This window comes from Pristiophorus japonicus, chromosome 6 (assembly GCF_044704955.1).
Source record: "Pristiophorus japonicus isolate sPriJap1 chromosome 6, sPriJap1.hap1, whole genome shotgun sequence".
Taxonomy (NCBI): Eukaryota; Metazoa; Chordata; class Chondrichthyes; family Pristiophoridae; genus Pristiophorus; species Pristiophorus japonicus.
In genome coordinates, this window is record NC_091982.1 from 123,429,237 (window position 1) to 123,565,546 (window position 136,310).

At 47.0% G+C, this 136,310-nt stretch overlaps 2 protein-coding genes and 1 pseudogene across 2 annotated transcripts; 1 reads left to right on the forward strand and 2 right to left on the reverse strand.

Annotated features, from left to right (window-relative positions):
- Nucleotides 1-39,039: 39,039 nt before the first annotated feature.
- Nucleotides 39,040-89,909, reverse strand: LOC139265773 (interferon-inducible GTPase 5-like; annotated as a pseudogene).
- Nucleotides 70,703-89,531, forward strand: LOC139265774 (interferon-inducible GTPase 5-like). Its single transcript, XM_070883167.1, has 2 exons — nt 70,703-70,816; nt 83,941-89,531. Exon 2 carries the CDS (start codon nt 83,948-83,950, stop codon nt 85,136-85,138), a length of 1,191 nt encoding a protein of 396 aa, XP_070739268.1. The 5' UTR covers nt 70,703-70,816; nt 83,941-83,947; the 3' UTR covers nt 85,139-89,531.
- Nucleotides 89,910-121,059: 31,150 nt separating the features above from the next.
- On the reverse strand, nt 121,060-133,219 carry LOC139265235 (interferon-inducible GTPase 5-like). Its single transcript, XM_070882162.1, has 2 exons — nt 133,126-133,219; nt 121,060-122,414 (listed from the first exon to the last, which is right to left on the reverse strand). Exon 2 carries the CDS (start codon nt 122,405-122,407, stop codon nt 121,214-121,216), a length of 1,194 nt encoding a protein of 397 aa, XP_070738263.1. The 5' UTR covers nt 122,408-122,414; nt 133,126-133,219; the 3' UTR covers nt 121,060-121,213.
- Between the last annotated feature and the right edge of the window lie 3,091 nt (nt 133,220-136,310).

Here is a 136,310-nt window from a genome sequence, read left to right on the forward strand (position 1 = left end):
GCGACGCTATCCGGTGGCAAACTTTTTTCAAAATTGGACCTGACCTCAGCTTACATGACCCAGGAGCTGGCGAGTGAGTCGAAGAAGCTGACCACCATCACGACACACAAGGGGTTGTTTGAGTATAACAGATGTTCGTTCGGGATTCGCTCGGTCGCCGCAATCTTTCAGCGAAATATGGAAAGCCTCCTCAAGTCGATTCCAAGGACGGTGGTTTTTCAAGACGAAATCCTCATCATGGGTTGCGATACTGAAGAACACCTCCACAACCTGGAAGAGGTGCTACGCAGACTGGATCGGGTAGGGCTGCGACTGAAAAAGGCGAAGTGCGTCTTCCTAGCTCCAGCGGTAGAATTCCTGGGGATGAGGGTAGCAGCAGACGGGATCAGACCTACTGCGTCCAAAACGGAAGCAATCCAGAAAGCACCCAGACCCCATAACAGACAGAGCTGCGTTCGTTCCTGGGGCTCCTGAAGTATTTTGGTAACTTTCTTCCTAAATTGAGCATGCTGCTCGAGCCGCTACACGTGCTCCTACGCAAAGGTCGTGATTGGGTCTGAGGGGACAGCCAGGAAAGGGCTTTTGATAGAGCATGCAATTTGTTATGCTCCAACAAACTGTTAACGTCATATGATCCATGTAAGAAACTTGTGTTAACGTGCAATGCGTCATCCTATGGGGTCGGGTGTGTGTTGCAGCATGTGAATGCCAATGGTCAGTTCCAGCCGGTAGCTTATGCCTCCAGAAGTCTGTCCCAGGAAGAAAGGGGCTACGGGATGGTAGAAAAGGAAGCGCTAACATGTGTATATGCAGTAAAAAAAATGCACCAGTACCTGTTTGGCAGGAAGTTTGAGCTGGGATCAATCACAAACCCCTAACGTCCCTTTTGGCAGACAACAAGGCCATAAATGCGAATGCATCGGCCCGCATACAGAGGTGGGCACTCTCGTTAGCCGCCTATGACTACACAATTCGGCACAGACCGGGCACTGAAAACTGCGCCGATGCACTCAGCAGGTTCCCACTAGCCACCACTGAGCGGCAACTGAGCATGATGCTGAGATGGTCATGGCTGTTGAAGCTTTCGAAAGCGAAGGCTCACCTGTGACAGCCGTCAGATTAAAGTCTGGACAAATAAAACCTGCTACTGTCTTTAGTTAAGAAATGTGTCCTGAATGGGAACTGGGCAGCCATGTACGGGGCATGCCCTGAAGAATTTAAATCGTTTCATAGGCACAAGGATGAACTCTCGATTCAGGCCGATTGCCGACTATTCAGAAACTGAGTAGTCATGCCCCAGATGGGCAGAGAGGTGTTTATCAGAGAACTTCACAATGAGCACCCGGGCATTGTCATGATGAAGGCAATTGCCAGGTCACACGTTTGGTGGCCAGGGATAGATGCAGATCTGGAACTTTGTGTTCGCAGGTGCAATACGTGTGCTCAGCTGGGCAACGCACCCAGGGAAGCCCCCCTTAGCCCCTGGCCTGCCAAGCCATGGTCACGCATCCATGTGGACTACGCAGGTCCTTTCATGGGAAAAATGTTTTTGGTTGTAGTAGTCGCCTACTCCAAATGGATTGAGTGTGCCATTTTCAATTCAAGCACATCCTCTGCCACGGTAGAAAGTTAACGGGCAATGTTCGCTGCCCATGGTCTACTGGATGTCTTGTCAGCGACAATGGCCCGTGCTTCACAAGCACTGAATTCCAGGACTTCATGGCAGGCAATGGAATTAACCATATCAGAATGGCACCATTCAAGCCGGTCTCAAACGGCCAGGTGGAACGAGCAGTGCAGATAATCAAACAGGGGATGCTCAGAATCCAAGGGGGTTCCCTACAAACCCACTTATCATGCCTCCTGTTGGCCAATAGATCCCGACCACACTCGCTCACAGGGGTTCCACCCGCAGTGCTGCTAATGAAAAGGATGCTCAAAACCAGGTTATCCCTTATACACCCTATTATGAAAGAAATTGTTGAGAGCAGCCTTCAGTCACAATATGACTACCATGACAGGAATGTGAGGGCGCGATGTATTGATGTCAATGACCCTGTTTTTGTCCCTAATTACGCTGCAGGACCCAAATGGCTTGCAGGCACTGTGATTGCCAAAGAGGGGAATAGGGTTTTAATAGTTAAACTTCCCAAGGACAGTCACTGTAGGCAGTCCGGACAGGCCTGAGGCACCACAAACAGCAGACACTCAGGCCAGGGCCCAACAACCGGAGCCGCAACTCAAGCACTCTACAAGGGAGTGTAAACCACCAGAGAGACTTGACCTGTGATACCAATAAGACTTTGGTGGGGAGGTGATGTCATGTATTCAACTATCATTGTAACCCATGTATAAGCTGACTTAAGTTGTACACCTTGAGAACTTTGACCACAAGCGTGTGAACTTGTGGGAGACACTCCTAACCTGGACTTTCAAGTATAAAAGGGGAAGCTCCACCCACCTTCATCACTTGAGGTCTTCGTAATAAAGTTAACTGGTCACGGAGTGACCTCTCTCAAATATGGGCCTCGTGTGCATTTATATGTATAGTAAGGACATATCAGACCCAAAATATTTGTTCAATTGGTCTGCCATTTCTTTGTTCCCCATTATAAATTCACCTGATTCTGACTGAAAGGGACCTATGTTCACTAAACTTTTTCTCTTCACATATCTATAGAAGCTTTTGCAGTCAGTTTTTATGTTCCAGCAAGCTTCCTCTCGTATTCTATTTTCACACTCTTAATTAAACCCTTTGTCCTCCTCTGCTGAATTTTAAATTTCTACAAGTCCTCAGGTTTGCTGCTTCTTCTGGCCAATTTATATGCCTCTATCTTGGATTTAACAGTATCCCTAATTTCCCTTGTTAGCCACGGTTGAGCCACCTTCCCTGTTTTATTTTTACTGCAGACAGGGATGTACAATTGTTGAAGTTAATCCATGTGATCTTTAAATGTTTGCCATTGCCTATCCACCGTCAACCCTTTAAGTATCATTCGCCAGTCTATTTTAGCCAATTCGTGTCTCATACCATCGAAGTTACCTTTCCTTACGTTCAGGACCCTCGTCTCTGAAGTAACTGTGCCACTCTCCATCTTAATAAAAAATGATGGTCATTCTTCCCCAAGGGGCCTCGCACAACAAGATTGCTAATTAGTCATTTCTCATTGCACATCACCCAGTCTAGGATGGCCAGCCCTCTAGTTGGTTCCTCGACATATTGGTCTAGAAAACCATTCCTAATACACTCCAGAAATCCTCCTCCACCGTATTGCTACCAGTTTGGTTAGCCCAATCTATACGTAGGTTAAAGTCACCCATGATAACTGCTGTACCTTTATTGCATGCATCCCTAATTTCTTGTTTGATGCTGCCCCCAACCTCACTACTATTGTTTGGTGGTCTGTACACAACTCCCACTAGAGTTTTCTGTCCTTTGGTATTCTGCAGCTCTACGCAAACAGATTCCACATCATTCAAGCTAATGTCCTTCCTTACTATTGCGTTAATTTCCTCTTTAACCAGCAACGCTACCCCACCTCCTTTTCCTTTCTGTCTATCCTTCCTGAATGTTAAATACCCCTGGATGTTGAGTTCCTAGCCTTGGTCACCATGGAGCCATGTCTCCATAATCCCAATTTAATCACATTCGTTAATAGCTGCCTGCGCAGTTAATTCATCCACCTTATTACGAATATTCCTCACATTGAGGCACAGAGCCTTCAGGCTTGTCTTTTTAACACGCTTTGTCCCTTTAGAATTTTGCTGTAATGTGGCCCTTTTTGATTTTTGCCTTGGGTTTGTCTGCTCTCCATTATCACTTTTCTTCTTTCTATCTTTTGCTTCTGCCCCCATTTTACTTCCTCTGTCTCACTGCATAGGTTCCCATCCCCCTGCCATATTAGTTTAACCCTTCCCCAACAGCACTAGCAAACACTCCCCCTCGGACATTAGTTCCGGTCCTGCCCAGGTGCAGATCATCTGGTTTGTACTGGTCCCACCTTCCCCAGAGTGGGTTCCAATGGCTCAGGAATTTGAATCCCTCCCTCCTGCACCACTCCTCAAGCCACGTATTCATCTTAACTATCCTGCAACTATACTTATAGGTGTCTTGTCATTATTTTCCAGTGTCAAACTCTGAGAAGTAGCCGATCGTGTTAACTAATTGTTCTTGCTGCTACAAATTCATCTGGGACAAAGCCATCATCCTACAGAGTTAGTGGGAACAGGGTGAGTGGGAATGGGGTGAGTGAGAACGGGGTGAGTGAGAACAGGGTGGGGGGGAACGGGATGTGGGGGGAACGGGGTGAGTGAAAACAGGGTGAGTGGGAACGGGGTGAGTGGGAACTGGGTGTGGGGGAACGGGATGAGGGGGGAACAGGGTGAGTGGGAACTGGGTGGGGGGGAACGGGGTGAGGTGCGAACGGGGTGAGTGGGAACGGGGTGAGTGGGGAATGGAGTGAGTGGGAACGGGGTGAGGGGGAACCAGGTGAGGGGTAACGGGGGAATCTGGGAAGACTGAGTGTTGGGAACAAAGTGTAGGGCTTGTAGGGACCTGGGGATCCTTGTGCATGAAACACAAAAGGTTAGTATGTAGGTACAGCAAGTGATCAAGAAGGCAAATGGAATGTTGGCCTTTATTGCAAAGGAGATGGAGTATCGAAGTAGGGAAGTCCTGCTCCAACTGTACAGAGTATTGGTGAGGCCACACCCAGAGTACTGCGTACAGTTTTGGTCTCCTTATTTAAGGAGGGATATACTTTCATTGGAGGCAATTCAGGAAAGGTTCACGAGGTTGATTGCTGAGATAAAAGGGTTGTCATATGAAGAAAGGTTGAGCAGGTTGGGCCTGTACTACTTGGAGTTTAGAAGAATGAGAGGTGATCTTATGGAAACATATAAGATCTGAGGGGGTTTGACAGGGTAGATGCAGAGAGGATGTTTCCCCTCATTGGGGAATCTAGAACAAGGGGGCATAGTTTCAGAATAAGCGGTCGCCCATTTAAAACAGAAATGTGGCAAAATTTCTTCTCTGAGAGGATTGTGGTTCTTTGAAATTCTCTGCCCAAGAGAGCTGCGGAGGCTGGGTCATTGAATATATTTAAGATGGAGATAGACAGATTGTTGAACGATAAGGGTCAAGGGTTATGGGGAGCGGGCAGGGAAGTGGAGTTGAGACCAAGATCAGATCAGCCATAATTTTATTGATTGGTGGACCAGGTTCGAGGGTCCAAATGGCCGACTCCTGCTCCTATTTCTTATGTACTTATGCTCTTAATACCAGTGTTAGGCCCAGGGAATAGTACTCTGTGATTAAACATTCTGTATAATATATTGACTCCCTGTAATTGTAAGAACTCTTGGAGACTCCTGTTTAAAATGCTTAATGTTAATCTGTAGAGAAACCCCAACACATGGAAATGATACTGAACCTTTTGTGGACATGTAAACACCGACACTGACCAAACCTTTGCAGAAATGTAAAGACCAATACTGAACACAGTGAAGTCCATGATAGCTGGACTAGACAATAGACCAGGTTCTGAGGTGCTAAATGCGTGCTCACAAAGAAGATAGATCATCGATGGATCAAAGGAAGGATTCAATGAATGACAGGTAGCCATGGAAACAAGACCTGAGAAAAGACAGGGATAAAACACACATACGATGGAGGGACAGGAAGCTGCAGTCGTGAGAGAAAGGTGATGTAGTCGGTCATCAGAAGTTTGCTCCACGAAGCCGTCAGACCACCGGGTCGATGGTGAGTGCACAGGGAAAGTGAGGCAGAGACTCAGCAAAGACCAGTGGGAACACGGCTGTTGTTATGGAAGGGTGACCCAACCAGTCCTCAGCAGACACACATCACATCAGCGGACCCACTGCGACTATTGTGAGCACACAGGGAACTGAGCAACTGGTAACTATAACGTAGTTTAGCAGCTCAAGGGACAGACTGATAGGTGTAATGTTGATTACAGGTTGATCAGGCTCAGTAAAGACTGCCTCGCACTGTGGAAACTATACTTATAGATGTCTTGTCATTATTTTCCAGTGTCAAACTCTGAGAAGTAGCCGGTCGTGTTAACTAATTGTCCTTGCAGCTACAAGTTAATCCGGGACAAACCCATCGTCTTACAGAGTGAGTGAGAATAGGGTGAGCCTGGAAAAGGGTGAGTGAGAACGGGGTGAGTCGGGTAAGGGGTGAGTGGGAACAGGGTGAGGGGGAAACAGGGTGAGGGGGGAATGGGGTGAGGGGGGAACAGGGTGAGGGGGAACGGGGTGAGCGGGAAACAGGATGAGGGGGGAACAGGGTGAGGGGGGAACGGGGTGAGGGGGGAACAGGGTGAGGGGGAACGGGGTGAGCGGGAAACAGGGTGAGGGGGGAACGGGGTGAGGGGGAAACGGGGTGAGGGGGAAACGGGGTGAGGGGGGAACGGGGTGAGGGGGAAACGGGGTGAGGGGGGGAACAGGGTGAGTGGGGAACAGGGTGAGGGGGAACGGGGTGAGGGGGGAACGGGGTGAGTGGGGAATGGGGTGAGGGGGGAATGGGGTGAGGGGGAACAGGGTGAGGGGGGAACGGGGTGAGGGGGGAATGGGGTGAGGGGGGAATGGGGTGAGGGGGGAACAGGGTGAGGGGGGAACGGGGTGAGGGGGGAATGGGGTGAGGGGGGAATGGGGTGAGGGGGGAACAGGGTGAGGGGGGAATGAGGTGAGGGGGAACTGGGTGAGGGGGAACAGGGTGAGGGGGGAATGGGGTGAGGGGGAACAGGGTGAGGGGGGAACGGGGTGAGGGGGGAATGGGGTGAGGGGGGAATGGGGTGAGGGGGGAACAGGGTGAGGGGGGAATGAGGTGAGGGGGAACTGGGTGAGGGGGAACAGGGTGAGGGGGGAATGGAGTGAGAGGGGAACGGGGTGAGGGGGATGGGGTGAATATTTAACACCAAACTATATCGTTGATTAATGGCCAAATAATCTGAGAAAATAGAACAGAATAAATAAGCGGCAATGGGCAAAAACTGAACCATTAGCTTTCAATAATTAACAACAGATGAATAAATTTTAACTGAGTCAATATTGCAAGAAATCGTCCAATTAAACTAAACTGAGCAATGAAATGGATCAAACGGAATAAGAACATAAGAACGTAAGAAATAGGAGCAGGAGTCGGACATTTGGCCCCTCGAGCATTCTCCGCCATTTAATAAGATCATGGCTGATCTGATCATGGACTCAGCTCCACTTCCCTGCCCGCTCCCCATAACCCTTGACCCCATATCGTGCAAAAATGAAATCCATCTAATAGCATTCAGTATGAAAGGGAAACTAGTGGAGGCTGGGCAGTGAGCCACAGGATCTTGCTCTGTCCAATAGAAGCGATGTACTTGCTACCAGTGGGGATCAGAAGAAAGATTGCTGGGAGAATGGACAGAATGCTGACCAATGCACCGTGGAGCAGGAGAACAGCTGAATGGTTGCAGTTATTGGGGTATTGATAATTGGGGAATAGAGGGAATCCTCTGCAGTAAAACGAGAGGCTAGGAGGTTGTGTTGCCTTTCCTGGTCTGTTTGTCCCTCGGCCAATTAGCAGGTGGTTCAGGTAGTAATCATACCAGATTATTACCCTCGAGATCCTGCTTTTTAATTTTGCCCATAGCACCCGGTGCAAGGGGAAGGGATATCTGGAATAGGCTGTGAAGGAACTTGGAAAGAGAGTGGGAAAAACCAGCTGTGGTGATCCATGTCGGAGCCAACGCCATGGGAAAGAGCAGGGAGGAGATCCTGCTGAGGGAGTTTCAGTTGCTATGGGCAAAATTAAAAAGCAGGACCTCGAGGTTAATAATCTGGGGATTACTACCTGAACCACCTGCTAATTGGCCGAGGGACAAACAGACCAGGAAAGGCAACACAACCTCGTAGCCTCTTGTTTTACTGCAGAGGATTCCCTCTATTCCCCAATTATCAATACCCCAATAACTACAACCATTCAGCTGTTCTCCTGCTCCACATTGCATTGGTCAGCATTCTGTCCATTCTCCCCGCAGTCTTTCTCCTGATGTGTGGCTGAAAGCCTGGTGTGGGAAGCAGGGCTTCCATTGTTGAAACACTGGCACTAGTACTGGGACAGGAAAGAGCTGTTCCACTGGGACAGGCTGCACCTGAACCGGGCTGGGACCAAGGACCTAGCCGAAATGGTCAGTTGGATTGTAGAAAGGACTTTAAACCAATAAAGATCAGGAGTGTCTGGGGCTCAATAAAAATAATCACAAGATGACATAAACAGGCAGTAATGGAAAGATCAGAGTGCAAAAATAAAGAGAAAAATAATGATATACTCCGGGATCAGCAAAGATTACAGGAAGCAACAAAAAAAAACATGTTAATAATAAAACAGGACTGATAACAAAAAATAATATTCAATTGCCCATACAGCTGTAAATGGGGGTGGGGGGAGGCGGGGTGGTGTGTGGTCTCTATGAGGGGGTCAGGTTCCCTTCTAACTAACTTGAGCAGTTTCGAATCGCTCCCACTCCCTTGGGTTCTGTACTCTGGATTTATTTGGGGGGTGTGACAAAGGTGCAAAGGACACTGGTTTGATGCAAAGAACTTTGGTTTTATTACAGCCAAAGTGATACAGGCTTATTACTCTTGTTCTAAAATATAAGGCCAAACTTACAATCACTAATAAATAACAATACAAGGAAAGGTACAAAGCCAAACTTATAATCACTCTAATAAAGAACCATACATTACACATTCAAAGCGGGTGGCAGTAAAATTATACCTCCCACCCCCAATACCTAATTCTAGCTAGGTTAGACTCCAGGGCGACAGGGACTTATACTTACCAATCCTTTTGATAGTTAATGGTAGATTGTGATGTTCTTCCTTCCTTCAGGATTTCAAGACTTCGAGGCTGGAGTAGTTAGTTTACAACTGTCGTGTTGGTTTCTCTCTCCTTGTCTTGATGAGGTAGTAGCAACCACCTCTCTCCCCTCTCACTCGCTCTCTCTCTCCTCTGTTGAAAACAGTGGCCAGTTATATGATTTCAGTGGTTCTAATCTTGCCGCCCAATCTTTTCACAATTCTTTGTATAATTTTGGCGGGCTTTGTTCTTCTTTGTAATATTTTGTCGGGCTCGTTAAAGTTGATATGTCTTGGGTGGGTTGATGTTCAAAAACTGTTTCCTGATGGAAATATTAGTTTGGTAATTGCAATGTCCTTTTGTGTTTAGTCTTTCGCATACATGCTGGATTGGGCCTCTTTGTGATGTATATGCTGAAATGGTTTGTCCAGACCCATGTTGATGGGGAGCTACCTCTGGGTGATTTTGTGATGGTAATGTCTCTTGTGGAGAAGGATTTTCGAATACTCATTCTTCCAGAGAGGTTAACTCAGTCTTCACACCCAGACAGTTCAAATAATCAAGTGGGCTTCTTTTGTTCCCTAGGTCCGCTCACAGACTTGAATTTGTCTTGTAAAAGTTCATAATTCTATTAAAGTTCGTCGTTTCTTCAATAAACACTTTAGAGTTCCAAACTTTTCGGTAGATAGTCCCAAATTAAATTTCCTTTCGAATCAGCCCAAACACAGAGGGGTTTCTTGTGAATTTTGCATGCTTTCAGTCCCCCCTGTTGACACTCCACACTCTTGAGTGTCAATCAAGGTAAGCAAAATTCCTGCTCCTGAGAGTCAACCTTCCCTGCATTTATACTAGCTAAACATTACCCTGCATCCCCTGTTGAAATGCAATGAAATATACAGGTGACTACAGTCATTACAGTTCGGTTATAGCATTGAGTGGGTATGATGTCCCTCTTTTACTCGGTTTTCACAGTAAAATGACGGTATACAGTCATACACAACTCTAAGTAAAGTAAAATAAAAACACATAGTAACATATTCTCAAATAGCATAAAGGTCCATAGTCAAACATGTTTTAAGTTCAGTAAAATAAAGGTACATAGTCAAAACATTTAATTAGCACTCTTACAATACTCGCGATGTTGCGGTTTACAGCAGGTAAAATCAAACACAAATTAAACATGGTAGTATGGTATCACCCCTCCCTGCACGATTCCCAAGTTCAGCCAAGGAGCATATAGCACCCTTTGGTGCCTGACCTGATGGCCTCTGCGTTTCACTCACCAAGTGAGACACCATAAGTAAAGTATAATCACGAGTTGACAAATAACTGAAGTATGGGAAGCGATTCGGATCCAGACTGGGACTTCGATATTTCGGAATGGTGATCTCAAGAATCTTTTTCCCTATCTCAATGGTTTTCTGTTCTAGAGTATAGAAGTGTTTTTGTGAGATAATTACAGCTTTTAGCAGAGTGGTAAGATGTTCGGGTAGAGGGGGAATTGCATAGCCAAAATATATAACATAATCCTGCAGGTTTGTAATGTTTACTTTCACAGTGAGGTGGACAATGGAGGGTTCAGGAATGGGGACAATCCGTTCCTGGGCCACTTGAACTGATGCCTCAGGTTTGAAGCAAAAACTGCTGTCACTTACCGGACACCAGAAGTGTCCATGCTGGTAGAGGGGCACACTGGTGGTGACACAATATGTCCCACCCTCTGTGTGTGCTCCCTGTGGAGGGACATGGTCTTGTGCCATTACCTCCATGGTACAGTTAATAGGTTGTGCGCCAGCAGCTTTAAACCCACACTGTGACTTAGAATGGGCATTCAAGTACTGGGGACACAGTATTACGTGTGCACCCCGGCTCCGGCACCCGGAGAGGTCAGTACCCATTACAGCGTGCTCCCACTTTATGTCATAGGGTGGGAGTGGGACCGCTGCAAACCGAATGTGTGCACCTCCCTGAATAACTCCAATGTTTTTCACCCGGTATACTGGTGCGGGCTGACCCAGCCATGACCAGATTCCTTAATACTATCCCAATAATAGTGTGGTTAGATTTCCCACAGCCTACTGGGACAGGGTAGGCTTCAGAGGCTAGGCAGAGCTGGCACGGGCTTAGTGAATTGCTGTATGGGTGGAGGACTGCGAGGTGCTTGTTCCTGATCCAAGAGGGGACTACACCTTGTCCTAAATCCTCCAGGTTGTTGTGGCCCTCGCCCTACAACCATGCCCCATATAGTATGCACACCTCATTCTGTGCAGCCTGGTCAGAAGCATTTCTATCCTCCCGTATAAGTGCATTCACTGTCTGTGCTTGTTTTTCTAGCTCAGCCACTATTTCCTTTAAATGGACCATCATAACCTGGTCCTCGTGTAGTTCTGATCTTACCATGGTATTCTCCTGTTTTAGGATTTTTCTCAATTGGGTCTTTCAACTGTTTATCTGTGTTTGCAGTTCTATGTCATCTAGGCTATTTATTACAGAGGATGCTGTATTGTAGGTAGTGAAAACATCATTTATGATTCCCCTTCTAGGTCTCCTTGAGCCCATGGTGTCCCTTGCGTTTACATAGAAACATAGAAACATAGAAAATAGGTGCAGGAGTAGGCCATTTGGCCCTTCTAGCCTGCACCGCCATTCAATGAGTTCATGGCTGAACATGCAACTTCAGTATCCCATTCCGGCTTTCTCACCATACCCCTTGATTCCCCTAGTAGTAAGGACTTCATCTAACTCCTTTTTGAATATATTTAGTGAATTGGCCTCAACAACTTTCTGTGGTCGAGAATTCCACAGGTTCACCACGCTCTGGGTGAAGAAATTCCTCCTCATCTCGGTCCTAAATGGCTTACCCCTTATCCTTAGACTGTGTCCCCTGGTTCTGGACTTCCCCAACATTGGGAACATTCTTCCTGCATCTAACCTGTCTAACCCCGTCAGAATTTTAAACATTTCTATGAGTTCCCCTCTCATTCTTCTGAACTCCAGTGAATACAAGCCCAGTTGATCCAGTCTTTCTTGATAGGTCAGTCCCGCCATCCCGGGAATCAGTCTGGTGAACCTTCGCTGCACTCCCTCAATAGCAAGAATGTCCTTCCTCAGGTTAGGAGACCAAAACTGTACACAATACTCCAGGTGTGGCTTCACCAAGGCCCTGTACAACTGTAGCAACACCTCCCTGCCCCTGTACTCAAATCCCCTTGCTATGAAGGCCAACATGCCATTTGCTTTCTTAACCGACTGCTGTACCTACATGCCAACCTTCAATGACTGATATACCATGACACCCAGGTCTCGTTGCACCTCCCCTTTTCCTAATCTGTCACCATTCAGATAATAGTCTGTCTCTCTGTTTTTACCACCAAAGTGGATAACCTCACATTCATCCACATTATACTTCATCTGCCATGCATTTGCCCACTCACCTAACCTATCCAAGTCGCTCTGCAGCCTCATAGCATCCTCCTCGCAGCTCACACTGCCACCCAACTTAGTGTCATCCGCAAATTTGGAGATACTACATTTAATCCCCTTGTCTAAATCATTAATGTACAGTGTAAACAGCTGGGGCCCCAGCACAGAACCTTGCGGTACCCCACTAGTCACTGCCTGCCATTCTGAAAAGTCCCCATTTACTCCTACTCTTTGCTTCCTGTCTGACAACCAGTTCTCAATCCATGTCAGCACACTACCCCCAATCCCATGTGCTTTAACTTTGCACATTAATCTCTTGTGTGGGACCTTGTCGAAAGCCTTCTGAAAGTCCAAATATACCACATCAACTTGTTCTCCCTTGTCCACTCTAATGGAAACATTCTCAAAAAATTCCAGAAGATTTGTCAAGCATGATTTCCCTTTCACAACTCCATGCTGACTTGGACCTATCATATCACCTCTTTCCAAATGCACTGCTATGACATCCTTAATAATTGATTCCATCATTTTACCCACTACCGATGTCAGGCTGACCGGTCTATAATTCCCTGTTATCTCTATCCCTCCTTTTTTAAAAAGTGGGGTTACATTGGCTACCCTCAACTCCATAGGAACTGATCCAGAGTCAATGGAATGTTGGAAAATGATTGTCAATGCATCCACTATTTCCAAGGCCACCTCCTTAAGTACTCTGGGATGCAGTCCATCATGCCCTGGGGATTTATCGGCCTTCAATTCCATCAATTTCCCCAACACAATTTCCCGACTAATAAGGATTTCCCTCAGTTCCTCCTCCTTACTAGACCCTCCGACCCCTTTTATATCCGGAAGGTTGTTTGTGTCCTCCTCAGTGAATACCGAACCAAAGTACTTGTTCAATTGGTCCGCCATTTCTTTGTTCCCCGTTATGACTTCCCCTGATTCTGACTGCAGGGGACCTACGTTTGTCTTTACTAACCTTTTTCTCTTTACATATCTATAGAAACTTTTGCAATCCGTCTTAATGTTCCCTGCAAGCTTCTTCTCGTACTCCATTTTCCCTGCCCTAATCAAACCCTTTGTCCTCCTCTGCTGAGTTCTAAATTTCTCCCAGTCCCCGGGTTCGCTGCTATTTCTGGCCAATTTGTATGCCACTTCCTTGGCTTTAATACGATCCCTGATTTCCCTTGATAGCCACGGTTGAGCCACCTTCCCTTTTTTATTTTTACGCCAGACAGGAATGTACAATTGTTGTAGTTCATCCATGCGGTCTCTAAATGTCTGCCATTGCCCATCCACAGTCAACCCCTTCAGTATCATTCGCCAATCTATCCTAGCCAATTCACGCCTCATACCTTCAAAGTTACCCTTCTTTAAGTTCTGGGCCATGGTCTCTGAATTAACTGTTTCATTCTCCATCCTAATGCAGAATTCCACCATATTATGGTCACTCTTCCCCAAGGGGTCTCGCACAACGAGATTGCAAATTAATCCTCTCTCATTACACAACACCCAGTCTAAGATGGCCTCCCCCCTAGTTGGTTCCTCGACATATTGGTCTAAAAAACCATCCCTTATGCACTCCAGGAAATCCTCCTCCACCGTATTGCTTCCGGTTTGGTTAACCCAATCTATGTGCATATTAAAGTCACCCATTATAACTGCTGCACCTTTATTGCACGCACCCCTAATTTCAAGTTTGATGCCCTCCCCAACATCACTACTACTGTTTGGAGGTCTGTATAGGTCTGCTTTGTCTACATTTCCAAAGTCTAACTCATAAAATATCTTGAACATGTTTCTAATTAGGACCTGGTATAGCAGCTCTCTTTCCTTCGGACACCATGCAGGTAGGTGTACCTCGGTAAGGTTTAAAATTACTGAAGGTACTGCATAATGTATAACACCTTTTCGGTCGGTACCAATACTAATCCGTTTCCAGGTCCCTTGGTGGTGGTAGGACACCTTTCTATTGCATATTGGCGGGGTTGTGGGTAGGGGTTTCTTAATGTGTGCTCTTAGTTCGGTGGTGTTAATTGGGAGTGGGGAGTGTGGCACCGTGCACCCGTGTAGGCTAGAATCCCACCCCATCCCGTCCCCTTCATCTTGCCATTGCCTGGCGAAGGTGATCGATATGCCTGTGGGACAAATACTCTCTGATCCCCACATGCAAACGCAAATGCAAATTCCTTGTTCGGATTCCCACCATTTGTCCCAACACACTTTTAATCCTCCCTGTGTCCCCGTGATGGTGCAGTACGTATCATTACCGAGTCTTTCCCAGTCCGATTCCTGGTCCCATGTGTTCTTGCTGAGTTTTCTGAGCCACCACCATCTTCCCAGAGGAATCTGTCCTTTGCAAGTCAAACATACACGTTTTCCCTCTGTAACACTGACTCGGGCAGCGATGATCCGTATCCGGGGGCATGGAACTGAGGCCTTCCCGTAGGTGAAGCCTTCCTGGCTGGAGTAGTGGGTAGAATGAGATCCCAGCTACCCTGACCATCTTCCCTCGTGGGTGTAAACGGCGAGTTCTTCCACGTCTCGGGTGCCATCCCCGGCGGTTACGATCGGTGCTCTCCCTCCTGAACACCCGTAAATGAGGGATTCTTCCACGTCTCCTCGGTCGCTGCTGCTCATCCTTATCAGGGTGAGCAGGAACAGGATCCTTCACATGCTGGCCTCTTTCCTGTAGGGGCACATGAAACAGATTGTCGAGCCCTGAGAAAGCTCTCTGGCTTGACAAAGGTGACTGAGTTCCAAGTTGGGCTCATAGTCTTTAATTGACTGGCTGTCTTATTCAGTTCCTTGTGGACTGATTGCTTTTAACTTTATCTCACAGTCGTTCTGCTTGTTATCTTACCGCGCTTCCTTAATAGCCATACGGATAGATTCTTCTTACTCCCGGGTGTTACCCGGCCTGTGCTTCTTTTTACAGCTGCACAGGTAGATTCTTTTCCTTACCCCAGTTAACTAATGCATATATACTTATCATTACACAGATAAATCTTACACTATTCTAAATTTATTCACTAAATATTCTTAAATTCATATTGCTAAACATCCTTAAATTCACATCGCTATATATGTACATCTGCCACCCGTCTCCGGGTGGCCAGGTTAATTCCTGCCTGCTCTCTTTCTTCTTCTCCCGCTGGGTGTCCAGGTAATAGGTCGGTCTGCACCACCTAACCCGAAGTACCCTGACCCGACGTGGGTTTGAGTCCTACACTATCGGGGGAACGTCCCCTCTGGTGCTGCAGCACACCACTCCTTTGCGGGTGGCTGCCTGGTTCGTTTCTTCCCCTGGGGGTTGTTCTGCCTGGTTGAGGGCTACGGGCTGGGGACTCTCACTTGGTGGCTGGTCCACCGCTATCTGTTCCGGGGGTCCCTTGTTGACCGAGGCTACCGGCTGGGTGTCCCTGCTCGCGGGCTGGTCTCTGACCTTAGGTGCCCTTTTGCGGCTGGTCCCTCTCCCGGGGCTGAGCCATTCAAATTGGAGCACTGGTGACCACGTTGTTTTTGGCCATGGTGTGCGGGGAGTTCTTCTTAAGGCTCCGGCTACTGGAGGTGCATCCGAATCCCAAATGATTGGTGGGACAGCTCCTCCAGTAACACAGTCCACCGCCCCTCTAGGTGCAGTCTGTGGGTCTACCATGTTCCCTGTGGGATTTCCACAGTCGGGGGGCTGTTGGCTGGGGTTCCCTGTCTTTAGCACGGTTTACAGTTTTTGGCTGTCCCTTATGTTTAGTTGCTGCCCCTGGGTTGAAAAGATTGCACTGATTTATTTGGAACCACTTTGTTCGGCGGGACAATTTTATGGCGTAGACCATGGGGCTTGCCTTGTCGACAATGTGGCACGGTCCCATGTACAGTGCCTCAAAGAACCCTACTCTAGCGTAGTTCCTTACCATAACCTGGTCCCCTATATCCCACTCGTGGTGTTTGTGGGGTTCTAGCAGCAGTCGGTTGCTCCGATGCTGTTGTTAGCAATCTGCCAGTGAATCTGTTTGAGGTATTCAAACAGATTCCTGACAATGGTGTCCCGGTTTGCTTCCCTAAGCTGACCTTTCGTGAGTCCCGGGACTAACACATGGATGGGGGTTCGCAAGGCTCTGCCGGTCATGAGCTCGTACGGACAGTACCCCGTGCTCTTTGACTGGGTGGCCCGGAACCCCATGAAGACCAGTGGTAAGACCTCTACTCACCCTTTGGGTGAGTCCCCTGTCTCTTTGTGCAGCTTTTCCTTGACAGTGCAGTTTAAACGCTCCACAGGCCCGGATGACTGCGGGTTGTGTGTGACATGCCATTTTCCTTTGATGCCGAACACCTTAAGGGTCTCCTGCATCACCTGCCCGGTGAAGTGGTTCCCTTGGTCGGACTCCATGTATTGTGGTTGTCCCCATCGAGAGAACACTTCTCTGACCAGGTTCCTGGCTGTTCCCAGGACAGTGGCTGTTCGCCATGGGAAGGCTTCCACCCATTTGGTGAATATATCCACTAATACTATGCAGTACTTGTAACCTCCGTGGGCAGTGGGTAGGGGCCCGATGTAATCGATCTGGATCGACTGCCAGGGTCCCTCTACCCTCCTGATATGTCCCATTGACACCTTTTTTTTCTGGGGGTCGGGGTTGTTAGCTGCACACACCAGACAGCTAGCACAGAACTCGCGGACGTCTTCCCTGAGTCCCGGCCACCACCCTACCTGTTCTACTCGTTGCCAAGTGGTCTCAGGTCCTGGGTGTCCTGCTCTTGGATCCTCATGGGCCAGCTGGAGGAGTTCTCTCCGGTGTTGTTGAGGTACTACCCATTGCCCTCCCCTGAACAGCATGCCTTCTTTAATGGCAATTGCTGCAGTGCCATATGGGCTGTCTATCCTTTCCCCTTGAGCTAGCGTGTTCAGGACAGTTTTGAGGACTGGGTCTTGGATCTGAGCTGTTTTTAGGTCCCGGAGCAAAGCTATCCCTGCCTTCCCTGCCATCCCCATCCTGCCCCTGACTGCTGCTATGGGTCCTGGATTGTACAGATCCCAGAGCTTGCCCGTGCAGGCTCCCTGCTTGGCCAATCTGTCAGCCTGTTGGTTTCCTTCGCTCCAGGGTTCAGTGGTGGAATGTGCCTTCACCTTATGTATGTAGATATTCCCTTCCTTCCCGACTGGTTTCATGATCTTTTCCAGTAGGGGCTTAATTGCCAGGGGTCTCCCATCTGCGGATGTGTGTCCGGATGCGGGACCAGATAGCCAGGTACGCCGTACATGAATTATATATGAACATGCTGTCCGAGCAAATCGTGTATGGGGTAGGGAATTCTTTGGGGTGTGTGACTACGTACACCACCGCAGACAGTTCAGTGTTCTGGGAGCTCATAGTATTGGGGAGTTTAATCGCCAGGGCAATGCCTGCCTCTGGGTTATAAACTCCGCAGCCTGTGAGTCGTTCACCCGCAGATACCGTGCTTGGACCGTCCACATAGATCTCTCGGCCTGTGGGGTGTAACCCAGCCCGAAAGCCTATGTTAATTTCCCATACCCCTTCTACAGAATGCCAGTGGGCTGTCCCTGAATAAATCAAGTTGGCTGCAAGTCTTGGCTCGCAGAGACCTTTTACCCTTAGGTCCATTTGAGAGAGGAGCAGGGTCCAGCTAGCAATGCGGGCACTGCTCACTGTCCCGTCCTTGATTCTCCCGTCCAGGAGCATTTGGGTGGGCGTATGGTGGGTAAGGAGTGTGATAGGGGATCTCCCTGTGAAGATCAGTGATCTTTTCACAGCCCAGTGAGTGGCTAGGAGGTGCTGCTCACAGTTGGAGTATCCCTTTTCCACGTCCGTGAGTATCCTGGAGGAGTAGACCACTGGTCTCAGCCGGCCGTGCTGCTCTTGGAGCAGTACTGCACTCAGGCTGTCCCCACTGGCTGCTACCTCCAGGAAGAACTCCCTACCCCCATCTATGGCCCCTAGAGCTGACGCGGTCTGCAGGTCTTTCTTGAGTTGGATAAATGCTGCCTCGCAACCTTTGTCCCATTCCCACTCCACTCCCTTGTGTAGGAGTCGGAGCAGAGGGGCTGCTGTGGCTGCATAATCCTCAATGAAGTCTCTGCAGTATCCGGTTAACCCAAGAAAAGATCTTACTCCTGTTACTGTGTTGGGGGCGGGTAACTTCTGCACTGCTTCCCTTCTTTCTTTGTCAATGGCTCTCTCCCCAGCGCGCACAGTCAGTCCCAGGAATTTTACTTCCTTCAGGCCGATCTGTGCCTTCTTGGGATTTACTTTAAATCCCTCTTCTTTCAGCAGCTCCAGCAGCTCAGCCAGCAGTGGGCCATGCTCCTCCCCCTCATCGGTGAACAGGAGCAGGTCATCTACATACCGTACTAATTGCTGGGGTCTGCTGAAGTTCTTTAAACAGTTGGCCATACATGGATGGCAAATACTGGGGCAGCTTTGGAAGCCCTGAGGGAGACAGTTCCAAGTGTATTGCTGTCCTTTAAAGGTAAAAGCAAACTTGTACTGATCTTCCCTTCTTAAAGGTATGGACCAGAACCCGTTGGAAATATCCAGCACCGTGAAGGTGGTCGCGGAGGCTGGGATACTTCCAATGAGGTCGGCGACAGCAGCAACAGTGGGTGCACAGGCGGGGATGTTAGAGTTGAGTACTTGGTAGTCCACCGTGGCTCTCCAGGAGTTATCTGGTTTCTTAACTGGCCACAATGGAGAGTTCACATGGGTAGCTATTGGTCTCAGTACCCCCTGTTTAACTAGCGAACCCAAGGCTGTTTCCATGTCTGCCTCCGCCTCCCTGGGGAAGTTGTACTGTTTCTGCGGTTGGGTCATCGGGTCCCCATCTATGCTAACCTCGACCCCATTTATTCTCCCACAGTCGTGTTTGTGAGTGGCAAAAGCTGCAAGGTTTTTCCTCACATTTTCTTGATATCCTACAGGGGTATTACTGACCAGTGATTCAAGGTCGTAACCCTCCTTTGGTTTCATGGTGCACACCGTCCCTTTTCCCTGTTTTCCCAGGATAACCATCACCTCACTCTCCTGTCCCGTACAGTCTGACCCCCAAAGACAGCAGTTTCTTAAATCCACTAGGTTCCCATGGCCTTGGATGAAGTCAGTCCCCAGGATCCCTCTCCCTTCCTGTTCCCACTTCATCAGGACACAAGTCCACTTCGTGTGGAGTGTACCTAAATTAAGCGGAAGGGAGAATGAGCCAGTCTGTTCAGTGCCTGTGAAACCCACTCAGCTGTAGGGGACCCCGTTAGACAGAGGTGAGGTGGCGGGGTTAGCTGCATAGACAAGGGTGCTTGAGGCACCGGTGGCCAGCAAGTAAGTCCCTTTCACCTTTTCCACTTCCATCTGTACAGTCGGGCTCCCCCACGCATCATACTCGAGGGAACACAGGTGGACAGGCTATGCCTGTCCTAGTCACGGTTTTGGTTGGGAGGGGGCAGATGGGATCTCGGTACCGGTGGTGGTGGCTACCTTTCCAGGGCCATCTAACATGGCTCGGAGTGCGGTTAGAAAGATCTCAAATGAGTGGGGAGGGACTGGCTTATCTGTCTCGGTCTTTTGGGCAGGGGCTGGAGAATTGTTTCCTGTGCGATTCTTCCAAGGATTTTTACAATCTTTTCTCCAGTGCCCACTCTTTCCGCACCCGAAGCAGGTACATTTTGTATTGGAGGAGTTGGTTAGGTCGGATTTTGTGAACCCTTCCCTTTTGTGGGTGCTCTTCTGTCCCTCTGCCGTTTGTGTAAGCTAGGGTCAGTTGCCTAAGCACTCCCTGTTCTGTGGCTTGGGGATCTCTGGGGTCGAACCAGGCCTCAGTCTTAGTTCTTATTCTGGGTAAACTGTTAGGTACTACGCTTCGGAGCCAGTGTGTTAATTTGTCCAGGTTTAAGTGATCTCTGTCTATGTCCCCACTACAGGCGCTTTTGTACACCGGCCACAGTCAGTCTGCGAAAGCCTGTGGGGTTTCTCCTGTGAGCGGCACCGTTTGTTCTACTCTAGAGAAGGGACTCCCGTCATTGCAGCCCATAGCTTCTAAAATGTCCTTTTGGACAGCAGCAAGGGTTTTCTGTCCTCTATTGCTCTCAGTAGAGATGGACTGGTACAGTTTGCTGTCTAGAGATAGGAGAAGCACCTTTGCCATTTCTGCATCATCGCATCCATTAATATCTCCTGCCTGTTCCACTTCCACAAAGTGAACTGAGGGGTCTCTCTTTGGAGTTAGCTTTCCCAGGTGGCTTATCATAGCCCTAAGCTGGTGGGGAGTGTGGGGGACCAAAAACTGACTTTCCAGGGGCCCTTGACCCCGTTTAAGGGTGGGCGGGCCAAACTTATGTTGCTGGACTGGGCACATTGGCCCTGGTTCTGGCTCTCCCTGATCTGGCTCTCCTCCCTCTCTTCCCTGCGGCCAAGCCGAGCTGAAACTCGGTGCTACAGGTGGTGGTGGTTCACTATCCCTGTCCGCCCCGCAACTGATTTGCCCGTCCTGCTGCTGCACCGGTGTAGTCACCGGTGCCACAGGTAGTTTCTTCCTTCTCTTCCAGGTTTACCTGGGGCGTACCCGGGCTTATTAGGCATACCATGCCTTTTGCCTTGTACAGAGCAAGGTTTAAACTTTTAATTTGTTGCTGGCAGGGACCATGGTCTCCCGATTCAAACCCATTAGTGCTCGCTACTTTATCTGCTGCTTGCACAACTTTTAATCTTTCCTGGAGCTCTTTTCCTTGTAGGGTGAGGCGAGTGCTTTCCTCCCTCAGTGACTTTTCATTATTTTGGCCTCAGTAACCTGACATTGAAAATAGTCCTGACTGTTTTTAAACCTTTCCATTATCTGAGACCTTTCCTGTTTTAGCTTACGGAGTTCTCCTGATAATCTTTCTTCTGACATAACCCTTTCCTGATAGCACATTCCCATAACTCTGCCTGTAATGTTTCATTCATTCTATCTAGAAGTTGGAACTGTCACTGTAGGCAGACCAACCAGATTGCCTTCTCTACTGCTTCTTTGTGATCTTTACTTGCTGTCCATTGGGCTGCAGCATCAGCCGGACACTCAGCGCTCAACAGACTAAGCACCCATTCTTTAGTGACATTTACTTTCTTATACACATAGGAGGAAATCCTCTCTTCCATTTTGGTTCTTTGCCCCAAAACAGAACTTTCCACATCACACCCCGTGTACCAGAGTCATGCCACAGTCCGCCATTGTGTAAAGCGGAGGTGGTGTGTGGTCTCTATGAGGGTTTCAGATTCCCTTCTGACCAACTTGAGCAGTTCCTTTAGATTCAGTACTTTGGACTTATTTGTGGGGTATAACAAAAGTGCAAAGGACACTGGTTTGATGCAAAGAACTTTGGTTTTATTACAGTCAGGATAATACAGGCTTATTACTCTAGTAAGAAAATACAAGGCCAAACTTACAATCAGTCTAATAAAGAACAATACAAAGAAAGGTACAAGGTTAAACTTATAATCACTCTAATAAAGAACCATACATTACACATTCAAAGCGGGTTGCAGTAAAATTATACCTCCCACCTCCCAATACCTAATTCTAGCTAGGTTGGACTCCAGGGCAGGCAGGGACTTATGCTTGCCAATCCTTTTGATAGTTAATGGTAGATGGTGATATTCTTCCTTCCTTCAGGACTTCAAGACTTCGAGGCTGGAGTAGTTAGTTTACAATTGTCGCGTTGGTTTCTCGCCTTGTCTTGATGAGGTAGTAGCAACCACCTCTCTCCCCTCTCACTCTCTCTCTCTTTCCTCTGTTGAAAACAGTGGCCAGTTATACGATTTTAGTGATTCTAATCTTGCCGCCCAATCTGTTCACAATCCTTTGTATAATTTTGTCGGGCTTGGTTCTTCTTTGTAATATTTTGTCGGGTTCGTTAAAGTTGATATGTCTTGGGTGGGTTGATGTTCGAAAACTGTTTCCTGATGGAAATATTAGTTTGGTAATTGCAATGTCCTTTTGTGCTTGGTCTTTCGCTGGATTGGACCTCTTTGTGATGTATATGTTGAAATGGTTTGTCCAGACCCATGTTGATGGGGAGCTACCTGTGGGTGATTTTGTGATGGTAATGTCTCTTGTGGAGAAGGATTTTCAAATACTCATTCTCAGACAGGTTAACTCAGTCTTCACACCCAGACAGTTCCAATAATCAAGTGGGCTTCTTTTGTTCCCTAGGTCGGCCCACAGGCTTGAATTTGTCTTGTAAAAGTTCATAATTCGATTAAAGTTTGTAGTTTCTTCAATAAACACTTTAGAGTTACAAACTTTAACCCTAACCCTAACCCTAACCCTAACCCTAACCTAACCCTTACAAATTTTCGGTAGATAGTCCCAAATTAAATTTCCTTTCGAATGAGCCCAAACTCAGAGGGGGTTTCTTGTGAATTTTACATTCCTTCAAGCAATGTAGAGAGCATCAGCAATCTAATGTCTTATAGGTCAGAAAGTGTGAATATTACACCTTCAGGACACATGGGCAGGGTGGGGACAGTTCCCCAAATAGGAGTTCTGTTCTCGGATGCAGCTCGCACAAGGAATGGAACAGGGTGAGTGGGAACAGGGTGAGTGGGAACAGGGTGAGTGGGAACGGGGTGAGTGGGGAACGGGGTGAGGGGGGAATGGGGTGAGGGGGGAATGGGGTGAGGGGGAAAGGGTGAATGGGGAATGGGGTGAGTGGGAACAGGGTGAAGGGGGAACGGGATGAGCGGGAACAGAGTGAATGGGCATGGGGTGAGAGGGCAACGGGCTGAGTGGGGAATGGGCTGAGTGGGGAATGGGGTGAATGGGGAACAGGGTGAGTGGGGAACAGGATGAGTGGGGAACAGGATGAGTGGGGAACAGGATGAGTGGGGAACAGGATGAGTGGGGAATGGGGTGAGTGGGGAACGGGGTGAGTGGGGAACGGGGTGAGTGGGGAACGGGGTGAGTGGGGAACGCGGTGAGTGGGGAACGGGGTGAGTGGGGAACGGGGTGAGTGGGGAACGGGGTGAGTGGGAAACGGGGTGAGTGGGAAACGGGGTGAGTGGGGAACGGGGTGAGTGGGGAAAGGGGTGAGTGGGGAACGGGGTGAGTGGGGAACGGGGTGAGTGGGGAACAGGGTGAGTGGGGAACAGGATGAGTGGGGAATGGGGTGGGCTGGGAACAGGACATCACGGTAGAAGACATTAAAAACATCCCAATAGTGGATAATCAAGGGGCTATAAGAAGGGGGGAACTTAATACAATCACTATCACTAATGAAGTAGTACTGGTAAAATTAATGTGACTAAAGGTGGAAAAGTCCGCTGGACCTGATGCCTCACATCCTCGTGTCTTTAGAGAAGTGGCTGCAGAGATAGTGGATGCATTGGTTGTGACCGACCAAAATTCCCTGGATTCCGGGGCAGCCCCAGCAGATTGGAAAACCGCAAATGTAACGCACCTATTTGAAGAAGGAGGCAGACAAAAAGCAGGAAACTACAGACCTGCTAGCCTAACATCTGTCGTTGGAAAATGCTGCAGTCCATTATTAAGCAAGCAGAAGCGGGACATTTGGAAAAGCATAATACAATCAAGCAGAGTCAGCATGGTTTTATGAAAGGGAAATCACGTTTGACAAATTTGCTGGAGTTCTTTGAGGATGAAACGAGCAGGGTGGATAAGGAGGAACCAGTAGATGTGGTGTATTTGGATTTCCAGAAAGCATTCGATAAGGTGCCACATACGAGGTTGCTGCACAAGATAAAAGTTCACGGGGTTGGGGGTAATATATTAGCATCGATAGATGATTGGCTAACTAACAGAAAGCAGAGAGTCGGGATAAATAGGTCATTTTCCAGTTGGCAAACAGTGACTAGTGGGGTGCCGCAGGGATCGGTGCTGGGGCCTCAAATATTTACAATCTATATTAATGACTTGGATGAAAGGACTGAGTGTAATGTAGCCAATTTGCTGATGATACAAAGATGGGAGGGAAAGCAAATTGTGAGGAGGTTACAAAAAATCTGCAAAGGGATAAAGACAGGCTAAGTGAGTGGGCAATAATTTGACAGTTAGAGTATAATGTGGGGAAATGTGACGTTATCCACTTTGGCAGAAAAAATAGAAAAGCGAATTATAATTTAAATGGAGAAAAATTGCAAAGTGCTGCAGTACAGAGAGACCTGGGGGTCTTTGTGCATGAAACACAAAAAGTTAGCATGCAGGTACAGCAAGTGATCAGGAAGGAAAATGGAATGGTGGCCTTTATTGCAAGGGGGATAGAGTATAAAAGCAGAGAAGTCTTGCTACAAATTTACATCATCATCATCATAGGCAATCCCTCGCAATCGAGGAAGACTTGCTTCCACTCTAAAAGTGAGTTCTTAGGTGATTGAACAGTCCAATACGGGAATTACAGTCTCTGTCACAGGTGGGACAGACAGTTGTTGAAGGAAAGGGCGGGTGGGTCTGGTTTGCCGCACGCTCTTTCCGCTGCCTGCGCTTGGTTTCTGCATGCTCTCGGCGATGAGACTCGAGGTGCTGAGCGCCCTCCCGGATGCACTTCTTTCACTTAGGGCGGTCTTTGGCCAGAAACTCCCAGATGTCAGTGGGGGTGTTGCACTTTATCAGGGAGGCTTTGAGGAGGTCCTTGTAATGTTTCCTCTGCCCACCTTTGGCTTGTTTGACGTGAAGGAATTCCGAGTAAAGCGCTTTCTTTGGGAGTCTTGTGTCAGGCATGTGAACAATGTGGCCTGCCCAGCGGAGCTGATCAAGTGTGGTCAGTGCTTCAATGCTGGGAATGTTGACCTGGTCAAGGACGCTAATGTTGGTGCGTCTGTCCTCCCAGGGGATTTGTAGGATCTTGTGGAGACATCGTTGATGATATTTCGCCAGCGATTTGAGGTGTCTACTGTTTATGGTCCATGTCTCTGAGCCATACAAGAGGATGGGTATACTAAGATTGAGAAGAGGTTTGGGGCAATGACCCCGGTCCGGACGTGGATTGGGTCTGCAATGGATCCGTTGGTAAGGATCACGGCCTGCATTCCGTTGTGGAGCAGGCGAAGGATGGTGATGAACTTTTGGGGGCATCCGAAATGGAGGAGGACGCTCCATAGACCCTCGTGGTTGACAGTGTCAAAGGCCTTTGTAAGGTCAAAGAAGGCCATGTATAAGGGTTGGTGCTGTTCCCTGCATTTATCTTGCAGCTTGTCGCACTGCAAAGATCATGTCAGTTGTGCCCCGTAGTGGACGAAATCTGCACTGTGACTCCGGGAGGAGCTCCTCAGCCACAGGGAGAAGATGGTTGAGGAGGACTCTAGCGATGACTGTCCCAGTGGCTGATAACAGGGAGATTCCTCTGTAGTTGCCGCAGTCGGACTTGTCCCCTTGTTTAAAGATGGTCACAATCACTGCATCTCTGAGATCTCCTGGCATGCTCTCCTCCCTCCAGCTGAGGGAGATACGGTCGTGTATTCGCGCCAACAGTGCCTCTGCGTCATACCTTAGCGCCTCAGCAGGGATTCCATCCGCTCCCGTAACCTTGTTGTTCTTGAGCTGTCTTATGGGTTTTTCTACCTCGTGCAGTGCTGGAGTTTTACTGAGGCAGTGGCGGATAGCATGCTGCGGGATGGAGTTGAGGACACTCGAGTCAAAGACAGAGTCTCAATTCAGGAGATCTTCGAAGTGCTCCTTCCAGCAGGCCCTGACTGTCTCGGTGTCCTTGATGAGTGTTTCCCCATTCTTGGCCAGCAGTGGGGTGGGGCCTTGGGTGTTTGGCCCGTAGGTGGCCTTGACTGCGATGAAAAATCCTCGCACATCTTGGTTGTCAGCCAGCTGCTGAATCTCCTGTGCTTTGTCCATCCACCACCTATTCTTTAGGTCCTGGGTTTTTTGTTGAACCTCAGCCTTAATCCGTCTGTAATGCTGCCTTGCTGCTCCCAGGTTGGATTGTCGTTTAAGGTTCAGAAATGCCACGCGCTAGCAATCTATTAGCTCTTGGATCTCCTGGTCATTCTCATCAAACCAGTCCTGGTTTGCATCTCTTCGCAGGCACTGGTTATGGAGGGGCATTCTGCATCTCAGGGTCATCAAGGCACGCCAGGCTAGCTGTGAGGCGCTGACTGTATAGGGCTCTCTTAGCTGGGTCTTTAGGTGCCCCGGCATTGACTTTTTTGCAGCACTGCTTCTGCTGTATTCGCCGCTTTGGGCCAATGTTGATGTCAATGATGGATCGGATTAGGTGGTGGTAGCTTAACACAGGATCAGTGTATGCCCCTAAGGGGAAAGAGCTCTACTCACCAAATAAAACAGCCATGAACTACAAGAGGTGAGAGAGAACGTAAAAGGAACTGAAAAAGCATATAAAAGTGTAAAGAATGGTGTAAATCCGGGGGACTGGGAGAGATATAAAGAACAACATCGGCAGGCAAAATAACATAGTAAGAGCTGCAAAAATAAATTGCGAGGGATAGCAAGATTAATGCAAATGTCACAAAATTGTACCATTAACCCTCGCTCGTTGATTACGAAGCAAGCAGCATGCCAACTTTAAATGATTGTGGCATGTGGCCAACGGTAACTGAACTGTTCATTGGCTGCATGCACAGCAGGGGCCCACAATCGTGAAAGGTCATCATGATTTAAAGCCGGCCTGCACCTCAATTTAAAATCTGACTGTTTGGGACCTTCAGAACATGTTTAAAGGGAACATTGACAGCAGCCCTAAAACTAACCACTGCTCCCTTTCAATAACCCCAACCACTAACCTCAGTAACCACTAGCCCTAAATCGTGCAGTGACAATAATGCGATGTTGGACCGTGCAGTGGTGTCAATAGTCATTGTGATGTTATCGATGATGCAGGTTGGGTGCACTGTTAATAGTCACTCAGAACGGTGGGGGGAGCTTCTCCCCAGTGTGCAGGCTGCAGAAATAATGCTTACAGGGAGTGTGCAGCAGAGAGTGTGATGTGCCTATCACTAATAATCACTGAGACAGCCAGGTGTGGTTGTGCAACAGATTAGGAATACAGGAAGTCACACAAGACAGGTGTATTCCCTTCCAGAAAGGTGGGTGGCTCAGTCTCAGGCCCATTCTGACTTGGTGCCCTTTCTGTTGGGACTTGTCCTTCTCATATTCAACACATATTGCAGGGCGATATGATAGAAATGTTTAAAATGGTGAAAGATGGGTTGGGTTGATAGAAACAGGCTGCTTCCAGGGGTTGAAGGGTCAAGGCAAGGAGCCAGAGATACAAGAATAAATGTAAGATGTTTGGAACAGTGACCAAGAGAAACGTCTTTACACAGAGCGTTGTGAGGCTGTGAATCACTCCCAGGGTTAGTGGTAAGGGCACTAAGCGGTCGAAATTCGGTTGTTACTGTTATGTATTGATGTGTGTATTGTCCTGGTACCTTAAATGTAATATAAGCACAATGGTACACCACAGAGGGCGCTGTGCTGGGAAACCTGGAAGTACCTGCAACAGGCAATATAAAAGGCTGACCACCACACCTGAGAGGCACTCTGGAGCTGAACAATAAAGGACGTAGGTTACAGCAGTTAGATTAACACCAGACCATGTGGAGTCAGTGATATGTGTGCTACGTACACCACATTGGCGACAAGGAAGCGGACGAACTCCACGCAACCATGGCTACTCTGGGCTCGCTAAAGGATTTTAACGTGGGCAATGATTAGGAGGCCTTTACGGAAAGGCACAAGTACTACTTCACAGCAAACGACCTGACGGAGGACACGGACACAATGAGAGATAAGCGTAAGGCGATATTGCTCTCCAGCACCACAGTTACCGCCAGCTAATTACCGCCGCACCTGGGAGAGGCGGCAACTGGGCACAAAGGGCTGAGCATTGCTGGGAAATTCGGTTCTGGGTTTTCAAGGGTGCAAAGTTTTGCCGCCCCATCGACTATCACCATGGAAATCCTGACGTCAGTACGCGTGCAACGTCTCGATGGTGACTGCTGCCCTCCCCTGATGAGTCATCCCCGCAGAGGATCTTGGCTGGTCCAAGTCCTAATCTGGTGGACCATGACAGATGATTTATCATTTTCAAATGCTTCCATGACCATCAACATGTCTGCGGGCTGTGCCACCATCAACAAGTTTGCAGGCTGCGCCATTTCCAATGATAGCCTACTGAGAGCATCCACACAGTTCTCGGTGCCTGGCCTGTGGTGGATGGTAGAGTTATACGCTGATAGCGTGAGTGCCCACCTTTGTATGCGGGCTGAGGCATTAGTATTTATCCCCTTGTTTTCAGCGAACAGGGATATGAGGGGCTTGTGATCGGTTTCCAGCTCAAATTTGAGGCCAAACAGGTACTGATGCATTTTCTTTACCCCAAGCACACAAGCTAATGCCTCTTTCTCAATCAGTTCTTGGCACCGTGGGTGGCTCTGGTGCACAGGAGGGCAGGAAAAAGAGTGGGAGAGCGATAGTGATAGGGGATTCAATTGTAAGGGGAATAGATAGGCGTTTCTGCGGCTGCAACCGAGACTCCAGGATGGTATGTTGCCTCCCTGGTGCAAGGGTAAAGGATGTCTTGGAGCAGGTGCAGGACATTCTGAAAAGGGAGGGTGAACAGCCAGTTGTCGTGGTGCACATTGGTACCAACGATATAGTTAAAAAAAGGGATGAGGTCCTACGAGACGAATTTAAGGAGCTAGGACCTAAATTAAAATGTAGGATCTCAAAAGTAGTAATCTCGGGATTGCTAACAGTGCCACGTGCTAGTCAGAGTAGGAATCGCAGGATGGCTCAGATGAATATGTGGCTTGAGCAGTGGTGCAGCAGGGAGGGATTCAAATTCCTGGGGATTTGGATTGAAGGTGGGACCAGTACAAACCGGATGGTCTGCACCTGGGCAGGTCCGGAACTAATATCTGAGGGGGAGTGTTTGCTCGTGCTGTTGGGGAGGAGTTAAACTAATATGGTAGGGGGATGGGAACCAATGCAGGGAGACAGAGGGAAACAAAAAGGAGACAAAAGCAAAAGACAGAAAGGAGATGAGTAAAAGTGGAGGGCAGAGAAACCCAAGGCAAAAAACAAAAAGGGCCACTGTACAGCAAAATTCTAAAGGGTCAAAGTGTAATAAAAAGGCATGCATGAAAGCCGGTGCCTCAATGCAAGGAGTATTCGGAACACAGGAGAGGGCTCTGAGCTAGTTAGAATGGGTGAGAGCTCAGATGAACAGGATCCCAAGAAAGAATGCAAAAGGCAGGAGGCAGCAGAGGAGAGTAGCACTGGGGTAAGTGTAAACCACAAGGTGATAGGAAGGGACAATATGTATGAATATAAAGGGGCTGCAGGAGGGGTCGAAACTAAAAATCATGGTTTAAAAACTAGTATTAAAACACTCTACCTAAACGTACTCAGCATTCGAAATAAAGTAAATGAGTTGACGGCACAAATCATTACAAATGGGTATGATTTGGTGGCCATTACAGAAACGTGGTTGCAGGGTGGCCAAGACTGGGAATTAAACATACAGGGGTATCTGACAATTCGGAAAGATAGACAAGAAGGGAAAGGAAGTGGGGTAGCTCTTTTAATAAAGGATGATATCAGGGCATCTGTGAGAGACGATATTGGTTCTAATGAACAAAATGTTGAATCATTGTGGGTGGAGATTAGAGATAGTAAAGGGAAAAAGTCACTGGTGGGCGTAGTTTATAGGCCCCCAAATAATAACTTCACGGTGGGGCGGGCAATAATCAAGGGACTAATGGAGGCATGTGAAAAAGGAACGGCACTAATCATGGGGGATTTTAACCTACATATCGATTGGTCAAATCAAATCGCACGGGGAGCCTTGAGGAGGAATTCATAGAATGCATACGGGATTGTTTATTAGAACGGTATGTTACAGAACCTATAAGGGAGCAAGTGATCTTAGATCTGGTCATGTTAATGAGACAGGAATAATAAACAATCTCCTAGTAAAAGATACTCTTAGAATGAGTGATCACAGTATGGTTGAATTTGTAATACAGATTGAGGGTGAGGAAGTAGTGTCTCAAACGAGCATACTATGCTTAAACAAAGGGGACTACAGTGGGATGAGGGCAGAGTTGGCTGAAGAAGACTGGAAACACAGACTAAACGGAGGCACAATTAAGGAACAGTGGAGGACTTTTAAGGAGCTCTTTCATAGTGCTCAACAAAAATATATTCCAGTGAAAAAGAAGGGCGGTAAGAGAAGGGATAACCAGCCGTGGATAACCAAGGAAATAAAGGAGAGTATCAATCAAATTAAAAACCAATGCGTATAAGGTGGCCAAGGTTAGTGGGAAACTAGAAGATTGGGAAAATTTTAAACAACAGCAAAGAATGACTAAGAAAGCAAGAAAGGAAAGATAGATTATGAAAGTAAACTTGTGCAAAACATAAAAACAAATAGTAAAAGCTTTTACAGATATATAAAATGGAAAAGAGTGACTAAAGTAAATGTTGGTCCCTTAGAAGATGAGAAGGGGGATTTAATAATGGGAAATGTGGAAATGGCTGAGACCTTAAACAATTATTTTGCTTCGGTCTTCATAGTGGAAGACACAAAAACCATGCCAAAAATTGCTGGTCTCAGGAATGTGGGAAGGGAGGACCTTGAGACAATCATTATCACTAGGGGGGTAGTGCTGGATAGGCTAATGGGACTCAAGGTAGACAAGTCCCCAGGTCCGGATGAAATGCATCCCAGGATATTAAAAGAGATGGCGGAAGTTATAGCAGATGCATTCGTTATAATCTACCAAAATTCTCTGGACTCTTCGGAGGTACCAGCGGATTGGAAAGCAGCAAATGTAACGCCTCTGTTTAAAAAAAGGGGGCAGACAAAAGGCAGGTAACTATATGCTGGTTAGTTTAACATCTGTAGTTGGGAAAATGCTTGAAGCTATCATTAAGGAAGAAATAGCGGGACATCTAGATAGGAATAGTGCAATCAAGCAGACGCAACATGGATTCATGAAGGGGAAATCATGTTTAACTAATTTACTGGAATTCTTTGAGGATATAACGAGCATGGTGGATAGAGGTGTACCAATGGATGTGGTGTATTTAGATTTCCAAAAGGCATTCGATAAGGTGCCACACAAAAGGTTACTGCAGAAGATTAAGGTACGCGGAGTCAGAGGAAATGTATTAGCATGGATCGAGAATTGGCTGGCTAACAGAAAGCAGAGAGTCGGTATAAATGGGTCCTTTTTGGGTTAGAAATCGGTGGTTAGTGCCACAGGGATCGGTGCTGGGACCACAACTGTTTACAATATACATAGATGACCTGGAAGAGGGGACAGAGTGTAGTGCAACAAAATTTGCAGATGACACAAAGATTAGTGGGAAAGCAGGTTGTGTTGAGGACACAGAGAGGCTACAAAGAGATTTAGATAGGTTAAGCGAATGGGCGAAGGTTTGGCAGATGGAATACAATGTCAGAAAGTGTGAGGTCATCCATCTTGGAAAAAAAAACAGTAAAAGGAAATATTATTTGAATGGGGAGAAATTACAACATGCTGCGGTGCAAAGGGACCTGGGGGTCCTTGTGCATGAAACTCTTTTAGAGTCTACCTGCAAAACATAAACATTAAACTGTGCCACCCGACCTGGGTGACACACCAGACATTTACAAGGCCCTTTTTTTCCTTTTTTTTTTTTTTTTTTTGTGTTTTTGGTTTTTTTTGGGGGGTTTTTTTTGGGCACTAAAATCACAATTTCTCCGGTGCCCCCTATAAAAGGGAAGGGGACACTAAAAGCACCGGCAATTCAAACAAATTAAACTTTAAAACGTAAAATCAAATTAAAATTTGGTTGCCGGGCGTGATGATGCACTCCAGTCCCTCCGGTGCCCACCTCTCGCGGAAGGCCGCGAGCGTACCGGTGGACACCGCGTGCTCCATCTCCAAGGACACCCTGGACCGGATGTAAGAGCGGAAGAGAGGCAGGCAGTCAGGTTGAACGACCCCCTCGACCGCCCGCTGCCTGGACTCCTTGTGCATGAATCCCAAAAAGTTAGTTTGCAGGTGCAGCAGGTAATCAGGAAGGAGAATGGAATGTTGGCCTTCATTGCGAGCGGGATGGAGTACAAAAGCAGGGAATTTCTGCTGCAACTGTATAGGGTATTGGTGAGGCAGCACCTCGAGTACTGCGTGCAGTTTTGGTCACCTTACTTAAGGAAGGATATACTAGCTTTGGAGGGGGTACAGAGACAAGTCACTAGGCTGATTCCAGAGATGAGGGGGTTATCTTATGATGATAGATTGAATAGACTGGGTCTTTTCTCATTGGAGTTCAGAAGGATGAGGGGTGATCTTATAGAAACATTTTAAATAATGAAAGGGATAGACAAGATGGAGGCAGAGAGGTTGTTTCCACTGGTCAGGGAAACAAGAACTAGGGGGCACAGCCTCAAAATACGGGGGAGCCAATTTAAAACCGAGTTGAGAAGGAATTTCTTCTCCCAGAGGGTTGTGAATCTGTGGAATTCTCTGCCCAAGGAAGCAGTTGAGGCTAGCACATTGAATGTATTCAAATCACAGATAGATAGATTTTTAACCAATAAGGGAATTAAGGGTTACGGGGAGCGGGCAGGTAAGTGGAGCTGAGTCCACGGCCAGATCAGCCATGATCGTGTTGAATGGCGGAGCAGGCTCGAGGGGCTAGATGACCTACTCCTGTTCCTAATTCTTATGTTCTTATGTTCAGTAAAAAACTGTGTACTGCATGGGAGCTGGGCCAGCATCCCCGTTGAAATGCAATGGCTAATCAAGCCATTCCAGTGATGAAAGGACGAGCTGTCCATTCAGGCAGACTGCCTGTTGTGGGGTAACCGCGTAGTGCTACCCAAAAAGGGCAGGGAGACGTTCATCTCGGATCTCCACAGCACATACCCGGGTATAGTAATGATGAAAGCGATAGCCAGATCCTACGTGTGGTGGCCCGGTATCGACTCTGACTTAGAGTCCTGTGTACATCAATGCTGCGCGTGTGCTCAATTGACCAATGCGCCCAGAGAGGCACCACTAAGTTTGTGGTTCTGGCTCTCCAGACCATGGTCTAGGATCAGTGTCGACTATGCGGGCCCGTTGCTCGGTAAAATGTTCCTGGTGGTGGTGGATGCTTTTTCAAAATGGATTGAATGTGAAATAATGTCGGGAAGCACCGCAACTACCACCATTGAAAGCCTGAGGGCCATGTTTGCCACCCACGGCCTACCTAACGTACTGATCAGTGACAACGGGCCATGTTTCACCAGTGCCGAATTTGAAGAATTCTTGACCCGCAATGGCATCAAACATGTTACCTTGGCCCCGTTTAAACCAGTCTCCAATGGCCAGGCAGAGCGGGCAGTACAACCAATCAAACAGAGCCTTAAACGAGTCACAGAAGGCTCACTCCAAACCTGCCTGTCCCGAGTACTGCTCAGCTGCCGCACGAGACCCCACTCGCTCACAGGGGTGCCCCCGGCTGAGCTACTCATGAAAAGGACACTTAAAACCAGACTCTCGCTGGTTCACCCCAACCTGTATGATCAGGTAGAGAGCAGGCGGCAGCAACAAAATGTAAACGATGGTCGCGCCACTGTATTACTGGAAATTGATCTGAATGACCCTGTGTATGTGCTAAACTATGGACATGGTCCCAAGTGGATCAGGGGCACGGTGATAGCTAAAGAAGGGAGTAGAGTGTTTGTAGTCAACCTAAACAGTGGACAAATTTGCATAAAGCACCTGGGCAAAACGAGGCTGCAGTTCACAGACTGCCCTGAACAACCCACAGCAGACACCACCTTTTTCGAGCCTGCAACACACAACCAAAGGATCAATGACACCACCCCTTTCAAGGAAATTGAACTCATCATGACCAACAGCCCAGCAAGGCCAAGCTCACCCAGCAGCCCTGCACGGCCAACAACACGCCAGCCCAGCTACTCGGGAGAGAAAATTCCTATGGTAGGTCGTATCACCGTTTCGGTGAAATATAAAGATCAATTTCATAACTTGCCTCTGATAGTAGTGAAAGGAGACAAGTCTGCCTTACTAGGAAGAAATTGGTTGAGCCCATTGAAGCAGGAATGGAGTAAGATTTTGTGTGTGGAAGCGAGATTTTCATCAACGGATGAGGTTATCAAGAAGTATCCGAAGGTGTTCTGCGAAACGGGCAGTCCAATCCAAGGCTTCAAGGCGAGTGTCAGGGTACAGAAGGATGCTCGATCAGTTTACTACAAGCCACGTTCTGTACCATATGCATGTAAGAAGAAAGTTGAGCAAGAACTCAAAAGACTAGAGACGGAGAACATTATTTGTAAGATAGATGGATGTAATTGGGCTACACCCATTGTTGTTGTACCTAAGTCCGATGGTAAGGTAAGATTGTGTGGTGATTATAAAGTAACCGTAAACCAGATTCTAGAGCGTAATGTCCCCAATACATTGCTGAATATGGAAGATTTGTTCACAATACTGACAGGTGGTCAGATCTTCTGAAAACTGGATCTTGCGAATGCCTACTTACAGCTTGAACTAGATGAGGAGTCCAAGTCAGGTTTGACTATAAATACTCATCAAGGCCTATATCAATTTAGCAGGCTACCGTTTGGAGTGTCTGCTGCCCCTGCCATCCAAGGGGTGATGAACCAGATTTTGCAAGGTATTGAAGGGGTAGTATGTTATTTGGATGACATACTAATTTCAGCACCAAATAGGCAAATTCATAATAACATATTGAATGAAGTCCTCAAACGGCTAGAGAATTACAGAGTATGAGTGACTGCTCGTAAGTGTGAGTTATTTAAAAACTCAGTGGAGTACTTAGGGTACAGAGTAGACAAAGATGGTTTACACCCAAGCATAGAAAAATTGGATGCAATTAGAAATGCACCCACTCCCAGGAATGTCACTGAACTTCGTTCATTCTTGGGTCTTTTGAACTATTATGGGAAGTTCCTACCAAATTTGGCTACAGTATTACATCCACTGAATGAACCTTTAAAAAAACAGGTCCATTGGAAGTGGTCAAAAGAATGAGATACAGCATTCAAGGAGTGTAAAAGCAAATTGGTGGAGAGCACCATATTTGTTCACTATGACATATCTAAGATGATTAAGCTAGCATGTGATGCCTCTCCATATGGAGTTGGGGCAGTAATCTCTCATGTATTAAGTAGTGGGGAGGAGAGACCAATTGCTTTTGCTTCACGCACTCTCAGTGCCAGTGAGAGTAATTATGCGCAAATTGAAAGGGAAGCTTTGGCATTAATTTTTGGGGTCAAGAAGTTTCACAAATAGTTGTATGGTCATAAGTTTACCATCATTACGGATCATAAGCCCCAAACAGCAATCCTCCATCCAAAGTCCCCAATTCCAATCTTAGCTGCAGCCCGAATGCAGAGATGGGCTTTGATTTTGTCAGCATATACATATGATATTGAATACAGATGATCAGCTAATCACAGTAATGCTGATGCAATGTCTAGATTGCCTTCCCTATCACAAGTTACACCCGATAGGGAAGAAGTGTTTTATTTTTCATACATTGATGAACTGCCAGTCACAGCTGAAGAGATTGGTAGAGCAACCAAACGTGACCCAGTGATGTCAAAGGTGTATGAGTGCATTGCAAATGGATGGCCAAATTAGGTAACAGACAAAGATACATATCCATTCTTCATTCGTAGGAATGAATTATCAGTCGATAAAGATTGTATCATGTGGGGTGCAAGAGTGGTTATACCAAATAAATTCAGGTCCAAATTATTAGGAGACCTCCATGACCAGCACCTGGGAATGTGCTTGACCAAGAGTTTTGCACGCAGTTATTTATGGTGGCCAGGTCTTGATAAATATATAGAGTACCTCGTGAGTCAATGTATGACATGTCAATTGGTAAGCAAGCAACCACCACCAGTACCATTACAGCCATGGAAATGGCCTCTCAGGGTGTGGCAAAGGCTACATATTGATTTTGCTGAGTTAGAAGGACAACAATTGTTCATTGTGATTGATAGCCATTCAAAGTGGGTTGAGGTGTTTCCAATGTGGAAAATAACAACAAGTAAAACATTGGACATTTTACGAAAAGTATTTTCTGCATTTGGCCTCCCTGAAGAAATTGTTTTGGATAATGGACCACAATTTTGTTCAGAAGAATTTGCACAATTCACGAGCAAAAATGGTGTGAAACATACCTAGGTTCCACCATACCATCCTTCTTCGAATGGTGCAGCAGAGCGCACTGTACAAATTGTAAAACGTGCCCTCATAAATTAAATGTTAGATCCAAATCCAAAGAAACAACAGTTGTCATTGGATCACAAATTGGTGAATTTTTTGATTACATATAGAAATACTCCTCATATAACTACTGGTAGAACCAGCAGAGTTGTTTCTCAAACGACAACCACGAACTAGATTCTCGTTGTTAAAGCCAAATTTGGCACAGTTCGTAGAAGAGACTCAATTAAGACAGAAAGAGAATCATGATAATGGGAGAGTAAAAGAGGGAATGGTGAAATTAAACCAGAAGGTGAGAGTGAAGAACCAGCACCATAAATGGTTAAAGTGGTTACCAGGAAGAGTGGTGAAGATATGTGGTCCTCGCACATATTTGGTAAAGATGTTTGATAATGGACAAGTTAGGTTTGTTCATGTTGATCATATTTTACCTAGACATGGAAGGAGTTGAAGGTGGGAATGATTCAATTATTTCTGACTCATTAGATAGTTTTGATATACCAGTAATCCTTAATACAATGTACTGGAAACAAATCCAGGAGAGAATCAGAATGAAAGTCTGAGTCCGAGTCAGGAAAACAAAGAGCCTGAAGTTAGAGTGAGTTCAAATGATAATCAAGGAAGTTCCGTGGAGGAAAGCATTCCTCAGGATGAGCCGCGAATGAGTGTGAAATCGACACCATGTTTGGAAGGTTCTGTTCGAGAGCGACGGTATCCTCTTCGAAACAGAAAACAAGTGGTAAAGTTAAATTTGTAAATATGGAAAAAAAATAAGTTATATATCCTGTGTTATGTATGAACATGAAAGTTATGTATGATGTTTGCAAGTCCTGACCCTACAGTACAGACTTACATGAGGCATATGCTGAAGTCAAGGTCACTCTGGACCTGCACCTTTATTTCACAGCTCTCCGGTGCCACACTTGCCTGAGACCTGCCTTTATATACCTGTGTGGAACAGGTATGCAGTGTCTCCTGCAAGTGCACCCCTGGTGGTAAAGTATGCTTGTGGTTACAAGTCATATCTAGTTACAGTCATGTATAGCATGGTAAGATACAGTTATATACAGTAGTGTGAGATACATGACAATGTTGTTATGATGGCTTCTTCATTAAGGAGGGAGAAGTGTATGTCTGTAAGCTTGAATTGTTTGTAGCTCCACACTGTGGATGTGGACGTATTGTGTACTGCAAATGCAGGCTTAATAATAAATAGAACCAGGCATTTCCGAAGACTTCTGATAGAGCTGCCTGCCATGTTAGGAAGCTGTGTGTGCTGTGCTCTGTGAAGATATCACACTGTGCAATGTCTGCACACTCCTGGCTGTAATTCAATCTTATGTTAATCAGGGGCCTTCCTCACATTGCAGAGGGAAAGTTCCCACAATCAGTGGGTCAAACACATGTTGTCAGAGAGGAAGTGCACCCATCCCCCCCACACGCACGAGGAGGAAACTCCTCAATTCCTCGGGAACACACCGGGGAGGCGGTGGGAGATGGGGACGTTGGAGGTGAGCTGCTGATAACACATGGCAGCAGAAGGGATCGGTCTCAGTCCAGTGAGCTGTTAGTCTCCCGACATTCACCTCAATTGTAAGCTCTTCTGTTGTTGCTCACTGACTTCCTCAAAGTCACATAAGAGTGGCCACCCCCATAAACCCTTCCCTTTGTAACCCTCGCAGGTGATGCACAGCCTGATACCTGGTCTGAAGAGCAGGCTGGCAGCTCCAGAGTGAAGAGTCACTCACCTGACTCACCAACTCTGTCCAGACACCTCCCTCATTGAAGCAGCAGTCCCGATACATCACTCAGGTCACAGGGTGTAAGAGCTGGTGAGGCACCGAGCACCAGTGAGCAGGAGGGGCTGGGAGGGGAGGAGGGGCAGACAGCACTGCCTCAGCATGGGGAGAAATGACTGCCTTGGGCTGAGGAGCCTGATTGCAGGGTCCCAGTGCCGAAGGGATCAATGATCCTGGAGTATTGAACCCATGTGTTGCTGGGTCTGTTTCGGTGAATGTGCGAGGGGCTCACGCTCCAGGCTTGCAGCTTGGTCGCACTCTGGTGCTTTTATCCATGAAGCCAGTGAAGATGTGAGTGAGCCAAAGACTTTTCATTGTAAGATCCAACTGTGATGTGTGTCCAATGGGTGAACAGGGTCAGCAATGAACGAGCTGTATCGTGTGCAGACTTCACATGGCTCAGCAGGAAATGAGTAACAGGAAATCACTGAGTACAATGGGACCCATTCAAATCCTCAGGCCAGCTCTGAAATGGACACTGACAGTGAGATGCTGCAGTTCCAATGTGAAAACACAGGATATTACAGACTGTGGGAGAAATTGAATAGGATCTGGGTTTGTATCCGGGGCATATCGTGAAGCTTGATTAGGTTCTCAAGGTAATACCAATTAATTAAATTTAACCTGCACAACCACAGCCTGAGCAGCAGGAATCAGTCCAGCACGGGTAGGATTACCACCAACACTGAGCTACCGGACAGACATCATGAACTGGACAGGACACAAGTTAGTGTGATGCTAATGGCAACTTTATTTCATTGGTTCTCCCATTCAAGGAAACTCCAATGGTCAAAACATTCACTGAAAACATAGCAAGAAATTAACATTCAGAATTACAGTCACACATATTACATTATACTGCAATTGTCTCTATACTATTAGATTATACTGCAATTGTCTCTATACTATTAGATTATACTGCAATTGTCTCTATACTATTACAGAGTGTGATGTATATGGGGTGAATTTCTGAGGCTTTCTCTCCTTAGTTCACCATAACTTCAGCGGAGGTTCTGTGAAAACTCCGGAAAATATCAATCATGTTGATGTGGGTTTTCTGGCGTTTCCACTGGTCTTTGGGATTGTCCTGAGGATGTGGAAGATGCCACATCCACACTACTTTCTGTTTTATTCTTGAACTTTTAATGATGTACAGGAGAGCGATGTGCTGATGTTTTAGTGCACTCCATTTAATCAGTCCCAAATGCAGCCTTCACCACTCTCTGCGCATTCTCCGTAAGTTCATTCAGTGCATTATTCAGCAGCTTGTAGGTCATTCCAAATGATGATCCTGCTCCAAAGATGGATCCAACGACTGGTACAAGGTCGAGGACAGCCTCAGCTACTGAAATGGCAACAAAGGCGGAACCTGTCAACATTCTTTTCACAAATTCCTTATTTATTTCACCCACCAGTTTAGTTTTCACCACTGCTTTCAGATCTCTCACAGATTTCCCTGCCACATTGGCCAGTCTTTGAAGAGAGGCATCATCCAGACCCAGATATTGACAGAACTGTATTATTGCTGTAACCAGTATCCCAATGTCACAAGCAAAGGACAGGCCAGGAATGGGCACTGCTCCCACTGTTCCTGAAAGTGTTTCCAACATCCAGACTCGTTTCTTAAGCTGTTTTCTTTTATTCTCTACCATCTTCAACGTTGTGTATGGAAGTGACAGCAAGAAAACATGCTTCTTTATATCGTCAAGGTTATTCACAAAGGTTTCATTTAATTCTGAGAAATCAAACTCATTCAGCCTACAGCTTGATATCAGGAAAACCGTGGGTGATGGAAACCCGAACTCTTTCAACTCAGCAACACAATAAGTCCTGATCTTTTTCAGTTCTTCATCTGTGTTAAACTTTACACCATCCATTTCAAGAGCACGGAGATCATTGTCAATTTTAGATCGAACAAAGTAGACTTTCTTCTTCAGTCGGTTAATCTCTTCGGCAAGTTTTGCATCATGCCCTATAACTCGACAGCCTAAGATAATAATGAAGAAATCGTATCTTTAAAATTCCATTTTGCTCAGGTATGTAGCCTCTGCGAATTTTGTAGTTCCAATTCCTGGCAGGTCCCAGAAGCAAACATTAGGCAGGCTGGGATGTGGGTATGGGGCTGGCTTCATTGTGGCTTCAATGCTATCAACTTCAGCTGCTCCCTTATCATTTCTCCGAAGCCCCCTCATAGCATTGATGAAGCTGGATTTCCCTACGCCTGATTCTCCCGTCACGGCAATGTCAAGCTTTACATTGTTGAGGTCTTCTAACTTCTTCTGTATCAGAGGCAGAGCCGTCTCCAGCCCGCCTGTTTCATAAGTGGACTTGAATTGATTCAGATCTTGCTGACTGAAGAATGTAGATTTCGAAGACTCAGCCATCTGATCTCTGTAAAAAGAATATATTATTTTACATGTGTAGAATTTATCCAAACTGTGAAAAGTTGAAGGAAAACTACAATGGGAAACATGCTGATTTAAAGCAGAAATCAGTGGGGCTGGAACAATTCACTCACAGCTACTGAAAGATGCACTGAGCTGTAAAAGAAAGGGCCTTGCCACCCTTTAACATCACTGATCCCTCTATCCCCATCCTTCATTCCTACTCTCCGTGCTCCTGGGGCATGTACTATACAGGTACTCCTGACATTTGAATAGCTTGTGTTCATTTTGGAGCTTGTTGTATTAAAATAAATTTTGAAGTTAACGTTTGTTATTCATGACGATTAATGTCAAACAGGACAGTGCAGGTATTTAGTGCTGACTCAATCAATCAGGTGACTATTATTAGCACTGTCATGGAGGGGAAAAAGGGCACTGACATGTTGGCATGTTGTCCACATGCCTGACACGAGACTCCCAAAGCAAGCACCCGGAACTCCTGCACGGCAAGCGAGCTCCCGGTGGACAGAGGAAATGTTTCAAGGATACCCACAAAGCCTCCTTGATAAAATGCAACATCCCCACTGACACCTGGGAATCCCTGGCCCAAGACCGCCGTAAGAGGAGGAAGGGCATCCGGGAGGGCGCTGAGCACTTCGAGTCTGGTTGCTGAGAGCATGCAGAAACCAAGCGCAGGCAGCGGAAGGAGCGTGCGGCAAACCAGACTCCCCACCACTCGAGGGACTGCCTATGATGATGATGATGATGTGTTGGCATGTTGTGGGATTGGGAACTGGATTGAAGGATCAGTCCTTTATTTGTTGGTGGGAGAGAAGGAGTTAAGTCAGTGGTGACAAAGGTAGACTGCAGGGGCAGGAGTCGGCCCCACCTGAAGTATACAGTGATTTCCATTAGTGGCAGTGCTCTGATAGGAGTGGGACTGAAAGAAAAGTGCATTTTAATCTTGTTTCCTTTTATAGTGAAATATTCTTTCAAGTTTAGATGGAAGGTGGTCAATATATGAATTGATTTTTACAAACAACACGCAATTCATCAGCTTGTCTCAATAATCAATGAGCACCTGACACCCACTGTGTGTGGATCTTTGATCTGAGTGTGAACAATGAGAGGTGAAGGAGGGAGATACAGAAACCAGCAGGGTGGCAGCACTTTAAAACCAGAAGTGGAGCAGAGGCTGCTCAGTGTAATGGGTGCAATGCCGAACTGTTCTTTAAGCCAAGTAAGGTGACTCACGGAATATGGGAAAGCATAGCATGTTCATTATTTTATATTACTGCATGGATAGAAGCTGTACGGATTGAAATAAAAATATAATTACATCGATTCTATAACTGTTGCTCTGCAGATTGAGAAATAAAACAGCTTAATAATTCATACCCAGCCTCATCTCACCAGGCGTTTTGCTGGCACAAAAAAGTAACTATTACAAGTGTGGAGTCTCATTCCTTCAGATTTTCAATTTTTTGGAGAGATTTTAAAAATGTCAAATCTTAAATTTCTGATCTGTCTCTCTCTTTTAATCCAATTTTTCTCTATTTCTCTTACTGTACCTGCTTTGATATTGAATTCATGGCATTTAATTCACCCTCATTCTCAGTCCTTCCTCTGCTTATTTCCCAATCACAAATCTCATTGGTTATGGAGATACCAGCAACAACAATAACTTGTGTTTATATATCACCTTTTGCTACATAAGGAGCTATTAGGACAAGTGACCAAAAGCTTGGTCAAAGGGGTAGGTTTTATGGAGAATTTTACAGGAGGAGGAAGAGGTAGAGAGGTGGAGATGTTTAAGGAGGCAATTCCAGAGCCTAGGGACAAAGCAGCTGAAGGCACGGCCACCGATGGTGGGGTGTGAAGGCTTTTGGGTGAAAAATCTGTGTTCAAGACTGAAAAAAACAGCCAATCGGGGGATGTGCAGTCAGTCAGGCAGACAGCATGCTTTATGACATCAGAATTGGTCAATCAGCAAAAGGATGAAGTTATCTCTGTCCAGGCAGGAATTTGACACCAGGCTAATCACGAGGAAGAAGCATGCAAGACAGTCTATGAATGAAGAACAAAGCTGTAGGACACGCATCTCAAGGAGGAACCAAGGGAGATGTTGATGAGGCCAGTCGAGACTTGGAGCTTACCTCAACTTGGTCTTACCTCAACGTGTCCGACCACGCCTGCCTTCGGAGACTGTGCTTCCACAAGATGGTAATCAATGAAATATGTGAGCTCATCAGGCCAGATATGCAGCCTGCTATCAGGACATCGTGTCGGTTGAGGTCAAGGTCACCACGGCACTGTCTTTCTACGTGTCCGGTTCCTTTCGGGCCTCTGCGGTCGGGATTTCCCCTCTGTCTCACCATGCCACCCATTGCTGCATTGAACAGGTCAGGGAGGCCCTGTACGCGCAAAAGATGGACTTTATCACCTTCCCCATGACCACGGAGGCTCAGACTGGAGCATTCTACCATATTGCTAAGTTCCCCAGGGTGCAGGGAGCAATACAGTGCACTCACTTCGCCATGCGGGCACCTTTTCAGGACCCAGAGCTTTTTCGTAACAGAAAAGGATTTCACTCTCTGAAGGTCCAACTAGTTGTCGACCACAACCAGATAATAATGGCAGTGAATGCCAAATGTCCAGGCACCTTCGATGAGGCTCACATCCTGCGTGAGAGCGCTGTCTGACATGTTTGAATCAGCCACAAGGATGCTGGATGCTTGGTGATAACCTATATGGCCTAACCACACGACTGATGACCCCACTGCGTGACACCCACCGAGGCCGAGAAGCGATACAACCAGAGCCACAGAGACACACGCAATTTGGTCCACAAGACAGAAACTGTGCTTAAGCAGCGCTTCAGATGTCTGGACCAGTCAGGAGGGGAGCTACAATACAACCCTGAACAAGTAGGTAAATTTGTGGTCGTGTGCTCAAATTGACATAAGGGACTGATGCTCTACCTCAGGAAAGAGAGGAAGAGGACGACGAGGTGCTGGACGCTGACCTAGGACCGGATAATCAGGCTGGCTATGCAACCATGCCCACGACCCCCTCCAAACCGCAGGAAAGGGCCCGTGGTGGCTACATAAGCTGCAAGAGCATGAGGAGCTGATATCTGAAAAATTTGTCTGAAAGAACGTTGCTATGAGTGACAACGCTGTCAGTCGAGGAGGCGGGAGCTCGGAGCAGCGCGAGTCCGGGGTCGGCGAGAGGCCTATAAAGGCCAGCGGGAGTCAGGCAGTTCGAGCAGTCAGTCGAGGAGGCGGGAGCTCGGAGCAGCGCGAGTCCGGGGTCGGCGAGAGGCCTATAAAGGCCAGCGGGAGTCGAGCAGTTCGAGCAGTCAGTCGAGGAGGCGGGAGCTTGGAGCAGCACGAGTCCGGGGTCGGCGAGAGGCCTATAAAGGCCAGCGGGAGTCGAGCAGTTCGAGCAGTCAGTCGAGGAGGCGGGAGCTCGGAGCAGCGCGAGGCCTATAAAGGCCAGCGGGAGTCGAGCAGTTCGAGCAGTCAGTCGAGGAGGCGGGAGCTCGGAGCAGCGCGAGTCCGGGGTCGGCGAGAGGCCTATAAAGGCCAGCGGGAGTCAGGCAGTTCGAGCAGTCAGTCGAGGAGGCGGGAGCTCGGAGCAGCGCGAGTCCGGGGTCGGCGAGAGGCCTATAAAGGCCAGCGGGAGTCGAGCAGTTCGAGCAGTCAGTCGAGGAGGCGGGAGCTCGGAGCAGCGCGAGTCCGGGGTCGGCGAGAGGCCTATAAAGGCCAGCGGGAGTCGAGCAGTTCGAGCAGTCAGTCGAGGAGGCGGGAGCTCGGAGCAGCGCGAGTCCGGGGTCGGCGAGAGGCGTACCGGTGCAGCTACAGGGAGAAGGCAAAGAAAGAAACAAAGGTGACGTTACAGCCTAGGGGGTAAGTGATTGGCTGGTGATTGGTGAGTAGTTTTTCTTTTTCTTCTTATATTAGTCAGTAACTTTTAACATTGTTGTTGCCAATTTAAGTGTATCTAAGGGTTAAGTCATGGCAGGAGAGCTCGGTCGGGTGTTATGCTCCTCCTGTACCATGTGGGAATTCAGGGACACTTCCGGTGTCCCTGACGACTACGTGTGCGGGAAGTGTGTCCACCTCAAGCTCCTGACTGTCCGCGTTGCGGAGTTGGAGCTGAGGGTGGATTCGCTCTGGAGCATCCACGATGCTGAGAATGACGTGAGTATCACGTGTAGTGAGTTGGTCTTACCGCAGGGAAAGGGTCCACAGCCAGCTAGGGAATGGAAGACCAGCAGGAAGAGTAGTGCAAGGAAGGTAGTGCAGGGGTCCCCTGTGGTCATCCCCCTGCAAAACAGATACACTGTTTTGAGTACTGTTGAGAGGGATGACTCATCAGGGGAGGGCAGCAGCAGCCAAGTTCATGGCACCGTGGCTGGCTCTGCTGCACAGGAGGGCAAGAAAAAGAGTGGGACAGCAATAGTGATAGGGGATTCAATGGTGAGGGGAATAGATAGGCGTTTCTGCGGCCGCGACCGAGACTCCAGGATGGTATGTTGCCTCCCTGGTGCAAGGGTCAAGGATGTCTCGGAGCGGGTGCAGGACATTCTGAAATGGGAGGGAGAACAGCCAGTTGTCGTGGTGCACATTGGTACCAACGACATAGGTAAAAAAAGGGATGAGGTCCTACGAAACGAATTTAAGGAGCTAGGAGCTAAATTAAAAAGTAGGACCTCAAAAGTAGTAATCTCGGGATTGCTACCAGTGCCACGTGATAGTCAGAGTAGGAATCGCAGGATAGCGCAGATGAATACGTGACTTGAGCAGTGGTGCAGCAGGGAGGGATTCAAATTCCTGGGGCATTGGGACCGGTTCTGGGGAAGGTGGGACCAGTACAAACCGGACGGTCTGCACCTGGGCAGGACCGGAACCAATGTCCTAGGGGGAGTATTTGTTAGTGCTGTTGGGGAGGATTTAAACTAATATGGCAGGGGGATGGGAACCAATGCAGGGAGACAGAGGGAAACAAAAAGGAGGCAAAAGCAAAAGACAGAAAGGAGATGAGGAAAAGTGGAGGGCGGAGAAACCCAAGGCAAAGAACAAAAAGGGCCACTGTACAGCAAAATTCTAAAAGGACAAAGGGTGTTGAAAAAACAAGCCTGAAGGCTTTGTGTCTTAATGCAAGGAGTATCCGCAATAAGGTGGATGAATTAATTGTGCAAATAGATGTTAATAAATATGATGTGATTGGGACTACGGAGACGTGGCTCCAGGATGATCAGGGCTGGGAACTCAACATTCAGGGGTATTCAACATTCAGGAAAGATAGAATAAAAGGAAAAGGAGGTGGGGTAGCATTGTTGGTTAAAGAGGAGATTAATGCAATAGTTAGGAAAGACATTAGCTTGGATGATGTGGAATCTATATGGGTAGAGCTGCAGAACACCAAAGGGCAAAAAACGTTAGTAGGAGTTGTGTACAGACCTCCAAACAGTAATAGGGATGTTGGGGAGGGCATCAAACAGGAAATTAGGGGTGCATGCAATAAAGGTGTAGCAGTTATAATGGGTGACTTTAATATGCACATAGATTGGGCTAGCCAAACTGGAAGCAATACGGTGGAGGAGGATTTCCTGGAGTGCATAAGGGATGGTTTTCTAGACCAATAGGTTGAGGAACCAACTAGGGAGGAGGCCATCTTAGACTGGGTGTTGTGTAATGAGAGAGGATTAATTAGCAATCTCATTGTGCGAGGCCCCTTGGGGAAGAGTGACCATAATATGGTGTATTTCTGCATTAGGATGGAGAATGAAACAGTAAATTCAGAGACCATGGTCCAGAACTTAAAGAAGGGTAACTTTGAAGGTATGAGGCATGAATTGGCTAGGATAGATTGGCGAATGATACTTAGGGGGTTGACTGTGGATGGGCAATGGCAGACATTTAGAGACCGCATGGATGAATTACAACAATTGTACATTCCTGTCTGGCGTAAAAATAAAAAAGGGAAGGTGGCTCAACCGTGGTTATCTAGGGAAATCAGGGATAGTATTAAAGCCAAGGAAGTGGCATACAAATTGGTCAGAAATAGCAGCGAACCTGGGGACTGGGAGAAATTTAGAACTCAGCAGAGGAGGACAAAGGGTTTGATTAGGGCAGGGAAAATGGAGTACGAGAAGAAGCTTGCAGGAAACATTAAGGTGGATTGCAAAAGTTTCTATAGGTATGTAAAGAGAAAAAGGTTAGTAAAGACAAATGTAGGTCCCCTGCAGTCAGAATCAGGGGAAGTCATAACGGGGAACAAAGAAATGGCAGACCAATTGAACAAGTACTTTGGTTCGGTATTCACTAAGGAGGATACAAACAACCTTCCGGATATAAAAGGGGTTAGAGGGTCTAGTAAGGAGGGGGAACTGAGGGAAATCTTTATTAGTCGGGAAATTGTGTTGGGGAAATTGATGGGATTGAAGGCCGATAAATCCCCAGGGCCTGATGGACTGCATCCCAGAGTACTTAAGGAGGTGGCCTTGGAAATAGCGGATGCATTGACAGTCATTTTCCAACATTCCATTGACTCTGGATCAGTTCCTATGGAGTGGAGGGTAGCCAATGTAACCCCATTTTTTAAAAAAGGAGGGAGAGAGAAAACAGGGAATTATAGACCAGTCAGCCTGACCTCAGTAGTGGGTAAAATGATGGAATCAATTATTAAGGATGTCATAGCTGCGCATTTGGAAAGAGGTGACATGATAGGTCCAAGTCAGCATGGATTTGTGAAAGGGAAATCATGCTTGACAAATCTTCTGGAATTTTTTGAGGATGTTTCCAGTAGAGTGGACAAAGGAGAACCATTTGATGTGGTATATTTGGACTTTCAGAAGGCTTTCGACAAGGTTCCACACAAGAGATTAATGTGCAAAGTTAAAGCACATGGGATTGGGGGTAGTGTGCTGACGTGGATTGAGAACTGGTTGTCAGACAGAAAGCAAAGAGTAGGAGTAAACGGGTACTTTTCAGAATGGCAGGCAGTGACTAGTGGGGTGCCGCAAGGTTCTGTGCTGGGGCCCCAGCTGTTTACATTGTACATTAATGATTTAGACGAGGGGATTAAATGCAGTATCTCCAAATTTGCAATGACACTAAGTTGGGTGGCAGTGTGAGCTGCGAGGGGGATGCTATTAGGCTGCAGAGTGACTTGGATAGGTTAGGTGAGTGGGCAAATGCATGGCAGATGAAGTATAATGTGGATAAATGTGAGGTTATCCACTTTGGTGGTAAAAACAGAGAGACAGACTATTATCTGAATGGTGACAGATTAGGAAAAGGGAAGGTGCAACGAGACCTGGGTGTCATGGTACATCAGTCATTGAAGGTTAGCATGCAGGTACAGCAGGCGGTTAAGAAAGCAAATGGCATGTTGGCCTTCATAGCGAGGGGATTTGAATACAGGGGCAGGGAGGTGTTGCTACAGTTGTACAGGGCCTTGGTGAGGCCACACCTGGAGTATTGTGTACAGTTTTGGTCTCCTAACTTGAGGAAGGACATTCTTGCTATTGAGGGAGTGCAGCGAAGATTCACCAGACTGATTCCCGGGATGGCGGGACTGACCTATCAAGAAAGACTGGATCAACTGGGCTTGTATTCACTGGAGTTCAGAAGAATGAGAGGGGACCTCATAGAAACGTTTAAAATTCTGACGGGTTTAGACAGGTTAGATGCAGGAAGAATGTTCCCAATGTTGGGGAAGTCCAGAACCAGGGGTCACAGTCTGAGGATAAGGGGTAAGCCATTTAGGACCGAGATGAGGAGAAACTTCTTCACCCAGAGAGTGGTGAACCTGTGGAATTCTCTACCACAGAAAGTAGTTGAGGCCAATTCACTAAATATATTCAAAAGGGAGTTAGATGATGTCCTTACTACTCGGGGGATCAAGGGTTCTGGCGAGAAAGCAGGAAGGGGGTACCGGAATTTCATGTTCAGCCATGAACTCATTGAATGGCGGTGCAGGCTCGAAGGGCTGAATAGCCTGCTCCTGCACCTATTTTCTATGTTTCTATGTTTCTATGTGCCCATCACCTTGGTGCCTGTTAAAGTTTACATTGATTGAAGTTAAGTTTTATTTAACCCTTTCATGTTAAGGAATCACCACTGTGTAATGGTCCAGCTATCTGAGACAATGCACAACAAGGTTATGTTCAATAAAAATAATTGTATACCAACATTGGTCTGAAATCACAGGCAAAAACACCCCACCCCCGCCCACACCCCACTTTTTCCACCACTGACATCAATCAAATATTCAACATGTCCAGCAACATAGAATACATTGCAAAGGAGGACCGTGGTCCCCTCTACCCTTACAGTGCAACAAATTGCATACACCCAGATGGAGATATAACACAGCCATCACCTGCGGACATGTACCTCACTTTCCTTCCCCCCTCACCTTCTGCCCACCTCCATCCCTTCCCCTCCTCGCTCCATGGTGCATGGCCGAGGAGCTCCTCAGGCGCTGCCTCATTGGGGGGGAGGGGGGTGAAGGCAGAGGCGGTGGTTGCACGGGTACAGGAGTGGGGGGTGGTGAGGGGGAACATTTTTTGATGCAGAAGCAGGATCTTGGTCCTGCCTCTCATACGTCGTTCACAGTGGTGGTGCGGAACCTAGGGTAGGAGTGCCGTGCTCCTGGACCCACTGGGAGGCCTGTGCCACGAGGGTTCCTGGCTATCGTCTCCAGGGCCCCCACCATCCGCGGAATGTACTTGGACATGGTGGCCAGCTGTCAGGATATGCCCCCCAATGCTTCAAGGAGCTGGTCACCAATGTCTACAGTCCTCCTCGACAACTGTACCATCTCTCCACTCTCATGTTGCGCTCATGGAACAGACCTGCCGCGTCCACGAAACCTCCGTGGGGTTTGCGCCGTCCTGGGGACAAATGGGGTGCCCTGTGGCGAGGTGCTTGGGGTCGGTACCTCCAGAGTGGAGGCGGGAATGATCGGAGGAGCACTAGATGACCTTGGGATGGAATGGCTTCTGGAGCGTGGCGATGCAGGTTCCTCGAAGTCCACGCTCTCATCCATAGAGAATTAACCCAGCGGATTGACGGGCGAGAATCGGAGCTCCTCAGCAGATCGTCCGGCGAGTCCGGCCCCACATCCCCAGCTTCTAGCCTCTGTGGTCTTGCCTGGAGCTGCGCTGCTGACTGAGCTGCAAAACACAAATGAGTTTATTAGAGGAGAAGGGTGACAAGGTGATTGCAGCGCTACACACAGCATATGCACGACAAAAGCACCATCGCTATCAAGATCATCACAGACATCACATTTCATGACCATCAACACATTCTGCATTGCAATGATTTTTATTAGGCCAGCATTATTTCTAGGACAATTTTAGAAATCATCTATCATATATGAGTGTTCAGATATGAGTGGGTGTGGCATCTATTGACTTTACATCACCCAATGGTGTAAACTTTACTCACGTCGCTTCATTTCAGGATCTGCAGATGCGTCCGTGGCTGTCCGGGTGTGCTTCCCCATGAGTGCGAGCACTCGCTCCTCCATCTCAGTGATGTCGCTGGGGACTGGTGGACCCCACCCGTTCGCCTCTGCACGGACCTCATCGTCAATTGCTTCTTCTGTAAAAGGTAACAGGACGACATGGCATGAGATCATTGCATGATATCATTGCTAGTTACTGTTACAGAGACTGATACAATACATAACTGACAGATGTAATCAAGATTATTATGATAATTATTATTCTTTGCCAACAGACGTACACCGTGACTGCAGGCTTTGAGTAAAACATTCCCGGTAAAAGTGAAAGACCTCACATCTGATGATTGTCACTCATGACTGTTACAAATCAAATTATATAAATACATAAGTAAATGTAATACTTACTCTTGTAGATCCCACAAGGTTATTCCATCGTTTGCGGCCTTTGGTTGCCCTCACACACCTCGTTGGTTGAAGATAAGACCACCTCTGCTATCTCTTCTGATATGCCTTTGGGGTGGGCTTCCCACGCCCTCTCTGTGTCAAATCACCCCAGTGAAACTCGACCTCCTGGAGGAGGGAGGCAGTTGCTTCGTTTGAGAACCTTCTCGCTCTTTTGCGCGTTCCAATGTGCTCCTCTCCCAGCTTGCTGCTCTTTCCAGCGTCAGTCTCCACAGAGTGCTGTGTCGCCTCCTCCTCTCCCTCCATTATAGGCCAAATTCGGGCAAATATGTGGCTGGTAACAGCTAATATTTTGTTTCCCTATTTGCTCTAAACTCTCCCTCCTTCCTCTCAATGCAGCCACACCACACGCACACACGCCTTCAGTCCCTCTCAGCTCCCTCTCTCTCTGTCTCCTCTTCTGCACGTCATGCTGACCCTTGACCTCCTGAATCGCGGGAATCGAGCATTGCCATGCGGTTCCTAAGGACAGCAACACTTTACGGCAGAAGATCAGAGAGATTTAACGCTACTGCCCATTTCATCTCGCTCAAGGTAACGCACAATTTCAAAAATGGAGACGAGGGGCTTTGAGAATGGGAGAAAAGCCAGCGATCTGAAAACCCATTTTTCGCTCCCATGCCTGCAATAATGCCCATTTTTGGCGATCTGCACAAAAGTGTAAAATCTAACCTATAGTCTTCAGATACTTTTAATAAAGTCCATTGTATTGTGTTGTGTTAGTGCTCTGTTTGTTTGTTACAAAACACTAGGCAGGCATTAGGACCCTGAGGGAACTCTTCACAGTTGCTGGAGTTAAGTTAATTTCTCCTGGCTCAGCTTGTCTGTTATTGACATAAACAACATTTTTGAAAATTCAAATCTTTGTTTGTGTTACGTCCTTACTATACAGTATAAATGCACACGAGGCCCATACTTGAGATAAAATCACCCTGTGACCAGTTACCTTTATTACCAAGAACTCAAGTGATGAAAGTGGTTGGAGCTTCCCCTTTTATACCTGAAAGTTCAGATTAGGAGTGTCTCCCACAAGTTCACACCCTTGTGGTCAATGTTCTCAAGGTGTACAACTTAGGTCAGCTTATACATGGGTTACATTGATAGTTGAATACATGACATCACCTCCCCCGCAAAGTCTTATTGGGATCACAGGTTAAGTGTCTCTGGTGATTTACGCTCCCTTGTAGAAAGCCTGAGTTGGGGCTCCGGTTGTTGGGCGCTGGCCTGAGTGTCTGCTGTTTGCAGTGCCTCTGGCCTGTCCGGACTGACCACAGTGACTGGGCTCTCCTCCACTTGGTTCCGGTGTTCGGTCATCTGTGGTGGAGTAAACTCTACGTCGTGTTCTTCCTCTGCTATGGGGTTGCGGAACCTCCTTTTAGTTTGATCCAAGTGTTTGTGGCAGATTTGTCCATTGGTAAGTTTAACTACCAAAACCCTATTCCCCTCTTTGGCAATCACAGTGCCTGCAAGCTATTTGGGCCCTGCAGCACAATTAAGGACAAAAACAGGGTCATTGACATCAATACATCGCGCCCTCGCATTCCTGTCATGGTCGTCACATTGTGACAGACACCTGCTCTCAACAATTTCTTTCATGGTGGGGTGTATAAGGGATAACCTGGTTTTGAGCGTCCTTTTCATTAGCAGCTCTGCGGGTGGAACCCCTGTGAGCGAGTGTGGTCGGGATCTATTGGCCAACAGGAGGCGTGATAAGCGGCTTTGTAGGGAACCCCCTTGGATTCGAAGCATCCCCTGTTTGATTGTCTGCACTGCTCGTTCCACCTGGCCATTTGAGGCCGGCTTGAAAGGTGCCGTTCTGACATGGTTGATTCCATTGCCTGCCATGAAGTCCTGGAATTCAGTGCTTGTGAAGCACGGGCCATTGTCACTGACCAAGACATCCGGTAGACCATGGGCGGCGAACGTTGCCCGTAGACTTTCTACCGTGGCAGAGGATGTGCTTAAATTTAGAATGGCACACTTAATCATTTTGAGTAGGCGTGTACTACAACCAAAAACATTTTTCACATGAAAGGACCTGCATAGTCCACATGCATGCATGACCATGGCTTGGCAGGCCAGGACCGGGGCTAAGGGGTGCTTCGCCCAGCTGAGCACACGTGTTGCACCTGCGAACACAAAGTTCCAGGTCTGCATCTATCCCTGGCCACCAAAGATGTGACCTGACAATTGCTGTCATCATGACAATGTCCGGGTGCTCATTGTGAAGTTCTCTGATAAACACCTCTCTGCCCATCTGGGGCATGACTACTCAGTTTCCCCACAATAGGCAATCGGCCTGAATCGAGAGTTCCTCCTTGCTCCTATGAAACGGTTTAAATTCCTCAGGACATGCCCCATACGTGGCTGCTCAGTCCCCATTCAGGACACATTTCTTAACTAAAGACAGTAGCGGGTCTTTATTTGTCCAGACTTTAATCTGACGGGCTGTCACGGGTGAGCCTTCGCTTTCGAAAGCTTCAACAGCCATGACCATCTCAGTGTCATGCTCAGTTGTCCCCTCAGTGGTGGCAAGTGGGAGCCTGCTGAGTGCATCGGCGCAGTTTTCAATGCCCGGTCTGTGCTGAATTGTGTAGTCATAGGCGGCTAACGAGAGTGGCCACCTCTGTATGCGGGCCAATGCATTCGCATTTATGGCCTTGTTGTCGGCCAAAAGGGACGTTAGGGGTTTGTGATCTGTCTCCAGCTCAAATTTCCTGCCAAACAGGTACTGGTGCATTTTTTTTACTGCATATACACATGCTAGTGCTTCCTTTTCTACCATCCTGTAGCCCCCTTCTGCCTGGGACAGACTTCTGGAGGCATAAGCTACCGGCTGTAACTGACCATTGGCATTCACATGCTGCAACACACACCCAACCCCATAGGACAACGCATAGCACATTAAAACAAGTTTCTTACACGGGTCATACAATGTTAAAAGTTTGTTGGAGCATAACAAGTTGCGTGCTCTATCAAAAGCCCTTTCCTGGCTGTCCCCGCAGACCCAATCGCGACCTTTGCGCAGCAGCACATGTAGCAGCTCTAATATCATGCTCAATTTGGGAAGAAATTTACCAAAATAGTTCAGGAGCCCCAGGAACGAACGCAGCTCCGTCGTGTTACGGGGTCTGGGTGCTCTCTGGATCGCTTCCATTTTGGACGCAGTAGTTCTGATCCCATCTGCTGCTACCCTCCGCCCCAGGAATTCTACCTCTGCAGCTAAGAAGACGCACTTCGCCTTTTTCAGTCGCAGCCCTACCCGGTCCAGTCTACGTAGCACCTCCTCCAGGTTGTGGAGGTGTTCTTCAGTATCGCGACCCGTGATGAGGATGTCGTCTTGAAAAACCAGCGTCCTTGGAATCGACTCGAGGAGGCTTTCCATATTTCGCTGAAAGCTCGTGGCGACCGAACGAATCCCGAACGGACATCTGTTATACTCAAACAACCTCTTGTGTGTCGTGATGGTGGTCAGCTTCTTTGACTCACTTGCCAGCTCCTGGGTCATGTAAGCTGAGGTCAGGTACAACTTTGAAAAAAGTTTGCTACTGGATAGCGTCGCAAAGAGGTCCTCCGCTCTCGGTAGCTGGTACTGGTCTTGGAGTGACACCCGATTGATGGTGGCCTTGTAATCACCACATATCCTGACCGACCCATCCGCCTTGAGCACCGGCACGATCGGGTTCGCCCAGTCACTGAATTCGATGCCTTTCCTCAGCATGCGGTCCAATTCGTATTCTATCTTTTCCCGCATCACGTACGGCACCACTCTGGCCTTGTGGTGTACTGGCCTGGTGTCCGGGTTTATGTGAATCACTACCTTGGCCCCCATGAAAGTGCCGATGCCGGGTTGAAATAATGAGTCAAATTTGTCCAGGATCTGTGAACATGATACTCGCTCCACAGAAGAAATTGCATTGACATCGCCCCATTTCCAGTTCATGACAGCAAGCCAACTCCTCCCCAGTAATGCGGGACCATCCTCCAGGACAATCCAGAGTAGCAACCTGTTCTCCGAATCTTTGTGGGTCATGACTACCGTGGCGCTACCCAGCACCGGAATGATCTGCTTTGTATATGTCCTTAGCTGTGCATCAATCGGCAATTATTTTGGCCTCTTGGCCTTGGACGCCCACAACTTGTCGAACTGTTTGATTCTCATCAGGGACTGGTTGGACCTCATGTCTAGCTCCATTAATACTGGGATGCCATTGAGGAGCACTTTCATCATTATCGGTGGCGTCCTGGTATATGAACTGTATATGTGTCCCACATGAACTCGCTGAACTTCAGCTTCCAGCAATTTCCCCCAGTGTTCATTTGGCCTCGTAGGCCTTACATCGGGCCCGTCCTCCTCGTACATCAACCTGGCTGCAGGCTTCCTACATATACGCGCCAAGTTACCGCTGACATTGCAGTTTCTGCAGGTATATTGCTGATACATGCAAGCTCTGGCTAGGTATTTGCCTCCACACCTCTAGCATGAGCTAGAGGCCCTATTGTTGGAAGCAAAAGGTCCATTACCAGTCGATTGTCTTTGAAACTGTCCTTAAGTGCACCATTAACAGGTGTTGATGGCCCCATTACTGGCCGCATTGTCCATTGCAATGGCATGAATCACCATTCAGCTCGTCATTGTCTCTTTTGAATTCCCCCTTTGGGTTCAACTACATGCTGGGGCATGTCCGATTTCCCTTGTCTGCCCAGAGAACTGTGTGCCGCATTAACAATGTTGACTCCCTGGTCGTTTGTCGCATTTGAGCCAAGATTTTTGTCATATATCATTCTGGTCTCTTCCTCCCCTGATATAAATGTCTGAGCTGTCAGAGCCCCCGCTTCCAAGGTCAAGTCTTTGGTCTCAATCAGTTTCCTGGAAACCCCAACTTGCCCGATGCCCTCAGTAAATAAATCTCGCAGCATCTCAGCCCTGCATGCATCTGGAAACTTACATAGGTTCCCCAGTCGCTGGAGATCTGCGATGAAGTCCGGAACACTTTGCCCTTCTCGCCGCCGGTGAGTGTAAAACCGGTGACTCGCCATGTACATGCTGCTCGCCGGTTTAAGGTGTTCCCCGATCAACTTACTGAGCTCTTCAAATGTCTTGTCCGCCGGCTTCTCTGGCGCTAGAAGGTCCTTCATCAGGGAGTACGTTCTGGATCCACAAACCGTCAGGAGATGAGCCCTGCATTTGTCGGCCGAATCCTGTCTCAACCATTCCTTAGTGACAAAACTTTGCTGTCGTTTCTCAATAAAGTCATCCCAATCATCACCAACACCGTACCTCTCTTCTGTGCTGCTAGTGGCCATGCTCGCGTGGTTTAAACCCCAGTTTCTCGTCGCCAATATTACGTCCTTACTATACAGTATAAATGCACACGAGGCCCATACTTGAGAGAAGGTCACTCTGTGACCAGTTCACTTTATTACCAAGACCTCAAGTGATGAAGGTGGGTGGAGCTTCCCCTTTTATACCTGAAAGTCCAGGTTTGGAGTGTCTCCCACAAGTTCACCCACTTGTGGTCAATGTTCTCAAGGTGTACAACTTAGGTCAGCTTATACATGGGTTACACTGATAGTAGAATACATGACAGTTTGTGTCTCAGTGTTCTTATAAGTCTTAGTGTCTGAAACCCACAGGAAAAAGTGGTACAGGTGATTAAAGTGGGAACTGCACAAGAGACCATAATTGGAGGAAGCCTCTCTCACCACATTGCTGCTCACTATCACTACACTGAGGCATTGGCCCTCTGATCTCCACTTTACCTGCAATCTACTACATCAGCATGGGTGCTGCTTATACTGTTTCACCTTGGTCCTCAGAATCCGACCAATACGATCCCCACCAGCCACAACACCAGCCTTCTGCTCAAGGACCTGATTCTCCACAGGGGAGTGGGGGGAAGGAACCACAGGGCTGCACCGTGCCACAAGCAATCCCCCCAACACAGGGTATACAGGCAGAGAATAAGCTTCCTGGACATGACTGAGCAGCGGGAGGCTCAGGCTATCATGCCAGGATGTCGCAGATAATTGTAACTTGCTGGAGCAAGACCTTCTGCCCAGAGGTGGACACTCATTGTCAGTAACTGTCAGTAACCAGCGCCCTCAACATCTCCTCAGGCTCCTTCCAGGGATCTGCAGCAGACATTTGCAGGACCTTGCTGTTGGCTGCCCACAGCTGCATCACCCAGATCACTGACACCCTCTTTCACAAGGCAGCCAGTTATATACACTCTGCCACTGATGGAGCCAGTGTTACTGAACGGGCGCTCGGCTTTGCAGCTCTGGCTGGATTCCCGCCGGTGCAGGTCGTCATCGACTGCACACATGGCCATCAGGGCATTCCATCATCACCCAGGAATATCTGTGAACCGCAAAGGCTTCCACTCCCTCAACGTCTGCAACTATGATTATGCATGTGTGGATCAGATTCCCTGGCAGCTGACATGACACTTGCATGCTGGGCCAGTCCACCTTCCCTTAGCTCTTCATACCTCCAAACACACTTACCAGCTGGCTGCTTGGAGACAAGGGCTATCCACTGAAGACGTGGCACATGACACCCCTGAGGAGGGTTATAATGACAGCCACATTTCCACCAGATGTGCCACAGAGCAAGCAATAGCCATGCTGAAGATGTGCTTCAGATGCCTCGACAGATCTGGAGGAGCCTTTCAGTACACACCAGCCCAGCCAGGATCTCCAGAATCATCGTCGTCTGCTGGGCACTGCACAACATAGCGCAGCAGCGAGGATTGGAACTGCAGGAGGAGCATGGCACACAGCACACAGCCTCTTAGGTTCCTCCTCCTCGTCTTCCGTCTCCTCGTCCTAAGGTGCAGATGACACCAGCAGCGACGCATATTGGTGCTTGAGAGGCCGGGGTTGGCCTTATCATGGCCAGATTTACTGAACTTAGCCCAATGCAGTCACATCACTGCCACATGCTGTACTAAGTACAACCGCCCCCCGCCCCGCCCCTCCCACAACACCATAAAGCATCCCGATAATGACCAAGACATTCCTCTCAACCAAAGCCCCAGTGTTCAAGGTTAAGGAATGTCTCACCATTCATTCTAAGTGACAAGGCCACTTCCACGGTTTGAGGCAAAAGTGGACAATACCCAAAAGTGGTACACTGAAAAACATTTACGTGTATCTTCAAAATAACTGAAACTTAACAAACATATTTTGATAAGGCCATTCACATAGCCTTGTGCATCTACATTTGCAACATTTTTCTTTTCCAAGTACTTCTACATGGTGCAACTCCTGTGACTTCAGCAGAGGTAGAGGCAGGCAGGCTGCTCACTTTCCTACTGTGACGGGTTAGACCTCTTGGCAGACGTCCTCTGTGTTTGGAGCCTGTGATGGCCTCGCCAATGACTGCTTCTCCTGCAACTGTGCAGAGGCAGACTTGGCCATCCGGATCGGAGGAAGCATGTGAGGCTCGGACTGAGGGGGTGGCAATGGGGGAGAAGTGGGAACACTTTGAGAGGAGCCCCAATTTCCATGTCCTCTTTCACGATCATCCCTCTCATGGACCACCCGCACTTCCCTGCTAGCAAGGAGCTGGAGAGCACCTTGCTGCACAGCAGTGGAGCGATGAAGACCCAAGTCTACGTTTACATCTCTCCTGGAGAAGAGGTGTATAAGCTCCTGCCATCTGTTATCCACAGCTACCATGTGCTCATGTGAGTGGTGCATTTGCTGCTCCATGCAGGTGGCCATCCTTTCCATGGAACAGCACATGGTCACCATCGCCTGTGAGATGCTGGTGCTCACATTGGAGATGGACTCCTCCATTCTCTGAACATTTGCAGACATCACGGCTGAAAAATACAGCAGAGCCTCATGCATTTGTTGCTGCCCCTCCAAGATCACCCTCTTTCTCCCTATTTTCCTGGGCTCTTTTCTCCTGCAAGGATGGAGACGAGAAGTTTGAGTGCGAGTGATGGAATGAATGTAAGGACCTGACGGGTTACATCTTTAGAGGGTGACTATGAGGGAGTGGAGTGCCAATGGCTTCCTTCTAGTGTTACTTGGTATGATTGCGTTAGGATGAGGATGAGTGGTGGTGCTTCAGATGGGGAAGTGAGTATATACATAGAGAGAGAGGGATGGGTGGACTTGGAAGGTATGTGGTGTGAGGACTGAGGTGCAGGTGTAGGCTTGGGAAGGCAGAGTGATGGAGATGTGGTGACAGGCACATCAGGATAAATCATAGAATCATAGAAATTTACAGCACGGCAGGAGGCCATTCGGCCCATCGTGTCTGCGCCAGCCGACAGATCTACGTAGCCTAATCCCACTTTCCAGCTCTTGGTCCGTTGCCCTGTAGGTTACAGCACTTCAAGTGCACATCCAAGTAATTTTTAAATGTGGTGAGGGTTTCTGCCTCTACCACCCTTTCAGGCAATGAGTTCCAGACAATCAATATCCTCAATGAAGAAATTTTCCCTCAAATTCCCTCTAAACCTTTTACAAATTACTTTAAATCTATGCTCCCTGGTTGTTGACCACTCTGCTTAGGGAAATAGGTACGTCCTATTCACTCTATCCAGGCCCCTCATAATTTTCTATACCTCAATTAAATCTCCCCTCAGCCTCCTCTGCTCCATTTAAAAAAAACATACACAGCCTTATCCGATCTTTCCTCATAGTGAATATTCTTCAGTCCAGGCCACACCCTCGTAAATTTCCTCTCTCCCTCTCTAATGTAATCACATCTTTCCTGTAATGTGGTGACCAGAACTGTATGCATTTATATAGCTGTGGCCTAACCAGTGTTTTATACTGTTCAAGCATAAACTCCCTGCTCTTGTATTCTATGCCTGGGGTAATAAAGGCAACTATTCCGTATGACTTCCTCACCAACTTATCTACCTGGTCTGCTATCTCCAGAGATCTATGGACATGCACTCCAAGGTCCCTTTGTTCCTCTATACTTCTCAGTGTCCTACCATTTAATGTGTATTCCCTTGCCTTATTAGCCCTCCGCAAAAGCATTACCTCACACTTCTCCAGATTGAATTCCATTTGCCACAGTTCTGCCCACACTTCTCCGGATTGAATTCCATTTGCCACTGTTCTGCCCACCTGACCAGTTCATTGCTGGCCCTGAAATTCTGATCAGAGGCTTCCTTCGGACGAACGCCTCTGCCCCAAAATTTTTCGACAAATGTACCTGGTTGTCCCTGAGGTGCCTTCGATTCGTGTCGGAAGCATTCTTTCCACACGCATCACGATGCAGTATTCTCATTGATGATATTGGAAACTCCGTTTCTCCGAGTTCCCATTACTATCAATTAAAAAACCCTCTAAAACACCCAAACACAACATAATAAATTAAAAAACATCTCACATATTTCAAATTAATTGAAATGAAAGTAAATTAAATGTTGTAGAGAAAAAAATGATTTAACGTGTTTTGATAGGGTTTAAAGTAAACTTACTTTAGTAGACAGGGTTTTTAACATATGATTAAATTAATTTTTTATACATTTTATAATTCTTACACTGGTAAAAGCTATGCACCTGCTTTTACCAGGAGTAAAATTTCAAGGACATTCGCTGGGCAAGAGATGGGAAAATCTCACTTGCTGCGGGGACGTGGAAGATCTGTCAAGAGATATATTGACAAATCGGAAAAGCCGTTTTTCGGCACATTAGTGTTACACGCCATAGACTGGCTTTTGCGAGGCCTAGCCAGGTCCGTGCACATTCCGTACGGATCTGGTCAGGCTGGGATTTTACGGCCATTAGCTTCCTGCAGTCTACAGCTTTCTTCTGCATTACCAACCACACAGCCTATTTTAGTATCATCTGCAAACTTCTTAATCATACCCTCTGCATTCAAGGCTAAATCATTGATATATACCACTAAAGACAAGTGGCCCAGTACTGAATCCCACTGGAAACAGCCTTCCAGTCACAAAAACACTCATCAAAAATTATCCTTTGCTTCCTGCCTGAGCCAAATTTGGATCAAACTTGCCACTTTGCCCTGGATCCCATTGGCTTCTACTTTTGTGACCAGTCTGCCATATAGGACCTTATCAAAGCCTTGCTAAAATCCATGTACACTACATCAAATGCACTACCCTCATCACCCCTCCGTGTCACCTCCTCACAAAATTCAATCAAGTTAGTTAGACACGACCTTCCCTTAACAAATCCATGCTGACTGTCCTTGATTAATCCGTGTCTTTCTAAATGAAGATTTATCCTGTCTCTCAGAATTTTCCCCAATAATTTTCCCATCACGAGGTGAGGATGACTGACCTGTAGTTACTCGCTCTGTCCCTTTATTCCTTTTTAAACAAAGGTAACACGTTAGCAACCTTTGCACTCACCGTTCCTGATCTCATCAGATCATTGAATCTCTTCCTGCACTGGATCTAGATCCTCCTCACCACCTCCCTCCTGCTGATCTGTATATTTCCGGCCAGGCTCTTTTGATCTCTTGGGGACATCTTTGTTGGCCAACTGCTGGGAAGCGGACATCCCTGCATGCTCTTATTGCCTTGACCAGAATATGCATCGAGATATCTGTAAAGCAGGGTTCCTGCCTTTCAGTATTCATATTTTTATCTTTGCACATTAACTCCGCCCTTTCCAATGCACCTTCCGCGCTCCTTTCCCAACTTTCCCATGAGTTGTGGGCAGGTTGTTTTAAATGTGGGCGCTGGAAATGAGTCATCAATGATGTCATCGTACCCGCACCCTTTCATAGGTCCAGGAAAAGTGTATGGCTGGTTTAATGGGACCATTATGTTAAAGTCGCTCTGCAGAGCGGGCTGATCAAGACATCATGTTCTCGACCCGCTACGCGGCCCACACGCACCCGAACCGATTCAGCTGTAAAATTTCCGGCCCTGGATGGGAATTTTTAAATTGAGGTGTTGCCGGACCGTAAACCAATGTAGTCAGAGAGCACATGGGGAGGAGTTAAAGGAACTTGGAGTGAGTTTGGATAAGGACAGCAGAGTTTTGGGTGAGTTCAAGTTTATGGAAAGTGGAAAGTGGGAGCCAGCAGGAGTGCATTTCAATAGTCCAGTCTAGAGGTAACAAAAGCATGGATGAGGGTTTCAGCAGCAGATGAGCTGAGGCAGTGGTGGAGTCGAGCGATGTTACGGAGGGGAATGGGTGGTCTTGGTGATAGACTGGATATGGGATTGGACCCTTATCTCAGGGTCAGGTAGGATGCAAAGGATGCAAATGTTCAGTCTCAGACTGTGGCCAGGGGGAGGGATGGAGTCGATGGTGAGGGAATGGGATTTGTGGTGGGGACTGAAGACAATGAAGGGGAACTTGGGCTGTGTAGCACCCGTTTTGTTGGCGCGATGCTGTCTCTTAACGATCAAAATTGGCATCTGAGATACGCGCGCACACCGCTGACGGTAATTGTGGCGGACAAAAGCTTGGTTACGGGCTTTGCACGTATGCACAACTAAAAACCACTGACAGCATGTAGAGTGAGCAGTTCATGACGTCAATCAGTGTGCAATACTTATGTGATGGTGTGGTATTTGGCTGGTGCCAACATCAGTGTGTATATGGGCCGGAAGGATTTTTGGACTTTAAAAATGGATCTGTACCCTTTTAAAATGGAGACGTACATGGGCTGCGTTTCAAAATGGTGTTTGAACATATGGACTTTAAAAAGGACCGATAGCATGAACTGCCTGTCTTTTGGGTTGTCATGGGACCAGTCTCAACGCTGACATCATGAAAGGCAAAGGCTTGTTCATTTGGATTTTTGTGTGATTTGTGGAAAATCACCTTTTGTCCATGGGTCCGAGATGTCTGGATGGACAATGAGATTTGCAGGCCAAATGTAACACCTCTGGACTCTTTCAATGAAGGAGCAGTCAAGAACTCAACAAACAGTTAGCACTTCGAGAACTGCTAATTTACAGAAATGGCCAACCATTGTGTTCATCGAGATGGCCAATCCAGGACAGAGGTGTCACCAGGAAGACCAACTAGCACCTCTGCGACCACGATAACAAGGAATCGCCCAGCCAGTTTTGAGTATTATATGGGGTATAAAGATGCTGAACTTTGGGAGATTCAGTTGCTTACTTTCCTCCACCATCGAGAACAAGGTTTCCCACGTGGCTACGTGTCTATCAACTCTCCAGGAATGCCCGACGTGAGTACCTCGCTTGAACGTAACTCACTAGGTCTCATCACATTCCTCTGTTCGGCATGGTTTTGTTTTCAGGGTCGAACGGACACAGGACCACGTGAATCAATGACAAGGGCTGGTAATTATATCCAGCATACACCTCTGGAAATCCCCAAGACCGCCAGCATGTTCAGCTGCTGAGGAACTGCAAGTGTCCAAGACGCAGCCTAACGGATGTATGTGTGAGGAGGCTTCCAAATGTGAGTTCTGACCAAACCGGGAGAGAGGTTTAGTTAGAAGGGTTTCAATTATCTAGGCTTGGATTCTGCGAAGGGGGTTGATTTGGTGTAACTGACAGGGTGGGTATTTAGTCTAAGGTTTTAAGCTAATGACCACAGTCATCTGCTATTTAAGCCATAAGCAAGAGTAGTAGGGGTTGTCGTTTTGTGAGTGCAATAAAAGGAATCGATCTTTGACCAACCTGAACCGTTTCGTTTTGTCTGAGTCAATTATAATCTATCCATAGTAACTCCTTGTGTCTGAACTTGGGGGTTGTAGGGCTTGTGGTTCGCGGTATAATTCGGAAGACCAACTGGGTGGCATCCGCTCACGGCCGGGTTACACAGTAATCCCACTGGGGACGCTGTGCATTGGGCATAGGAGAAGATCTATCTGACCTTGGTCTGTCTGTGTGGGATCACCCGCTAATCAACGGGCTCGGCAGGAACTATTGGCAAAAGTTCCTGCCGTCCAAAGGGAAACAACCTGAACCGGGGAGTTTTAACGCACGGGTCGACTCAAGGGAGAGTCATAGAGACACGGGGCACACTAAACACTCGAGAGAAATGACGACCGCGGCAGGACGTTCAAGGTTTAGAACAATAATTATGGACAGGGTTAAGGGCAAGAAACCTGCGATGGAGAACAGGATATCCTCATATATATTTGGAAAAGTAAACCTTTCTGAGCACTGGGTGCTATAACTGTTACACTCTGACTGTCCATATGATAAAGCGGTAGAGTGGACGGGTAGTAGTGTACTTAAGAAATCGATGGAAAAGCCATTTGGTTAATATGTATGCAGAAACAAATTCAGATGCTCACGGAGCAAGTTGAGTGTTTAGAAAAGGAGAAACAAGAATCAGAAAGTAGGGCAGGAGAGAGAGAGGCCGTAGTGAACAGGCTGACAAGGGCAGGAGAGAAAAACGCAGGAAGAAACGGCTACAAACACGATAGAGTACCTGCAATTTCAGGCCACTGAAAGTAGAAGGCAGTGTCACGCTCAGCGAGAGGAAGGAAATAGGAACTCAGAGAGAGCTGACAAGGCTGAGGGTCAGTTAAAAGATGTGGTCAATCCGACACTTAAGCTTCTAACTTTCATGCCGAGAGAAATAAAACATAGAATTTGCTACTATGGATGTTTGGGAAGTCCCCATTCAGGACACATTTCTTAACTAAAGACAGTAGCGGGTTTTTATTTGTACAGACTTTAATCTGACGGGCTGTCACAGGTGAGCCTTTGCTTTCGAAAGCTTCAACAGCCATGACCATCTTAGCGTCATGCTCAGTTTCCCCCTCAGTGGTGGCTAGTGGGAGCCTGCTGAGTGCGTCAGCGCAGTTTTCAATGCCCGGTCTGTGCTGAATTGTGTAGTCATAGTCGGCTAACGAGAGTGCCCACCTCTGTATGCGGGCCAATGCATTCGCATTTATGGCCTTGTTGTCGGCCAAAAGGGACGTTAGGGGTTTGTGATCTGTCTTAAGCTCAAATTTCCTGCCAAACAGGTACTGGTGCATTTTTTTTACTGCATATTCACATGCTAGCGCTTCCTTTTCCACCATCCCGTAGCTCCTTTCTGTCTGGGACAGACTTCTGGAGGCATAAGCTACCGGCTGTAACTGACCATTAGCATTTACATGCTGCAACACACACCCGACCCCATAGCACGACGCATAGCACATTAAAAGAAGTTTCTTACACGGTTAACAGTTTGTTGGAGCATAACAAATTGCGTGCTCTATCAAAAGCCCTTTCCTGGCTGTCCCCCCAGACCCAATCATGACCTTTGCGTAGGAGCACGTGTAAAGGCTCTAACAGCGTGCTTAATTTTGGAAGAAAGTTCCCAAAATTGTTCAGGAGCCCCAGGAACGAACGCAGCTCCGTTGTGTTACGGAGTCTGGGTGCTCTCTGGATTGCTTCCGTTTTGGACGCAGTAGGTCTGATCCCGTCTGCTGCTACCCTCCTCCCCAGGAATTCTACCTCTGGCACTAAGAAGACGCACTTCGCCTTTTTCAGTCGCAGCCCTACCTGGTCCAGTCTGCGTTGCACCTCCTCCAGGTTGTGGAGGTGTTCTTCAGTATCGCGACCCGTGATGAGGATGTCGTCTTGAAAAACCACCGTCCTTGGAATCGACTCGAGGAGGCTTTCCATATTTTGCTGAAAGCTCATGGCGGCCGAACGAATCCCGAACGGACATCTGTTATACTCAAACAACCTCTTGTGTGTCATGATGGTGGTCAGCTTCTTCGACTCACTTGCCAGCTCCTGGGTTATGTAAGCGGAGGTCAGGTACAACTTTGAAAAAGGTTTTCCACCAGATAGCGTCGCAAAGAGGTCCTCCGCTCTCGGTAGCTGGTACTGGTCTTGGAGTGACACCCGATTGATGGTGGCCTTGCAATCGCCACATATCCTGACCGACCCATCCGCCTTGAGCACAGGCACGATCGGGCTCGCCCAGTCACTGAATTCGACTGGTGAGATGATGCCTTCCCTCAGCATGCGGTCCAATTCGCATTCTATCTTTTCTCGCATGACGTACGGCACCGCTCTGGCCTTGTGGTGTACTGGCCTGGCGTCCGGGTTTATGTGAATCACTACCTTGGCCCCCATGAAAGTGCCGATGCCAGGTTGAAATAATGAGTCAAATTTGTCCAGGACCTGTGAGCATGATACTCACTCCACAGAAGAAATTGCATTGACATCGCCCCATTTCCAGTTCATGACAGCAAGCCAACCGAATCCAAAACGAAGGCAATTCGACAAGCACCCAAACCCTGCAACACATCGGAGTTGCGCTCATTTCTGGGACTCGAACTATTTCGGGAACTTTATGCTGAACTTAAGCACATTGTTGGAGCCGCTACATGTGCTCCTGTGTAAGGGTTGCGATTGGTTTTGGGGGGGGAATGTCAGGAATGGGCTTTCAATCGGGCGTGGAACCTACTTTGTTCAAATAAGTTGTTGACCCTGTACAACCCCTGTAAGAAATTGGTTCTGACATGTGATGCTTCGTCCTATGGAGTTGGGTGCGTGTTGCAGCAGGGCAATGCTGAGGACCAAATCCAACCTATGGCTTATGCCTCCAGGTCGCTCTCTCAAGCTGAACGGGCATATGGGATGGTTGAGAAGGAAGCACTCGCATGTGCCTATGGGGTGAAATAGATACATCAGTACCTTTTTGGCTGGAGTTCGAATTAGAAACGAACCACAAGCCGTTAACATCCCTGCTGTCAGACAGTAAGGCTGTCAATGCCAATGCATCAGCTCGCATTCAACGATGGGCTCACTGCGTATGACTACACCAGCCGCACCGGCCCGGCACTGAGAATTGCGCTGACGCGCTCAGCAGGCTGCCACTGGCCACCACTGAGGGGGCAGCGGAGCAAAGCGCTGAGATAGTCATGGCCGTTGATGCCTTTGACAGCACAGGCTCCCCCATCACAGTCCGCCAGATCAAATACTGGACCAACAGAGATCCCCTCCCATCCTTGATTAAGAAATGTGCCCTGACTGGGGATTGGGCGCCTGCACACGGTGCATGCCCTGAGGAGGTCAGACCGTTTCACAGACGGATGGATGAGCTCTCCATCCAAGCCGACTGCCTACTATGGGATAGCCAGGTAGTCTTGCTTCAGAAGGGCAGGGAAGCATTCATCAGGGAACTCCACAGCGAGCACCCAGGCATTGTGCTGATGAAGGCCATTGCCCGGTCACAGACCTGGAACACTGTGTTCGCTGGTGCACGTGTGTTCAGCTGGGCAATGTCCCCAGGGAGGCCCCACTCAGCCCGTGGCCCTGGCCCACCAGGCCATGGTCATGTATTCATGCAGACTACGTGGGCCCGTTCATGGGAAAAATGTTTCTCATTGTGGTTGATGCGTACTCGAAATGGATTGAGTGCATAATTTTGAATTTATGCACGACATTCACCACCATGGAGAGTCTACATGCGGTCTTAGCGACCTACGGCTTGCCGGACATCCTTGTTAGCCATAACGGCCCATGTTTCACCAGCTACGAATTCCGGGAATTCATGTCGGGTAATGGCATCAACCATGTCAAGACGGCACCATTCAAGCCGGCCTCCAATGGCCAGGTGGAACATGCGGTCCAAATCATAAAACAAGGCATTCAAGGACCCTCCCTTCAATGCCGCCTATCACACCTCCTGCTGGCCTATAGGTCCCTACCGCACTCGCTCACGGGGATCCCGCCCGCGGAGCTACTTATGAAACAAACACTCAAAACTCGGCTGTCCTTCATTCATCCAGTCCTGTCCGACATTCTTGAGGGAAAACGCCAGTCCCAAAATGAGTCAAGGGGGAGATGTATAGAAATTGATGACTCCGTATTTGTTCTCAATCACGCTTTGGGGCCCAAATGGCTTGAGGGTACTGTAATAGACAAAGAGGGGAATAGGTTCATAGTGGTTAAACTTAACAATGGGAAGATATGCTGCAAGCATCTGGACCAAGTAAAAAAAAGGTTCAGCATGAACACTGAGGAACCTGAGGAAGATCATGAGATGGTATTCACACCACCGCCAGTGAATGAGCAACAAGAACATTCAGCAGCATGCACAGTCCCTGCGGTCATCCCGGAATCACCACAGGGGACAGACACGCAGGCCAAGGTTCAACAGCCAGAGCCCCAACTGCGGCGCTCCACGAGAGAGCACAGACCACCTGAGAGACTTAACTTATGATCCCAATAAGATGTTGGGGGGGGGGGGGGAGGTGATGTCATGTATGTAACCTTTATGTAACAACACTGCAATACTGTATATACGTATAAATGCACACCTTGACCACAGGGGGTGAACTTGTGGGAGACACTCCTCACCTGGTCATCCAGGTATATAAAAAGGAGGGTCCCACGGAGGATCATCACTTCTTGGTCCTGTGAATAAAGGTTCAGGTCATAGAGTGACCTTGTCCATAGAATGTGCCTCGTGTGCATTTGTTGTATTGTTTAAGGACTCTACAAGACCAACTCAATAAACGTGCTATTCACGTCATTCTCAGCATCGTGGATGCTCCAGAGTGAATCCACCCGCAGCTCCAGTGCCGCAATGCGGTCTCTCAGGAGCTGCAGGCCGATACACTTTCCGCAAACGTAGTCATCAGGGACACCGGAAGCGTGTTCCCACATAGTACAGGAGGAGTATAACATGTGTCCAAGCCGTCCTGCCATGACTTAACCCTTAGATACACTTAATTTGGCAGCAACAATGCTAAATGTTACTTACTGATAAAGAAAGAAAAAGAAAAACTACTTACCAATCACCAGCCAATCACTTACTCGCTTGGCTGTGACGTCACCTTTTGATTTCTTTCTACTTCTTTTTGCTTCCCTGCTCCCGGACTTTTATAGGCACAAGTACCCCCAGGTCCCGCTGTACTGCAGCACTTTTCAATCTTTCTCCATTTAAATAATAACTTACTCTTTGATTTTTTTCTGCCAAAGTGCATGACCTCATACTTTCCAACATTATATTCCATCTGCCAAATTTTTGCCCATTCACTTAGCCTGTCTATGTCCTTTTGCAGATTTGTTGTGTCCTCCTCACACATTGCTTTTCCTCCCATCTGTGTATCATCAGCAAACTTGGCTATGTTACACTCAGTCCCTTCTTCCAAGTCGTTAATATAGATTGTAAATAGTTGGGGTCCCAGCACTGATCCCTGCGGCACCCCACTAGTTACTGGTTGCCAACCAGAAAATGAACCATTTATCCCGACTCTCTGTTTTCTGTTGGTTAGTCAATCCTCTATCCATGCTAATAAATTACCCCCAACCCAGTGAACTTTTATCTTGTGCAGTAACCTTTCATGACCAGTCTGCCATGTGCCACCATATCAAGAGCTTTGCTAAAATCCATATACACGACATCACACACACTGCCCTCATTGACCCTCCTGGTTACCTCCTCGAAAAATTCAATCAAGTTAGTCAGACACGACCTTCCCTTGACAAATCCATGCTGATTGTCCTTGATTAATCCAGGTCTTTCTAAATGAAGATTTATCCTGTCCCTCAGGATTTTTTCCAATAATTTTCCCACCACCGAGGTTAGGCTGACTAGCCTCTAATTACTCGGTGTATCCCTTTCTCCCTTTTTAAACAAGGGTACTACCTTAGCAATCTTCCAGTCCTCTGGCACCACACCTGTAGCTAGAGAGGACTGGAGAATGATGCTCAGAACCTCTGCTATTTCCTCTTTTGTTCTCTCAATAGCCTGGGATACATTTCATCCGGACCTGGGGATTTATCCACTTTCAAAGTTGCTAGGTCCCTTAATACTTCCTCCCTCACTATAGTTATCTCATCTAATATTTCACACTCCTCCTCCCTCATTACAAAGTCTGCATCACCCCTCTCATCTGCTGCTGAAATCCTCATCCATGCCTTTGCGACCTCTGGACTGGTCTATTCAAATGCACTCTTGGTTGGCCACCCATGTTCTACCCTATGTATACTTGAGGTCATCCAAAACTCTGCTGCCTGTGTCCTAACTTGCACCAAGTCCCGTTCCCCTATCACCCCTGTGCTCCCTGACCTACATTGGCTCCAAGTCAAACAATGCCTTGATTTTAAAAGTCTTATCCATGTTTTCAAATCCCTCCATGGCCTCGCCCCTCCGTATCTCTGTAATCTCCTCCAGCCCAACCCTCCAAGATATCTGCACTCCTCTAATTCTGCCCTCTTAAGCATCCCTGATTATAATCGCTCCACCATCGGTGGCCGTGCCTTCTGTTGCCTCGGCCCCAAGCTCTGGAATTCCCTCCCTAACCCTCTCCACCTCTCTATCTCTCTTTCCTCCTTTAAGACGCTGCTTAAAACCTCCCTCTTTGACCGAGCGTTTGGTCATCTGCCCCAATAGCTCCTTATGTGGCTCAGCGTCAAACTGCGTTGGGTGCCGCTCTTGTGAAGCGCCTTGGGCCCTTTTACTATGTTAAAGGCGCTACATAAATACAAGCTGTTGTTGCTTTTCTCTTTTCTTAAAACTGAAACTATTGAACGAATACTTGTCAAGCTCTTGTTTTGACCTGTGCTTTGGCCTGGACTTTTCCTGGCATAACCTGTGCAGCACGAGATGTTATGGAAAGGAAAATGAGGCAGAGAGACACTCCACCAAAACCTACCCCAAAAAATATGGTCAACAGAATTTCTCCGACCCACATAACTGATCCAATCCCACCGCATTTAAATGGCCTTCCTCTCCAAGATCGAACTGAATGGTGGAGCAGGCCAGAGGGGCCGAATGGCCTCTTCCTGTCCCTCATGTCCTGATGAAACTTCAGTAACGGTGCTTGCTGGCAAGTAATTTCTGATAGCTGGATAGCACCACCTGGTGCAGGTTATTGGTACTACAGCCACTGCAACATTCCCATTTAAAACCGGGTATGCTGGAGACAGCCCAACATCTGACAATGATCAGGGTCTGGGCACTTCTCTGGGAACACGCTGAGGGATTGTGAAGGTTGTGTGAAGTGTTTGCAGTGAGTTGTTCTGTTGCTGTCTCTGTATTGACTCGAACTTCACCTCCAGTTGGAATAAAGTTCATTGCCTGCCCTTGTTACACACCCCTCCCCCATTCCCATCAAAGGCCCGCCCCTTGACATTCAGTTTCAGTTTCACAGGAACCTCTTGCAGCTGCCGAACCCTCACAGAAACATCCCAAGTTCAGGAGTTGGTGTTTCAAACACATTCTGAACCTGAAGAGAAACAGAGATTGTAGGCAGTGAAGGAACTACACAATGTAAGTACCTCCAATACAACCCCTGTCTCGCTGGTCGGGCCAGCCACAGGTCTCTGAGGGTTGAATGTCTGTGTCTGCAAGTTATACCCAGCAGGGAAGGTGAACAGCCTGGGTCTCTTTTCCCTTGGAGAGAGAGGCTGAGGGGTGACCTGATAGAGGTCTTTAAAATTATGAAAAGTTTCGATAGAGTAAATACACAGAGAGGGTTTCCACTTGTGGGGAGGAGCAAAACTAGAGGCCATCAGTATAAAATAGTCACCAAGAAATCCCTCGGAATTCCCAAGAAACTTTTTACCCAGAGAGTGGGGAGAATGTGGAACTCACCACCGCAGGGAGTGGTTGGAGCAATTAGTATCGATACATTTAAGGAGAGGCTAGATAAACATGAGCGGAAGGGAATAGAGGGTTATGCTGATAGTTAGAGGGGAAAGACGGGAGGAGGCTCGAGAGGACCATAAACGCCAGCATGGACTGATTGGGCCGAATGTCCTGTTTCTGTGCTGTATATCCTGTGTAATGAATTAGTTTAATAACTGGTGCCATCACAATTCTGAAGCCCAGACCCAGTGAAAGTGGTGTTCAGTATCTGAAGTGGGACACAGAGTGGGGGCAGGGTACAAGGTGTCATCATTGGGCCTTTTGCAAACTGACCCTTTCAATCTGCAGCCATTTAAAGCTGAGGAGGAGTGGGACATACTTTGCACCCAAGATATTAATACTCAGTGAGGCAGTAAAGGAGCATTTTATTAATGCAGGTTGCTTTATCTTGCAGTAAAATAATCTCATGTACTGGGTCACTGAGCTGGAACAGAAGTGGATCCAGGTCCCCGGGGAGGGGAGGGTCCGGATCGCCGAGGAGGTGAGGGGAGGTTCCGGGGTCCCCGAGGAGGGGGAGGGTCTGGAGTCCCCGAGGAGGGGGAGGGTCCGGGGTCCCCGAGGAGGGGGAGGGTCTGGGGTCCCCGAGGAGCGAGGGTCCGGGGTCAGATGTTCATTGGTGCGGTAGGATTGTTGGTTAAAGATCGAAGGAGATCCTTGCAGCGCTGCCTTCCTGCTCCGAATGTACACACTGGGGATACATTTTGTAGCAGCACCAGGAAAGGTCAATGAGCACAGAGGACAGGCACTCAGGGCTGGCTCAAGGGCCATTCCTCATTATTCCTCTTCAATATTATAGTCCAGACAAAATCCTTCGAAAACTCTGTACCCTCTCTAGTGCAAACACATCTTTCCTGTAATGTGGTGACCTGAACTGCAAACAGTGCTCCAGCTGTGGCCTAAATAGTGTTCAAGCATAACCGCCCTGCTCTTGTATTCTATGCCTCGGTTATAAAGGCAAATATTCCATATGCCTTCTTAACCACCTTATCTACCTTGCCTGCTACCTTCAGGGATCTATGGACATGCACGCCAAGGTCCCTTTGTACCTCCACACTTCTCAGTGTCCTACCACAGTGTATTCCCTTGCCTTGTTAGCCCTCCCTAAAAATCTACCACACTGACCCAGTCTGGCCGACACGTGACTCCAGACCCACAGCAATGTGGTTGACTCTTAAACTGCTTCTGAAATGGCCGAGCGAGCCACACAGTCATATAATGCGCGGTCCCGGCCTACAAGACCATCAGCAGGCCGGGGCCATTAGAGGGAGTAACGTGCGGCGGCATGCCACTGCAGGGAGCAGCGCGTGCTGCTGCAGGAGAGCGATGGCTGACTGCAGTGCAGGCAGGGACAACAGGAGCAGCGCGGTCGAGGCGAAGGAGCGGCAAGAGATCATAAAGGGACGTGATCGGGGCCCAGAAGAGGCGAGAGTTCGGGACTCGGGGGTAGCACGGGGCCAGCCCACACTGCAATATGTGTGCGCACTAGGTCCGTGCAGCAGAGTAGGTTTCTAGTTGTCCTGGTTAATCCTTGCCACTGGACCAAGACCAAGCTCTGTCAAGCCCATGTGGTGGCTGGGGTGCAACAGCCACCACACATTAAAAAAATCCACGCACAGGCATCTTCCACCCTTCAGGATGTAGTTCGGGACCTGGAATATCATGCAAACACCGGTGAACTCATCCCTTTTCGGCGTGGAAGTAAGTCATCCTCGTTTCGAGGGACTGCCTACGATGATAGCCCTTGCCAAATGCATTACCTCACACTTCTCCGGATTGAATCCATTTGTCACTGTTCTGCCCATCTGACCAGTTCATTGATATCTTCTTACAGTCTACAGCTTTCTTCTTCATTATCAACCACACAGCCGACTTTGGTATCATCTGCAAACTTCTTAATCCTACTCCCTACATTCAAGTGTAAATCATTGATATATAACCACAAAAACCAAGGGACACAGGAAATAAGAAATAGGAGCAGGAGTAGGCCCTCCGGCCCCTCGAGCCTGCTCTGCCATTCAATAAGATCATGGCTGATCTGATCATGGACTCAGTACCACTTGCCTGCCTGCTCCCCATAACCCTTTACTGCCTTATCAAAAATCTGTCTCTCTCCGCCTTAAATATATTCAATGACCCAGCCTCCACAGCTCTCTGGGGCAGAGAATTCCATAGATTTACAACCCTCCGAACACAAATTACTTTTCATCTCAGTTTTAAAAGGGCGGCCCCTTATTCTGAGATTATGTCCCCGAGTTTTAGTTTCCCCAATGAGTGAAAATATCCTTTCTGCATCCACCTTGTCGAGCCCACTCATTACCTTATATGTTTCGATAAGTTCACCTCTCATTCTTCTGAACTCCAATGAACAGAGGGCCAACCTACTCAACCTATTTTCAACCTAGTGAACCTTCTCTGAACAGACTCCAATGCAAGGATATCCTTCCTTAAATACAGAGACCAAAACTATGCGCAGTACTCCAGGTGTGGCCTTACCAATACCCTGTACAGTTGTAGCAGGACTTCTCTGCTTTTATACTCTATCCCCCTTGCAATAAAGGCCAACGTCCCATTTACCTTCCTGATTACTTGCTGTACCTGCATGCTAACCCTTTGTGTTTCATGCACAAGGACCCCAGCTCCCTCTGTACTGCAACACTTTGCAATTTTTCTCCATTTAAATTGTAATTTGCTTTTCTATTTTTTCTGCCAACGTGGATGACCTCACATTTTCCCACATTATATGCCATCTGCAAGTTTATTGACCACTCATTTATCCTGTCTATATCCCTCTGCAGATTTTTCATGTCCTCCTCACAATTTGCTTTCCCACCTATCTTTATCATCAGCAAACTTGGCTACATTATACTTGGTCCCTTCATCCAAGTCATTAATACAGGTTGTAAATAGTTGAGGACCCAGCACCGATCCCTGCGGCACCCCACTAGTCACTATTTTCCAACCGGAAAATGACCCATTCATCCTGACTCTCTTGTTTACTGTTCGTTAGCCAATCCTCCAGCCATGCTAACATATTATCCCCAACCCCGTCAACTTTTATCTTGTACAGTAACCTTTTATGTGGCACCTTATAGAATACCTTTGGGACCTAGTACTGAGCCCTGTGGAAACCAACTGGAAACAGTCTGCCAGTCACAACAACACCCATCAAACAATACACACTGCTTCCTGCCTCTGAGCCAATTTTGGATCCAACAGATCACTTTGCCCTGGATCCCATGGGCTTTTACTTTTGTGACCTGTCTGCCATGTGGGCAGCAGGGTGCCTAATACGACAGACGATGCTCATGTTGCCTGGAAGGAGGCTGAGCCATAAACCTTTAGCACCACGAGTTGCTGAGTGAGTTTATTACCTGGCGAATCATGGAATGGGACAGCCCAATTTACAGAAGTGTAGGACCCTTATTTAAATATGTTAATGAGGTTTTTAAACAATTAAGGCATGCTCTGAACACCTACAGGGGAACCCAATCCAATCAGATTGAGAGCACAGACACCCTGTGCTGGGTGTAGATTTCTCAGTGCTTTTGATTTGGAGACTTTCAAACATGGGAATGGGTTTCTGTGTTTGTCCAATACTCAAGAGAATGCTGAGAATGACGTGAATAGCACATTTAGTGAGTTGGTCTCACCGCAGGTCAAGGGTACACAGCCAGATAGGGAATGGAAGACCAGCAGGAAAAGCAGTGCAAGGAAGGTAGTGCAGGGATCCCCTGCGGTCATCCCCCTGCAAAACAGATACACCGCTTTGGGTACTGTTGAGGGGGATGACTCATCAGGGGAGGGCAGCAGCAGCCAGGATGATGGCACCTGTGGGTGGCGCTGCTGCACAGGAGGGCAGGAAAAAGAATGGGAGAGCTGTAGTGATGGGGAATTCAATTGTAAGGGTAATAGATAGGCGTTTCTGCGGCCGCATCCGAGACTCCAGGATGGTATGTTGACTCCCTGGTGCAAGGGTCAAGGATGTCTTGGAGCGGGTGTAGGACATTCTGAAAAGGGAGGGTGAACAGCCAGCTGTCGTGGTGAACATAGGTACCAACGATATAGGTAAAAAACGGGATGACGTCTTCCGAGATGAATTTAGGGAACTAGGAGCTAAATTAAAAAGTAGGACCTCAAAAATAGTAATCTCAGGATTGCTACCAGTGTGACGTGCTAGTCAGAGTAGGAATCACAGGATAGCTCAGATGAATACGTGACTTGAGCAGTGGTGCAGAAGGGAGGGATTCAAATTCCTGGGGCATTGGAACTGGTTCTGGGGGAGGTGGAACCAGTAAAACTGGACGGTCAGCACCTGGGCAGGACCAGAACCAATGTCCTAGGGGGAGTGTTTGCTAGTGCTGTTGGGGATGAGTTAAACTAATATGGCAAGGGGATGGGAACCTATGTAGGGAGGCATAGGGAAACAAGAGGGAGACAGAGGCAAAAGATAGAAAGGAGAATAGTAAAATTGGAAGGCAGAGAATCCCAAGGCATAAAACAAAAAGGGCCACATTACAGCAAAATTCTCAAAGGGCAAGGTGTGTTAAAAAGACATACCTGAAGGCTCTGTGCCTCAATGCGAGGAGCATTCGGAAAAGGTGGACGAATTAACTGCGCAGATAGCAGTTAATGGATATGATGTAATTGACATCACAGAGACATGCCTCCAGGGTGACCAAGGCTGGGAACTCAACATCCAGGGGTATTCAACATTTAGGAAGAGAGGAAAAGGAGGCGGGTGGCATTGCTGGTTAAAGAGGAAATTAATGCATTAGTAAGGAAAGACATTAGCTTGGATGAACTGGAATCGGTATGGGTGGAGCTGCGGAATACCAAAGGGCAGAAAACGCTGGTGGGAGTTGTGTACAGGCCACCAAACAGTAGTAGTGAGGTTGGGGACAGCATCAAACAAGAAATAAGGGATGTGTGCAATAAAGGTACAGCAGTTATCATGGGCGACTTTAATTTACATATAGATTGGGCTAACCAAACTGGTAGCAATGTGGTGGAGGAGGATTTCCTGGACTGTATTAGGGATGGTTTTCTTGACCAATATGTCAAGGAACCAACTGGAGACCTGGCCATCCTAGACTGGGTGATGTGTAATGAAAGGGACTAATTAGCAATCTTGTTGTGCGAGGCCCCTTGGGGAAGGGTGACAATAATATGGTAGAATTCTTTATAAAGATGGAGAGTGACACAGTTAATTCAGAAACCAGGGTCCTAAACTTAAGGAAAGCTAACTTCGACGGTATGAGACGCGAATTGGCTAGAATAGACTGGCAAATGATACATAAAAGGTGGACGGTGGATAGGCAATGGCAAACATTGAAAGATCACGTGGATGAACTTCAACAGTTGTACATCCCTGTCTGGAGTAAAAATAAAACGGGGAAGGTGGCTCAACTGTGGCTAACAAGGGAAACTAGGGAGAGTGTTAAATCCAAGGAAGAGGCATATAAATCCATATAAATTGGCCAGAAATAGCAGTAAACCTGAGGACTGGGAGAAATTTAGAATTCAGCAGAGGAGGACAAAGGGTTTAATTAGGAGGGGAAAATAGAGGACGAGAGGAAGCTTGCTGGGAACATAAAAACTGACTGCAAAACCTTCTATAGATATGTGAAGAGAAAAAGATTAGTGAAGGCAAATGGAAGTTCCTTGCAGTCGGACTCAGGTGAATTAATAATGGGGAACAAAGAAATGGCAGACCAATTGATCAAATATTTTGGTTCTGTCTTCACAAAGGAAGACACAAATGACCTTCCGGATGTACTAGGGGACCGAGGGTCTAGTGAGAAGGAGGAACTGAAGGATATCTTTATGAGGTGGGAAATTGTGTTGGGGAAATTGATGGGATTGAAGGCCGATAAATCCCGGGGCCTGATTATCTGCATCCCAGAGTACTTAAGGAGGTGGCCCTAGAAATAGTGGATGCATTGGTGATCATTTTCCAACAGTCTATCGACTCTGGATCAGTTCCTATGGACTGGAGGGTAGGAAATGTAACACCACTTTTTAAAACAGGAGGGAGAGAGAAAACGGGTAATTATAGACTGGTTAGCCTGACATCAGTGGTGGGGAAAATGTTGGAATCAATTATTAAGGACGAAATAGCAGCGCATTTAGAAAGCAGTGACAGCATCGGTCCAAGTCAGCATAAATTTGTGAAAGGGAAATCATGCTTGACAAATCGTCTGGAATTTTTTGAGGATGTAACCAGTGGATGTGGTGTATTTGGACTTTCAAAAGGCCTTTGACAAGGTCGCACATGAGCGATTAGTGTGCAAAATCAGAGCACATGGCATTGGGGGTAATGTACTGATGTGGATAGAGAACTGATTGGCAGACAGGAAGCAGAGAGTTGGGATAAACGGGCCCTTTTCAGAATGGGAGGCAGTGACTAGTGGGGTGCAGCTGGGCTCAGTGCTGGGACCCCAGCTCTTTACAATATACATTAATGAGTTAAATGCAGGAACTGAGTGTAATATCTCCAAGTTTGCAGATGACACTAAACTGGGTGGCGGTGTGAGCTGTGAGGAGGACGCTAAGAGGCTGCAGGGTGACTTGGACAGGTTAGGTGAGTGGGCAAATACATGGCAGATGCAGTATAATGTGGATAAATGTGAGGTTATCCACTTTGGGGGCAAAAACACGAAGGCAGACTATTATCTGAATGGCGGCAGATTAGGAAAAGTGGCGGTGCAATGAGACCTGGGTGTCATTGTTCATCAGTCATTGAAAGTTGGCAAGCAGGTACAGCAGGTGGTGAAGAAGGCAAATGGTATGTTGGCCTTCATATCTAGGAGATTTGCGTATAGGAGCAGGGAGGTCTTACTGCAGTTGTATAGGGCCTTGGTGAGGCCTCACCTGGAATATTGTGTTCAGTTTTGGTGCCCTAATCTGAGGAAGAACATTCTTGCTATTGAGGGAGTGCAGCGAAGGTTCACCAGGCTGATACCCGGGATGGCTGGACTGACATATGAGGAGAGACTGGATCAACTGGGCCTTTATTCACTGGAGTTTAGAAGGATGAGGGGATCTCATAGAAACATATAAGATTCTGAGAGGACTGGATAGGTTAGATGCGGGAAGAATGTTCCCGATGTTGGGGAAGTCCAGAACCAGAGAACACAGTCTTAGGATAAGGGGTAGGTAATTTAGGACTGAGATGAAGAGAAACTTCTTCACTCAGAGAGTTGTTAACTTGTGGAATTCCCTACTGCAGAGAATTGTTGATGCCAGTTCATTGGATATATTCAAAAGTGAGTTAGCTATGGCCCTTATGGCTAAAGGTATCACGGGGTATGGAGAGAAAGCAGGAAAGGGATACTGAGGAAATGATCAGCCATGATCTTATTGAATTGTGGTGCAGGCTCGAAGGGCCGAATGGCCTACTCCTGCAACTATTTTCTATGTTTCTATGTTTCTTCCATATCCACTCTACTAGTTACATCCTCAAAAAATTCTAGAAGATTTGTCAAGCATGATTTCCCTTTCATAAATCCATGCTGACTTGGGTCCTGTGACTGCTTTCCAAATGTGCTGCTATTATATCTTTAAAAATTGATTCCAGCATTTTTCCCACTACCGATGTCAGGCTAACCGGTCTATAATTCCCTGTTTTCTCTCTCCCTCCTTTTTTAAAAAGTGGGGTTACATTAGCTACCCTCCAATCCATAGGAACTGATCCAGAGTCCATGGAATGTTGGAAAATGACCACCAATGCATCTACTATTTCTAGGGCCACTTCCTTAAGTACTCTGGGATGCAGATTGTAAGGGTCCTGCGGATTTACTGGCCTTCAATCCCATCAATTTCCCTAACACCATTTACTGACTATTAAAGATATCCCTCAGTTCCTCCTTCTCACGAGACCCTCGGTCCCCTAATATTTTCGGGAGGTTATTTGTGTCTTCCTTAGTGAAGACAGAACCAAAGTATTTGTTCAATTAGTCTGCCATTTCCTTGTTCCCCATTATTAATTCATCTGATTCTGACTGCAAGTGACCTACATTAGTCGTCACTAATCTTTTTCTCTTCACATATCTTCAGAAGCTTTTGCAGTCAGTTTTTATGTTCCCTGCAAGCTTATTCTCATACTTTATTTTCCTCTTCCTAATTAAACCCTTAGTCCTCCTCTGCTGAATTCTAAATTTCTCCCAGTCCTCAGGTTTGCTGCTTTTTCTGGCCAATTTATATGCCTCTTCCTTGGATTTAACACTCTCCCTAATTTCCCTTGTTAGCCACGGTTGAGCCACCTTCCCCGTTTTATTTTTACGCCAGACAGGGATGTACAATTGTTGTTGTTCATCCATGTGATCTTTAAATGTCTGCTATTGCCTATCTATCGTCAATCCTTTAAGTATCATTCGCCAGTCTATCCTAGCCAATTCACGTCTCATACCATGGAAGTTACCTTTCTTTAAGTTCAGGACCCTAGTCTCTGAATTAAATGTGTCACTCTTCATCTTAATGAAGAATTCTACCATATTATGGTCGCTGTTCCCCAAGGGAACAGATTGCTAATTAATCCTCTCTCATGACACAAGACCCAGTCTTGGATGGCCTGCTCTCTACTTGGTTCCTCGACATAGTTTGGTTCGCCCAATCTATATGTAGACTATAGATTGTACCTTTATTGCACGCATCCCTAATTTCCTATTTGATGCCATCCCCAACTGCACTACTACTGTTTGCTGGTCTGTACACAAATCCCACTCACGCTTTCTGCCCTTTGGTGTTGCGCAGCTCGACCCATATAGATTCCACATCATCCAAGCCAATGTCCTTCCTTACTATTGCATTAATCTCCTCTTTCACCAGCAACACTACCCCACCTCCTTTTCCTTTCTGTCTGTCCTTCCTGAATATTGAATTATCCTGGATGTTGAGTTCCCAGCTTTGGTTACCCTAAAGCCATGTCTCCGTAATCCCAATTACATCATATCCGTTAACAGCTATCTGCGCAGTTAATTCATTACAAATGCTCCTCGCATTGAGACTCAGAGCCTTCAGGCTTGTTTTTTAACACTCTTTGTCCTTTTAGAATTATGTTGTAATGTGGACCTTTTTGATTTTATGCCCTTGATTTCTCTGCCCGCCACTCTTACTTTTCGCTTCTGCCCCCTTTTTACTTCCCTCTGCTTCCCTGCATAGATTCCCATCCCCCTGCCATATTAGTTTAAGCCCTTCCCAACAGCACGAGCAAACACTCCACCTAGAACATTGGTTCCGGTCCTGCCCAGGTGCATACTGTCTGGTTTGTACTGGTCCCACCTCTCCTAGAACCGGTTCCAATATCCCAGCAATTTGAATCACTCCCCCATGCACCATTACTCAAGGCACATATTCATCTGAACAATCCTGCTATTCCTACTCTGATTAACACGTGGCACTGGTAGCAATCCTGAGATTACTACCTTTGAGGTCCTACTTTTTAATTTAACTCCTAAATTCAGCTTGGAGGACCTCATCCCATTTTTTACCTAGATCATTGGTACCTTTATGCACCACGACAGCTGGCTGTTCACCCTCCCCCTCCAGAATGCCCTTCAGCCGCTCAGAGACATCCTTGACCCTTGCACCAGGGAGGCAACATACCATCCTGGAGTCTCGTTTGTGGCCGCAGAAATGCCTAACTATTCCCCTTGCAATAGAATCCCCTTTACTGTAGCTCTCCGACTCTTTTTCCTGTCCTTCTGTGCAGCAGAGTCGCCCCTGGTGCCATGAACTTGGCTGCTGCTGCCTTCCCCTGATAAGCCACCTCCCTCAACAGTATCCAAAATGGTGTATCTGTTTTGGAGGGAGGTGACCACAGGAGACCCTGCACTACCTTCCTTCCCTTGCTCTTCCTAACGGTCACCCATTCACTATCTGCCTGTATAACCTTTACCTGCGGTGTGACTAGCTCACTAAATGTGCTGTCCACGACATCCTCAGCATTGCGGGTGCTCCGGAGTGAGTCCATGTGCAGCTCCAGTGCCGCAATGTGGTCTAACAGGAGCTGCAGCTGGACACACATAGTAGCCAGGGACACTGGAAGTGTCCCTGACTTCCCACATAGCACAAGAGGAGCATGACATTGGTCTGGGCTCTCTTGTCATGACTTAACCCTTAGATTAACTTAATTTGGCAACAATGCCAAAGGTTTCCTACTGATATGGAAAAAAAAGAAAAAGAAAAAATACTCGCCAATCACTTACCCATTTGACTGTGACATCACACTTCAATTTATTTTTACTTCTATTTTGCTTTCTGACTCTGCACCAGCTCGCTGCTCCTGACAGCTCCTCCTCCGAATGCCGCTGGCCTTGTATCGGCCTTGAGCCTCCTGCTCCCGCATTATCGGTTCCTACTCGTCTACAAAAACTGCTCATTATTGCAGGATCATTCTGGATTGCAAAAATAACCCCCACTCCTATTTTCTACTGCTGTCTCCTTAAACCCCTCTCCCCTATCTCCACCACACTCACCTCCAACAACAAGTGTGAGGAGCTCATGGACTTCTTTGTCTCAAAGATTAAGAACATCCGATCAACTGCCTCTGCGAGTTCCCTTCCTTCCCCGAGCCCACCGGACCAAACTTCATCTGAGGCTCCCACCTGCCCTCGTCCTAAACTCCCATCTTTCTCTAGTTTCTCTTTGCTCTCTGCTCTGGATCTCTCCAAGCTCATCTTGTCCATAACACCTACTTCCTGCTCCCTTGAATCTATTAATAGAAACATAGAAAATAGGTGCAGGAGTAGGCCATTCGACCCTTCTAGCCTGCACCACCATTCAATGAGTTCATGGCTGAACATGCAACCTCAGTACCCTCTTCCCGCTTTCTCGCCATACCCCTTGATCCCCCGAGTAGTAATTATTCCCACTAAACTGCTGACCTCCCAACTTCTCTTTTGTCTCCCATGTTAGCCGACATTGTTAACGGTTCTCTCTCCTCAGGTACTGTTCCCCTCTCCTTCAAACCTGCTGTCATCACCCGTTTCCTCAAAAATAAACAACATTTGACCCCACTTTGCACGCTAGCTATCGCCCCATCGCTAAACTCCTTCCTGTCCAAAGTACTTGAACGTGTTGTTGCCTCCCAAATCTGTGACCATCTTTCCATGAATTCAATGTTTGAATCCCTTCAATCTGGTTTCCGCCCCTGCCACAGTACTAAAACGGCTCTCATCAAAGTCACAAATGACATCCTTTGTGACTGTGACAAAGGTAAACTATCCCTCCTCGTCCTTCTGGACCTGTCTGCAGCCTTTGACACAGTTGACCACTCCATCCTCCTCCAACGCCTCTCCACCAATGTCCAGCTGGGTGGGACTGCACTCGCCTGGTTCCAGTCTTACCTATCTAATCGTAGCCAGAAAATCTCATACAATGGCTTCCCTTCCCACCCTCGCATCATTACCTCTGGTGTTCACCAAGGATCTGTCTTTGGTCCCCTCCTATTTCTCATCTCCATGTTCCTCCTTGGCTATATTATCCGAAAGTCTGTTTCCAAATGAACGCTGATGACACCCAGCTCTACCACTTCTCTCGACCCCTGCCTGGTATTTAAATTGTCAGATTGCTTGTCCGATATCCAGTACTTGATGAGCAGAAATTTTCTCTAATTAAATATTGGGAAGACCATAGCCATTATCTTTGGTCCTCGCCACAAACTGCATTTCCTAACCACTGACTCCATCCTTCTCCCTCGCATCAAGCTGAGGGTGAACAAGACTGTTTGCAACGTTGGTGTCATATTTGAACCTAAAATGAGTTTCCAGCCACATATCTGCAGCATAACAAAAACCGCCTGTTTTCACCTCCGTAACATTGCCCGCCTCAGCCCCTACCTCAGCTCTTCTGCTGCTGAAACACTCATTTATGATTGTTAGCTCCAGACTTGACTAGTCCGACTCACTCCTGGCTGGCCTCCCATACTCTACACGATGTAAACTTGAGGTCATCCAAAACTGACCAGCCCGTGTCCTAACTTGCACCAAGTCACAATTACCCATCGCTTCCGTGCTTTCTGACCTACATTGGCTCCCGATTAAACAACGCCTCAATTTCAAAATTCTCATCCTTGTTTACAAATTACTCCATGGCTTTGCCCTTCCCTATTCTGTAATCTTTGTCAACCTCACAACCCCCCCAAGATGTCTGTGCTCCTCAAATTCTGCCCTCCTGAACATTCCTCATTATATCTGCTCAACACTCCAGCCTGCTCCAACATTCAATAAGATCATGGCTGATCATTGACCTCAACTCCACTTTCCCGCCCGATCTCCATATCCCCCGATTGCCCTAGACTCCAAAAATCCATCCATCTCGGCCTTGAAAATATTCACAGACTCAGCATCCACAGCCCTCTAGGGCAGAGAATTCCAAAGATTCACAACCCTCAGTGAAGCAATTCCTCCTTACCTCTGTCCTAAATGGCCTACCCCTTATCCTGAGACTGTGCCCCCTAGTTCTAGACACTCCTGCCCGGGGGAAACAACCACTCAGCATCTACCCAGTCAATCCCCTTCAGAATCTTGTATGTTTCAATGAGATCACCTCTCATTCTTCTAAACTCCAGAGACTATAGACCCATTCTAAAAATATCTCCTCATAAGACAGCCCTCTCATCCCAGGAATCAATCTGGTGACCCCCCCATTGTACCGCCTCCAAGGCAACTATATCCTTCGTTAGATAAGGAGACCCAAACAGTGCACATTCCTGATGTGTAACATTTGTGCATTGATGTTTTTTTCAGAGATCAAATGGTCCAGTCTACACTCTCCAAGTTCTTCACTGCTGAGGAGAGCAGGAACCTGCGATCTATGTATAGCGCTGGTGATTTGGAAGCAGTGATTCTTCAGATAAAGAGGAGGTCAGGCAATTTAGACAACATGCAGCTGAACATCGCAGTGATGGGTGATGTGGGCTCGGGGAAATCCACCTTCATCAATGCTATGAGAGGTCTTCGGAGTGAAGATGAGGGAGCTGCTCCAACTGGGAATGAAGAAACCGGGATGGAGCCAACCAGATATCCCTATCGAGCTCTGTCTAATGTTCATCTCTGGGATCTTCCCGGAACAAATTCCTTTGGTTTTGAAATCAATAATTACCTAAAGAAGGTGAAGTTTGAAAGCTATGACTTTTTCATCGTTGTGTCCCAGTCACGATTCAGAGAGAATGACGCAGAGCTTGCCAAAAGGATTCAAGAACAGGGCAAGGAGTTGTACTATGTGCGGTCCAAGATAGACAATGATGCCCATGCACTGAGCATGCAAGGTGTTGACTTTAGTGAAGGGCGGAGGACAATCCTCAGGGACTGTGTCAGCAACTTCCAAAGTGTTGGAGTTACACCACCAGCCATTTTTCTGATCTCTAGTTTTGACCTGGACAAATATGACTTTCCTGACTTAAAGTCCAGCCTCGTCATTAATCTCCACAGTATAAAATCAAATGCTTTCTCGCTCTCACTCCCAAAGATTATGCTGGAAATTATAGAAGCCAAAATAAGGATGTTGAAGAAGAGAGTCTGGCTGATGGCTGTTCTCGCTGGAGCACTGGGTGCAGTGCCAGTGCCAATGCCAGGGTTGTCTTCCATTACAGGCTTTGTGTTGACAGTTGCTGGGCTGATCTACCTCCAGAAACAGGTGGGACTCAATGACAAGTTTCTGCAAAGCCTGGCCAGCAAAGTCAGTAAGCCCACTTCAGTTCTGAAAATGGAAATGAATCATCGAGTGCCAAGCAAGATACCACCAGTAATTCCCAGGGTGCTGTTGGGTATCACCATCGTCACTTGCATGATAGCTGGGGTCAATTACAGCTTCAATCCGGTGACCCTCTCTATCTTTGGGGCAGTGTCGTCCTTTGCTTTTACTTACAAGTCACTGAAGGATTCACTGGAAGACCGTTCGGAAGCTGTACAACAGCTGATGAAGAGTGCACTTGGATCAGATTGACATGATCCCCTGTACACCAGGCCTGTCAACATTACTCCTCAGTTTGTAGAGACTGTAGTGATGTTTCATCTAGAATGTGACAGATTTACCTGCAGGGTGTCAAACTCATTCTCTATGGTGGGCCTGATCGGATATCCAGGCACAGTTATTGAAGTAGCAATAGATGAAGATAAACAATTGATACTTGCTCGCATTTAGATTTTATTTACTGTTTACTGCTGCTCCCTGATACCTGCAGCTCTCGAATCATTGCAGCAACATTTGGAGCAAATGACTGGGCTGAGGCCTGCCTTGGATAAAAGCACAAGGACCACTTGTCACTACAGAACTTAGTGCCCCAACCACTAACACTGGGAGTGATTCCACAGCCTCACAACGCTCTGTGTAAAGACATTTTGCTTGGTCACTGTTCTAAATATCTTACATTCTTGTATCTCTGGCTCCTCGTCTTGACCCTTCAACCCATGGAAGCAGTCTGCTTCTATCTACCCAACCCATCTTTCACCATTTTAAAACATTTCTATCATATCGCCCTGCAATATGTGTTGAATATGAGAAGGACGAGTCCCAACAGAAAGGGCACCAAGTCAGAATGGGCCCGAGACTGAGCCACCCACCTTTTGGACAGGAATATACCTGTCTTGTATGACTTCCTGTATTCCTAACCTGGCTGTCTCAGATAAACCACCGGCACATCATACTCTCTACAGCATACACCGTGTAAGCATTATTTCTGCATCCTGCTCACTGGGGAGGAAAACTGCAAGAGGGGAAAAGAGGAGCCCTTCCTTCACACAGCAATCTGTGTGCTCCACTCTGTAACTTCACTGTTCAAGTAAAATGTCTCCCTTCTAGCTGTTATCATGGTTTGTTTAGAGGACAGTTTGGCCCCCCTCTACCCTCGTTCTGAGTGACTATTGACAACGCAAACAACGTGCATCATCGGTAACATCACAATGACTTGACAACGCAACCAACCTGCATCATCGGTAACATCACAATGACTATTGACACCACTGCCCGATCCTACTTCACCAATGACAAGATGGCACCATGACATGTCCGGATGGAAGATGGTCACAGTGTAATGGATCCCTAGATTTGGTCTCTTAAGTTGTAAGGTTCTGTGAATGTTGGCTTAAAGTTGACCAAATCTAATTGACCAATATGCCTCACAAAAGGACATTGGGTACTGCTGCAGTCAAAAGGCAACTTGATCAGTTGCCAGTTAAAGAGCCACGTCTCGTCACCGCTGAACTGACCACTCGTTGGTGTTAGTACGTGGGTTTCTGTTGATGATCACTTGAGTTTTAAGTAATGTGATGGAGACGTTACCTCTCAGGGAGGGGTGGGTACCAGTCATTATAGACAGTGATGATCCGGTTTGTGAGGCCGAACAGTGGACACAAGGGTCTGCGCGCTAGTCCAGAAAAATGAAGGCTCTCTGGTTGTTAGCATATCCGAGGCAAGTTAAGAATGTTGCGTGTACGAAGATTAGGTTGCGAAAGGAGATAGAAGATAGGGACGGGAAAATTATCGAGAAGGAAGCGGTAATAAACTGACTTTTAAAGGAATTTAGAGGAAGAGAGAGAGAGAAGTAAGAAGGATTATAGGAAAGAAAGGAAAGCTGGAGAAACAGTTTGAGAAGGAAAAGGAGAGAAGGTGCAATAAAGAACAGTACCTCGAGAGTCAGTGTATTAATAATCAGAATCAGTGTGATATGTGGGCCATGAAGGAAGCAGATCAGAGGCATCGCACAGAACAGGCAGTAAGAGTTAATGAGGACCTGAAAGACACACATAGGGTTGCTCAGAAACAGTTTTCAGAAGAACGAGTGCTAAGGGGGATTTCACAGAGTACAAAAGGAAGAGTAAGGAGTTGGAGGATAATGTGTGTACACAAAGGGGCATTGTGCGTGCAATGTCCCCTCGGTCAGAAGGACAGGAAAATGGAGAGAGCGCTGAGGGATGTGATGAAGGTGAAGCGAAATTATACAAGGGACCAGAACATGGCTCACCAGAGGGAATTCGGACCCCGCCTATCGTTGCGATGCATCAAAAATGATGCCAGACGCCGGCTGATGGGGCGGATGTAGGAATCCTGGGGGCACTGGATAGAGAACTTGTGGAAAATGGCCAGTGATGTGAAAGGTTGGAGCAGGGGGAAGATCCCCAAAGGCGCTGCTTCGAGGTACAATAGCTGCCTTGAACAGCTTGGATGATGAGGAAAAGGTCTGTTGCTTTTAACTCTCAGTCCAGGAGTGTTCGGCAGCCTTCCGCAGCTGGAGGCAGTTATGAGGCTTCAAAGTGTGAATTGCTCAAGCATTGTGGGCTGGTAAAAGGGATCCTTTTATGGCCATAGCAGACATAGAGCAGGGCCCCAATGAATTCCTGGCAGATTTTACTGACAGACTTTGGCCCATCTATTCTGCGGCCATGGGAAGGGCAGTACGGTGGGTTCATTTAGAAGGGCAGCCGCACAACCATTGGTGACGCACCCGGATGTCCCACAGTCTGCCCCACCTACAGGCAGCTATGTCAGATTTTGATCCCGAAGTGGGGAAAATACGGAGGAAAGGGTTCTGAGGAAAATTACCATGAATTTTGAGACATGCCAAGCAGATAAAGAGAATACTGGGGTAATGATTTGGCCCACTGGGATATTGAGGTTCATCCTTGGATAAGGATTATCTCCCACGTTCTAGCCGTTGTTCAGTTGGTAATTGTGTTGTATCTGTTGATAACCTGCCGTGTTAACAGGCAACGCAGGCAACAGGAGTTTGCCAAGCTGTTGTAGAAGACACCGAAGAAAGAAGACAACGAAGACAAAGTGTAAGTGCTTGTGACCCAAAATTTGGTTGCAGTCACTTGAGGGTGGACGGTAAGATTGTGTGAAAGTTAGCTTAAAGTTGACCAAATTTCATTGACCAATATGCCTCACGTAAAACAATATAATTTGTGTTGAGCAAAAGTGCCTGTTAACTTGTGAGCTGTTTTGTGATTGCGATATTTCAAAAGCTGTGTTCGATGGCAGATGGGGACAGAACATCTGGTTGTTAGTGCATGGGGTACACTCGATAAACAAATCCCTTTTAACTGAGATGAAGTTCCAGATTATTATTTACATGGAGAAAAATTGCAATACAGCAGGACCTGGGGATACTTGTGCATGAAACACAAAAGGTTAGTATGCAGGTATAGCAAGTGATCAGGATGGCCAATGGAATCTTGGGCTTTATTGTAAAGGGGATGGAGTACAAAAGCGGGGAAGTCTTGCTACAGCTATATAAGATATTGGTGAGGCCTAACCTGAAATACTGCGTGCAGTTTTGGTTTCCATATTTACGAAAGGACATACTTGCTTTGGAGGCAGTTCAGAGAAGGTTCACAAGGTTGATTCCAGAGATGAGGGGGTTGACTTATGAGGAAAGGTTGAGTAGGTTGGGCCTCTACTCAATGAGAGGTGATCTTATCGAAACATATAAGATTATGAGGGGCCTTGAAAGGAGGATGCAGAGAGGATGTTCCCACTGATAGGGGAGATTAGAACTAGAGGGCATAATCTCAGAATAAGGGACTGCCCATTTAAAACTGAGATGAGAAGAAATTTCTTCTCTCAGAGGGTTGTGGATCTGTGGAATTTTCTGCCTCAGAGAGCTGTGGAAGCTGGGACATTGAATAAATTTAAGATAGAAATAGACAGTTTCTTAAACGATAAGGGAATAAAGGGTTATGGAGAGTGGGCAGGGAAGTGGACCCGAGTCCATGATCGGATCAGCCATGATCATATTAAATGGCGGAGCAGGCTTGAGGGGCTGCATGGCCTGCTCCTGCTCCTATTTCATATGTACATATACAGCGTCTCCAATGGTCAATATATGAGACATTTGGGGGCTAATGGAAGAACACATACCTTGGGAATTCTGCAAAAAAAATACAAGGTAACGATGCATGATGTGACCATATGGTTTATTGCTCTTCTGCAAACTATTATGAATAACTGAACAATGGGGGAATTTGATTGGAGGAACGCCCCTTGCAATCCCTGAATGATTAATTGGGAGAAGAGGGAAAAACCAACGTCGGCCATTACCCGTGCTGGATGAAACATGTACACACAAAGGGACTGCCCAGGTTTTTGGGGGTATAAAACAGTGCTACGAAAGGTCATTGAGTACTGCTTCAGTCGAAAGGCAACCTGGTCAGTTGCCCGTTAAAGAGCCACGTCTAGTCACCGCCGAACCGACCACTCGTTGGTGTCAGTACGTGTGAGTTTTTACTTATGATCACTTGAGTTTTAAGTAAAGGAATAGACCTGAGCCTGCTTATTGTTAAACCGGGATCACTGTGTGTAACAGTACTATTGGATGCTTACTTGTAATCTTTTGTTGAATTTAAGTAAAGAGAACTTATTCCAGAAACCTTTGCCTTGAGTTGTCCGTTCCACAGTGAACTCTATAAAGGGTTGGCCGGGGCGAGGTGTAATTCCGTGCGGCTCACACCGTGTGAGAGATCCCGGGATTGGGTGTCAGAGTGGAAGCTGTGTGTCCCCACCTGCTCAGCCCAGGCGGCTTCACTCACCGCTTGCTCATCTTTCTTCAGCTCTTTCTTTGTGCGGCCTTTGCCCCGTGGTCAATGCCACCGAAGCCCCTCTGCTCTCCCATTGCCTGCCCACCTTTGATGCTCAGATCTTCCCCTGCTGTAAAAGGTTGTTGAGCTGAAGGGCGGACGCTCGCAGGGCCCAGAGCCAACGGAAAGGGCACGAGCGGCGGGGAGCTGTGATTGGTGGATCAGCGAGCGAGGGGGGGGGGGTGCTATGATTGGAGGATCAGCGAGCGGGGGGAGCGGTGATTGGTGGATCAGCGAGCGGGGGGAGCTGTGATTGGAGGATCAGCGAGCGGTGGGAGCTGTGATTGGAGGATCAGCGAGCGTGGATAGCTGTGATTGGTGGATCAGCGAGCCTGGGAAGCTATGATTAGAAGATCAGCGAGCGTGGGGAGCTGTGATTAAAAGATCAGTGAGCGGGGGGCGCTGAGTTCGGTGGATCAGAGAGCAGGGGGGGGAGCTGTGATTGGAAGAGAAGCGGGCGGGAAAGAGCGTCTGTGGAAAGTTCCAGCGCTCCAGATTGATGTTTCGAGGCTGCGGGGAGCCCAGGGAAAGTTTCTCCCATCCGTCCGCCTCTGAGGGCACGTGTGGGGCCGGAGGGAGGGCCCGGATTGTGTGAGGCTGCATTTCACAGCAGCAAACCTCCGGGTAAAGGAGGCACTCAGGTAAAGGGGACACCCGGGGTATAGGGCACAACCGGGGTAAAGGGCACATTCGGGGGTTAAACGGGACATCCAGATAAAGGGGGCGCCCGGGTAAAGGGGACACCCGGGTAAACAACTACTTGGCTGAGGTCAGTGGAGATCAGTAACAAAGTATTATTCTGTTATTTTTCCAGCCCGAGTCTTGCTTGCAACGTACACTATGTTTATTAGGGAAAGTTTACAAAGCTGCTTTAAGGACGGTTGGGTTGTGGTGACCGTGTAATCGCCATGTGAATCTCAGTCTCCCAGCAGGGAGCACATGCTGTAAATCCGCCCGTGCTCTGTATCTGGTTTTCTCATCATTGTATGACAAGGTTGCCTGAGGAAGGCACAACTCCTGAATCCTCCAGCAACTGTCTGCCGACAAAAGGAGAGCTTGTACGTCTTATACTCATGTCCCAAAGGGAGCGCTTCAGTGCTGGGAACGTTCCCTGACAGGACACAGTCACATTCTAAACCTCCCCTGGCTAAGGCACTGCAGTCATTGTGAACATTGAACGAATGATGTTCTCCTGTTACTCAGTGAATCCCAGTTACACCGAGGGTCATGTCATGCATTTAAATTGATCGGCTGTGATCATTTAGATTGTTGATATTAAATATTGAGCTACTTTATTGTAATCATCAATACTTACCTCTGCGATACTGTGAATGGTATTAGCAGAGATGTTAAATAAAGTAGTCTTAATCAATGTGTTCCCCACAGTTATTTATTTAATTGTGTTAATGCTTTTTCATTCTAAACTCCTTTTTTCATCACTTGTCCACATTTCTAGCTCCGCTCGTTTAGATTTTTTCCAGTGCAGTGATTTGCTTTGTGTTAATGTTGTTTCTTTCAACCAGCCATTGTATTCCTGTCACTGAGCTCATTTCAACAGCTTCTTACCACCACTTGATTTTTCAAAAGGAGTTTAACCTTTTTCTATCATTTATTGATGTTATTCTTTTATAGGCATTTCACAGCACATCTTGTATTAATTCCTGTAAAGTCAGGTATGTCTGGGAATGAATGCTCTGTCCTTTGGTCCATTTTATTCAATTGTGCTTCTTCTCACTTGTTCAGTCCCTTCGAGGTGGTTGCTATATTTTAGCGACTCGTTGCTTTCTCTTTTCAGCCATGTTGTTGCTTTCATTCTGGATCTTTCTATTTTGTTTTATCAAACCTTTGATTGTTTTCATGTAATGCCAGTTATTGGAGCGAGTTGCTGCTTTTTCTCTCATTCAGTCATTTTATTTCTTCCATTGTATTCATTTCAATGGTTCTGATCATTGTTTTGACTTTCTCAATGGGTTGTGTTATTTCAGTTAGTTCAGCTTGTTCTTTCATTCTGCTGTTTGTTTCATCCATCATTCTCCTTCCGACTTCTCCTTGTCACTTTGTGTCTATTTCCACGTAAAGTGATTTGTTTCAGCAAAGTTCATGCTTTTATTGTCATTTGTTCATTTCATCTCTTCAATTCTACCCATTTCTACAATTTCTCAGCACTCTCTCGTTTCTCCAGAGGAAGTGGAGTTAGTTCAGTGGATAACTGCTTTTCCTCTCACTCAGTCCCGTCGATCCTTTCACTCTGCTCACTCCTCCTGCTTCTCACCACTTCCCATTTGTTCAGGAAATTGTGCTCATTGCTGCAGCATCTTACCACTTTATGATTGTTTTTCACTGAAAGAGTAAATGTGTCGTTAAAGGAAGGGTGAAGCCGAAGGGTGAGGACCACAGAGGAGATCTTCCTGTGGAGGTAGAGGGCGTGGCTGAGGTATTAAATGAGTACTGTGCCTCTGCCTTCAGTACAGTAGAGGATGCTGCCAATGTCACAGTACAAGAGGAGACAGTAACGATGATGAATAGGATAACAACAAAGAGGAGCTACTTCAATGATTGGCAGCACTCAATGCAGAAAAGTTCCCCGGTCTGGATGGGATGCATCTTTTGATGCTGAGGGAAGTGAGGTGGAGATAGCAGAGGCTCTGGCCACAATCTTCCATCCTCTTTAGATATGGGGTAGTGCCAGAGGACTGGAGGATTGCACATGTTACACCCTGTTCACAAAAGGGCAGAGGGATAAACCCAGCAAGTACAGGCTAGTCAGCCTAACGTCAGTTGGGAAACTTTTAGAGACAATAATCTGAGGTAAAATTAATTAGCACTTGGATTCAGTTAATTAAATAAATATGGATTAATTTGCTCGTATCAGTAATGGTGACCGTGAAACTGCCGATTGTCTTAAAAATCCTTCGTTCACTAATGTCCTTTAGGGAAGGAAATCTGAATTCCTTACCGGTCTGGCCTATATGTGACTCCAGACAAAAGCAATGTGTTTGACTCTTAACTGCCCTCTGAAATGGCTAAGCAAGCCACTCAGTTGTAATAAACCGCTACAAAATACAATAATAATAAAACCGGACGGACCACCCGGCATCAACCTAGGCACAGGATTCGGTAATGTGATGGCACATTCAGCCCTGCAGCGTCCTTCTCACTAACATCTGGGGACTTGTGCCAAACTTGGGAGAACTGTCCCACAGCCTCGTCAAGCAACAGCCTGATGTCGTCATACTCAAAGAATCATACCGACGAAGCCTTGGTAAGTTTCTGCAGTGCATCTTGTACATGGTACGCACTTCAGCCACGGTGCGCCGGTGGTGGAGGGAGTGAATGTTTAAGGTGGTGGATGGGATGCTTTGTCTTGGATGTTGTTGTTGGAGCTGCACTCAACCAGGTCAGTGCAGAACATTCTATCACAGTCCTGACTTGTGCCTTGTGGATGGTGAAAGGCTTTGGGGAGTGAGGAGATGAGACACTTGCTGCAGAATACCCAGCCTCTGACCTGCTCTTGTTGCCACAGTATTTATGTGGCTGGTCCAGTTAAGCTTCTGGTCAATGGTGACCCCCAGAATGTTGATGGTGGGGTATTTGGTGACGGTAATGCCGATGAATGTCAAGGGACAGTGGTTAGACTCGTTTGTTGGAGATAGCAATTGCCTGGTCCTTGTGTGGCACGAATGGTACTTGCCACTTATCAGCCCAAGCCTGAATGTTGACCAGGTCTCGCTGCATGTGGCCATGGACTGCTTCATTATCTGAGGAGTTGCAAATGGAACTGAACACTGCAATCATCAGTGAACATTCCCATTTCTGACCTTATGATGGAGGGAAGGTCATTGATGAAGCAGCTGAAGATGGTTGGGCCTCGGACACTGCCCTGAGGAACTCCTGCAGCGATGTCCTGGAGCTGTAATGATTGACCTCCAACAAACACAACCATCTTTTGTGCTAGCTATGACTCCAGCCAGTGGAGAGTTTTCCCCCTGATTCCCATTGACTTCAGTTTTACTGGGACTCCTTGATGCCCCACTCAGTCAAATGCTGCCTTGAAATCAATTGCAGTCATTCTCACCTCACCTCTGGAATTCAGCTCTTTTGTCCTTGTTTGGACCAAGACTGTAATGAGGTCTGGAGCCGATTGGTCCTGGCGGAACCCAAACTGGGCATCGGTGAGCAGGTTATTGGTGAGTAAGTGCCACTTGGAAGGTGTCATTGAGTGAGGGATAGGATGGGCCATGTTCCCCTGGTTTGATGGTAATGGTGGAGTGAGGGATAGGACGGGCCATGAGGTTACAGATTGTGGTGGGATACCGTGTGCCATAGTCAACAACTACTAAAATATCCTGGTGTCCTTGTGCTGCCCTCTCCATAGGTCCCTCTATGTCCATAACGGTCCTTTCAAAGGGCTGCTAAATTATTGGGACAAGGACTAAGAGTGTGATAGTGAGGCATGGGTCCACACAGCTGATACTCTGGACAGGAAATACAGAACCAGAGTACTTCTTCATACAGTCCTGGCCAGAGAAATCACCTCAAAAGACGCTCCAGTGTCTTCTGCGATCCTCCGAATAGGTGCTTGTGGGCCAAGTCAATGACTGTCCACCTATGTGTCCATGGCTCCAACAATTGTTCCACTTCCTCACATTGCCCCCGAGTCACTCTATAAAGGTAATTCTTTACTTTGTTAAGCGGCTGCCGGCATTTTATTTTACACTCAACGGGTGCCCACTTATCACCACTACCTCTTGTTTCAATTTTGTAGGACTGGATCATTTATCTGGGCCAAGAGAAGGAGTATTACCTCTAAGAACCTCCCCTTTACAGAGAGTTGTATAGTATAGTATTAGGCAGCCTCTCGTGTCGCATGTGACCCACTTCCACACCAAAAAGGGATGAATTCACAGGTGTTTAATTCTATTCCAGATCCAGAACTACATCCTGAAGAGTGGAAAATGGCTGTGCGTGAATTCTTTTAATGTGGAGTGGCCGTTGTACAGCAGCCATCACACGGGCTTAACAGAACAAGGCCTTGGTCCAGTGGCAAGGGTTGACCAAGACGACTGGAGACCAAGCTCTGCTGCACGGACCTCGTACACTCACAAACTCCTACTGTCCATAGATCGCAGTGTGGGCTGGCTCGTGCTGCACCTTCCCTGTGCCCCGACACCGCCTTTGTTTTACGGTGCGCTGCTTCACGACCCCGCCGCTCCCGGGCCTCGACCCCGCCGCTCCCGGGCCTCGACCCCGCCGCTCCTCAACTCTAACCCTGCCGCTCCCGGGCCTCGACCCCGCCGCTCCCGGGTCATGACCCCGCCACTCCTCGACTTCGCCACTCCCCAGCCACGACCTCTCTTCGCTCGTCGACTCCAACTTGCCACTCCTCCTCCCCGACCTCTCTGCTGCTCGCTCCTTCTCCTGCTGCACCTGGGCCCGACTACGCCAATGGTCCTGCCCACGCTCCAATGGATTTTGGAGCCGTCAAACCAATCGCCCTCCTCGAATCTGTCGCCCTCCTGGAATGCCTCGTGCTGGGTCCAGTGCCACTCTAGCTCTATTTATAGCCCTGACCTGCCAATGGTGTTCTCTCGCAGGTCGGGCGGGGCAGGGGGGTGCCGACAGTACCTTGCGTGGGAGCCCCTGGAGTTGTCGAGGGGCGGGAGGGGGGAAACGGGGGAGGCACTTTCCTCAGGCAGCTGATCATAAAATGGGAGGTTCAGGAGAAGTAGGGGACAGAAAGAAGCTGGGATTTGGAGCTGAAAGATGTACTGTGTGGTCTTGCTTTGTGTTATGTGCATTAAAAGAAGGTATTTTAAATTTGGATTGTTCAAGGATTACTGTTTGTAAAGGAAAAGGAGGCTTGAGACAGTAGGACGCTGTAATACGTGGAGTCAGAAGTGGGATCTGTGTCTCCAATGGAGGAAGAAAGAGACCAACCGCGATGGAGGGAATGTTTAGAGAACTGGTGTGGACCTTGCAAGCTCTGATTGAGCATCCACAGCCCTCTGGGACAGGGAACTTCAAGGATTCACAACCATCATCTCAGCCCTAAATGGCCGACCCCTTATCCTTAGACTATGCCCCTTAGTTCTAGATTCCCCATCCAAGGAAAACCACCTCTTAGTATCTACCCTGTCAAGGCCCTGAAGAATTCGATACATTTCGATGAGATCACCTCTAAACTCTCGGGAGTATTTACCTAGTCTACTCAATCTCTCTTCATAGGACAATCCCCCCATCCCAGGAATCGGTCCAGTGAACCTTTCAGCACTCCCTCTCAGGAAATAGATGTTTCCTCAGATAAGGAGACCAAAACTGTACACAGTACTCCAGGTGTGGGCTCTCTAAAGACCGATATGATTGCATTATGACTTATTCACGTTTATACTCCTAACCTTTTGTAATAAAGACGAACATACCATTTACCTCCCTAATTGCTTGCTGTACCTGCATGTTAACTTTCTGTGATTCTTATACAGGGAGACTCTCTGAACAACAACATTTCACAATTTAAAAATATTCTGCTTCTCTATTTTTCTGACCAAAGTGGATAACTTCACATTTCTCCACATTGTATTCCATCTGCCAAGTTCTTGCCCACTCACTTAACCTGTCTATATCCCTTTGCAACTCCTTTGTGTCCTCCTCACAATTTCCTTTCCCACCTAGCTTTGTATGATCAGCAAACTAGGATATATTACACTCGGTCCCCTCATCTAAGTCATTGATCTAGATTGTAAATAGCTGGCACCCAAGCACTAATCCTTGCAGAACCCAGTTACAGCCTGTCAAACTGAAAATGACCCATTTATTCCTACTCTTTGTTTTCTGTCTAGTAACCAATCCTCAATCCATGCTAATGTATTACCTCCAATCCCATGAGCCCTAATTTTGTGTAATATCCTCTTGTGTAGCACCTTCTCGAATGTTTTTTGTAAATCTAAATGCACAACATCCAGTGGTTCCCCCTTATCTACCCTGCTAGTTACAACTTCAAAATATAACAGGCTTGTCAAACACCATTTCCTTTTCATAAATCCGTATTGACTCGTCCCAATCATATCATGATATTCTAAGTGCCCTGTTACAAGGTCACGAATAACACATTCTAGCATTTTTCCTACTACTGATGTCGGGTTTTCTGATGTCCATGTTTCTGTTAATCCACACCTATCAAATGTTGCTGATATGAACAGATCTTGGCGTTTGTGATATATGTAGCACTCAAATCACTGGCTCCACACGGTCTGGTTTTGTAGTAACTGCTGTGACCTTGGTCCTTTATTGTGTAACTCCAGAGTGCCCTTCAGGTGTGGTGGGCAGCCTTTTATACTCTGTCTCGCAGGTACTTTTGGGTCTCCCACCACAGTGCCCCTTGTGGCGCACCATTGGAACTATACATTTAATGTATATGGGCAATACATAACAGCGTTAGTATCAGAAACATTCTAGAAACTTGTGCACAATATCTGGGGTGACACTCCAGTGCAGTACTGAGAGAGTGCTCCATTTCGGAGGTGCTGTCTTTCAGCTGGGATGTTAAACCCTCTCAGGTGGATTTAAAAGTTCAAAGAAGAGCAGGGGAGTTCTTTGTGGGGTTTTAGCCAAAGTTTATCCCGCAACCAACATCAATAAAAACTGATTATCTGATCATTGACACCTTACTGCTGTAGGAGCTTGGTGTGCACAAATTGGCTGCCATGTTTCCCAAGTTACATCAGTAACTACAAAAGTACTTCATTATCTGTAAATCACTTTGGGACGTCCTGAAGTGGTGAAAGGCGGTGTAGAAATGTAAGTGGGTTTGTTTGATTTTCTTTCTGTTGTGAAAGCAGGAATGCTGCTGCTGGAGATGTGGATCATTGGGGCTGTGAATGAAGGAAATCACCAGCAGGGGGCAGGCAAAACACAAAACCCTCCCAATGCACAACGTTCAGTTAATCAACGCAACAACACCATCAGAATGTACGTCTCCTCATAGAAATCCTTGTGTGTCAGTGGTGGAGTTCACTGACAAACAGCTTGCAAGGCTCCAAGTGTTGGTTTTATGTGGTCACTCAGCGGGTTTCGAGCTGTGCTGTAAAGCAGCACGGAGAATGTGGAGCAGGAGCACTGGCCTCGTGTGTGGCTGGTGGGAAGCTGATCCCTGAATTCAGTAGCACAGGATCGGCCCTAATGTTCCTTATCATTCACTGCTTGTCATATGATGCTACACTCCCGAGCTCATTTATGGCCAATCTCTATATTCGCCAGAGTTTAGAAGAATAAGAGATGATCTCATTGAAATTTACAAAATGCTTACAGGGCTTGACAGGGTAGATGCAGGGAGGATGTTTCCTCTGGCTGGGGAGTCGAGAACCAGGTTCACAGTCTCAGAATAACAGCATTTAGGACTGAGATGAGGAGAAATTTCTTCATTCAGAGGGCTGTGGAGGCTCAGTCAGTGAGTATATTCAAAACAGAGATCGGTAAATGTTGGGATATTAAGGAAATCAAGGGATATGGGGACACTGCAGGCAAGTGTTGAGGTAGAAGATCAGCCATGATATTATGGAATGGCGCAGCAGGCTTGAGGGGCCAAATTGCCGACTCCTGCTCCTAAACCTTACGTCCTAATCTCACTGTTGTTATCAATAATATCAATAAACACCATTTATAATTGGCTGCTGACATTTTTAAGATCAATGTTTTGGAGGTTTATGCTGGTTTCATTGATAAAGTAGGCTGTCTATGATTGGTGCTCGGGGTCAGTGAGATAGCACACTATTGGCTACACACTATCCAACAGAAATAAATGAAATTGGGGAGGAATCCTGCAGCGGATCCACTCGAATCCCAGTCACAGTGAGTTTGTTTGCAAAAAGATGAATCTACCTTTCTGACTAGTGTTCCCCAGTGACCCAGCGCTCCCCGATGACCCAGCGCTCCCCGGTGACCCAGCATTCTCTGGTGATCCAGCGTTCCCCGGTGATCCAGTGTTCCCCGGTGACCCAGTGTATCCGCTGTCTGAGAAAATGGGAGCGATGGTTATGATCTGGCAGCATCTCAGACAGTAGGTGCTGGTAATAGTTATTCTGTAAACATTTACACCTCCTACGGACCCATCTTTCTTTCTTTATTGTCCCATTACCATCCGCCTTTCCCTTGCACCATCATCCCTTGTGTCATTGAATCACTCCTGCCTTCCACCCAATCACAGAAACTGCCTTTAGCTCCCCCCAACCCTTTCACTCGATCTGTACCTGCTTATAAACTGTTAAATCACTAACTTCTTCAGGTTCTGATGAAAGGTTAACTCTGTTTCTCTCTCCACAGATACTGCCGGACCTGCTCAGTGTTCCAGCATTTTCCGTATTTTATTTTAGGATACACCTCACAAGGAGATTTAACGTCGGATCCAAATGCAACGCACTTAGAAACCCAGCTGAGCAAACCATCACTGGGGCTGTGATCCGCTGAGGACAAATAGGGAACCATCTGACCACCAGATTGGGGTCTGTCAGTGATATTGGGGGTTTAGAAGAATCCTAAATTATCTGGGCTGTGGACTGTCCCACAAATCCAGTCCAAAAGATATTAACCGATTAACCGGCCTCAAAGATTGAGTCAGACACAGAGGTGCATTACAAACATACAAACAATGATGGACAGGTAAAGACCATCTGGCCATCGAACCTGTCCCACACCATTGCAATACCCTGTGTATCACAACTTATACACTCCACTCCATCCGAAACCGTGTATTCTCCTGGGAGAGGCAAAAAAACATAAACAACCCAGGCCAATTTGGGGGAGAAAAAAAACGAGGAAATTCCTCTCCGACCCATGTAGGCGATCAAAACTAGTCCAGGAGATCCCATGAACTCCCTGCAGTACCTACCTTCTGTAAGAGTTCATCTCTGCTGCAGCCAGAATCAAATCCAGCTTTTGCTTGAAGGAATTCAATGAGTCTGCATCCAACACGAGAGGGCAGCTTGTTCCAGAGGTCTAATATTCTCTGGGAAAAGAACCAGCTCCTGACATCTAACCTAGATCTGGCCCGATTCAACTTAAATTTATGCCCCCTGGTCCTGCCTAACTTATTTAGTTGAAATAAACGGTTAACTGGAACACTGTCTGTTCCCTTCATTATCTTATAAATCTCAATCATATTCCATCCCCCCTAAGTCTACACTGTGCTGAGGTATAGAGTCCCAACTCTTTTAACCTATCTTGATAACTAAGGTGCTTTAAACTTGGAATTAGTCTAGTGACCCTCTTCTGCACCCATTCCAGAGCCTCAATATCACCCACCATGTGAGGAGACCAAAACTGGACACAGTATTCCAAGTGAATTAACTAACACTGCTTTATTTAACAACATCTATACTAATACAGTTACTACCATCACCGGGTTGCAATAAAGTAGTTCATTATTTAATATCAATCCAACAATCTAAACCATCACAGGTGGAACAGTAATCAAATGCATCACATGACCCTTGGTGTCGCTGGCTTTAACTCACTAACAGTAAAACGCAATTACGTTCCATGGCCAAGATTACTCCACCGTTTCTTTAAAATTCATGATTGGGATGTGGGCATCGCTGGCAAGGCTGGCCTTTATTGCCCATCCCTAGTTGCCCTTCAGAAGGTGGTGATAGCCGTTCTTTTTGAACCGCTGCAGTGTGTGGTGAAGGAACTCCCACAATGCTGTTCGAGAGGAAGTTCCAGATTTTTGACCCAACGAGCATGCAGGAACATTGATATATTTCCAAGACTGGATGCTTCATGACTTGGAGAGGAATTTGGAGGTGATGGTGTTCCCATGTGCCTGCTCCTCTTGTCCTTCTGTGTGGTGGAGATTGTGGGTTTGGGAGGTGCTGTTGAAGAAGTCTTGGTGAGTTGCTGCAGTGCATCGTGTAGATGGTACACATAGCGCAGATGGTGGAGAGACAAGGTGTTTAATGTGGTGAATGCTGGTCCATTCAAGCAGCATAGCCTGAATGGTGTTGAGCTGTTTGAATGTTGATGCAGCTGCACTTGGTAAACTCCAAGGACAGGACATCATGTCCTAGTATTGTAGTTTACCAAGGCTCCGGCAGGTCTTGCTGACACAGACATTTCTCCGCAAACATGCTCTACAGTAAAAGCTTTTACCGATATATAAAACGGAAAAGAGTGACTAAAGTAAATGTTGGTCCCTTAGAAGATGAGAAGGGGGATTTAATCATGGGAAATGTGGAAATGGCTGAGACCTTAAACAATTATTTTGCTTCGGTCTTCACAGTGGAAGACACAAAAACCATGCCAAAAATTGCTGGTCACGGGAATGTGGGAAGGGAGGATCTTGAGACAATCACTATCACTAGGGGGGTAGTGCTGGATAGGCTAATGGGACTCAAGGTAGACAAGTCCCCAGGTCCGGATGAAATGCATCCCAGGGTATTGAGGGAGATGGCGGAAGTTATAGCGGATGCATTCGTTCTAATCTACCAAAATTCTCTGGACTCTGGGGAGGTACCAGCGGATTGGAAAGCAGCTAATGTAACGCCTCTGTTTAAAAAAGGAGGCAGGTAACTATAGGTCAGTTAGTTTAACATCTGTAGTGGGGAAAATGCTTGAAGCTATCATGAAGGAAGAAATAGCGGGACATCTCGATAGGAATAGTGCAATCAAGCAGACGCAACATGGATTCATGAAGGGGAAATCATGTTTAACTAATTTACTGGAATTCTTTGAGGATATAACGAGCATGGTGGATAGAGGTGTACCGATGGATGTGGTGTATTTAGATTTCCAAAAGGCATTCGATAAGATGCCACACAAAAGATTACTGCAGAAGATAAAGCTACGTGGAGTCAGAGGAAATTTATTAGCATGGATAGAGAATTGGCTGGCTAACAGAAAGCAGAGAGTCGGTATAAATGGGTCGTTTTCGGGTTGGAAATCGGTGGTTAGTGGTGTGCCACAGGGATCGGTGCTGGGACCACAACTGTTTACAATATACGTCGATGACCTGGAAGAGAGGACAGAGTGCAGTGTAATAAAATTTGCAGATAACACAAAGATTAGTGGGAAAGCGGGTTGTGTAGAGGACACAGAGAGGCTGCAAAGAGATTTAGATAGGTTAAGCGAATGAGCTAAGGTTTGGCAGATGGAATACAATGTCGGAAAATGTGAGGTCATCCACCTTGGGGAAAAAAAACAGTAAAAGGGAATATTATTTGAATGGGGAGAAATTACAACATGCTGCAGTGCAGAGGGACCTGGGGGTCCTTGTGCATGAATCCCAAAAAGTTAGTTTGCAGGTGCAGCAGGTAATCAGGAAGGTGAATGGAATGTTGGCCTTCATTGCGAGAGGGATGGAGTACAAAAGCAGGGAGGTCTTGCTGAAAGTGTACAGGGTATTGGTGAGGCCGCACCTGGAGTACTGCATGCACTTTTGGTCACCTTACTTAAGGAAGGATATACTAGCTTTGGAGGGGGTACAGAGACGATTCACTAGGCTGATTCCAGAGATGAGGGGGTTACCTTATGATGATAGATTGAGTAGACTGGGTCTTTACTCGTTGGAGTTCAGAAGGATGAGAGGTGATCTTATAGAAACATTTAAAATAATGAAAGGGACAGACAAGATAGAGGCAGAGAGGTTGTTTCCACTGGTCGGGGAGACTAGAACTAGGGGGCACAGCCTCAAAATACGGGGGAGCCAATTTAAAACCAAGTTGAGAAGGAATTTCTTCTCCCAGAGGGTTGTGAATCTGTGGAATTCTCTGCCCAAGGAAGCAGTTGAGGCTAGCTCATTGAATGTATTCAAATCACAGATAGATAGATTTTTAACCAATAAGGGAATTAAAGGTTACGAGGAGCGGGCGGGTAAATGGAGCTGAGTCCACGGCCAGATCAGCCATGATCGTGTTGAATGGCGGAGCAGGCTCGAGGGGCTAGATGGCCTACTCCTGTTCCTAATTCTTATGTTCTTATGTTCTTATGTTTTATGCCAAGACCTTCATGCACTCTAATGTTAGCCAAGCTGTCAGTTCAGTGTCCTTTAGGGTGGATTTTCTGGTGATGTGCGGAGAGGCGGCAATGGTGGCAATGCGGTGTTAAGGGCGACCGGACAGCTTCCAGGGCCCCACAGGGGGTTTTGGGGCCGGTTTTGCGGAGACACAGCCACCAATGTTAGAGCGATTAAAATCAGGGTTGTGCAAGAAGGCAGAATTAGAGGAAGGTTTGTGGGGCTGGAGGAGGCAACAGAGATATAGAGGGACAAGGTCATGGAAGGATTTGAAAACAAGAATAAGAATTTTTAAATCGAGGCATTGCTTAACTGGGAGCAAATGTCATCATCATCATCGGCAGTCCCTCGGAATCGAGGAAGACTTGCTTCCACTCTTAAAATGAGTCCTTAGGTGGCTGAACAATCCAATATGGGAATTACAGTCTCTGTCACAGGTGGGACAGCTAGTCGTTGTGGAAAGGGGTGGGTGGGACAGATTTGCCGCGCGCTCTTTCCGCTGCCTGCGCTTGATTTGTGCATGCTCTTGGCGATGAGACGCGAGGTGCTCAGTGCCCTCCCGGATGCACTTCCTCCACTTAGGGCGGTCTTTGGCCAGGGACTTCCAGGTGTCAGTGGGGATGTTGCACTTTATCTGGGAAGCTTTGAGGGTGTCCTTGTTACGTTTCCTTTGCCTCGTTTGCCGTGAAGGAGTTCCAAGTAGAGCACTTGCTTTGGGAGTCTCGTGTCTGGCATACGGACAATGTGGCCTGCCCAACGGAGCTGATCAAGTGTGGTCAGTGCTTTAATGCTGGGGATGTTGGCCTGGTCAAGGCTGCTAATGTTGGTGCGTCTGTCCTCCCAGGGGATTTGTAGGGTCTTGCGGAGACAACATTGGTGGTATTTCTCCAGCGACTTGAGGTGTCTGCTGTATATGGTCCATGTCTCTGAGCCATATAGGAAGGCGGGTATTCATACAGCCCTGTAGACCATGAGCTTGGTGGCAGGTTTGAGGGCCTGGTCTTCAAACACTCTTTTCCTCAGGCGGCCGAAGGCTGCACTGACGCACTGGAGGCAGTGTTGAATCTCGTCATCAAAGTCTACTCTTGTTGATAAGAGGCTCCCGAGGTATGGAAAATGGTCCACGTTGACTGGAGGGCAGGACTGAGCAGAGTGGAAATGCTTGAATGGGACTTGGTGCAAGTTAGGATATGGCCAGCAGAGATTTGGATGAGCTTAAGGTTATGGAAGATGGGAGGCCAGCCAAGAATGCATTGGAATAGTCAAGTCTAGAGTTAACAAAGGCATGGGTGAGGGTTTCAGCAGCAGAAGAGCTGAGGTAGCCGCAAAGTTGGGCAATGTTACGGAGCTATAAATAGGCAGTCTTATTGATGGTTTCAGACATGTGGTCGGAAGCTCACCTCTGAGTTAAATATATCAACAAAGTTGCGAACATTCTGGTTCAGCTCAGACAGTTGCCAGGGATAGAGTCACTGGCTAAGAAACGCAATTCGTGGTGGGGGCTGAAGACAATGGCTTCGGTCTTCCCACTATTTAGTTGAAGGAAATTTCTGCTCCTCCAGTACTGCACGACCAGCAGTCAGACAATTTAGAGACAGTGGAATGTTTGAGAGCACCTTGGGATGTTTTACTACATTAAAGGTGCTATATAAATACATTGTTGTTGTTGTCGAGGCTCAGGCCACCATCTTGACCACCTGACAAATAGTAGCACAATGCTGGAAGTGGTTTAATGGCCTCACGAGAAGTCTCAAGTACCCAGGTACCCATGGGACCAGTGTCATAGAATCATAGACATTTACATCATGGAAGAAGACCATTTTGGCCCATCCTGTCCATGCCGGCTGACCAATAATGTCCTGCCAAATCAAATAACTAAGGCTGTGGATAGGGCTTTAAACTAAATAGTCGGGGGGCAGGGTTCCGGTGAGGGGAAATTTAAAAAGTCAAACAGAAAGGATAAGGCTAGTGATAGGGCCTTGGTGAGCCCACACCTTGAATATTGTGTGCAGTTTTGGTCTCCTAATCTGAGGAAGGACATTCTTGCTATTGAGATAGTGCAGCGAAGGTTCACCAGACTGATTCCCAGGATGGCAGGACTGACATACGCAGAAAGACTGGATCGACTAGGCTTATATTCACTGGAATTTAGAAGAATGAGAGGGGATCTCATAGAATCATATAAAATTCTGACAGGATTGGACAGGTTAGTTGCAGGAAGAATGTTCCCGATGTTGGGGAAGTCAAGAACGAGGGGTCACAATCTAAGGATAAGGGGTAAGCCATATAGGACCGAGATGAGGAGAAACGTTTTCACCCAGAGAGTTGTGAACCTGTGGAATTCTCTACCACAGAAAGTTGTTGAGTCCAGTTTGTTGGATATATTCAAAAGGGAGTTAAATGTGGCCCTTATGGCTAAAGGGATCAAGGGATATGGATAGAAGGCAGGAGTGGGGTACTGAAGTTGCATGATCAGCCATGATCATATTAAATGATGGTGTAGGCTCGAATGGCCGAATGCCCTGCTCCTGCACCTATTTTCTATGTTTCTATGTTAACCAGTGTGTGACGGGAAGGGACAGAGCGTATAAACATAAGAGTGCACCAGCAATTAGAGTCAGCAGGGAAAAATGGTAAAAAGAATAAATTAAAGTCTCTTTATCTGAATGCATGCAGCATTCATAACAAGATAAATGAGTTGACAGCTCACATAGAAATGAATGAGTATGATCTGATTGCCATTACAGAGACGTGGTTGTATGGTGACCAAGGCTGAGAATGAAATATTCTGGGGTATTTGACATTTTGGAAAGATAGGCAGAAAGGAAAAGGAGGTGGGGTAGCTCTGTTCATAAAGGATGAGATCAGTGCAGTAGTGAGAAATGATATTGGCTCAGAAGATAAAGATGTAGAATCAGTTTGGGTGGAGAAAAGAAATAATAAGGGGAAGAAGTCACTGGTGGGAGTAGTCTATAGCCCTCCTAACAGTAGCTACACTGAGGATAGAGTATAAATCAAAGGATAATGGGGGCTGGTAAGAGAGGTACTGCACTGATCATGGCAATTTTAACCTTCATATAGATTGGATAAATCAAATTAGAAAAGGTAGCCTTGAGGATGAGTGTATTTAGGATGGTTGCTTAGAGCAATACGTGTGGATCCAAACAGGGAGTAGGCTATTTTAGAACTGGTAATGTGTAATGAGATAGGATTAATTAATGATCTCATGGAAAAGGTTGCTCTGGGAAAGAATGTTCATAGCATTTTATAATTTCAAATTCAATTTGAGGGTGAGAAACTTGGGTCTAAAACTAGTGTCCTCAACTTCAATAAAGGCAACTACAAAGGTATGAAGACAGAGTTGGCTAAAGTGGACTGGGAAAATAGACTAAAGGGTACGAAGGTAAATAAACAGTGGCAGACATTTAAGAAGATATTTCATAACTCTCAGCAAAGATATATTCCAGTGGGAAAGAAAGAATATACGAGAAGGATGAACCATCCGTGGTTCACTAAGGAAGTTACGGATGGTATCAAATTGAAAGAAAATGCATACAAAGTTGTAAAGATTAGTGGTAGGCCAGAGAATTGGAAAATGTTTAGAAATCAGCAAAGGATGACTAAAACAATAATAAAGAGGGAGAAGATAGATTATAAGAGTAAACTAACAGGACATAGAAAAACAGACAGTAAGAGCTTCTACAGGTATATGACAATGAAGAGAGTACCTAAAGTAAACAGTGATCCCTTAGAGGATGAGACTTGGAAATTAATAATGGGAAAGACTTGAACAAACATTTTCTATAGGTCTTCATGGTAGAACACAGTAAAAACATCCCAATAATAATAGATAATCAAGGGGCTGTAGGGAGGGAGGAACTTAAAACACTCATTCTCACTGGAGAAAAAGTACTAGACAAACGAATGGGACGAAAGGTGAACAATTCTCCAGGACCTGCATCTTAGGGTCTTACAAGTAGTGGATGCATTGGTTGTAATCTACCAAAATTCCCTGGATTCTGGAGAGGTCCCAGCAGATTGGAAAACTGCAAATGTAAAAATGTAACGCCCCTGTTCAAGAAAGGACAGAATAGAAAGCAGGAAACTATGGACCAGTTAGCCTAACATCTGTCATTGGGAAAATGCTGGAAGCAGCAGCAGGACATTTAGAAAATCATAATACAATCAAGCAAAATCAACATGGTTTTATGAAAGGGAAATCATGTTTGACAAATTTACTTGAGTTCTTTGAGGATGTAATGAGCAGGGTCGATAAAGGGGAACCAGTGGATATGGTGTATTTGGATTTCCAGAATGTATTCGATAAGGTGACACATAAAAGGTTACTGCACAAGATAAAAGCTCACGGGGTTAGGGGTAATATATTAGCATGGATAGCGTGGCTAACTAATAGAAAACAGAGTCGGGATAATTGGATAATTTTCAGGTTGCAAAGTGTAATTAGTGGGGTGCCACAGGGATCAGTGCTGGGGCCTCAACAGCAGTAGGCCATATGGCCCCTCGATCTTGCTCCGCCATTCAATAAAATTATGGCTGATCCGATCATGGACTCAGCTCCACTTGCCCTCCCGTTCCACACATACCCTTATCATTTAAGAAACTGTCTATTTCTGTCTTAAATTTATTCAATATCCCAGCTTCCACAGCTCTCTGATGCAGCGAATTCCACAGATTTACAACCCTCTGAGAGAAGAAATTTCTTCTCATCTCAGTTTTAAATGGGTGGCCCCTTATTCTAAGATCATGCCCTCTAGTTCTAGTCTCCCCCACCAGTGGAAACATTCTTTCTGCATGCACCTTGTCAAGCCCCCTCATAATCTTACACATTTCGATAAGATCACCTCTCTGAATTCTTCTGAATTCCAATGTGTAGAGGCCCAAACTACTCAACATTTCCACATAAGTCAACCCCCTCATCTCCGGAATCAACCAAGTGAACCTTCTCTGAACTGCCTCCAAAGCAAGTATATCCTTTCATAAATATGGAAATCAAAACGGCATGCAGTATTCCAGGTGTGGCCTCACCAATACCTTATATAGCTGTAGCAAGATTTCTCTGCTTTTATACTCCATCCCCTTTACAATAAAGGCCAAGATACCATTGTCCTTCCTGTTCACTTGCTGTACCTGCATACTATTCTTTTGCGTTTCATACCCAAGTCCTGCTGTACTGCGGTACTTTTCAATCTTTCTCCATTTAAATAATAACTTGCTCTTTGATTTTTTTTTTGCCAAAGTGCATGACCTCATGCTTTCCAACATTATACTCCATCTGCCAAATTTTTGCCCACTCACTTAGCCTGTCTATGCCCTTTTGCAGATTTTTTGTGTCCTCCTCACACATTGCTTTTCTTCCCATCTTTGTATCAACAGCAAACTTGGCTACGTTACACTCAGTCCCTTCTTCAAAGTCGTTAATATAGATTGTAAATAGTTGGGGTCCCAGCACTGATCCCTATGGCACCCCACTAGTTACTGGTTGCCAACCAGAGAATGAACCATTTATCCCGACTCTCTGTTTTCTGTTAGTTAGCCAATCCTCTATCCATGCTAATATATTACCCCAAACTCTGTGAACTTTTTATCTTGTGCAGTAACATTTCATGTAGCACCTTGTCAAATGCCTTCTGGAAGTCCAAATACACCACATCCACAGGTTCCCCTTTATCCACCCTGTTCGTTACATCCTCAAAGAATTCCAGCAAATTTGTCAAATATGACTTCCCCTTCATAAATCCATGCTGACTCTGCCTGACCGAATTTTGCTTTTCCAAATGTCCTGCTACTGCTTCTTTAATAATGGACTCCAGCATTTGCTAACTGGTCTGTAGTTTCCTGCCTTTTGTCTACCTCCTTTTTGAAAAAGTCGGAAAAAAATTTTTTTTTTTAATAAACATAAATAAATTTAATTTAAATTAATAAAAATATGTGGTGTAGTTTTTCTATTTTTTTATTTGTGTTTTGGGTGTTTGCGGGGGTTTCTCAATCATAATAATGGGAACTACAACTTACGGAGTTCCCATTATTATGGATGAGTATATACTTTACCGGGATTGGCTGCCCAGAGCCATGTGACTGCAGCTCCAGCCCTGCACACGTCCCGATGTGCACACGCTCCGAATCGCAGTGAGTGAATGCATCAGGACCGGGATCTCATGGGCGCAGCATGTTCAGGTAAGTGCGCATCTTTTTAAACTGTTTTACCCTAACGACCGCAGGAAGCAGCCGACCGGGATTTCTCGGCCAATGTTGACTCTCTTTGTCAACATTCAGCTAAGTGTAAACGTGTGACAGGTCAAGCTTAGAGAAAACTTTTGACCCAGTGAGTGCTGCATACGTATCTTGTGATGTAGGTAATGGTTTCTGCTCATCCTTAACGGTTTGGTTGACAGTCACTTTGTCGTCACCACACCAGAGTACAGTTTTGCCTGCTTTGGGCATTACCACAATCGGGTTAACCCATTCACCTCTGTCAGTTTTTATTTGCACTCAGTTCTCTCTGAGCTCTGCCAGCTCGTCCTTCACCTGACCTTTCAACACATAGGGGACTGGCCTTGCCTTACAATAGACAGGCTTCATGTTGGACTTGATGCGGATATACGCGTCATACCCAGTGATGCCCTCATACTGTCAGTGAACATGCTCTCGTACTTGTTCAGCATTGTGTCGAGTCGCTTCTTTGACGCATCTACACTGAAGATGTTTTTCCAGTCTAGTTTTCACTTTCTCAACCAGTTTTTGCCCATGACAGTTGGCCTGTTGTAGTTCGCTACAATAAGCAGCTTTCCTGACTGCCCATTGTGTTGAACTGTACATTCCATTTGTCCACATGTCTCTCGGATTTCTCTGGAGTAGGTTTTTAATTCTACAGTACCCTTTTTAAGCGGTATTTGATTAAACTTACTCTCATATGTGCTCTTACTCATGATAGAGCAGTCCGCCATGTCGATACACATGTCAATATATTGTTCGTTGATCAAAAGTTATGTATGGAAGTTTTTCTCATGACTGTTGGCATTGACACTAGTGGAATAGATACTGAAGCGATGAGAGTCTGGGCCTTACACTAAACATCCATAAATCAAAGATCATCTACCAACCTGCCCCCGCCACACAGTACTGCAGCCCGATTATCTAGATCCATGACGAGGCCTTGGACATGGACCATTTTCCATACCTCAGGAGCCTACTGTCAACAAGGGCCGATGCAGATGATGAAGTCCAACACCACCTTCAGTGTGTCAGTACAGCCTTCGGTCACCTGAGGAAGAGGGTGTTTAACATGGTGGATGCCGGGCTATTCAAGCAGCATGGCCTGGATGGTGTTGAGCTGTTTGAGTGTTGGTGCAGCTGCACTTGGTAAGCTCCAAGGCTGGGACATCAAGTAGGGGAGGGGCGAGGCCATGGAGGGATTTGAAAACAAGGATGAGAATTTTAAAAAGAAGCATTGCTCAACTGGGAGCCAACGTAGGTCAGCAAGCACAGGTGTGATGGGTGAACGGGGCTTGATTCAAAATAGGATATGGACAGCAGAGTTTTGGATGACCTCAAGTTAATGGAGGGTGGAGGATTGGAGGCCAGACAGGTGTGCATTGGAATAGTCAGGTCTAGAGATAACAATGGCTTGGGTGAGGGTTTCAGCAGCGGATGAGCTGAGGCAGGGATGGAGTTGGACAATGTTACCGAGATGGAAGTAGTTGGTCTGAGTGATGGTGTAGATCTGTGGTCAGAAGCTCCTCGGGGTCAAATACAACTGCAAAGTTGTGAACAGTTGCCAGGGAGAGGGATGGAGTCGATGGCTGGGGAACACAATTTGTGGTGGGGACAGAAGACAATGCCTTCGGTCTTCCCAATATTTACTTGCAGGAAATTTCTGTTCAACCAGTACTGGGTGTCGGACAAGCAACATGACCATTTGAAGACAGTGGAGGGATCAAGAATGCCTTGGGATGTTTTACTACATGGTACTCTCTACCAACTGGCTTTTACACTTCTTGAATGCTGTGCCGCATTCTTCTGACCACTTCCAATGGATCTGTTTTTTCAATAGGTCAGCAAAATTTGGAAGGAACTTCCCATAATAGTTCAAAAGACCCAAAAATGATCAAAGTTCAGTGACATTCTTGGGAGTGGGGGCATTTCTGATTGCATTCAGCTTTCCCTTGGTTGGATGTAAACCATCTTTGTCTACTCTGTACCCTAAGTACTCCACTGAGTTAGAAAAATTGAAACATAGAAAATAGGTGCAGGAGTAGGTCATTCGGCCCTACGAGCCTGCACCACCATTCAATAAGATCATGGCTGTTCATTCAACCTCAGTACCCCTTTCCTGCTTTCTCTGCATACCCCTTGATCCCTGTAGCTGCAAGGGCCATATCTAAGTCCCTTTTGAATATATCTAACGAACTGGCCTCAACAACTTCCTGCGGTAGAGAATTCCACAGTGAAGAGGTTCCTCCTCATCTCAGTCCTAAATGGCTTACCACTTATCCTTAGACTGGGACACTTGCTTCTGGACTTCCCCAACATTGGGAACATTCTTCCTGCCTCTAACCTGTCCAATCCCGTCAGAATTTTATATGTTTCTATGAGAGCCCCTCTCATTCTTCTAAACTCCAGTGAATACAAGCCCAGTCAATCCAGTTGACCTCATATGTTAATCCTGCCATCCGTGGAATCAGTGTGGTGAACCTTTGCTGCACTCCCTCAATAGCAAGAATGTTCTTCCTCAGATTAGGAGACCAAAACTGAACACAATATTCAAGGTGTGGCCTCACCAAGGCTCTGTACAAGTGCAGTAAGACCTCACTGCTCCTATACTCAAATCATCCAGCTATGAAGGCCAACATTCCATTTGCCTTCTTCATCGCCTGCTGTACCTGCTTGTTAACTTTCAATGACTGATGTACCATGACACCCAGGTCTCGTTGCACCTCCCCTTTGCCTAATCTGTCACCATTCAGATAATATTCTGCCTTCCTCTTTTTGCCACCAAAGTGGATAACCTCACATTTATCCATATTATATTGCATCTGTCATGCATTTGTCCACTCACTTAAACTGTCCAAGTCACCCTGCAGCATCTTAACATCCTCCTCACAGCTCACACCACCACCCAGCTTAGTGTCATCTGCAAACTTGGAGATATTACATTTAATTCCTTCATCTAATTCATTAATGTATATTGTAAATAGCTGGGGTCCCAGCACTGATGCCTGTGGTGCCCCACTAGTCACTGCCCACCATTCTGAATAGGACCCATTTATTTCGACTCTCTGCTTCCTGTCTGCCAACCAGTTCTCTATCCCCAATAACATGTGCTTTAATTTTGCACACTAATCTCTTGTGCGGAACCTTGTCAAAAGCCTTTTGAAAGTCCAAATACACCACATCCATTGGTTCTCCCTTGTTCACTCGACTAGTTACATCCTCAAAAAATTCTAGAAGATTTGTCGAGCATGACTTCCACTTCAGAAATCCATGTTGACTTGGACCGATCCTGTCACTGCTTTCCAAATGTGTTACTATTACGTCTTTAATAATTGATTCGAACATTTTCCGCACTATTGATGTCAGGCTAACCGGTCTATAATTCCCTGTTTTCTCTCCCTCCTTTTTTAAAAAGTGGGGTTACATTAACTATCCTCCAGACCATAGGAACTGATCCAGATTTAATAGAATGTTGGAAAATGATCACCAATGCATCCACTATTTCTACGGCCACTTCCTTAAGTATTCTGGGATGCAGCCTATCAGGCCCTGGGGATTTATCGTCCTTCAATCCCATCAATGTCCCGAACACAATTTGCTGACTAATAAGGATTCCCTTTAGTTCCTCCTTCTCGCTAGACCCTCGGACCCGGAAGGTTATTTGTGTTTTCCTTAGTGAAGACAGAATCAAAGTATTTGTTCAATTAGTCTGCCATTTCTTTGTTCCCCATTATAAATTCACCTGACTATGACTGCAAGGGACCTACATTTGTCTTCACTAACCTTTTTCTCTTCACATACCTATAGAATCTTTTGCAGTCAGTTTTTATGTTCCCTGCAAGCTTCCTCTCATACTCTATTTTCCCCCTCCTAATTAAAACCTTTGTCCTCCTCTGCTGAATTCTAAATCTTTCCCAGTCCTCAGGTTTGCTACTTTTTCTGCCTAATTTATATGCCTCTTCCTTGGATTTAACACTATCCCTAATTTCCCTTGTTAGCCACGGTTGAGCCACTTTCCAAGTTTTATTTTTACTCCAGACAGATGTACAATTGTTGAAGATCATCCATGTGATCTATAAATGTTTTCCATTGCCTATCCACCGTCAATGCTTTAAGTATCATTTGCCAGTCTATCCTAGCCAATTCACATCTTATACCATCGAAGTTACCTTTCCTTAATTCAGGACCCCAGTCTCTGAGTTAACTGTTTCACTCTCCATCTTAATAAAGAATTCTACCATATTATGGTCACTCTTCCCCAAGGGGCCTCGTACAACAAGATTGCTAATTAGTCCTCTCTCATTACACAACACCCAGTCTATGATGGCCAGCTCTCTAGCTGGTTCCTCGACATATTGGTCTGGAAAACCATCCCTAATACATACCAGGAAATCCTCCTCCACTGTATTGTTACCAGTTTGGTTAGCCCAATCTATATATAGATTAAAGTCACCCATGATAACTGCTGTACCTTTATTGCACGCATCCCTTATTTCTTGTTTGATGCCATCCCCAACCTCACTACTACTGTTTGGTGGTCTGTATACAACTCCCACAAGCATTTTCTGCCCTTTAGTATTCCGCAGCTCTACCCATACAGATTCCACATCATCCAAACTAATGTCCTTCCTTACTACTGCATTAATTTCCTCTTTAACAAGCTATGCTACCCCACCTCCTTTTCCTTTATGTCTATCCTTCCTGAATTTTGAATAGCCCTAGATGTTGAGTTCCCAGCCTTGGTCAACCTGGAGCCATGTCTCCATAATCCCAATTATATCATATTCGTTAATAGTTGCCTGCACAGTTAATTCATCCACCTTATTACGAATACTCCTTGCATTGAGGCACAGAGCTTGTATTTTTTAACACTTTTTAACACTCTTTGTTCCTTTAGAATTTAGCTGTAATGTGGCCCTTTTTGATTTTTGCCTTGCATAGCTCTGCCCACTTTTACTTTTCTCCTTTCTATCATCTGCTTCTGCACCCATTTTACTTCCCTCTGTCTCCCTGCTTAGATTCCCATCCCCCTGCCATATTAGTTTAACCCCTCCCCAACAGCACGAGAAAACACTCCCCCTCGGACATCGGTCCTGCCCAGTTGCAGAACATCCGTTTTGTACTGGTCCCACCTCCCACAGAACCTGTTCCAATGTCCCAGGAATTTGAATCCCTCCCTGTTGCACATTCCTCACACCACATATTCATCTCAACTACCCTATTATTTCTACTCTGACTAGCACGTGGCACTGGTAGCAATCCTGAGGTCCTACTTTTTTATTTAATTCCTAGCTCCCTAAATTCATCTTGTAGGACCTCATCCCATTTTTTACCTATATTGTTGGTCCCTATTTGCACCACGACAACTGTCTGTTCACCCTCCCCCTCCAGAATGCCCTGCAGCCGCTCCGAGACATCCTTGACCCTTGCACCAGGGAGGCAACATGCCATCCTGGTGTCTCGGTTGTGACCACAGAAACACCTATCTATTCCCCTTACAATAGAATCCCCTACCACTATAGCTCTCCCACTCTTTTTCCTCCCCTCCCGTGCAGCAGAGCCACCCCTGGTGCCATGGACTTGGCTGCTGCTGCCTTTCCCTGATGAGCCATCTCCCCCAACAGCAGCCAAGGTGGTATATCTGTTTTGGAGGGAGATGACCACAGAGGACCCCTGCACTACCTTCCTTCCACTGCTCTGCCTGATGGTCACCCATTCCCTATCTGCCTGTGTAAGCTCTACCTGCGGTGTGACCAACTCACTAAACGTACTATTCATGACATCCTCAGCATCGCGGATGCTCCAGAGTGAATCCATGCACAGCTCCAGTGTGAAATAACTTTACACTTGCGAGCAGTCACTTGTACTCTGTACTTCTCTAGCCGTTTGAGGACTTCATTCAATACGTTATAATATTGCCTGTTCGGTGCTGAAATTAGTATGTCATCTAAATAACATACTACCCCTTCAATTCCTTGCAAAATCTGGTTCATCACCCCTTGGAATATAGCGGGGACGGAAGACATGCCAAATGGTAGCCTATTAAATTGATATGAGGCCCAGATGAATATTTATAGTCAAGCATGACTTGGACTCCTCATCTAGTTCAAGTTGTAAGTAGGCATTCATAAGACCCAACTTTGAGAAGATCTGACCACCTGTCAGTGTTGTGAACAAATCTTCTACATTTGGCAATGTGTTGGGAGATTACCCTCTAGAACCTGGCATACGGTTACTTTATAATCTCCACACATCCTTACCTTACCTTCGGACTTAGGTACACCAATGGGTGTAGCCCAATTACATAGACTATCTTAGAGATAATGTTCTAAGTCTCTAATTCTTGCTCAACTTTCTCCTTGAGTGCATATGGTATGGAATGTGGCTTGCAGTAAACCGATCTAGCGTCTTTCTATACCCTAACACTTACCTTGAAGCCTTGGATCGGACTGCCTGTTTCACAGAACACCTTTGGATAATTCTTGATGACATCATCCTTTGATGCCGATCTCGTTTCAACATGAAAAATCTCACTCCAATCTAGCTTCCGTGATCCCAACTAATTTCTTCCGAATAAGGCAGGCTTGTCTCCTGCCACTACTAATAGAGGCAAGCTCTGAAATTGATCCTTGTATTTCACTGGTACAGTGATATGACCTACCACAGGAATGTTCTCTCCTGAGTAGCCTTGCAGCTCTATCTTGCATTTCTCCAATGGGAAATAACGCAATTTGTCAAGGTATAGCAATTCTGGTACTACACTCACGGATGCACCAGTGTCAATTTCCATGTGTATCTTGGTTTCTGCAACATCTACGTGGATGATGATACTTTTTGAATTGCTGTTGGTTAACCTCGTGCTCCTGATGATGTGTAGCTCTAAAACCTCCTCGTCCTGTTGTTTTTATTCCATGCTATGTAATCTCTTGTGATTTCTACTTATAGCTTTGAAAGTTGATTTACTCTTCAGTCGGCATTCCTTCGCAAGATACCCAGTTTTCCTGCAGAAGAAACACTCTGCCTTCACATTTAGACAACTTTCAGTAATGTGTTTGTTGTCCCAGGCACCAATAGCATGACTTCAATGCTCTGTTACCCTTGGCAGTTGCTGAGACCTTGGGGCCCAACTGCCTTTTACTTTTAACCTGCAGGCGATTCACCTCGGTTGCCTGATGACTGGAAATGGTACGAAATTCTCGGGAATATTGGTTGGCCATATCCATTGACATAGCTGTCTGACAAGCTAAATCAAAAGTCAAGTTAGGAGTTATCAATAACTTTCTTCTGATCGCATCATTTTTCATTCCACAAACAAAGCGGTTACGCAATGCTTGGTCCTGAAAGTTTCCAAAATTACAGTGAATAGATAACTATTTTAATGCTAAAAAGTATTCATTGATATTTTCGTCGGTTAACTGATCTCGTATTGTGAAACGATAACTTTCAGCAATTTCCAGGGGTTTCATTAGGAGCTGCTTAAATGATGTGCCTTTTGGCTTGACAGGCACAGGCAATTTTTCAGGGTTTTATACATCTCGCGCCCTGCTTCAGTTGAGAAAATAGCCCGTTTTGTTTCCAACACCACCTGGTTATGGTTTTCATCATCGGGAATTTCGATGATACTATTTGCGGTGAAAAACATTTCTAGCCACTTCACATATGCTCCGAAACTTTCACGGTCACATTGACACTCCACCAAGTGCCCTATTATTCCCATAGGCATGGCCATCTCAACTCTGGCAGTTCAGCCAAGAGTGCTTGTAATTTACCATGATTTGTAGCTGTTAATCAAAATATAGAAGCTCTCAAAGTTTCTCTGTCAGTTGGCTGAATCATCCAGCAACAAAAATTTCAGCTTTGTCATAAGATTATCCCATTCTCATCACCAACGTTATGTTTTCAGCATGACCTCACAAACACACAGCTGTAAGATGGCTGATAAATTCAGGAAGCCTGTCAGCTGACCTGAACACATTTGTCTTGTAAACAGCACTGGCTGCAGTGCCACAGTAGTCCACTGGATGGAGCAATATATATTACAGGGTTGCTGGATAGTGGGAAGGGAGGAGGTAAAAGGGCAGGTGTTGCATTTAGTTATCCCAGAGCCTGATACACGGCTGCTGGGATTTGATTCAATAGAGAACAGATTGCTGCATAGCCTGTACCTGAAAGCATCCTCCCTGTGCAATGTCTGCACACTCCTGGCTGTAATTCAATCTTGTTAATCAGGGGCCTTCCTCACTTTGCAGAGGGAAAGTTCCCACAATCAGTGGCTCAAACACATGTTGTCAGAGAGGAAGTGCACCCATCCCCCCACACGCACAAGGAGGAAGCTCCTCAATTCCTCGGGAACACACCGGGGAGGCGGTGGGAGATGGAGACGTTGGAGGTGAGCTGCTGAGAACACATGGTAATAGAAGGGATCGGTCTCAGTCCAGTGAACTGTTACAGTCTCCTGACATTCACCTCAATTGTAAGCTCTTCTGTTGTTGTTCACTGACTTCCTGAAAGTCACATAAGAGTGGCCACCCCCCCTAAACCCTTCCCTTTGTAACCCTTGCAAGTGATGCACAGCCTGATGCCTGGTCTGAAGAGCAGGCTGGCAGCTCCAGAGTGAAGAGTCACTCACCTGACTCACCAACTCTGTCCTGGCACCTTCCTCATTGAAGCAGCAGCCCCGATACAGCACTCAGGTCACAGGGTGTAAGAGCTGGTGAGGCACCGAGCACCAGTGAGCAGGAGGGGCTGGGAGGGGAGGAGGGGCAGACAGCACTGCCTCAGCGGGAGGAGAAATGACTGCCTTGGGCTGAGGAGCCTGATTGCAGGGTCCCAGTGCCTAAGGGCTCAATGATCCTGGAGTATTGAAACCATGTGCTGCTGGGTCTGTTTCGGTGAATGTGCGAGGGTCTCATGCTCCAGGCTTGCAGCTTGGTCGCACTCTGGTGCTTTTATCCGTGAAGCCAGTGAAGATGTGAGTGAGCCAAAGACTTTCCATTGTAAGATCCAACTGTGATGTGTGTCCAATGGGTGAACAGCGTCAACAATGAACGAGCTGTATCGTGTGCAGACTTCACATGCTTCAGCAGGAAATGAGTAACAGGTTGTTCAGCAACACATTGTGGGATGGATACCTGGGACGTGAACCTGGCAACTGGTCCCATTTGGCAATCACCATGGAAACTGCCCTAAGGACATCTCCCGGTCTGTTCCCATATCTTGCAAGAATCATGGCCGCCTCCTCCAGCCCAACCTGTGGCCCTTCTGTGCCCCCAGGGAACGGGACCTGGAGAAGCGGCCCTGGGGAACCAGGCCCAGGGAACGGGCCTAGGAGAAGGGTCCCTGGACAATGGGCCGTGGGGAATGGGCCCCAGGGAACTGGGCCCAGGGGAAATGGGGAACGGGCCTTGATGCGCCCTGGGAAACCAGGCCTGGACTGATAAATGGGGCAGTTCTCCTACTTCAGTAACTATTGTGCCAGTCACAGTGCACTTCGCCCCAACATCTTGTCCCCAAAAGCATTTGGAGAGGCTCGTGTGCATTAAAATGTTTACAACCTTTTTAAAGGGCAAGACACTTTCTGCCCCCATTGGGAGGCAAACAATTACCTTAAAGTTGCTGCACCCTTTATAGTTCCCATCATTCCTCGTCATCTCTCCTTTAAGGGCTCCGACAAGTGATTCCCTTTCTCCCTCTTGTGATCACCGGTGCCAGGCCCTGGTTAGCTGGGACCTCACCACCCTGATTAACCTGAGACTGAGTCCGGAAGACCCAGTGAGACCAACACTCCTCCAACTGGTCACTTCCTATTCCGGCTTTAGCAACCTCTCACAGGGCCTGTTCGTAGATCTGAAATGGACACTGACAGCGAGACGATGCTCTTCCAATGTGAAAACATACAGGATATTACAGACTGGGAGAAATTGGATAGGATCTGGGTTTGTATCCAGGGCGTATCGTGAAGCTTAATTTGGTTCTCAAGGTAATTATACCAATTATTTTAATTTAACCTGCACAGCCACAGCCTGAGCAGCAGGAGTCATTCCAGCACGGGAAGGATTACCCCCCAACACTGAGCTACTGGACAGGACACAATTCAGTGTGATGCTAATGGCAACTTTATTTCATTGGTTCTCCCATTCCAATGGTCAAAACAATCACTGAAAACATAGCAAGAAATGAACTTTCAGAATTAGTCACACATATTACATTATACTGCAATTGTCTCTATACTATTACATTATACTGCAATTGTCTCTATACTATTACATTATACTGCACTTGTCTCGATACTATTAGATTATACTGCAATTATCTCTTTAATGTTAGATTACAATTGTCTCTGCACTATTAGATTTATTGCACTTGACTCCATACTATTAGATGATTCTGAAATTGGCTCTATCCTAGTAGATTACAGTATAATTAGCTCTGTTCCACATTACAACAGTGACTACACATCAAAAGTACTTCATTAGCTGTGAAGCTCTTTGGGACCTCCTGAGGTTGTGAACGGCACTATATAAATGCAAATCTTTCTTTCTATACCGCAATCGTAACTGAAGCATGACATCCTTGCAGTCTAACGAATCACCCAATGGTTGTACAAACTCTGTGTAATATTTTATCAGTCTTTCATTCAAAGAGACTGTTGGGGTAAAAAGACTTCTCCTCAAGATGGACTCCCTGATATAAGGAGTCGACACCTGCCTGTATTGTATAGCGACCACGGAACCATGCAGACAAAACCTCGGTTAATCGGCTTTATTCAAACCTGCTCGGGAAATGTTCCGATGGACATTTCAAAGTACAAGAGTGTGACAAACACAGTTATGTGATTTTTCGATTTGTGCGACCCGCCTACAAAACCACCGATTGGCCGACTGCTCAGACTGGTTCTGATTGGTTCCTCCACCTGTCCATCTCCCATGGTGTCACCCTTCTGGAATATGTTGAACTTTGTCTGTGTTTCTCATGAGCTGTTGATTGACCTTGCTTCCCAGGGTATGCTGTGAGATTCGGATGCTGTTAACAATCTATGTCCTTATTCTTTGTACTGAATGAGTGTTCCAAGGTTAATCCAATGAATGGTTCATTATCAGTCAGACTTCGCTTTTCCCCTCTTACTAGCCCAATGTAAATGAGTGTATGAGCGTGCTTTACATACATAAGCGAGTTTTACAAAATTACAATCCATACCGTAAGTCAGAGGAATTCCCTATTCCTCAAAACCTTCTAATTCCCTTTAACCTGATTCCATACCATTCCCTTAAGCTTTTTACTCAAGTGTACTTTTTACCCACTTACAATACAAAGCCGTGCTCTGGTCTGTTGTGAGTGTCTCACCATCAGTATTTCACTGCTCCAGGTGGTCCCAGCACTCTGGAGAAGTTCACCCTTTATAGTCCGATTGGGTGCAGTCACACTCACAGATGTTACAAGGATCAGGTAATGGGAACTGAAACAAAGCTATTTTCCCAAAACATTAGTAATTATTGATCATCTTCAATCAGTAGCCTGTCTGAAATCCGTGAGAGCTTTGAAAGATTCACTTTGGAGCATTGACATTTTTTTCACATGTTGCAGCTATAGCAGGGAAAGTGGGAGGGGGAGTTAAATCTGGCTCCAACTCTTTCCTTCCATTGTTGTGTTGTAGTTTCCAAGCCCTCCTCTGACAAGACAAGTGCTGATTCCGAAGGAGTGAGATCTTTAAATGTCAGCTTGAAACAGAATGCTCAACTCCAGCCCAGTGACCAGAATAGGATGTGTGATAATTAGGGGTGAACTTAGAGGGTTTCTCCCACTAGTTCACCATAACTTCACCGGAAGATCCGTGAGAACTCTGGAAAATGCTGCCGTCTTTTGATTGAGACGTTAAACTGAAGTCTCGTCTGGCTGTTCGTGAGGATGTAAAAGATCCTGTGGAAATATTTAAAGAGCAGGGGAGTTCTCCCAGTGTTTGCGACAACATTTATCCCTCAACCAGCCTCATTAAAATCTCATTAACTGGTCAATCATCTCATTAGCTGTTTTTGGGATCTTGCTGTGCACAAATTGGCTGCCGTATTTGCCTCCGTTAAACAGTGACTACACTGAATATAATTCATGGTCTGTGAAACAATTTGGGATGTCCTGACGATGTGGAAGATATCATATCCACATTACGTTTCTTTCTTGAAGTTTAGGAGCTCAATGTGTTGATGTTTTAGTGCAGTCCATTTAATCAGTCCCAAATGCAGCCTTCACCACTCTCTGTGCATTCTCCACAAGCTCATTCAGTGCATCACTCAGCAGCTTGTAGATCATTGCAAATGATGATCCTGCTCCAAAGATGGATCCAACGACTGGTACAAAGTCGAGGACGGCCTCAGCTACTGAAATGGCAACAACAACGGAACCCAGCAACACACTTCTCACCAGATCATCAGTTATTTCACCCACCAGGGCAGTTTTCAGTTCTGTTTTCAGAAACCCCAGAGGTTTCTGTGCCATGTCGGCCAGTCTTCGAAGAGAGGCATCATCCAGACCCAGATACTGACGGAAATATTGTATTCCTGCAATCATTATCCCAATTTTAAAGGCAAAGGACAGGCCAGGAATGGGCACTGCTCCCACTACTCCTGAAAGTGTTGCCAATATCCAGATTCTATTTTCTAACTCTTTTCTTTTATTCTCCACAATCTCCAACGTTGTGTTTGGAAGTGACAGCAAGAAAACATGCTTCTTTATATTCTCAAGATTATTTGCGAGGGTTTCCTTTAATGCTGGAAAGTCAAAGTCATTCAGTTTAAAGTTTGATATCAGGAAAACAGTGGGTAATGGAATCCCTGCCTTTTCTAAGTTGCTGACACAGTCATTCCTGATTTTGTCCAGTTGTTTATTTGTGTTAAAATCCACACACTCCTTTTTAAATGAATCGAGATCATTGTCAATTTTAGATCGAACAAAGTAGAAATTCGTCCCCAGCCGTTTAATCTCTTCGGCGAGTTTTACATCATTTTCTCTGAATCGACAGCCTGAGATAATGATGAAGAAATCATATATTTTAAAGTCCATTTCCCTCAGGTATTGATCCACTGGGAATATCACGCTGCCAATTCCTGGCAGGTTCCAGAAGCAAACATTAGGCAGGTTGGGATGTGGGTATGGGGCTGGCTCCATTGTGGTTTCACACATTCCAGTTTTAGCTGCTCCCTCACCATGGTCCCGAAGCCCCCTCATAGCATTGATGAAGGTGGATTTCCCTGCTCCTGTTTCTCCAGTCACGGCAATGTTAATCTCTGCGCTGTCTAATTTCTGTAACTTCATCTGTATCAGAGACACGGCTGCCTCCAGCCCGCCCGTTTCATAATCAGATTTCAGCTTGTTGAGCTCGTCCTGACTGAAGAATGTAGAGTTCGAAGACTGAGCCATCTGATCCCTGTCAGAAAGAATTCATATTTTACACTGCAAAATCTCTACAATCTGTGTGTGCCTTTCGTCAAAGCAAAGTACAAATAGTAATTTAAAACAGAAATTAAGCAGAATTAACAAAGCAACTGAAAGATGCACTAAGCTGAAAAATGAAAGGACTTGTAACCCTGTAACATCAGTGATCTCTCTAGCCCCATCTTTCAATCTTGCTCTCGATGGTCCTGATACATTTTTTTATTGATTCATAGGATGTGGGCATCATTCGCAAGGTCAGCATTTATTGCCCATCCCCAATAGTCCTTCAGAAGGAGGTGGTGAACCACCTTCTTGAAATGCTGCAGTCCATGTGATTTTGATGCAGCAACGATGAAGGCACAGCGATATATTTCCAAGTCAGGATGGTGTGTGACTTGGAGGGGAACGTGGAGGTGATGGTGTTCCCATGCACCTGCTGCCCTGGTCCTTCTAGGTGGTAGAGGTCGCGGGTTTCGGAGGTGCTGCTGAAGAAGCCTTGGCAAGTTGCTGCAGTGCATCTTGTAGATGGTACACACTGCAGCCACGGTGCGCCGGTGGTGGAGGGAGTGAATGTTGAAGGTGGTGGATCGCGTGCCAATCAAATGGGCTGCTTTCTCCTGGATAGTATTGAACTTCGAGTGTTGTTGGAGCTGCGCTCATCCAGGCAATTGGAAAGTATTCCATCACACACAATACTTGTGCCTTGTAGATGTGGAAAGGCTTTGGGGAGTCAGAAGGTGAGACACTCGCCATAGAATACCCAGCCTCTGACCTTCTCTTGTTGCCACTCTATTTTTGTGACTGGTCCAGTTAAGTTTCTGGTCAATGGTGACGCCCAGGTTGTTGATGGTGGGGAATTCGGTGATGGTAATGCCATTGAATGTCAAGGGGCGGTGGTTAGACTCTCGCTCGTTGAACATAATCATTGCCTGGCACTTGTGTGGCATGAATGTTACTTGCCACTTATCAGCCCAAATCCGAATGTTGTCCAGCTCTTGCTGCTATGGGCATGGACTGCTTCATTATCTGAGTTGTGAATGGCACTGAACACTGTGCATCCCCACATCAGCGAACATCCCCACTTCTGACCTTATGATGGAGCAGCTGAAGACTGTTGGGCCTAGGACACTGCCCTGAGGAACTCCTGCAGCGATGTCCTGGGGCTGGGATGATTGACCTCCATCCACCACAACCATCTTCCTTTGCGCTAGGTACTCCAGCCAGTGGAGATTTCCCCCCCCCCCCACCGATTCCCATTGACTTCAGTTTTACTACGGCTCCTTGGTGCCACACTTGGTCAAATGCTGCCTTGATGTCAAGGGCAGTCACTCTCACCTCACCTCTGGAATTCAGCTCTTTTGTCCATGTTGGGACCAAGGCTGTAATGAGGTCTGGAGCCGAGTGGTCCTGGCGGAACCCAAACTGAGCATCGGTGAGCAGGTTAGTGGTGAGCAAGTGCCACTTGATCGCACTGTTGACGACGCCTTCCATCACTTTGCTGATGATTGAGAGGAGACTGATGGGGCGGTAATTGGCCCGATTGGATTTGTCCTGCTTATTGTGGACAGGACATACCTGGGCAGTTTTCCACATTGTTGGATAGGTGTCAGTGTTGTAACTGTACTGGAACAGCTTGGCGAGAGGTGCGGTTAGTTCTGGAGCACGTCTTCAGCACGATAATCGAGATGTTGTCGGGGCCCATAGCCTTTGCTGTATCCATTACGCTCAGCTGTTTCTTGATATCACATGGAGTGAATTGAATTGGCTTAAGACTGGATTCTGGGATGCTTCAATCTCCAGGCGCCTCCAGTGCAGAACCAACCTCTATCATTGAATTACAGTATGTAGATGACGCTTTCATTTGTGCACACTCGGAGGCCGAACTCCAAACCATCATCCAGAAGGTTTACGGAAATAAAGGGCCTCCGCGAGCGGAGAGTTAGGCTGCTGCCCAGCGAATGCCCATGAAATGCTTTAAATAATTAATTAAATTCCATTTTGATTGATTTTAAATATGTGATGCTTTTTAAACAATGTATCTTAAGTGCTTGTGTGTTTTTGTGTGTATTCCATTCATACTTATGGTGATTGGATGTGTGACTCCAATGTCCATCGCCAAGAGTGGCTCGGTAGCACCACTACTGACCAAACTGACTGAGTCCTGAAGGACATAGCTGGCAGACTCGGCCTGTGGCAGGTGGTGAGAGAACCAACACGAGGGAAAAACCTACTTGACCTCGTCCTGACATATCTACCTGTCGCAGATGCATCTCTCCATGACAGCATTGTTCATCGCACTGTCATTGTGGAGACCAAGTCCTGTCTTCACACTGAGGACACCCTCCATCGTGTTGTGTGGTAGTCACTGTGCTGAATGGGACAGATTCAGAACAGATCTAGCAGCTCAAAACTGGGCATCCATGAGGCACTGCATCAGAAGCAGCAGAATTGTATTCCACCACAATCTCTAACCTCATGGCCCAGCATGTCCCTCACTCTCATCCTAGGCGGTCCCTCGAACGAGGATGACTTGTTTCCACACCAAAAGGGATGTGTTCACTGATGTTTCAATGGAAGATCCGATGTTCCAGTCCTGAACTCCAAGGGTGGAAGATGCCTGTGCGTGGATTTTTTTAACATGTTGTGACCGTTGCACATCAGCCACCACATGGGTTTGACAGAGCTAGGCCTTTATCCAGTGGCAAAAGTAAACAACGGGAGACCTGCTCTGCTGCATGGACCTAGTACGCACACATATCGCAGTGTGGGCTGGCCTGTGCTGTCCCTGGGCCCTCGGCTCTTCTGGGCCCCACACCCTCATTTGCCACACCTCCGTCACGATCTCTTGCTGCTCATCTGCCCCGACCTTCTCTCTCTCTTCCGCTGTGCCTGGGCCCCGCCGATGTTCCTGCCCACGCTCCAAATGGTGAAATGGGCCTTGATGACATCACCCAGTTGCCCACCTAGAAGTTGTTGCATACTTGGAACAGCTCACGCTGGAAGTTGTAGTGTTATGCACAGGATGTTGTAGGGCCCACGCTCCAGCTCTTTTATCCTCCCAACCTGCGGTGGTGTCCTCTCACAGGTCAAGGTGGCCCTCACTCAACCAAGCCAGGGGACCAACCCTGGTTCAATAAGAAGTGCAGAAGAGTATAACAGGAGCAGCACCAGGCGTACCTGGGGAAGCTGCAACACAGGACTACGTGCATGCTAACCAGTGGGCACAGCATGCTATAGACAGAGCTAAGTGATCCCACAATCAACAGATCAGACCAAAGCTCTGCAGTCCAGCCACATCCAGTCATGAATGTTGGAGGACCATGAAACAACTAACGGGAGGAGGAATCTCCATGAATATCCCCATCTTCAATAATGACAGAGCCCAGCACATGAGTGCAAAAGACAAGGCTGAAGCGTTTGCAACCATCTTCATCCAGAAGTGCCGAGTGGATGATCCATATCAGCCTCCTCCTAAGGTCCCCACCTTCACAGAAGCCAGTCTTCACCCAATTCGATTCACTCCACGTGATATCAAGAAACAGCTGAGCGCACTGGATACAGAAAAAGCTTTGGACCCTGACAATATCACGGCTATTGTGCTGAACACTTGTGCTCCCGAACTAGCCACGCATCTAGCCAAGCTCTTCCAGTACAGCTGCAGAACTGGGATCTACCCAACAATGTGGAAAATTGCCCAGGTATGTCCTGTCCACAAAAAGCAGGACAAATCCAATTCAGCCAATTACCGCCCCATTAGTTTACTCTCAAATCATCAGCAAAGTGATGGAAGGTGTCGTCGACAGTGCGATGAAGCGGCACTTGCTCACCAATGCTCAGCTTGGGTTCCGCCAGGACCACTCAGCTCCAGACCTCATTACAGCTTGGTCCCAACTTGGACAAACGAGATGAATTCCAGAGGTGAGGTGAGAGTGACTGCCCTCGACATCAAGGCAGCATTTGACAAAGTGTGGCATCAAAGAGCCCTCGTAAAAATGAAGTCAGTGGGAATCAGGGGGAAAACTCTCCACTGGCTGGAGTCATACCTAGCACAAAGGAAGATGGTTGTGGTTGTTAAAGGTCAATCATCTCAGCCTCAGGTCATCGCTGCGGGAGGTCCTCAGGGCAGTGTCCTTGGCCCAACCACCTTCAGTTGCTTCATCAATCATAAGGTGGGATGCTCGCTGATGTTTGCACAGTGTTCAGTGCAATAAGCATCTCCACAGATAATGAAGCAGTCCATGCCCACATGCAGCAAGACCTGGATGACACAAGCCAGGCAATGACCATCTCCAACAAGTGAGAGTCTAACCAGCGCCCCTGGACATTCAACGGCATTACCAATGTAATATATATAGCTCCACCTGTGGTCTCCTGTAGCGCTGCAGCCAGTGCTGTTTATAATAAAGGGAACAGGTCACCAGACTCTGTTGAGTTCTGGTATGTTCTGCCATCTTAAGGCTGTGTGTGTTTCTGTGAGTACTGAAAATATCACACTGGCGACGAAGATGGGTTTATCGGGGAAAAAAAAGCAGAAATCTTTGTTGGTGGAGGATTCAGCCAACCGACAGAGAAACTTTGAGAGCCTCTCTGTTTTGATTAACAGCTACAAATCCAAGATAAATTACAAGCACATTTGTCTGAACTATCAGTCCAGATGACGGTGCCTATGGGAATAATAGGGCATTTGGGGGAATTTCAACGCGACTGTGAAAGTTTCAGAGCATATTGACGTGGTAATGTAATGTATTGACGTGGATAGAGAACTGGTGGGCAGACAGGAAGCAGAGAGTCGGGATGAACGGGTCATTTTCAGAATGGCAGACAGTGACTAGTGGGGTGCCACAGGGCTCAGTGCTGGGACCCCAGCTATTTACAATATACATCAATGATTTAGATTAAGGAATTGAGGGTAATATCTCCAAGTTTGCAGATGACACTAAGCTGGGTGGCGGTGTGAGCTGTGAGGAGGTGCTAAGAGGCTGCAGGGTGATTTGGACAGATTAGGTGAGTGGGCAAATGCATGGTAGATGCAGTTTAATGTGGATAAATGTGAGGTTATTCACTTTGGTGGCATAAACAGGAAGGAAGACTATTATCTGAATGGCGGAAGGTTCGGAAAAGGGGAGGTGTAACGAGACCTGAGTGTCATGGTACATCAGTCATTGAAAATTGGCATGCAGGTACAGCAGGCAGTGAAGAAGGCAAATGGCATGTCACCTTACTCTGGTGAGTTCCGGTATGTTCTGCCATCTTAAGGTTGTGTGTGTTTCTGTGACCCCCTGAAAATATCACACCCACCATCAACCTCTTAGAGGTCACCATTGACCAGAAACTTAACTGGAACAGCCACATAAATACTGTGGCATGTCAGAGGCTGGGTATTCTGTGGTGAATGTCTCACCTCCTGACTCCCCAAAGCCTTTCCACCATCATCCTGACTTGGAAATAAGTCGCTGTTCCTTCATCGTCTCTGGGTCAAAATCCTGGAACTCCCTCCCTAACTGCACTGTGGGAGCACCTTCACCACACGGACTGCAGTAGTTCAAGAAGGTGGCTCACCACCATCTTCTCAAGGGCAATTAGGGATGGGCAATAAATGCTGGCCTTGTCAGTGACGCCCACATCCCATGAACGAATCCATATTGTTTTTGTCATGTATGTAACCACAATGTAACACCACTGTATTTCTGTATACTCTCAACTTAGATGCACACCTTGACCACAAGGGGTAAACTTGTGGGAGACACTCCTTATCTGATCACACAGGTATAAAAAGTGAGGTGCCACGCAGGGTCATCGTCTTGGAGTCCTGTGAATAAAGAGTTAAGGTCACAGAGTGACTTTGTCCCCAGAATGTGTCTCGTGTGGTTTCATACTGTAAAGTAAGGATTTTACATTGGCAACGAGAAACAGTAATTCACGGCCCATGAGAATGGCCACCGGTAGCACAGAATGGTACTGTGTTGGGGAAGACTGAGACGATTTTGTCGAGAGGCTTCAGCAAAGCTTCGCTACGAAAGAATGGCTGGGGGATGCAGCGGTCGACAAGCGAAGGGCTCATCTTTTGACCAGCTGCGGACCAAAGACTTATGCGCTCATGAAGGACTTACTAACACCCGAAAAGCCGGCGGACGAAACCTTTGAAGATCTTAGTAAATTGATCGGTGAGCACCTCAAACCGGCGAGTAGCATTCATATGGCCCGACACAGATTCTACACCCACCGACGTCGTGAAGGACAGAGCATACCGGACTTCATAGTGGACCTCCGGCATTTGGCCAGCCTCTATAAGTTCACAGATGCCTGCAGAGGGGAGATGCGAAGTGACTTCTTTATCGAGGGCATCGGTCATGCGGGAATTTTCCACAAATTAATTGAGACCAAGGATTTGACCTCAGAAGCGGCGGCGTTGATGGCTCAAACTTTCATGGCGGGGGAGGAAGAGACGAAAATAATATACGTGCGCAATTCTGCCTCTAACGCAGCGAATAATCAGGTAGTCAACATTATCAAAGCGACTCAGAGCCCCACAGGCAGTCAGGGGCAGTCCAACACTTCCCAGGCAGCAATAGACCCCAGAGTAGAACTTCAACAGAGGCAATGGCAGGTTGAACGGACATTCATGCCAGGATGGGGCCATTGACACCCACTAAAACGTACTTAAGAGATTTAAACGGGACAGTCAGCGCTGAGTGCCTGGCCATAGTCCCTTTGTTCCCAACAATGGAAACTTTAACTCATGCTGGAGATGTGGGGGGAAACACTCCACTAGATCGTGCAGATTTCAACAGTTTGTCTGCAGGAACTGCAATCTCAGTGGCCACTTAGCTCGAATGTGCAGGAAGCCTGCGACCAGACTAATATATGAGGCACATGGACCAGAAGAGGGTTCTTTGAAGCAGGATGACTTTTGGGGCAAATCGATGGACGCCGAGCTTCAGCGGGTCCATGCGGCGATTATTCACAGTTCATACACCAGAACGCCACCAATGATGAGGGTTTTATTAAACAGTATCCCTGTACGCATGGAGCTGGACACTGGGGCCAGCCAGTCACTCATGGGCGTTCAGCAATTTGAGAAGCTATGGCCACTTCAAGCCAGTAAACCCAAATTAGCACATATTGAGACACAATTATGGACTTACACTAAAGAAATCATTCCAGTGCTAGGCAGTGCAATCTTGGCTGTCACACACAATGGATTAGTGAATCGGCTGCTGCTCTGGATTGTCGCGGGCAATGGTCCCGCACTGTTGTGGAGGAGCTGGTTAGCTGAGATGAATTGGAAATGGGGGGATGTTCACGCAATGTCATCTGTGGAGCGAAGTTCGTGCTCACAAGTTGTACAACAATTCGATTCACTATTCCAACCTGGCGTCAGGACTTACAAAGGCACTAAAGTAGTAATACACATCACACCGGATGCCAGGCCAGTGCACCACAAATCCAGAGCGTTGCCGTATGTGATGCGGGAAAAGATCGAGAGCGAATTGGACCAGCTGTTGAGAGAGGGCATCATCTCTCCTGTTGAATTCAGTGACTGGGCAAGCCCCATCGTTCCCGTCCTAAAAGCGGATGGCTCTGTCAGGATCTGTGGTGACTACAAGGCCACCATCAATTGGGTGTCCCTACAAGATCAATACCCGCTCCCGAGAGCGGAGGACCTCCTCGCCACACTGGCAGGCGGCAAGCTGTTCACCAATTGGACCTCACTTCAGCCTATATGACCCAGGAACTGGCCGACGAATCTAAACTATGACCACCATCACCATGCACAAGGGACTGTTTGTTTATAACAGGTGCCCGTTTGGCATTCAGCGGCCGCAATTTTTCAACCAAACATGCTTAAATCCATTCCTGGAATGATTGTATTCCAGGACGACATTCTCATCACGGCTCGAGACACCGAGGAACACCTCCACAACCTGGAGGAGGTGCTACGCCGACTGGACCGGGCAGGCCTGCGACTCAAGAAGTCTAAATGTTTCTTCTTAGCTCCTGAGGTTGAGTTTCTGGACAGGAGGGTTGCTGCAGATGGGATTTGGCCCACTGAATCCAAAACAGAGGCGATTTTACAAGCACCCAGGCCCTGCAACACATCGGAACTGCATTCATTCCTGGGACTGTTGAACTGTTTTGGGAACTTTCTGCCGAACTTGAGCATGTTGTTGGAGCCGCTACACGTGCTCCTGCATAAGGGTTGTGATTGGTTTTGGGGGGACTGACAGGATCGGGCGGACTACTAGCCATTAACATCCCTGTTGTCAGACAGCAAGGCTATCAATGCCCATGTATCATCTCACGCTGGCTGCTTATGACTACTCACATCCGGCACCGGCCCAGCACTGAAAATTGCGCTGACGCACTCAGCAGGCTTCCACTGGCCAACACTGAGGGGGCAGCGGAGCAAAGCACCTAGATGGTCATGGCTGACGATGTCTTTGACAGCGCAGGCTCCCCCATCACAGCTCGCCAGATCAAAATCTGGACAAACAGAGATCCCCTCCTATCCCTGTTTAAGAAATGTGTCCTGACTGGGGATTGGGCGCCTGCACACGGAGCATGCCCTGAGGAGGTCAGACCGCTCCACAGATGGATGGTGAGCTCTCCATCCAAACCGACTGCCTACTATGGGGCAGCTGGGTAGTTATGCCCCAGAAGGGCAGGGAGGCATTCATCAGGGAACTCCACAGCGAGCACCCAGGCATTTTGCTGATGAAAGCCATCGCCCAGTCACACGTTTGGTGGCCTGGAATTGATTCAGACCTGGAACACTGTGTTCCCAGGTGCACGACGTGTGCCCAGCTGGGTAATAATGCCCCCAGGGAGGCCCCGCTCAGCCCGTGGGCCTGGCCCACAAGGCCATGGTCATGCATTCATGTTGACTACGCGGGCATGGGTAAGATGTTCCTTATTGTGGTAGATGCGTACTCGAAATGGATCGAGTGCATCATTCTGAATTCATGCACGTCATCCACCACCGTGGAAAGCCTACGTGCGATCTTTGCAACCCATGGCTTGCCGGACATCCTGGTTAGTGATAATGGTCCATGTTTCACAAGCTATGATTTCCGAGATTTTATGTCGGACAGTGGCATCAACCACGTCAGGACAGCGCTGTTCAAGCCGGCCTCCAATGGCCAGGCGGAATGTGCAGTCCAAATCATTCAGCAAGTTTTGCTCAGGATTCAAAGACCCTCCCTACAATGCCGCCTATCGCGTCTCCTGCTGGCCTATAGATCCCGACTGCACTCGCTCACGGGGGTCCCGCCCGCAGAGCTACTAATGAAATGGACACTCAAAACTTGGTTGTCCCTCATTCACCCAGTCCTGACCGACATAGTTGAGGGCAAGCGCAAGTCACAAAACGACTACCATGCCCGTAATTTGAAGGGTAGATGTGTAGAAATAAGTGATCCTGTATTTGTCCTCAATCACGCCATGGGGCCCAAATGGCTTGAGGGGACAGTAATTGAAAAAGAGGGGAACAGGGTCATCGTGGTAAAACTCAACAATTGTCAGATATGCCGTAAGCATCTGGACCAAGTAAAAAAAAGATTCAGCATCGACACAGAGGAACCTGAAGAAGACCATGAGATGGAGCTCACAACACCGCTGGTGAATGAGCAACAAGAGCAACCAGAAGAATGCACAGTCCCTGTGGTCAGCCCGGACAGGCCGGAATCACCACAGGTGACAGACACGCAGGTCAGTGTCCAACAACCAGAGCCCCAACTGCGGCGCTCCACGAGGGAGCGTAGACCACCTGAAAGACTAAACCTATGATCCTAATAAGACTTTGGGGAGGAAGGTGATGTCATGTATGTAACCACAACGTAACACCACTGTATTACTGTATACTCTCAACCTAGATGCACACCTTGACCACAAGGGGTGAACTTGTGAGAGACACTCCTTACCTGATCACACAGGTATAAAAAGGAAGGTCCCATGCAGGATCATCCTCTTTGGAGTCCTTAGAGTAAAGAGTTAAGGTCACAGAGTGACCTTGTCCCCAGAATGTGCCTCGTGTGGTTTCATGCTGTAGAGTAAGGACTTTAGAGTTTTGAAGGAATTGAACAGCGCACAGACATTCAACACTCAGAGACCTGTAGCTGGCCCTACCAGTGAGACAGGGGTGGTATTGGAGGTCCTTCACTGCCTGCAATCTCTGTTTTCTCTGTTTCTCTTCGGGTTCTGGATGTGTTTAAAACACAAACTCCTGAAATTAGGATGTTTCTGTGAGGGTTCGGCAGCTGCAAGAGGATCCTGTGAAAATGAAACTAAATGTGAAGGAAATGTCAACGGGCGGGACTTTGATGGGAATAGGGGAGGGCTGTATAACATGGGCAGGCAGTGAACTTTATTCCAACTGGAGGTGAAGTTCGAGACAGCAACAGAACAACTCACTGAAAACACGTCACACAACCTTCACCTGGAGCCGGGCTTCAGATACTTTTACTGAGAACAGAACAGGTTCAGCAGTGACTGGAAATTCTGAACTCAGGGTTTGTCTGTTGCTGTTTATCACCCAGGCAACAGGTCACTCAGTGAATTAGACAATTTCAGAATCTTGTGATCTGACTCGTAGCCTCAGATCTGTTGGATCGTGGGTGTTGTGTATTTTAACTCCATTTAGCCAGCATTGCTCCTTATCCCTAGAAACCAAAACCAAACAAACATCGATCAATCTCAGGCCTAACCTCCAATTGTCCACAGCATTTGGGCGCGTGTGTTCCAGATTTCCATTTGTGTTAAACAATGCTTCCTGATTTCGATCTGGAATAGCCTGGCTCTAACTTTAATATGTTGTCCCCTTGTTCTTGATTCCCCCATCAGAGGAAATTGGTTCTCCACATCTACCCGATCAAATCTTGTTATCACTCTGAACACCTCAATCAGATCACGCCCCCAATCTTCTGTACACAAGCCAGGTTTATGCAACTTGTCCTCATAATGTAACCCCCTCAGCTCCGGTATCTGGTGAATCTGTGTGTGACCCCTCCAAGGCCATATATTGGGTAGATATTGAGCTCTGCTCGAAACGGTCGCACCTACTGCTGTTGACGTGTTTTCACCGTCACTGTGGAGGAGGTGGCCTCCTGCGTGAAATTCAGCTCCTTGGCATTTTTTGGGAGCAGACCGGAATTGGGTGATAATGGGGCAGTCGCGGTGGTGAGCACTCGAGAGGGGCGGAAGTGGAGGCGGGACGGAGTCTCCGCTGCTGTCAGGCATTAGCCAGGTGCTGATGATGTCATGACACGTGTGTGTCACCAGGTCTCTCCCATTCACTTAAAGGGGAGAGCCGCGGCAAGCTCTGCGATTATCTTAGTTAGGTTCATTGGGCCACCAGGGAGGGTTTCGGCCCGGCCAGTGGTCTGGCACCCAAGAGTGGGTTCCAGCTTGCCTGTTGGTGGCCCGGCTGAACCTGGGAGCATAATTGTCGGGCCAACCTGGCAGTCGGCCGACAAAAAAAATAAAATGGTGGCCGCGGCAGTGCCCCTCCCCTTGAATAACCGCCGCACAGGCGTGTTGCACACATTTCCAACACAGAAAAAGCTGTTGGGGGACATTGCTCAGTGGCCTGAAGATTCTGTTGCTGAATTTCGATGGCGGTGTGGGAGATCGGCGATGCGTTCTTTGATGATGCACTTCGGGGGGGGTCGGCAGCAGCGGGGCGAAAGTGGGGACCGCCGGAAAAATCAACTCGGTGAATTGCACTGGCAGCAGCCATTTAGCGGCAAATCGGCGGCCCCTCAACTCCGCCGCTTGGCCGCTGCTTGCCGACGGTAAGAGGCCTTTTCGGGAAGCTGAATTTCGGCCTCATTATATATTATATAAGCCAATATATCTTGGCTGAGGTGCGAAGCCCAGAACTGAAACCAGTGCTCCAGATTTGGTCTAACCAATGCTCTAAAGAACATTACTTCCAACCCTTTGTATTCCAGCCTCCTTGAGATAAAGGCCAGCATTAAATTAACCTTTTGATTGCTTTTGGTAACTGTTCACTGCCTTAATGATGTGTGCACTTGTACTCACTTCGCTCCACTACAATCCCTAGTCTCTCACCATTTAGAAAATACTTCACTTTATCTTTCTTCGGTCCAACGTAGATGACCTCACTTGCTCACATTGAACTCATTTGCCATAGATTTGCCCCTCACTTAATCAGTCAATGTCCCTTTACAACATCCTGCTCCCACCTGCACTACCCACTGTCCCACATGCCCGATACCGGACTCCCAAAACAAGCGCTCTATTCCGAGCTCCGTCACGGCAAGCAAGTCCCAGGGGGGGCAGAGAAAATGCTTTAAGGTCATCCTCAAATCCCCCTTGAAAAAATGTAACATCCCCACTGGCTCTTGGGAATCCTTGGCCCTGGTCTTGAGACAGTCGTTGTGGCCATGGAAAGGAGGCTTGCTGTACTCTACTCCCAATGTGACAGGAAGCTCTCGCCATACACCTCCTGAACCATGTGGCAGGAGATAGCTGACCATGTAACGGGGAGTACTGTGGATCCACGGATCGCCATCCAGTACAGGAAGAAGTTTAATGACTTCACATGGGTGGTCAAGGTGAGTGGAGGCTTCAGCAAGAGCCATAGCCCATCATCTGTCCCACAAGCCTCACACACTGCTCAATGCCCCACATCTCCAGCACTCATCTACCACCAATATCCACCCATCACCACTCACACCTCACATTCATGGCTTCACTTCATACTCACAACCTTACCACTCTGCAACACTCACACCCACATCTCACACCTTGCACACACTGACAGCTATTCAACTATGGAGGCACATCACCCAGACCGATTGCACTACACTGTCTGATACACTTCTCTTTCTGTTGCAGGTCAAGCTGGCTCACAACCAGAGGGAGCAACAGCAGGCAGGCGGGGGGCAGGCTGAGAAGCAAGACTACAGCTCATTGGGCAGCATGTGGTAGAGACTGTGGCAACAGGCGAGGTTGACCCCCTTGGGGACAACAACGGTTGGTCATTCCTAATCCTTCTTCTCACATTCCACTTCCCCCTCAGCCCACAATCTCTTCTCACTTGCAAGCTCCTCATGTTGTATACAGGTATATCTGGCTTTCCCTCCCCATGCCTCCCATCACCATAACCAACTCTTGTGCCTTTCTGCTTTCAGATAATCAACAAGTACCCGAGCAGCCTGTCCCCGAGGTCATGCGAGAGTGTGAGGGAGAGACGAAGAGGAAGAAGGAGACACCACGTACTGTGTCTGTCACTCGCAGACACCAGCTCACAAACTGGCACTACACATATTTGAGAGGCTAGTGTAGTAGCGGGATCTGCACAGGGTGAGTCACCGGGCAGGAGTGGGCTGCAGCCAGGCCAGGGGAAAAGGGATCTGGGGCCAGCTCCCCAGATGGAGATTTTATGCAAGATCTGCTGTACAGGACTCAGATGGGGATCTCGATCGGGTGACCTTCAGAGGAAGGGTGATGGGCATACACACCGAATTGGTGGGTGCAATGGCAAGCCTGCCAGAGAGCATCTCAGCAATAGCAAGGAGCATGGAGAAGTCCGCCTCCAACATTGCACGGGGCTCTCGTCTGAAGAATCTTGGGACACGTTACTACATTAAAGGCGCTACATAAATGCAAGTTGTTGTTATGGGCTGGGCTGGGTACCCATGACCCTGACCATCTCCACACTGACATTGCTTTTGTGCAAGAAACATACCTCAAAGCTATGAATAATCAGAGGTCCTCAATACATATACCGCATAAAAATATCATAAATTCTTTGTAAATATACATGATATTGAGAAACGGCCATTGCATTCACCAAAATCCACCCACCTGATACCTTACCCAACTGTATGTTGAACAACCCACACTTTTTGCCCCACCAGACAGA

What these genes read in the sequence shown, in the direction of transcription:
- LOC139265774 (XM_070883167.1), top strand. Translation starts at nt 83,948, where the DNA reads ATGGTCCAGTCTACACTCTCCAAGTTCTTCACTGCTGAGGAGAGCAGG.
- LOC139265235 (XM_070882162.1), bottom strand. Translation starts at nt 122,407, where the DNA reads ATGGCTCAGTCTTCGAACTCTACATTCTTCAGTCAGGACGAGCTCAAC.